Raw genomic sequence first — 144,179 nt, forward strand, 5'->3', positions numbered from 1 at the left:
AGGGATGGTGTCCTGGGATCAAGACAGTGATGCTCAGAAAAGACCCCACCATCCTCTGAGCCTGTGTAATCATTGAGAAAACAGTGGAATTATTGCTCGCATCTCTCTGTGTAATATAGATCAAGTGCCCTGTTTCTAAAAGATATCTTAGCAGAAAGAGACTTGACTTGGGTACCAGACACACCGAGTTCTATTCTGATTCTGCTACCAATTTTAGTAATCATAGCTTCCCTTTCATGGGTAAAGGCACCAGGCTGAGTGTTTCATATGGTACTGATCTTATTTAATCATTTCAAAAATCTCGACAGAAAGAAACTATTATTATCAATATTAGATAATAAAATCAGATTTTGTGAATGCAAATTTTGCAGGTCTAGAACTTAAGGTTCAGGACCACACAAGTAGAGAGTGGTGAGCTAGAGGTTGAATCTAGGTCTGTGTAATCCAAAAGTTGTCTTCTCAGAAAATCAGAAGGGGTAATAGTGGTGTGATCCTGGAGAAGTCACTTCTCCTTTGGGAGCCCCAGTTTCTACCCTGCTAACACAGGGGGCTTGTGAAATACTCAGCAGTGTCTGAGGCCTCTCTAGTTTGAACAAGCTAGAACTCTGTGGACCCCAGGTTTAGCCCTGGGTTTAGCTATCATGAGCAGACTTAGACTGGCAGGAACCTTTTTTTCTCCCTAGGAAGCCCTTCTAGGGTCACCATCTCGGGCAACCTTCCTGCCCATGCCAATGTCGAATTCATGGTGTCCTTGGATAAGTCCAGAAATGCAGCCCTGTGAGAAAGACTCTTTGCTCAAGCAGGGTGAGTTGAAGCACTTGGCAACTCAACCATGATTGTGACAAGAAAGTTGGGGTGTCAGTTTGTGGAGAAGACACTTGGATAGCCAAAGCCATCCCCTGGAACTTTGTAGTATGCAATCATACAAAACTGGATCTTTCCTAGATGTTAGGACACTTTGGGGCTCTTTATCATTGTTAATAAGCAGCTGGGGAGGAAGACACTTTGGATTTTTCTAAAATTACCAAGTGGAATGACATACAATAGGGTTGTTTTGTATTAATTATTGGACTTGATTTGTATATTTGGTGAAATCCAAATGGGATTATTCTTTTATGTATTAAAAAAAGAAGTAGTTGTAGTGATAATTGAGAATCCATAATGAGAAAGGCATAGCTCCAATATTTTGGAAAATTCCAATTCCCAATGATAAGAAATTAGCAATTTAAAAGGCACCCCTAAGGTTTTTGCTCTGAGATCATGTCTGAGCATTCACAACAAGTTATATCAAGAATTGAATATTCGTAGTTTTTGTTGTTTTGTGATATTTATTTAATATAAGTAAAGTGCCCAAATTCTTGGGAGTATGTTAGGAAATGACTGGTAGAGTGTCCTACGTGTGCTCATGAATACCATGCTCCCCTCTTCCTCAATTCATCACTGACACATCCCAGCCTCCCTCACTGTTAGATGTGGCCACCAGACAGCAATAGTGAATGAAATGTGATTGGTTCTAAAGAATGCCATTTGGGCCACCTTGTTCCAAAAAGCCTGTTAGCTGTGTATTTTCTTTCTCTCCCAATCCAATGTGGACATAGATGTCTCTGAGACCCTGGAGGACAGAACCACAAGATGGAAGACATCTGAATCTTTGAAGGACCATGTGGAAGGTCACCTGCTAACCAGGAACTTCTAACATCATATGCTGCAGGCATTTGGGGTATAGTTGGTACAGTAGTTAGTATTACTCACCATAAAGAATATGCATGACCAAGTCACCTTTTTTAAGAAGAAAAAGAGAGGTGGAACTGTACCTCAGTGGCAGAGCTCTTGCCTAGCATGTGTCAGGCACTAGGCTTGATCCTTAGCACTGCATGAAAAAATAAATAAAATAAAGGCATACTGTCCATCTACAACTACAAAAAAATTTTTAAAAGGTTGAGGAACCTCTTCTAAGGAGTTTGGAATGTCACAGAGACTGAAAAGATGAGAAAACTGAGGTAATATGTGTTTTCTGGGCATATATTGAGGACCACACCACTTCCCTACACAGGTCAAGGCAGGTTGAAGCAAAAAAATCTTTCAGGGAGAAGCATGTGTAAAGGTCAGGAGACAAAAAAGTCATTTCCTTAGCTTTTCTCTTATGTTTCTAAGAACCTAGTCTTTCATAATTGACTCTGGTTCGTTCTCTCTCTCTCTCTCTCTCTCTCTCTCTCTCTCTCTCTCTCTCTCGTTCCCTATTTGGCAGCTTCAAGTTCTAGGATGCAGCATATTTTTGCTCATTATTTTGATAGACCTGAAATTATTGTGGCCACTGGCTGCCACTACTGAAAATCACATGACAGCGGAATTTCCAGGTTCCTTAAGTTAAATCCTACTAAATTCATCAATAGCTCCTGGAGGAGGTGAGAGAACCGCGGTTGAGGAAATGGGTGGCTCGACCTGGAGGAGAAAACCTTTCCCTGAAAGTGCTAGGTGATCAGTAAGCCCAGGAAGGATGCAGAGGGTTGTGTGAGGGTCAGTTCATCTTGTCTTCACAAGAACACCTAGTTTTGGGACTGACTTGGTAAATCATATGACAGCACACTCCTGGATCCCTAGAATTTTACCTTCTGAACAATCCTCTTTTGCCTCTGCCTATAAACCTGCCGATATTTTAAAGATCTGGATGAGATCTTATTTCATAAGTTTCCAAGTTAGTGTGGACCTGAAATATACCCACCCCCCAGCATTCAATTTAAAGCTCTAAACCCCATAACTCAGAATACGGCTGTATTTAGAGTTAGGAACTTTAAAGGAATGATTAAATTAAATTTAGGATGGACCCTAGTCCAGTCTGATTGGATGAAAAGGGAAGTTCAGGATTTTAAAAAAAATGTTTGGGATGGACACACAGAGGAAAGACCTTCTGGGGACACGATGAGATGTGGCCATCTTCAAGTGGAGATTGCCCTGAGAAGAAACAAGTACACCTTGATTGCTGGGAGCCACCTATGAACCATGTGTGTGAACTGAGCAGTGTTTCAGCCTTTAAGCAAGGAAGCCTGGTCTTAGGATGTCCTCGTTGGAATCCACTGGTTCGAGAACACCTGATCCATGTGGCACCCTGTCTGAGCTCACCGCTCAAGATCAATCAAGCACAGCCTTCCTGAAACCAGTATGACCTGCCGAATGTCAATCAACCTGTTTACTGCAAGACCCCTGCCACACCAGAAACAAGCACCTAAACAAAACTCCTGCCACTGAAACCCTATCCCTCCCTTGGATGTACTCCCCCTTAAATAAAGAACTGGGGCCTTTTTCAGTTGTTCAGTTCTAGTTCCTGTCAGGATTGGAAGACCCGTCAGGCGCTCTGCTTTTTATATCTAATTTTTGGCTTTGTCTTTAATTATTTACTGATTATTTCAGACTTTTTATTTTCTCAGGTGGCTCACACCTCCTGAGCAGGATCCTGCTCTGTGGGGATGCTGGCCGCTCTGTCACTTGATCCTGGACTTTGAGCCTCCAGAGCTCTGAGAAATAGTTATATAGTTTAAACCACCTTATTTGTGGTTCTTTGTCACAGCAATTCTAGCAAATGGACATAGCCCTCCTGCACTGTCCCAGCCTCTTGGGGGCACCCACAGTGTGAGCATAAGCAATAAAGTGTGAGTTGCTCCAGCAAGTGGCTTTCGCAGGGCAGGCAACAAGTCTCAGCTCACTCACTACCTAGGCACAAGGAAATAAAAGCCTCTTGGGCCCTTGTTACTAAAGACTCTTCAAGCAGGGTACGATTGGATTTGCCAAATTGAACCAAAGAAAATGATACTCCTCCAAAAAGTGACCTAGTGCCAAAGATCTCTCTGGAAGAACAACAGACACAGAGAAAAGCATGGGTGTTAATCATTTGATCACTCGAAATACATCCAGTACAATTGATGTGACCACAAATAATCAAACAGGCAATGGTGACCAGTGCCATTTCTTTGTCTAACATTTGATCCTGCTTGTTAGGCACGACCTGGGTTGAGTTTAACAGACAAATTGAGGCTCTGGTGGTTTTAGCATTTACTTCCTGAGAACATTGTTGGCAATTTCATGGCTCACTGCCTTCTCCCGTTAAAACCATTCAGGCTTTTCATCATCTTTATATTTAGAAACCACTTGATGTTAAAATATGGTCATTCACCTACTAGATTTCTAAGAACTTGGAGTGGGAGGATGGAGTTAGCTTCTTGGCAAACATGATTTTTTTCTCACCGCTTTCCAGCTATCAGGGTCATTATTTCCATGTTAACAGGTAAGAAAAATGAAAAGAAAGTGTAATAAATTCAATTAAGTCATTTTATGGTCAAAGAGAATTCTGGAATTTGGACTCAGAGACTGTTATGCCCCCAAGTACTTTACAATCTGTAAGTGGCCACCTCAGTTATAAGTGGCAAAAATTGGTCCATGAAATTCTTTTAAATAATATTTGCAACTTCTACAACATTCCTAGGTAGATAAGCAGGAAAGTTATCTTCATTTTATATCTGAGAAAAACTGAGGCAGAGGGAAGCCAAACGAATCTGCTCCAATCACCCAACGAATTTGTAACAGAGATGGAATACAGACTAACACAGACTCCTTCCAAGTACATCTTGATGGTGGTTCCCAGGCTGGGGTCCCTGGTCCTTGAAGGGTAGATAATTTCTCAGGATAGTATGAGAGTGTTTGTGCTTTTTTCACTGTTCTAAAGCAAAACAAAACTTAAAGCCAGATTAAATAAGGAAGCCTAGACTTCCAGAATAACATACTTCCATGGCTTCCTTTGAACTCACTTTTTGTTCTTTTTCAGGCTTCTTTGCTCAGTTTTCTTCTCTTAATGTTGGAATATCCATGGTTCAGTCTTGGATCACTTCTTGGTCTACACTAACTCACTAGATTACTTCATTATATACCACCCAAAGTGCAAAGAAAGTATAGTTCCAGCCTAGGGGAAAAAAAATGTTTAGTTCCAGCCCAAGAAAAGAAGATAATCATACCTTCTTCAGACTCTTATAACCAACTTTCTACTTGACACTGACTCTTGAATTTCTAATAGACATCTCAAAATTACCAAGTCCAAAACTGCGTTTATGATCCCTCACTCCATGCCAACCAGGCTCAGTAGGAAACAACAAACAAAACCCCCAGGTGCCACAACTATGCATCTTAATACAGCAAAGTTCAAAGTTTCGAATGTGTTGGAAGGGCCGGAAATGCAAAGGGAGGATGAAGGAGGTCTGGATATGCAGGAGGATGGTCTGTGATAAAGAATGAAGAGGTGAAACCAGAGGTCAGGAGCTGTGTGCATCCTGTGCTGGAGTTAAGAAGCCTGTCCTGTTGGAGATGCTGGTGGGTCAGCTCTGGCTCTGCTGCATCAGGACTGAAGCTCCCAGAAATCTGCTGCTCCTGTCAAGGACTTAGAGTGAGTGAGGAAGAAGGAGGAGAAAAGGAGGAGGGAGACCAAAGCAGGAACAGTGAGAGAGGAGAACCAAACCTCTTGAAGGTGTTACTTAAGGCATGTCATACTCCAACAGCACCTGTATCTCTAGCCTCATAATTAACCTGTCCCAGCCTCCTGTCCCCAAACACTTTGGACTTTCATATCTCTGTATAGTTGGTTTGAATCTTCAATTAAGGGACACAACTGGACTCTGAGGCTTCCCCACATGTGCTGGTCTTGGGTAGAAGCCGTAGTTTCTGATAATGTAAAAAGTGCATAATGAAAATTGATGACAGTAGTTTTCTATGCTCTGTCATCCCCTGAATTTCCTACTTGAGCTGACCCTTTATGAACAGTTATTAATTTCTGTCAGGTCTTGCAGATGTTTGGGTGTATGCCCTATCTCCCTGGGGAGGAAGGAGCTGGGGCAGCTGGGCTGTGACCACTTTCTCTCCCCATTATCTATGCTGGGACTGAAAGCACATGCCTAAGTGTGGGAAGAAGGACCTGGGAAGCCACAGAGAATGTCACACACCTCCCTCTACTTTCTCTGTGCCTCCTGAATGCTTGTATCCTTGCATTATTAATAAATCTTGATGCTGGGTAAGATCTCTGGTTCATGTGAATTTGATTGAAAGCTCCTTTACGTTAGCTCACTGTCCTATCTAACTGTGAGCTTCTGGAGGGCCAAGACTCTATAATTCCCCTCTGCCTTCTCTCTGGATCTGACATTGTATCTTCTTTAATATGGCAGGTACTTAATAAACAAATGGAATGCAATAGCTTAATAATTTATAAAGATCCAGCAGGTAAAAAAATGTTAGAAAATACATGAAAAGAAATTTGTGCAAAGACAAATGATATACTTGCCAATCCTCTGATGGTTTCTGTACCATTCTATTCTGGGTACAATGTATGTTAAGTATAAATGTGATTTATCTGCACATTACATTTGACATTTCTTTGTGAAAACACTTAAGAATTATCAAATGGTTTTGGATTTTAAAAGTTTTTCCGTTTAAATTTAATTATAGGTCTCATAGACACATTTTGAATATTTCTTAACTATTTTGGTCCATAGCAGGTCATCAATCAATGATTGTACTTAGTGGTGCTTAGTGGTACTTAGTGGTGCCAATTTTGACTTTCCTCAGCCTTTATCACACTTACAATTTGCAATTCAAATGGATCCCCACGGAGAAAAAGAAATTAATATTTTTGCATAAAGAACGAAGCAGCTTGTTAGGCAAGGAACTTCAATTCAAATTCGTTCCACTGTGGTTGTAAATTTGAGTATGGTTGGCCATTTCTCACCTTCACACTAAGCAAAAAATCAGAGGTATGGATTTAGGTGGTGTGTTTCAGTTGTTTATAGGTGCTCTGTGTCTCAAAGTATCTCCTGTATTGGTCTATAATTGTGTCCCAAATCATCAGTACTACTTTTACTCCTTTATATTAAAGGGACTCCTCCAAAGAGCACTCAAGTATAATTTAAATGTGCAACCTAATAACTCAACAACCTGCTGACTGATAGAACAGGTATAGGAAGTCAAACAGTGAAGGGAGAAAAGCCAACAGAAGTTGCTTTAAAGAGAATTACTGCTGTTGGCAACTGTGCCCCTTCTACAGAAGACCCTCCAAAGAAATATGAGAAACACACTGCAGGACTAGTGCTTTGAAAACTGGATACTTATCCTCTGGCATCTATCACTCATTGGTAGACAGAGCGTTTCTCCTGGGGATTTTAATCCCAAGACCACACAGAGTGCTGTGTGCATGGACTGAGCAAGTTCCTGTGGCACAGGGGAAAGCCAGGCAGAGGAGAGAGGAGGGGTAAGTGATGTGGACACAGTGCACAGGACTGTCCACTGCAGCTGCAGGTGGACTTGAGGTGGATTGAGCAGTGTCTGCATCCATGGGTTCATCCTGTGATCTAGACCAGGATGAAAGAACAGGGCAGGGATCAGGCAGGATTGTCCTGGGGAGAGGAGACGGCATGAGGAAGAGACGAGCGAACAGAGCTGGCTGGGAGGCTGCTTCTTGAACGGAAGGTTGAGGTGAGGTTTCAGTGTGGGAAGCTCTGGGTCTGGGATCCCTGGGAGATGGAAGGAGACTGGTGGACAATCCCCTGACCCTTTTTGGTCTTTCTAAACTTCAGGAATCCCATCAAAATAATGGGAGAGTGGGACTGTGCATAGTGCAGAGTTTAAGAAGCTTCCTCCGACCCCATGGTAATCAATTACTCTCTTAGGTCGGGCAGTTGGTTCAGTTCTTTGACTCCTGGCTCATCATTGAGCTGCTCGGTCCCTTGCTGTTTTGGTGATCTGTGTGGGTGGCGCCCACCTTGCCACACACAGGGCTGGGCAGGGGCTCCATACCAAAGCACTTAGCTCATCACACCCGACTTGCTTTTTCTCACCCAGCTCTTAGACTTTCAGGATGACTTTGGACCACTGAATGTTTTTTCCAGCAAGAGTGTACTGGGGTTTTGGTACCAACACATCTGCATTTCATTACACCTCACCCCTCCTTTTCCCTGAATGCCTGTTTTAAGCTTCTACTCAAATCCTACCAAGGCCTTCATGATCTTTTATTTAAAATACAGCAGTAGCCTCTTAAGTTATCACCCCTGCCTTCCATCTCTCCCCACACACCCCTCTCCTATCTATTTCCACTCTATCATCAGATTAATCTTTTTTTTTTTTCCTAGTAGAGCTTTTATCATTCTCATTTTCTGCTCAAAATTACTCAACGGTCTTCCAATGAAAACCAATTTAGGCACAAATTTCCGAGCCTAGAAATCAAATTTGTGTATAATATGCCCAGTTCAACCTCATTGGATCTTTCCTATGTTGTTCCACTTCTACTGCTGCTATTTATTCCCAGTCTGTAGACTTGCTTCAGTATCAAACTCCTTGAGTTATTAATTAGTTGTACACAATGAAACATTGAGGCATTTCTCTCTCTCTCTCTCTCTCTCTCTCTCTCTCTCTCACTGTCTCTCTCTCTCACTCTCTCTCACTCTCTCTTTCTCTCTCATACACACACACACACACACACACACACACACACACACACCCCACTATGGATTTCCAGTTTCTGAGGCACTTGGAGTTCTGGCAACCTTGGGTTACATCCTTATGATCAGCTGGATTTGAGTAAGGGCCCCCACTTTTAGACTGCCATGAGAACCCCAGTGTGTCCAGTCCCTCTCCTACTCATGGCAGTTACTTACTAAGCCCTTAAAGGCACATGTGGCCCAATTCTATATATGTTCTAATTCCTACCCAACTGTGTAAATTTACTGTGCTGTAAATATGCCCCATTTTTTTGCATAGTTGCTTTCAGTGCATAACCTTTGGCATTCAATGTCCCCATCAACATCAGTGGCTTTCTGCCGAACTCATGACTCTGCTGAGGAATTTTCCAACCAAGAGAGCATGATTGGCCCATACAAAAAGCAGATCAGAATACCAGCATTAATGCCACCAAGAATAGCCCACAATCGATGACAATGAGGTAAACAGAGACTCCACCTTCTCCGCCCTCATGTCAATGGGCACTCTGAGGCCTACTCTAAGTAGCCTCCCAGAGGCCCCCAGTGGGACTAAGCACTGACTACTCAAGCAGTAACCTGTTCCTGTGACACACTAAGTCGACTTTCTTCCTTTCCTCTCTCACTTTCTTACTATTTTGCCGAGTTTCTGGGGATCATCTTCCAAATTAACTCTTGTTTTCAAATCCCCGTCTCAGGGGGGCCTGCTAAGACTATTCTGCTATTAAACCACCAATCACCTTATGCCCCGATGAAGGACCTTCTGCCTTCCCTCAACCTCTACTTCATTTCTACAGTTCTCTTCTTTCCAAGTTGGGCTCAAATGTTTCCTCCATCATGAATATCAATTAATGTAATATGCTACAATAATAAAAAATGAAAAAAAATGTTAATCTCATAGATAAAAATATGAGCTGACAAAATCCAACATCATTTTATGATTAAAATGAAAATATATACACTTAACAAACTGGAAGTAGAAGAGAATTTCCTCAACTTGATAAAAGGCACCTATGAAACACCCACAGCTAAGACACCTAATGGAGAAGGACTGAATGTTTCCCTCGGTGATCAGGGAAGACAAAGATGTTTGTTCTTACCACCTCTGTTTGACCCCACACTAGAGGTTCCAGACAGCATCATTAGGTAAGAAGTAGAAATAAAAGGCATCCAGATTGGAACAGAAGAAGTAAAACAATCTCAATCTGAAGGTAACATGGTCTCATGGATTTTTAAAACCCTAAAGAGTCCCCCTTCCAAACCCATTAGAGCCAATAACTGAGCTCAGCAAGGATGGAGATTTCAAAAGCAGTGTACAAACATCAGCTGCATTTTTGTAGCAACGAACAACTCAAAAAGCAAATTAAGAAACTAATTACAATTATTAAAAAGAATAAAATACTTAGGAATAAATTTAACCAAAGAGGGGCAAGATGTATATACATGGAAAACTACACATCGCTGAAAGAAATTAAAGACTGAAATAAATGAAAAGACATCTCCTATTCACTGATTAAAAAGCTTAATATTGTGAAGATGAGGGCTGGGGAGATTGCTCAGCTGGTAGAGTGCTCGCCTTGCAGGCACAAAGCCCTGGGTTCGATCCCCAGCACCGAAAAAAAAAAAAAAAAAAAAAAAAATTGTGAAGATGAAGATATTACTGATCTACAGATTCTGTGTGATCCCTATGAAAATCCCTTCATAAACACAAAAAGGGTTTTCTGCACCACAGGAGAGGCCCTTAAAGTTATGAATCTGTCAGTTTAGGAGAAGGACAGTTGTCCTTCCCTCCCTCTTTCACAAGAAAGGGGAGAAAGCCTATGCTCCCCAGTCATCTACCATCTTTTAATGTAAATAAATTCTTTTAGGAAGAGAAAGAGTAAAGTCCCTATTCCAGAATGTAAATATTTGGCTCCTGGAGAAAGAGGTTTTATTATTGTAGGAATGGGAGCAGCTGGCTTTAGGGCCAGCACTGCAACTTCCTAGGCTTTTCCTATAACACATGTTTTAGTTTCTTTTGCTTAGAAAGTCACAACTGTGCACAAATATGAAAATATTTTCTGGAGAGTCTGACAGTCTGACTGACCTGGCTTAACAGTCCTGACTGGGCCTTTGCTATTCAGGCCAGGATGACAGCTACCATGGATTGCCTCAGGATATATAATATTTGAAGGACTTTACACCTTGCTTTGACAGGGAAGTCCTGCTTTATACCTGTTGTAGTGTTTGTTAATTATTTGGAGTGCTCTCTTTCAGTCTCAAAAGTGTCTTCAAGGGGGCCCACGATAGCCAAAGCAATTCTCAGCAAGAAAAGTGAAGCAGGAGGCATCACAGTACCAGACCTTAAATTATACTGCACAACTATAGTAACAGAAGCAGCATGGTATTGGCACCAAAAACAGACATGAAGACTAATGGTACAGAATAGAAGACACAGAGACAAACCCACATAAATACAATTATCTCATACTAGAAAAAGTCCCATAAACATATACTGGAGAAAAGATAGCCTCTTCAACAACTGGTGCTGGGAAAACTGGACATCCATATGAAATTAGACCCCTATCTCTCACCCTGCACAAAACTCAACTCTAAGTGAATCAAGGACCTAAGCATTAGACCAGAGACCCTCAGCCTACTAGAAGAAAAAGTAGGCCCAACTCTCCATCGTCTCAACTTAGGAACTGAGTTCCTCAACAAGGCTTCTAAAGCACAAGAAGTAAAATCAAGAATCAATAAATGGGATTGTATCAAACTAAAAAGCTTCTTCACAGCAGAGGAAACAATCAAGAACATGGAGAGGGAGCCTACAGAATGGAAAAAACCTTTGCATTAATCTCCAGGATATATGAAGAACTCAAAAAACTTTGTGTGCGCGCGCGCACACACGTAACCCAATCAACAAATGGGCAAAGGAACTAAATAGACACTTTGTAGAAGAAGAAATATGAATGGTCAACAAATATATGAAAAAATGTTCAACATCACTAGCAATTAGAGAGATGCAAAATAAAACTACTCTGAGATTTTATTCTTGCCCCATCAGAATGGCAATTATCAAGAATACAAGTAACAATAGGCGTTGGTGAGGATATGGGGAAAAAAGGTACACTAATATATTGCTGGTGGGACTTCAAATTGGTGCAACCACTCTGGAAAGCAGTGTGGAGATTCCTCAGAAAATTTAGAATGGAACCACCATTGGACCCAGTTATCCCACTCCTTGGCATATACCCAAAGGACTTAAAATCAGTATACTATAGTGACACAGTCACATCAATGTTTGTAGCAGCTCAAATCACAATAGCTAAACTGTGGAACCAACCTAGGAGCCCTTCAATAGATGAATGGATAAAGAAAATGTGGTACATGTACACAAGGGAATATTACTCAGCCATAAAGAAGAATGAAATTATGGCATTTGCTGGTAAATGGATGGAACTGGAGGCTATTATGCTAAGTGAAGTAAACCAATCCTGAAAAAATAAAGACCAAATGTTCTCTCTGATATGTGTATGCTGACTCACAATAGGGTGGTGTGTGTGGGGGTGTGGAGATTCAACAGGTTGTTGGGGGAGGAAGGAAGGAGGAATGGGAAGGGTAAAGGCAGCAGAATAAATTGGACATGTATGCATGATATGTCAAAATACATTCTACTGTCATGTATAGCTAAAAAGAACAAATAAAAAATAGAGGAAAAAAAGTGTCTCAAGGGGATGATTAGTGATGCCGTCATCCAATGCAAAATCCTAAAGGAACAAAGGAAGGAAGGGAATGGAGCCTGGGACCTGACTGAACAATTTGTCAGCTGGACTGAGTCACTTTTTTCATTGAGTCCAGTTTAATTTATACAGCCAACGTTTCAAACTTGGTCCCATAAAACAAGCCATTTATGCAATAACTGCCATTTTTAATGAATGAGGAAAGTCTAAATCTCAAAAACTGATAGGAGACAGTAGATAAGCTTCAGCAAGGAATACTGCATGAAATAGCAAAGAAATGAATCAACACTGAATCACAGGTGAAAAAAAAATGCCCTTGGTTCATTTCAGGGATATGGAATAGGAGAAAAAGAAAGAAATCGTCCCAGAGGTGTTTGGTACTTGAGAAAACCCAAGTCAGCGTTGACTCTGAGTTGTAGTTTTTCTCTGGAAACATGTTGATATTAATCATGTATTTGAGATGATACTAGAATCTTTGTATTATCTGAGCTAAGCTCTGGTTCTATTGAGTGTGGTGGAGGACAGAGCTTTGCTATTTGTGTTGGAACAGGAAGGCATTGAGGAGCCCGAAGTTTCCTCGTCCACATATTTCCTCCCAGACCCAGGGAAGGGCTTATTGGTGGTGGCAACATCTCTGAGAGGTTCTCATTAACCTCATGAACTTCTGAGCTTCTCAGCCATTTTGCCCAGGCTCTTGCTGAAGATTTATCACATTTATTTGCTTATGTACACCATCAACTTTCTCAGAAACTGGGTCAGTGCAGTTGCTTAAAATAAAATGAAAATAGTGAAGTCATTTTGCATCTTTGTGTCTATAGAGTCAGAATCACCAATTGAGGAGTTTGATTTAGACTTAGCTACCCCATCACTCTCCTCCATTGGTCATTCACAGTTAAAGGATGGTGACCTGGATTTGGGAGCAAGAGCAACGAGCTGGAGAAGAGTCGTCAAGGAAGGAGATCAGCTGTGAACTTCCTTCTCCCTTGGAGTCAGACGTCCTTAGTGCAAAAAGAGGAGAACGAAGAACCCGATTTTGGTTCTCTGCCCACAGCTCCTTTGTCTTTTATTCAACTGTACACCTGAACCAAGTCTAGAGGTGCCAGGTGGCGTGACTCAACAGAAAGTCATCCAACCTTTTCAATATTAAAAAGATGGAAGTGGCTCTTGGAGTTGCTGCTTTGAAGTGAGCTGCTTAATCAGGATTATTGGTGTTGGACTGTTGTGAGAGTCAAGAAAACAAAAACAAAAACAAAAAACCTTTTTGGAATGCTTGTTACGGTAAGTAACCTCCCTGACCTGATGTGGTGTCTTCATTCTGCAGAGGATTTTTCTGTGTGCTCAATGGAAATGGTTTCTACTGGTTATGACTGACTTGATTCCAACATAAAAAGATCTCCCTTCTTCTCTCTGTTCATGTGTTGATTCAAATCACTCTAATTATCAGAGTGCCATTTTGCTAGACCAAGCACAGTGTCTACAATAACTAAATGGAGTGAATTCGTGGTTATGTCCATAGACTTCAAGTGCTATCATTTATACATGGACCAGTCACTCGATTTTATTATGCCTGTTTTCCCATCTATAAAATATGAACAATTTCAATACATTCCATTATTATTGTGAAGAATAAATGTGTTAATGCTTAGAGTTTAGCGTGGTGACTGGTGCACATAGGGACAGCCAACATGGGGTCATCTGACTAGTCCTAAGAGCAGGTGCATGCTGAGAGATATTTAAATTGGAAGAAATATCAGGAGTAGAAGTACTTTACAGTTTACCAAGTACATTTGACACTTGTTTCTCATTTGATGCTTGCCTCAGTTCTACAAGGAGGCCATATTATTTCCCCCATTTTACAGATGGAGAAGCAGAAGTACGATAATCAGTAACCAGCAGTGGTGAATCTTAAAGCCCAGATTTGGGAGTTTTCCAAGGTACCCTGAGTTGTCTGTATATTGCCAGAGAGGTGCTGATTATGGGCCCAGGACGGCCTTAGCTGCTGGGAGACGTTGCCGGATAACGCAGGCCTTTCCAACCCGAGATTTGAAGTGATTCTCAGGAAATAGTTCTGAGAAGCATGACTCTCAGCACTTCAGGGAACCGGCACCTAGAAGCCTGCTGTAGTTTGGATCTTAGGTGTCCCTCAAGGACCATATGTTACAGGCTTGGTCCCCAGTGTGACTCTATTGGGAGGTGATGGCCCCTTTAAGAGGTGAGACCTAGAGGGAGGTCTTCCAGTCATTGAAGGGAACAGTGGGATCGCATCCCTCTCTCTTTCACTTTTCGCTCTTAGATATAAGGTGAACACTTCTGTTTTAGTCAGCATTGCATCTCTGTGACCAAAATACGTGACAAGAACAACGCTGTTGTGGAGGAAAGTTTATTTCAGCTCATGGTTTCGGAGGTTCAGTCCATGGTCAACTGACTCCCTAGCTCTGAGTCCAAGGTGAGATAGAATCATGGCAGAAGGGTGTGGCATAGGAAAGCAGCTCAGGACATGACAGCCAGGAAGCAGAGAGAGAGAGCTCTGCTCACCAGGGACAAAATGTAAGTCCCAGAAGCACACCCCAGTGACCTCCTCCTCTAGCCACACCCCTGGCCTATAGGTAACTACTGCCCAGTTAATCCATATCAGTGGATTAATCCACCGGTTAGGATACAACACTCATAATCTAATCGTTTCACCTCTGAAAACTTTTGCATTGTCTCACACTTGAGCTTCTAAGGAACAGCTCATATCTGAACTATAACAGCTTTGCTCAACATCCACTTGCTCTACCGTACACACCACAAGCCCAAAAACAAGGGAGCCGAAAGATCATGGCGTAGTTAATATTTACATTTGGACTTCAAAACTGTAAGCCAAAGTAAAACTTTTCTCTTTGCAGGTTGATCGTCTCAGGTGTTGGGTCTTGTGGTGGAGAGCTGCCTGGCAGGCACACAGGACCATGATGAGCTTTCATCTGCTCAGGTACTCATTGGTTCAATGTTTACAGTAGTCATGTTACATGATCTCTGGGGGTATCACCAGGTGCTCATCAGCCTATATAGAGTCTTATTAACTAATGCAAACAGGTTAGAAATACAAAAAAATCTAGGCAGAGAATGCAAACCCTGACTCTAATATGACGTAGGCCTTGTTTTGTTTATTTTTTAAGAACCCAGACGCAACTTATTAATACCAATAATTTAGAAAGAGTAGAGGGGCTCCTCACACCAGGAAAATATAGCTGTAAGTTAGAGGCAAGAACTTTGAATTCAGTATCTGATACAGATCTGTTTATTTTTGTTTTAACTTCTGCCTTTGAGCATCAGCTTGATTTTCCTTCAGGACTGTGTTAGTTAGCGTTCCATTACTGTAACAAATACCTGAGATAATCAACTTATAAAGAGAAAAGGTTTGTTGACTCACAGTTTTGGGGCTCGTAGTCCATGACTAGTTGGCCACCTTGCTTTTGGGCTACAGCAAGCACATTACAGCAGGGAGAGTGTGGTGTAGCAAAGCTGCTCACCTCATGGCCAGGATGTGAAAGCAAGACACTAGGGTCCCACAGTCCCCTTTGAGGGCATGTACCCCTAATGACTCGCTGAACTCTCTCTAGGGCCCACCTTTTAAAAGTTCCACCACCTCCCTATAACACCACTGGTGGGGACCAGTCCTTCAACGTGGGCCTTTGGGGGACATTCCAGACTCAAACTGCACCAGGGACAGTTAAAGGCAAATAGAGAAACAAAACAACCCCTCCCCCAAACCAAAATAGTAATCAGATTTGGACTTAAATTTAGGGATGAGGAAAGGGGAACGTTTACTTGTAGAGAATGGAGAGTGGGGTGAGGTGGGACGGAGACTTCAAATATGGCAGCCACCACTTCCTTCTCCCCTGTGTTCTCATGCTGCTCCCTCCATCAGGACAGGAGTCCATTTCCTTCCCCTTGAGTCTGGGATGCTCTTGTAACTTACTTTGAATAATAGAATTGATAGAAATGACACAGCTATTTCTTGGTCTGCTGTTAAGGAAGTCAGGCAGCTTTAATTCTCCCTCTTTCTCTGGAAAGAGAAAGGCTCCATGATGTAGAGAAGCTCAGGCTAGACCGTCACAGGAGGAGTGGTGTGTGGAGAGAGGGAGACCACATGCAGGAACACGAAGGCACCGGCGTGTGAGCAAAGCCTCTGGAACCTGCTTACCTGCAGTCAGCTGAGTCAGTGACCAGCCAGTGCCTGTGCGAGAGAATTGCTCAACAATGTCCCAACTCAGTACCTAACTTGATACCTGCCAAACAGTGACAAAGAATGCACCATTATTGTTTTAGCCAGTGAGTTTTGGGGTGGTTTGTTACAGAGCAAGAAATCTCTGTGCAACATAAGATATCGCTCAGTAGCTTTTGAAGGAAGCCAACTTGATCCTAACCCCCTGAAGGAGGACAACATTCGAACATTAACCAAAGCAAATAAAAGTTGCAAAGCTTAGCAGCATTTCCAAAAGCAGAGCACAGATTTCTTTTTTTCTATTTTATTTTTCTATTCTGAAATTGCATTGTCTGACGATGGAATTTGCTAAGTATACTCAAATGAATCCCAAGTCTTCATTCAATTCAATTAAAACATTTACTTATTAAACCTCTTCTTTGTAACAGGAACTTTCCTAGGAGCTTGGCACATCCTGGACTAATGAATCTTAGACTCTAGCAGGGAAGCCAGAGAAGTAGCAAACATGCTGAATGTCATAAAAGGGGAGGTACAGGGAACAAATTTGAGATGGTTTCTCTGAGGAAGTAAACTTTAGGTTGAGACTGGATAAGGAATGGAATTTAGCCAGGTGGTTGGGGAAAGGCAGGTGGAGTGGGGAGGGGAGAGCCAGGAAGAGGTGATGGACAGATCAACGAAGGTCTTCACTGTGCCTAAGGGAGTGGGATCTGGCTCTCCAGGAATGAGGTAACCTGTTGTCACATAACCTTCCACTGGTTTTCATTTCAAGGCATTCCATGTTTTCACTCTTCTTCCAGAATCAAGGACAATTCAGGAGGTTGAATGGCTGTGAATTTGTTTCCTTTCTATTCTGATCCTCTTTCCCTTCCAGTCCCAGCTCTGCTCTGACTCTCGGCTCCTCAGGCTGCTTGACTGTCTCACATATGAAGCCCGGTGCATGCAAGTGCTGTTGAAGATTGCAAGGATTCAGACTTTCTTCTAATGATGCTCTTGGGAGGTCTCCTCATGTGTAGATTCACTGGTGAGTGGGCAATTATTTTCCACCTATCTGGCTTCACTCTTTGGTTTTCCAATTTACTGCCTGACTGCAAAGCTCATCAGCAGATGTTTGCAGTGGAATCTTGCTGGTTGGCTGAACACTGAGTCTGACAGCTGTTTGGAGTGCCATGAGCAATTCAGTACACATCTCTCCTTCAATGAGCAAGTTTTCCAGGGACTCAATGGTGGGCAGATGCCTTGTGAAATAATGTTGTGGGTTTGGACAGAGGACAACTGGCCACATTTAATAATTCAAGACACATGCCACCTTCACTGTACAGTCAGATTTCCAGGCAAATAACCAGAAGAGTCTCAGGGAAAAGCCAGGTGAAACGGGATAGTCACTACATCATCAAGGAAAATTAACTTGTGGTCTGTATTCAGCTCTGGTGGTGGCTAAAGCTCCTGGAGAAAGAATATGGAGTTTCCAATGCTACCAGGGTGCAGTATAGTAAGCTATTAAAATGTTCCCATAAATTAACTAATGTTCTGTTACAAGTTACATCTGGAGAGATCAGCCTTCGATTCTCCAGGGAGTACAAAAGTGCTACGGTGATTATAAAATAATAATCTATAATTTAGCTCCATAAGCAGAATCACCAGAACCTTAGCAGCATCCATTGCCACAGATTGAAAAATAATCCTCTACTTTTTCCAAGCCCACCTAGAATCTGACATGAGCTCCCCAAGGCTAATGTCGTCCTCCGCTTCCGCCTCTGTCTCTCTCAGTATATCCCGGTTGCTGGGAGATGAAGCTGCTTGGGGTTTTGACCAAAGACTGGCAAAAGATTCCAAAGATGTTTACCCTCCAGCTCAGCTGTGCGGCCCTGGGTAAATCACCCACCTGGCCTCTCCAGGCCCAAGACTGTTCATGGTGCCCTTTCCCTCTATGTCCTTGCCCTTGGTAATCTCACAGCTGGAATTAGTAGTCGGCACAGGCTCAATCATTTAGCATTCATTCAGCAAATATTGACTAACTACCCACTGTGCCCGGCACTGTTCTTAGTGCTTGCTTGAACATGTGCATGTGTACACAACATGCCTGTGAATTTGTGCATGCACACATGCACACACGTGCACATGCACACACGTTACTGTCCTCTTGGAGCTTTGAGGGGCAGGAGGCAGTCTATGCTCAGCTAAACAAACAAAAATAACCTACAGAATGTTAGATGGAGATGAGGACTGAGGAGAAAAACCAAGCAGGGGAGGGAGAACCAGTGAAGGGTGAGACCACAGTCATTTTAAAGAGAGGGGTTGGGGAAGTTCCTAAGGAGAAAAGGACCCAGAGCAAAGCCCTACAGGAGGAAGGGCATGAACCATGAGGATCGGGAGAAGGGGAGTGTTCCAGGCAGAGGATACAGTGAGGCAAAGGCACCGGGGAAGGTGACCCAGGCAGGCTTGTGGCACAGCCAGGAGCTGAGTGGGCAAGGAAGATGGGTCTGGGAATGAAAGGCTGGTACAGAGTTGGGGTCAGACCCGCCCAGTGGGGCTGTGCAGGCCTTTGTGAGGATTTCAACTGCCAAACCAGTTAAGAGGCATCTGTGGCAATCGGGACAGAAGGTGATGGTGTCTTGGACCAGGGTAGCAGCATCAGGGAATGAAAAATCATCAGATTCTGGATTGTAAGGCAGAGTCGACAGGACAAATTACCAGACCTTCATCTCCCAGTGGCCTCTCCCTCAAGCACCTGTCTGGGCAACTCCACCTGGACATCTCTGCAGTGCTCAACTGTATCATGCCCCAAGCCTTCATTCCCCCAGTCCACCCCCACCTGCCTTTCCTGTTATAACAACTTAGAATTATATGAAAGTCTCCCTTACTCTCCATTCCACAATAATTGATAATTCTAAAGATTCCACAATGCTATTCAATCATATTTTCTTCTAATCCTACTACCATAAATGTAATTGCATTTCTCTTATCTCCCTCTTGAAGATTCAATTCCACAAATATTGAGTACCTTTTATGGGCAAGGCACCACTGAAAATCCAAAGAGGAAGCAAATATGGCAGCCCCAGCTCTCATGTTAGTTAGCTAGTAATGAGATGAGATGCTAGTGAGATAGGAAAGTACCCAACTGGTCACAAAGAGCCACTGCAAGGCTGGACCTGAGATAAGACTTACTAAGGCAGAAGGATCTCCATCTTTGGAATCATGTAATCAGGGCTCGATTCTCAGCTCTGTCATGCATTCCCTCCAAGCCTTTGAGTGAGCTGCTCCATTCTCTCCAAGCAAGTTTCCTGGCACCGAAGGTCAATACATATGATGTGACTTGCATGGAGTCGACATTTAATAAATAGTCATGCCACTTTCTCCCCCTTCTGAATAGCCTTTCACTATGCCACTAGATTCAGGTCATGAATTGTTAGATTGTCTGCAGGGTTATTTCCCATTAAAATGTCTCAGTACCAGGAACATGATGGGCATGTGTGTTAGCAAACACGAGTCCATAGCTCTTAGTCTTTGGCATCCTTAGGCCTTTTCACCAATAGAAATCATCTTGTCTTCTTTTAAAGACAAATGAATGGAAGGTGATTTTTCTTTGATTTTCCTACTTATCTTTAGATAAGTAAGTATATTTGAAGTGTTTATTATGTGCCTAATATGTCTCTAGGCTGGGCAATAGGAAATAACAAAGATAGAATATTTGTCTCCTGTTTTCTTAGAGTCAAATGGAAGAGACTGAATTTATTCATTGAAAACAAGTAGATCAATATAACTGCAAGAAAAATCAAAGAAATGAAATTATCACTTGGAAAAATAAAAGGAGGATCTAAGGGAACCACAGAACTCACCCAGAGTACCAAAAGTTGGGCACAGTGAAGTAGGTGGAAGTCAGGGAGAGGGAATTCCAAATTTGGCTCAGTGGTGTTCTCTTCAACTCTCAGGCGCAGTCTATCATCCCATTGACTATCTCCCTTGGCAAATCCTGCATTAACATTGATGTAGATTTAGCTTCTTCAAATACTAGATTGAATTTAAAAATTCACTGGAGAGTCCCCTGTGTCTCCTTCTTGCAGAAGCCCTCTGAAGTACTATCTACTATCCTTTGCTGAAAGTAGAATCTGTTTTGGACCAACAAAGCCTGATCAAGAAGCTGAGGTCACATATCAGTTTTTCTTTTCTCTGGGAGTTTCCAACACCCAAGTTAAGCAAAGAAAATTCCCCATGGAACTCACCCAGCTTAGGTTTCCTGTTTTAAGTCAGAAGATTCCTATTATGCAATTTGTTCCCACTATTTTTTCTCATTTCACATTGGAATGTTGATCTTAAGCAACTTTCTCTTCTACAAAAATATACAGGGCATCTTTTCACACAATATCCCTTTTTATTTCATTTGGCTGGGTAAAGGCAGCTTTGTACAAGGGAACTGAGAGCTTGTCAACTAAATCTTGGTTAATCCCACTTGAGTTTAAAGAGACTAGATTACTGTTTCCCTTCCTTTTCCTAGAAGTGAGATCTAAATTATTTCATAGAGCTTGTTGGACATAGGACCAGGTCCAAGGAACACACTTTTAAATAGCAGAAAGCGATTTTCTTAAAACCTAATGGTGCCCCCAAGTGGTACCTTCCATTTCAAGATCCTAAGTTGCATAACAGCCTTTTCAGAAGCTTTGTTTATTAGAAGTTGAGAAAATATTTTTTCAACAATCAAAACTATCAGTTAGGTATTATAGTTGTTGTTGTTATTGCTAGAGATTGAACCCAGGGCTTTATGCATAGTAAATATTGTACAAGTAAGTACCACCAAGCTACACCTCAGTCACTGTTTGGTTATTTATTTATTTATTTATGTTTGCTACCAGGAATTTTTATTTAGAGACAAGGTCGCACTAAGCTGCGTAGGGCCTTGCTAAGTTGCTGAGGCTGGTTTTGAACTTGTGATGCTCCCTCCTCAGCCTCCTGAGCTGCTGGAATTCAGGTGCCTGCCACTGCGCCCAGCTAGGTTTATTATTTTTAAAGAAGACTATGTAAATTCTCCTCATCAGCCTTTACTCCTGGAGTACTTGAGGTGTTTCCTGCATTTTGCTGCCATGAGAACGAAACTTAGATGCGTGCACTGATGCTATGGAGCATGGCCAATGGATGATTTCTCAGAATATTCTCGTGGGAAGGGTAGGTTCACTCTTAGCTTCAGTGATTCCCGCTGAGGTGATTGAGCAATGGAGGGGACTTAAGAAAATAGGCAAATGCTTTGAAACTCAAAGTACTTTGTCCTCCCTCCTACACATAGAGTTTAAGAAGGTACAATGATTTATTTTTCACAAGGTGGTAAATAGTGCTGAGTTACTTGGTTTCCTCTGAAGTGTCAGTGGTCAAGTTACTGGAGGGATGAATGAACCACTTTGATCATTATTTTTCAAGGTTGACTTTGAACATAAAATCTTTGAAGCATTCCAAATAGGTGGATTCAGCTTCCTACAGGTGGGTTAAGTCATTCACCAGTCCTCTCATGTTCCCTGGTACAGTATGATCGAGGTGGCTGAGTGAGAGATTGGACAGACGAGGGTTATGGCTGGATAGTCCAATATCTTTTGCATGGTTGTTTTATTAGTCACCATGACAAAGAATCCACTTCCTAAAGAGGCTGGGAAGTAATGAACTTCCCCTCATTCAACCAGACTGAGTGGTCTGATCAAAATTGACACATGCCAACACTGGAGTCTGGAGTCTCAAAAGGCAAACTGCTTCACACGGCTTCAGTCATGGGAGCCACTTGGAATGAGTCTCACATTTGCACTTTCCCACTAGTCTTTGGCCTTGTATTCAGAGCTCACAAAGAAGTTAAATCAAGTATCTAAGAGCTTTAAAAGTATAGGAACGAGAAAGAAAAGCTTAAATGAAATGTCCTTTCATTGCTGCGATAATAGAGAATCCATTTCAATGAGATGTCATGAAGATTTATGCACAAGAAAGGAGGTACGTTGATTTAGGAGACACCAGAAGGGTTTTGTTGTTGCTAAACTCATTAATATTCCCAAGAGAGCAAGGAAGATATCACTCTGCTGGCTACGGGTGTACTGGTGGTCACACTGACTTGGTTGCTGGAAAGAAGCTGAAAAGAGCCAACAGAGAAAATTCAAATTCAGGTGTGTGTGTTAACTAGTGTGTTAGTTATTCCCTGGTTCTCAGATTCAGGGGAGGGAGCTGTGTACCTTCTCCCCTGTTTTGTTCTCTTGCCACACAAAGTTGATTCCATAAAGTTAAACTAGACTGGAAGATGGAAGAGGTCTCATCACGAAGAGCTCACACTCAGTCTCAGGCTCCATGTTTTCATAAACATTGTGTCAGAGTAAATGAAAAGCATCCTTAAGGAATAGGATGTGCCTACTAGCTCTTTCAGGGAAAGATAGTGGGAACTGAGACACCTGGAGACTCATTGAGATTTAGGCTCATGATTTATGCTGGCCACTAGAGGGCACTCCTGTACAGTCATCAGTGTCCAGAAGCACAGATCAAATTCCAGTAGTACAGATACATCCTTGAACATAAGGTGTTAGGGTATTACGTGATTTCTCAACGTCAGCAGTATTGGTGTCCTGGGCTACTGCGTTTTGTGGTGGGTGCTGTCCTGTGCACTGCAGAGTGTTTAACAGTATATCTAGCTTCTAGTCACTAGACAACTGTAGTCTCTGACTTCTCAGTCATAACAACTATAAATATCTTGACACTGTTAAATGTTCCTTGGGGAAGCAAAATCAGCCTTGATTGACAACCGGTTGTGTACTGCATGTTGGATCTGGGTATCAGTCCATTTAGAAAGGTAAAATGCTCTTTCCCAGAAGACTCTTTTTTAGCGTTAAAAAGACATAACCAATTAGAATGGCGATTATCAAGAATACGAGCAACAACAGGTGTTGGAGAGGATGTGGGGAGAAAGGTACACTCATACATTGCTGGTGGGGCTGCAAATTAGTGCAGCCACTCTGGAAAGCAGTGTGGAGATTCCTTAGAAAACTTGGAATGGACCCTCCATTTGACCCAGTTATCCCACTCCTTGGCCTATACCCAAAGGACTTAAAATCAGCATACTACAGAGATACAGCCACATCAATGTTCATAGCTGCTCAATTCACAATAGCCAGACTGTGGAACCAACCTAGATGCCCTTCAATTGATGAGTGGATAAAGAAACTGTGGTATATATATACAATGGAATATTACTCAGCCATAAAGAATGATAAAATGATGGCATTTGCAGGCAAATGGATGAAATTGGAGAATATCATGCTAAGTGAGATAAGCCAATCTCAAAAAGCCAAAGGACAAATGATATCGCTAATAAGTGGAGGATGACACATAATGGGGGGGGGAAGGGTTAGTGTTAGGGTTAGAGTTAGGGTTAGGGAGGGGGGCAAGTATGGAGGAAGGAAGTACTGTATAGAGGGTAAAGAGAGGTGGGAGGGGTGGGGGGAAGGGAAAAAATAACAGAATGAATCAAACAACATTACTCTATGTAAATTTATGATTACACAAATGGTATGCCTTTACGCCATGTACAAACAGAGAAACAACATGTATCCCATTTGTTTACAATAAAAAAAAAAAAGACATAAGAATCTTAAGTAGTTTTTGAATTATACCCCAGATTCAGGGATCCCTGCCTAGGTGGCTTTGATTAAGACTGTCGAATATGATATAGATGTACATCCCACTTTCTCTCTATATCCCCTGACTGCCCCTCTTCACAGTCTCCTCCGAGAGTGCAGGCTGCAGGGGGTGAGGCATTTTATAAACTTACATTAAGAATTTGCCATGTGGCCTTCTGTAGTGAACCACTGTGTTAAAGGATCTGCACTTTTAAAATGAGGAAATGGCCCAACGGAGGGTGCAGTGTAAGCCTAGTGAGTAAATCTCTAAAAGAATTCTAAGCACTGTGACAGCTGAAAAATGGAGATTTTAATAGTATCTCCATTGGGGGATATTAATTTAAAATCTTCTTAGGGTTATTGTGTGGTTTGAGTAAAATACTTATAACAGTGCCTAGAAAAAAGTCAACCTTCTTTAAGTGCTAACTAGCACTTATTGCTATTATTATTACTACAGTCATTTTCTCTTATCTACTCAAGAGACATACCTGGGAAGAAGTAGGATAGCTTGTAGCCTGAACCAACTTCCCATAAAATTATTCTTGACTTCAACCTCTAATTTCCATGCTGTGTCCAGATACCTGAAACAAATGTACCCTTTGAGCAGAGTTTAGAGATAGTCTCCCTCAAAATCTCCCTCCTTCAAATCTACCTTTGAATATTCCACTGAGTCAAAAAATCATTGAATAAATGAATGAACTCTAGGTAAAATGGCAACGATATTTGTGAAGCATCTACACTCTGCAAGGTGCCATGGGGGCTATTTAGATCACCAGACATAATTTAAATTTAATAAAGTCACAGGCCTTGGAATCTCCGGGACTCTCAGTAGGACATAAGGAGAGCAGAGGAGAGCACAGGTGTAGGGAGTGACAGGTAGAGAGAGGGGACTTCCCCACACAGTGATTTGATGATTACGGTTCTAGGGGTGAGAAGTGGGAGAGTATGCCCAGCCTTTCTGTGGGCCTTTGTGGTCACTGCATTACCAGGAAGCAGCTGCTGCTCAATGTCAGGGTCCGGGTCTTGGTGGAGGGGAGGTGTCAGACCACATTCACACTTTATGATGCAGCCAAGCTGCCTGCATTCATGTTCTCGATTGCTTCTACAAAATCCTGTGCAGAGAGCTAAATTAACTAAATCAAGCTTTGCTGAACCAGAGAAAGGGTCATTCTTGGGAGTGCACAGTTGTTGCCTAGTTTTCTTAGCTCCTCTGGATTCAGACAGAGAAGCATGTTGAAAGGGTGTTTGTGTGCCTGGTGTTGAGAGAGGGGTTGACTACCCAGTGCTTTCTATTGGAAGGAAGATGAGGATTTCCCATAAGTGAGCAACATTAGAGTTACTCTTATTTTAACAGCAGAGAGTCAACGCTATATTGTCTGTGGATTGATTTATTTAAAATGATTTGTATAAGAGACAGATATTAGGTACTCTTACCACATCAACAAAAACAGAAAATTAACTACATGGGGATTATGGGTATGTTAACTTGCCTGACTGTAGTGATCTCTTCACTGTGTATAAAAAAAATCAAGTTGTACACCTTAACTACATATAATCAGAGTCAAACAAACCAAAAGCCAACCATAATTTGTAAACTGTGTAATTTTTGTTTATAAGTTGACTCCAATTTTCTTTAAATATTATCACTTCTTTTATACCCTTATTTCAGGGAACTAAATGTAACATACCTGCTAATATATTCTCCTGAGAGAAAAGGAGGCAATTCACCTACTCATATTGTGATGTTGTTATTTTAGAATATCTCCCCCATTTGATCATGAAGACTTACCAAAGTTCCATGGAAACAAACATTGTATTAATACTCTCAGCATCCATCCATCCATCCATCCATCCATCCATCCATCCATCCATCCATCCACCCATCCACCCTCCATCCATTCAACAAATAGTCACAACTACGGCTCAAACACTGTTATAGGTACTGGGGTTACTGCAGTGACCACACCAAGTCCAGCTACATGGAGATTACATTGAAGTTTCAGACATGTGTAAATAAGAACACGTGTGATCAGTAGTGGTAAATACAGTGGAGAAAAATAAAGCAGGCTGAGCAAGACAGGGAGGTTATTTTCTCTAGGGGACCATGGAAAGCACCAATGGACACCAGTGAAAGTTCTTCTGAGCAGAGACTGAAGGCAGCAAGGGGAGAAGCATGGGTCCCTCCGAGCACCTGAGGCAAAGGACTCTGCAAGGGTAAAGACCCTGAGGAGAAATGCACAGTGGGTTACCTTCTAGGATGGGGTTGGCTTTTTCTATTGTGACATATTCAGCTTCTTGTTCTTCAGAGCTTCAAGAAGTTTCACAAACTGCTATTTAGAGAAAAGAACTAAAATCCAGTAAAATGATAGGTTGCTGATGTCTGGCTAGGAAAAGCACGTAATCAACCCTCTGTGTGGCTCTTTGAAGTTTGCTAATTTAGAACTATAATATCACCCATCCTCTGGTAATCCCTAGATTCCTTCCTCCCTGAAGATCACAATGCTCCTCCATCACTCTATGTTTATAACAAAATTCCTTCACCCCACTTGGTGCATGAAACTGTTCTCAAAGGGTGGCGGAGGAGGTGTCTCAGGATGAAGCAGTATGTATGAGAAAGTGAAGTGTGCGACTTTCATGTGTTAATACATCTCCATATCCAGGTCTGTGTCCACAGATTCAACCAAACACAGATCGAAAATAGTCAGGGAAAAAAAAAAAAAAAAAGATTGCAACTCTCAGAACATGTACAGATTTTTTTTTTCTTGTCAGTATTCCCTAAACATTACAATATGCTTTTTACATACCAATTACATTATGTTAGATATTACAAGTAATCTAGAGATGATTTAAAGTATAAGAGAAGATGTTTATTGCAATTACTTGGAATAACCAAGAGATGGAATCAACTTAAATGTCTATCAACAGAGAAATGGATAAAGAAAATAGGGTGTGTGTGTGTATAAGTGAAAGAGTATTCAGCCATAAAAAGTTATGAAACCATGTCACTTGCGACAACATGAGAAGGCTTAGAGGATGTTAAATGAATTGAGTCAAGTACAGAAAGACAAACGCCACACCATTTCACTTGTAAGTAGAATCCTAAATAAGTTGATGTCATGGAAGTCGAGAGCAGAATAGTGGTTACCAGTGACTGGGTAGAATGGAGGGAAGCGGGAGATGTTGATCAAGAAGTACAATGCTATTATTTTACTTGGCAGACATCCCTTCATAGAGAAAATTGAGGCTACCAAGCTTAATTTCCTGTGCTATGAACTATAAACTTGACATCTGCTTGAATTCGTCTTCCCCTCCTCTCTTATTCAGGTAAACCTCCACTTGCATCTGGACCCCATGCCCTCCTGCCTCTCTGAGGACCCACCTCTCTCTCAATTCCTTTCCTGACCTTAGGATCCCTCACTCTACAATATAGCTTCGCTCCTACTCATCCAACCCATACTCTTCAAAGCAATACCTGCACTTGACATCTCATCCTCTTTCCACCACATCCTTTCTGGGCAGTATGATTTCTGTCTTCCACCAAGCTAATTAAGCAGCTCTCATCAAGCTTAGCTCTGTGCTCCCAAAGGCACAAACCATTAGAGGTCTTCATCTTCAATTTGCTTGATTTCTCTTGAGGACATCAGTATTGTGGAGTGTTTGTAGAGGACACTCCTGACTTCCTTACTCCCCACATAGCTGGACCTCCCTGTTTCCCTGGTCCCTCTCTTAGGCCGCTCATCTGTCATCTCCTCTGTGGTCAGTCACCACTAGTACTATCACACAAAGGTCTGTAACACTGGGTTGTTTCTACCTCCTGCAGATGGCACTAGAGTCACAGGGTCATGAGCAGGTGGGCCCAGCAGGGGCTGTGGAAGAGTCAGCCAGGCTCTTTGTTTCTGAAATGAAAATGCCAACAGCTGGAACCTAAGGGGCACGTGGCCGAAGCGTTTCATACACATTTCTGTTCAAGTCTCACCCAGTTGTGGGGGGAAGGTAGACTGAGTCATATGTATAAATCACATAAAGGGGAAGCAAAACCACAGTGATTTTTTCTTTGGAAAGCAGAGTTCAACAATTTGAAATCAATTTTGTAGTTCTAAAATAGTCCAAAATAGTCTCCTGTGGCTTCTTACCAGAAGGGAGCTCTGTGTCAGACATGCGAGTTCAGCAGAAGTGTCTCTTTCCCTAATGAAGCCTGGTGCCTGTTGGTATTATGTCTGACTGGGGCTGTTCAGTGGGGAAAGGGGTGGAGTCAGTCTCTGGGTTTCCAGTTGCTGAGAAGTTCCCCATGTTAAAGAGCCATAAACTGCCCTGGAGATTTGGGACTGGGCACAGGGTTTCTGAGAGGGGTCTGACTCCATATAAATCTTGTGGGCGGGTTTGTGGGGAGCCGTTTACTACACAGAGCTGGCTATCTGGGCCGGCTCCTGGTTTGGTGGGTGGCTTCACATCAAAGTCTGTGGCCTGAGGAAGACTCAATTCTAGGGAAGCTGAACAGGAGATGGGGCCCTGGGAAGCAGAGAATTCTCCGGCTGTGGGGAAGTTACAAGAATTTCAGTCGTGGCTAAGACAAGTCATCTTTGTGTGTCTGTGTTATTGAAAGGACTCCGTGAAAGTCCGTCTGTGATGGCCCAAATGTACAAGGCATCATGGAACCGCAGAGCTGGCAGGGACCACACAGACCAGCCCTCTCAGGGTCTCATGTTGTTGAACAAAGTCTTTGAAATGCAAATGGTAGTTTGACCTCCATAATGGCCTCAAATCATATGATATCAAAACTCCTTACTCTTTCCATCAGTGGTAAGCTATTCATTGCTGACCGCAAAATAAGACATGACACCCAAGTGAGATGTGAAGACTTTTGAAGTTAAATTCCTCAAATGTATAACATGCCATCAGCTTCCAGAACTTCCTCGCTTCTTCATTAACACACACCAACTGACTTCTGCCCTCATTCTCTGCACAAACAGTTCTCAAGCCACTATGTTACCAAGGGCCACCCAGTGGGCTTTCCCCAGGCTCATCTCCAAGGTCACAGCCACTTCCCTGTTTATGCTCTCCACTGCTGCCTCCCTCCGTGAGACAGCGAACTAAAGCATGCAGAAAGCAGATGGGAGAGAGTAGACTTCTTTCCAGATCAAAAGCTTATGGTGGACTAAGGTGAAGAGTGACCAGGATGTGGGAAGAGGGCAGAATAAAAACAAAGTGGGGGTTACAAAATCCCTTAAATGCTGACCCTGAGGAAGATGGCAAGGCCTTCGTGACAGGTTGATGGGCTTGGCCAAGGATGGAGGAGCTGGCTGGGGGATGACGCTTGGTCCAAGGAGCCTCCCCCTCCATCCGGGAGAACCCACCCTGTTTGTGCTTTGGATGAAGTTCATGGGCCCTTCTGTTGGTGTCCAGTAAGGGCATAGCTCTTACCAAGGAATCACCAATGAGGTGATGAAGCGGGCCCCCAGTGTGCCAGGCTCCATAGTGAAAATCTTTCCCTAGGATACGCACAGGATCACTGGGTGGAGAACCAGACACGCAATGAAGACCTTGCTGGTGAGGAAGAACCCACAAGTGTACTTGACGGGACACACTGAACAAACCTGAGAAGCTACATGGTCCTGACATTCTCAGATGCTGCCCTTCTCTTCTCAAAACTCCATCCTCCTCTAGATATCCTTGGAGCTGAGAAGTTGCCTTCTAAGGAGGAAAGAAGAGTTGGAAGCACCAGGTCTTCATGTCCTCCTCCAGTCCAGGCCTCTTATCCCATCTCCACTTATTGGCATCAGATCTGCTATTTTGCTGCCACCATTATTCTTCCTCCCCCACACCACTTTACAACCCGATTGTTAGCCTGCAAACTTCCTAGCCAGCCATTGGTCCGTTGTTATTAGCCCGCGAAATCCTGCTACTTAAGAATGGCTCCCCTGCCATTTTCTCTCTCTCTTCCTTTCTCTCCTCTCTCGCTCACTCGCTCTCTGTCTTTCTCCTCCTGGCTTTCACTCCCTCTCTCCCATGCTCTTGCTCTCTCTCATTTTCTCTCTCTCTCTTTCACCCTGCAGGGAGACACTCTGCCTGTCCACTTAATAAAAATCTCCTGTGTGAGTTCCCGAGTCCGGAGTGGTTTCCGGGTGCTTTCATTGGTGCCGTGACTCAGATGGGCTCTTCTACTGGCGCTTAGGTGGGCGGAATTCCATCTGTCACCCCAGACCCTCAGATCCTGGGCTCACCTTCCATTTGCCTGGACTCTCATTCCACATCTACCACCGGCTTCAGATTGGCGAGTTTTCCCCTAGGTTGTCTTCAACACTCCTCTGCTGACCTGAGATGCAATTGTTGATCGTCTGGCACCCTCAGGGCAGTTGAGGAGTGAGGGTTCCCCCAGCTATGACTTTTTCAGTTATGCCTGGCCCTCTTGGTTGACCTTATCTGACGGGTGGGTCCTCGATCTTTATGGTGGAGATTCTCTCTCAGGGTTGAGGCTCCTCTTCACACTCGCTCTCACAAATCCTGAAGTCAGGTCAACTCTCTTGGCTTCTGCCTGTCACACACTGATGTTTGTGGCACACACTGATGTTTGGGTGACAACTCCATCACTGTGCTGCCTTCTTGTCTCCAGCCAACTAGTCTGTGACCTCAGGATGCCTTGGACACTGACTCGGCTGTATCAGTTTCCACCTTGGGATCGATGTCTTCCATTCTGGCAGATTCACCCATGGGACATTTATCACCTAAAACCACCAAAACTTATCCTTTAGAAAATCTATCCAAAATGGCCACGTAATGGCACAGAACTTCTGTGAGTGAGTGGGCAGATGGAAAGGGAGTCCTTATCTTTAAGCCTTTTCTGTCTTGCGCATCTTTGCTCTTCCTGCAAACCCAAACACCTCCTTTTGGCTTCTTCTCCCCTCTTACTCCCTCATCCTCCTCCAACTTCGACTCAGCTAACAAACCACCCCCATACCAGTCCACTGTGGCAGAGGCCCCTCCGGCCCCTGCTTCTCCATCTCCTTTGCCCCATTCTGTTTCTGCTTCTGTTCCCCTGCCCAGTCCACCCAGTCCTCCTGCCATGAGGTCCCACACACATATTCTAGCCCCCCATGGGAGGTGGCTGGTGTGGAGGGAGTAACCCTAACCAGCCCAACAGCCAGTGGCATGTCTCAGTAAGGAGGATGATATAGCAGCCCCATTCCTCAAAAGTAGTGGGAGATAATGTTTCATAATTTTTTGCATCCAAACCTGACCTGATTCCCAACCAGGAAAAAGGGTTAAAAAGCCCTAGGTATCTTCCCCTGCCTAGCCTTGCTGAAGCCTGCATTGGAATGTAGACTGCAGCAGGCTCAGTGAGGGACCAACCTGAGATGGAAGGGAAAAAAGGATCCATTTTAAATTTCTCCTAGGCTACAACACAGAACACTCTCTCTCTCCTTTTCCCTCTCACCCCTTCTCTCTGCCTTTCTCTTTCTTACTCTCTCATGCTATAATTAATGACCATTATCATTTTTTCTTCTAGGACTCTTGCTTTGTTTTGTTTTTTTTTTTTAATTTTGATCCTACATATCAGTTCTATTTTTATTCAACTCTAGAGTTATTTTTGAGCATCTGTTACTTTGCAATGGAGATTCACCTATAAAAGGCAACAAGGCCTTTGCCTTGTGTTACGTGTATATCGTGTTGTCTAATGTCGTATTGTCTATGTATGTACGTGATAACAAAATTGACATAAATAACAAGCTCTCTTAAAAAATGGATCCAGATACCTTAATTTACATGATTTAAAAGGTTCAATTTAAATTGGGTAAACAAATGAAAGTAAAATGTCTTTGAAATTACTTCCCTCATAAGTCTCTAGGAGGTCAAATTAATAAAAGATTGCTATCTATAAAATGTTGATATCTATAAAATGTCTAATATCAATTGTTTCTAGGACTTTTCTTCCACAGGAAAGAGATGGCAGATACTATTCAATACACTTGTCTGATATCTTGGTTTTTACAGTAAAATCAGTAGATTTGACATGTGTGGGATTACTCAACTGTGTTTGTTAGAGACATCTGATTAATTTACAAAGTTAATTCCTTAAATTCCGTGGGGTAACATAATTAAACATAATTGGTGTTTTCATAGATTGGTAAAATAGCTTTGTGTCATCACTAAAAACAAGGTTACTAAGACTTAAGTTCTAACAGATATAATTCTATATACAAAGGGATCCAAAAATTTCAACTGTTTCAATTAGAGTACTATACATAACAAAATAATTTTTAAAATGGAGTAATCTATGTAAATTTAGAAATTTCATAAGGGTTGTTTCAGAATGTGAACAAAAAGGGGTCAATATATAGAAAATAAAAATAAAAGCCTCTAGATACAAAAATATATTTAGTAGAAGGAAGAAGAAAATGTTTCTGGGTAGGAAAGTCTTTCTGTGATGAAACCTGGGATGGGATCCACGGTCATTACCTGCTAGCTCTCCCCTCATGGGGATCTGAGCCGCCTCGACTGTGCCCCTCCTCCCTGGCCAATATCCACCATGGTGGGTTTCTGCCTCTTGCTATTGCTGACCTTCTCACCCGCCACAGAATTTGACTCTGGACAGCCTTCCCTCTACTGGGAGAGAACTCACCAGTTCTCAGAGCTCTTCTAGGGTAGCCCTGAACTCATTCTCTCTCTCTCTCTCTCTCTTTCAAAACCCCAGCCCTGGGTCAGGGTCTCCCTTGGCTTTGGCCGCAGACCTGTCAGGCATGGTGACGACCCTCACTGATGGTCTGCTCCTACGTGGGAAATCAAAAGGGTTGTGGGAATGCCCCTTCTTCTCCTGTTTCCCTTCTCCAGGCTACTGAGAATTCTTAGCCACAGGCTCTGCCCAATCTAAAATTCTCTGCGACCCCCACCCCCTTGGCTGTTGCCTCAGAAACATCTGACCTCTCCATTTGACTCCAGATCTCAAAACTTGCAGGCTCATTTTCTGTTGCAACACAGTCTGACCCCAATATAAGTTAGATAACAATATAAGTTAGATAACTCTTGGCCAGAGACTGGGACTTATACAATTTCTGTCACCGCAGCAGCAAGCTGGTAAAGAGTCCCAATGTTCAAACCTTCTCTTCTCTTCACTCTTGCCCCTCTTTGTGTCAGTAAGAATAGTAATGGGGATTTATTTATCATTTAATGTTCTATAACAGGACCTGTTAGAGCCTGATTTGTTTAAAGGTTAATGTCAATAAGAATAGTATTGGGGATTTATTTATCATTTAATGTTCTATAACGGGACCTGTTAGAGCCTGATTTGTTTACAGGTTAATATCCTGAAACATGGAAGCATTTTGCCACTTTGCCACACAAAAGGATGTGTGCCCCTTTGCCCCTTTGCCACATTCCTTGATTTGTGTTTTGAATGTAATGTCATTGTGTTAACTAACATTCACATAGACTCAGGAAACAATTCATGTAAACTTCTTAAAATGACATTGAAGAAAGAGGCAAAGATCAACTTCAGAACTAGAACACTTTACCTAAGATTTGTAAAGAGCCCTGCCTTACCTGAGATAAGGCTCTGCCTCCCGCCCTGCTGCATGTCAAAATGGCTCCAAAATAAGCCATACTTCAGCTTATTTAAAGTTATATTCAAAAGATTGTTTGTTGTTGTTGTTGTTGTTGTTGTTGTAAAATTACTGTGATCTCAAACAAGGGATATAATGTATAACTCAGTCAAAATTCAAGATAGCTATTACACAAGCTAAATGTTCCACTGTTGTTAATTCCATGTTGTATTTTCCTTGTAAAGTCTAATAAATCCCAGTACTCTTACCCTATGAGTGGTGAGACTGACTTGTTGGATGTTTAAGATCAAACTTAGATTAAAATATAGGGACCTAGAAAACCAATATTTGGCTCTTGCCCTCTGAGTCAGTGAACCCAGGGAATGGGAGAGCGTCTCTAAGGAGCTTTGCAACTCTGGGCCACATGACCTCCCAATCAGGGATATTAATGAGACCACTAGAGCATGAAAATCCAATCAGTGCACCTGCTGCGAAGAGGAGGGTCATTGAAAAAGGGAGATATCCCTGATGCTTCCAAAGGAAGCCACCCCATCAAGGAGACCCTACCTAGCAAATGGCACTAAAGGAGCTAAGAAGCTGCTCTCAAGTTCTCCATGAGTAACCCCTGTGGGAACTCAGCTGACCCTTAACAGCAGATAGGAATAAGGTCAATTTGACCTTATTATTCAAGCTTGCTCTTGAATGCCGAGCAAAAGAGTTAAAACCAAAACATAGCTATTCCTGGGCATTTAAAAGAAGAAACAATAGTTAAATGTAACTTAAGATGTGCCAAGAATAAGTAAGATTGGAGGCTACAAAAGGGATTATTAGGCAGGAGTATCAAGAGAAACTGCCAAACTGCCAGAGTCAGACATTTTTGGTCATTTTTAGGTCTACAGATCTTCCTAAAGAAATCCATGCCTGCTAAATTACCTACAGAACCTCTTTTTTTTTTACAGGTATGAGAGTCTTTGCCCCTAACTAGCAGGAAGAAGCTACAGAAGAAAGACCATTGTCTCACCCCTGGTATCTATAAAAACAAAAAGGGAGGAATATTGGCATAAGATCTGTTATTTTGCTGCCGCCATTATTCTCCCTCCCCCACACCACTGTACAACCCAGATTGTTAGCCCTCGAACCTCCTCGCCAGTCATTGGTCCATTGTTATTAGCCTGCGAAATTCCACTACTTAAGAATGGCTCCACCACCATTCTCTCTCTCTCTCTCTCCCTTGCTGTCCCTCTCTCACTCGCTCTCTTTGTCTCTCTCCTCCTCGATTTTGCTCTCTCTCTCTCCCTCTCCTTCTCTCTCTCTCACCCTGCAGGGAGACACTCTGCCTGTCTGCTTAATAAAATCTCTTGCGTGAATTCCTGCGTGGTTTCTGGACGCTTTCACCACTGACAACATCTTCCAAATCCAGCTTAAATACCAAAAATAAAAGGGGGAGGGCTCTTGCTCTCCTCCTGTTCATCATATATGAACTTCAGTTCCAGGCGAGGCCCTTTCAGTGGGGTTCTGTTCCTTACAAGCAAACTACTGTGGTGGATCAATATTTTTAAGTGAAATATGCCCCTGCATCTCCCCACACCCAGTGATTCCCTTTTCTTCTTGGTGTTGGCATGTCTTTGAATGATATTCATTCTTCAAGGAAGGAATATCTCTCTTTTGCTTAAAGGCAACAGGAAGTTAATAATCAAAATGCTGGCTACTATCATGGATTGAGCATATTATATAAGTGATCTCATTTAACCTTACAACACCCCTGTGGTTGTTTTTCATATGATGAAACTAAGGCACAAGAGTTAAGCAACTTGCCTTGCCCAGTGTTGGAGCTGGAATTTGACTCTCATGCCCCTCACACAGTCAGAGCTCAGAGCCTGCCTGAAAAGCTGCGTCCCTACATAGTGGGGCTGTTCCCAAACTGCTCTTCAGCTGCATTATTCCCTCCTCCTTGCAGTTATTATTTAAACTCGACCTTGGGACCTGTCTGGGCTCAGAGGAGAAAGGAGGGCTTTTTACTTTTATTGACTTCCTAAAAGAATGAAAGCATCCCAAGGAATTCTTTGTATTTCTTTTTTTTAAAAAATGTTTTAGTGGTGCATTATGATTATACATATTAGTGGGATTCATTGTTATATATTCATACGTGCATATAACATAATTTGGTCAATTTCATTCCCCAGTACTTACTTCCCCTTTCCCTTTCCTCCTCCCTGCCCCTGGTTCCCTTGTGTTATACTTGGTATATGAGGTGTTCCTCCAAAGCTCCTGTTGATGCGGGAACGTTCAGAGGGGAAGTGATTGGATTGTGAGATCTGTGACATAATCAGTCCATCCTACTCTGAAGGGACTAACTGGGTGGTAACAGCAGACAGGTGGGTCATGGCTGGAGGAAGTGGGTCACTGAGGACCTGCCCTGGGAGGACCGTTCTTCCCTGCAGCCCTTCTCTGGTTCTGGGCAGGTCATGAGTGAAGCGGTGCTTCACCTCCCTGCCTTTCTGTCCATGATGTCCCACTTACCTTGCACCCACAGCAATGGGGTTGGTCAACCCAGGACTGAACCTTTGCTACCGTGAATCAAAATAAACTTTTCTGCCTTTGTCTTGTCAGTTGTTTTGGTCACAGTGACAAAAGCTCACTAAAACATCTCTACTTTATTGGTCTCCCTTCTATTTTCATGAGAACTCTATCCCCTTTTTTTCTTTCTAGCTTTCACATATGAGAGAAAAAAACAAGACCTTTGACTTTTGGAGTTTGGCTTATTTTGCTTAATGCAGCAGTCTCAAGTTCCATTCATTTCCTTGCAAATGACATAATTTCGTTCTTCTTTATGACTGAATAAAACTCCACTGTATACATACACCACATTTTCTTTATCCATTCATCTGTTGATGGACAGCTAGAGTAGTTCCCTAATTTGGCTATTGTGAATTGTGCTGTTATAAACACTGCTATGTTTGTGCTGCTATAGTGTGCTGACTTTAACTCTTCTGGATAAATACTAAGGAGCAGTATTTTTTGGGTCATATGGTGATCCCATTCCTAGTTTTTTTGAGGAAGCTCTGTTCTGATATTCATAGTAGTTGTGCTAATTTACAATCCCACCAATAGTGTATGATTTTTTTCCTCACCAGCATTCATTATTATTTGTATTCTTGATAGCTGCCATTCTAACTGGAGTAGATGAAATCTTGGTGTACTTTTTATTTGCATTTTCCTGTTTGCTAAAGATATTGAACATTTTTTCATGTATTTGTTGGCCATTTGTATTTCTTCTTTGGAGAAATGTCTGTTTAGTTCAATTGCCCATTTAATGATTGGATTATGGTTTTTTTCACCTTTTAAAATATATATATATATATATATATATTAGATATTAATCTTCTGTTAGAAGAGTACTGGGAAAGACTTTCTCCTATTCTGTAGGTTCTCCATTCTTTTTTTGAAAAATTTTTATGTGTTCCTTTTAGTTATACATGACAGTAGAATGTATTTTGACACATTATACATACATGGAGTATACCTTCTCATTTTTGTGGTTGTACATTGATGTGGTGTTACACGGGTCATGTTTTCATATATGAACATAGGAAAGTTATGTCTGATTCATTCTACTGTCTTTCCCATTCCCATCCTCCCGCCCTTCCTTTGTCCAATCCAGTGAACCTCCCCACTTCTACCACCCCACCCATTGTGAGTCAGCATTCACATATCAGAGAGAACATTCAACCTTTGGTTTTTTGGGATTGGTTTATTCCACTTAGCATGATAGTCTGCAGTTCCATCCATTTATCAGCAAATGCCATAATTTCATTCTTCTTCGTGGCTGAGTAATATTCCATTGTGTATATGTACCACATCTTCTTTATCCATTCACATGTTGAAGGGACCCGAGTTTGGTACCACCTTAGCTTTTGTGAATTTAGCTGCTATAAACATTGATGTGGCTGCGTCACTATAGTATGCTGATTTTAAGTCCTTGGTGTATACATTGAGGAGTGGGATAACTGGGTCAAATGGTGGTTCCATTCAAAGTTTTCTGAAGAATCTCTCCATACTACTTTCCATAGTGATTTCACCAATTTGCAGTCCCACCAACAATGTATGAGTGTACCTTTTCCCCACATCCTTGCAACATTTATTTTATTTGTATTCTTGATAATTGCCATTTTGACCAAGTTCTCCATTCTTTTAATTTTTTCCTTTGCTCCTTTTTTAATTCGATGCCTTCCATTTATTAATTATTGGTATTATTTCCTGAGGAGTAAGACAGATATTTCTGACTTCTGAGAGTCCACCTTGTTTTCACTGAGGTTACAGCCATTGACTCAAAGAAATTGGCTCCAACTCAGACATTTGTTAAGGAGCCTGGGAATATGGTGGGGAGAATTCTTAGCATTCCTGGACAGGCCCTTTACCATGGCAAGTACAAGTCCCAGTTCATAACTTAGATCTATGTGAAGGACAACAACATTAGTTTTCAACAAACTGATGACTTTATGCCTTATTCTGCTGAGTGTCTACAACTTCATCTTGGTCTACTCAGTGTTTCCCCTTTTCACCATCCAACAGGTTGAAAAATAAAAGATTTTTTGGGTTGAGGGACAGGATAACTGGGGTCCAGCAATGATATTGACAGGCCCTAAAGAAAGATAACTGTATTTATGTGGTACTAAGTGAAATAAGCCAATCCCCAAAAACCAAAGGCCAAATGTTTTCTCTGATAAGTAGACATTGATACATAATGGACGGGGGTAAGAGAAGAATGGAGGAACTTCAGATTATGTAGAGGGAAATGAGAGGGAGGAGGGGTGGGGTATGAAAAATGGTGGAATGAGACAGACACCATTACCCTATGCACATGTATGACTACACGAATGGTGTGACTCTACATTGTATGTAACCATAGACACGAAGTTGTACCCCATTTGCATACAATGAATCAAAATGCAGTCTGTAAAAATGAAAATAAATACAATAAAAATAAATAAGAAAGTCAGAGCTCAGGGAAGTAACCCAATCCCCACATCTAGATTAATGAGTGCTAGGAAGACAGTAAGATCCAGAAGAGAAAGTGCCTGTGTGGTGAGTGTTGGTGGCCAGACTCACAGAGTTCCTATATTCGGGGGGCATTCAAAGGGTTAGGGTTAGAGTTAGCATTCAAAGTGGTTTGGAAGAAGTGGAAAAGGTTGCTGGCACCTGAGGGGGCTACTTAGAGAGGGATGGGGCTGTGTCTATGGAGCCTGCATGGACAGACACTCAAAGACCAAATGGGGGAGGAATGTCTCTTTAGGTACAAAAGGGTGAATGTGTCTTGCAGCAGAGATTTGCCACACCCCTTCTCCAGTCCCCCCTAATGTCCTGATACCACCTGAGTTCCATGAAATTTCAATATAACTGCAGAGGGGATGCAGTATAGAAGCCCTCAGTTGACTGGCATATAGTTTTTGTATTTCTAGTGGATTTGGAGAAATCAAGTTGAATTTTGGAAAAATAGAGAAAGTCATAATTTGTGCACACCTGATTCTGTGAAACTAGAGTTGCATATTAGGTCTAGTAAAGTGTGGTCTAGAAGAATCTCAGGGAAACGAAATTTGGGAAGCGCATCTGGGAATGACAGCCAACAAGAAGCTACTGTCCGCTGCTCTGCCTCATATGCAGAAGACATGTTTGGGTAGCCCTAAGATGGCGGCTGGCGTTGAGCCAAGAGGTGGCGCATAACTAGTGTTAACACGGCGTGATCTACTTTTGCCTGATTAGTTAATGTCTCCTCTGCGCTAGTGGTCAACAGATATTCCTCATTCTTTCTTGATTGGTACCGAGGGGTGTGCTTCAATTGTGCTAATCCTAAACTGATTGGCTACCTTAGGTATATAAGACACGCCCCTATAGGAAGCACCTCTGATAAGCAGCACCTCTGATAGGTCACTGGGCGGAAGACTAAGCAGACACCTCTAGGTTGCGAGTTGATGATGGCAGATTGCAGAATGCAGGTTGCAGCTTGCAGAATGAAGATCGCAGGATGCAGGATGCACCTCTAAGAAGAAGCAGCAGACCTTTAAGAAATAGCTCCTCTGATAATAGTAGCCTCTCTGAAAGTTTAGCAACTCTGTCTTCCTCTAAGCAAAGTCTCTTTTCCTCTAAGCAAAGTCTTTCTTCCTCTCAAAGCTCTTCCTCTAAAACTAAAAGTAAGCAAAGCTTGTCTTCCTCTAAAACTTCCTCTAAAAGCAAGTAAGCCTCTCTTCCTCTATAAACTAGCAAACAAGCAAGAAAGCAGCACACTAAAGAGAAAGATAATAGAAGTAGCTCAGTTTCCAATCCACCTCCGATAAATACCCGCGCAATTGTTGCTGCAGGCGGTAACAAATATCCACAGGATTGTTGTCGCGGGCGGCGACACTCATACAATCAGTTTTTCTCTCAGGTGTGGTACCTTCTCTTGCTAAAGGCTGAGACAGTAGCCAGTGACTTTCTTTGCTGACTCATGGTCCTTGGGCAGACATGGGTCTCAGCTGGTGCTCAGAAAGGGGATCATCTCTACTTATTGGTCCTGTGACTACCACCAAATCATGTCATTCCTTGTTTTTTGGTTGAAAGTTTTGAGAAGGAATCAACTTAAACATTCTTCATCTACAAGGTCACACTCCTTTAGATCAAGAATCCACATAGGCCTGATAATATGGGATCAGAGATTGGGAAGTCATGTAAATCTGATGTGATTGCTCAAGCTGGTATGTATGTTTTGGGCAGTTCTAAGACAGAGTTTTGTACCCAATGGGATGACCTGATTTCTAAATCACTTTTGTTTAAATTACTCTTGTACTTGACCTTTACTCCTCTATTTTATTTCTTTTGAAGCAGAGGCTATAATTGATCTCTGTATGCACCATGACATCTTTTGCATTTAGAAGTGTTCAATGAGAATTTGTGGAATGAATGAACACTCTTATTTTGTTCTGAGTTCTCATAATTTCTGGGGGTGAACAGTATTCAGGCTAATAGCTAAATAGAATAATTACTGTTGTTACTGTCAGTCAAAATGACTAGAGTGTGACCTTTATGTGGGTGGATTTCCTGAGCAGACATTATAAAGATATAGCCATGAAGTCACCATACACAAAGGATTTTCTTAATAACTGAGCGTCTTAACTTCTCATTATTCTAGAGTCATCTAATGCCATGGAAAATGGCCATTCAATCTTTGAAGAATTTACATGATAGAGGTAATTTTAAAAAGAGGAGCAAATTGTGCTCCAAGGGAGATAATTCTGAGTCTTCTCTTTTTGACACTTGAACAATTTTTCTAAATTAAAAACTTCCAAGTTTATTAGCAATCAATGCCTTGGTTTGTGTAAAGAAATCCAAACAAATTTCTCTGCGTGCTAATTAAAAGGGCCCTGTTTAAATGGTGGAGCTATCCAGATACCCATGATAATAAAAATCATAAAACGTTGAGTCTGAAAGGAGTTTACACATCATTTAATCCACCCCTTTCATTTTACAGGGCAGGAAACAGGCTAGTACATGGTCTGTAACTTATACATTTAGGACAGAGCAATAGCTCTCACCCAGCTGGCCCAGGGTTCTTTAGCGCCAAGAAAACCAACACTACTATGGGCAGCTGGAGGATGCTGCAGATTCCTAACACGGATAACTTGGTAAGTTTTTTAATAGTTATATGGCTAAGTTCATGGAAGGAAAATAAAAACAGTTCTCTATCCTGAAGGAAAGATGAGAGATGACTCATCTTTGAAGTGTGTGTCTAAGGATGTCTAAGGTGTCTGGGAATGCTCAGAGGCTGGTAGAGGAGCCCCACAGGCCTGGTAGGGCTCTTAGGTACAATAGTGCCCAGAGCATTCTTACCATGAGTCAGACACCACATTCGATACTTAATCCTCATGATCCCTAAACCCCATAACCCGCGTTATGAGATCAACACAATTTTCATCATTCTACACATAGGAGATAATTGGGACATTTAAGTGATATGTGCAAGGTCACATACCAGTGTCACTTGCTAGGATCTGCACTAGGATCTGAGTTAGGATTTGCACTAGGTCTTTAAGACACTAAGCCTGAGATATTTGAATAGAGGCTTCTTTGGGGGACATTGGTGACAGCTTGGGCCTCTCCAGGAATCTTGTTCTATGCTGCCTGAGCTCTTAGATTTATGTGGACATCTGATCTTGCCAGCAGGAATTCCTCATGCCTAGATCAGTGAGCTGAACTGGACTCTTAGCCCTAGGCTGACCTTCTTACAAATTGTACGTCCAGTGATTGGTAGGACAGAGTCAGCTTGGGGTGGGGCCAACTTCTGTGCTTATTAACTCACATTCTAAATATAAACTTTAGAATGCTAAAACTGGAAGGACTATAGAGATCTGATGTGATCTCTGTGTTTTAAGAAGGAAGAAATAGAAGCTCAGTTTGTGTTTGATCTATGCTGAGCTATAAATGGTGGGAAACCATAGTAGCTAAGAGTAATAGGTTTGCATGGAGCCTGGAAAATCTAATTTGTCTTGGTGGTTCTCCTTTTAACTGCTTATTGTCAGTTTTTTTTTTTTTTTTGTTTGTTTGTTTGTTTGTTTGGTGCTGGGGATCGAACCCAGGGCCTTATGCTTACAAGGCAAGCACTCTACAAACTGAGCTATCTCCCCAGTCCTTATTGGTCCGTTTATTACTCATTTCTCACCTTTTGGTCCGATAACACTGATAAAGTACACAGAGAATGAATACAGGAAGGCTGGGGTAGAATTCCTTCTGTCCAGGTGTTAAGGATTATTGCCAGGAATCTAGGGACCCCTAACGAGACTCTTTAAGTTATGAAATCCTGTTATAATTTAGTTTGAAACTAAAAAACTGCTGTGACTGTCCTTGCAACCCAAAGAAGAAGGAGTTATATAAAATGAGGGAACTGGATTCATTTACATTAGACACAAAACCATCAAAGATCTCAATAGGATTTCTCTACGCTTTGGCTCCACTCTGGGACTTCATAAAATCTTAACTAACCTTCACAACTTTTGAGGAAGAAGCTATCGTTATGTCCATTTTGAAAAAATAAAAGAAAATAAAAAAATGATGTGGCAGGCACGGTATTGAGGCCCAGCAAAGCTAAGGGACTTGACTTCACCTCAGGCACTGAGGTATGCCTGGGATGCAAAGTCAGTGGCCAGGTTCTTAACCACCACACTGCTGCTTCCAGATCAGTCCAGAAGCTCCTTCGAAACCCAATGTTTTCTGGTTTGTTGACTGAGTATGTTACTGCTGTGGGCAATTTGAACTCCAGCCTCTAAGAGACTGTTTAGAACCACTTTGGAGTAGTCCTATGCCAGGGTGAGGAAGTTTAGATATTTATCCATCAACTCTCTTCATTGGTGGTCAAGACTGCTCCTGTATTTACTCCTGGTCTGCCTTGGGTATACTTGGGTTAAGCAGGCCTTGAACCCATGCAGAGAGTTGCGGGTGCTTGCAGGAGAAAGTCAACAGCATATAAGTGCCACAGGGCTCCAAACTGAGCATAGAGTGTTCTCAACATGCATGCTGGAGTCTGTCTTCAGCCAGCGGGACATCTGTTCCTTTTCTCAGGGCTTGCAAATGTGTGGCCTGCAGAACACAACCAGAGTGAGTGAGGTTTAAATCATGCTTGGATTAAAGTGGAGAGGGTTCTTTGGAGACACATAGGGAACCCAACCTGAAGTAGCTTAGGTTAAGAGGTAACTTGACTAACTCATGTAAACAATCCCAGAAAAAAAATCAGGGTACATCCAGTCTTTGGGATGAATGGAGATGATAGATCCCAGGCCCATGCTGCAAACTTCTATTTCTGCTCTCTTGTTATTGTGTGCTAGCATCTTTGAAAAGGCAGAGAACTTGCCTACTATAGCTTTCCTGCATCTTCTCCAGATAAGAGTGGATCCTATTTCCTTAGAAGCCTTCTCTGAAATGCTTCAGGTTGGAGCTGACTGGCCTTGCTTGGGTCAATTGTGCACTCCCTGACTGGAAAGGTCATGAAAGAAGTTGCCAACCTCCATTTCCCACATATGGTGGGGCTACGAGTAGAGAGCAGCTTCCCCAAAGAGGGAGGGTGAGGCCCCCACAAGAATGGGGGGCTGCTGGGTAGATAAAACACATCTGCTCAGAACTAAAACAGTGGTTTGCAGATTATCTGCAGAGGAAAAGTTCAAAATGTGATTCCATGCTTAAAGAGCACTTTATTACAGAACTGAAAAAAGAAAAGAAGTCATCACTTATTTTATCAGAAACAAAGTAACACTAACATTGATTGTCCTGGTAGTATATGAATTGGCATTTTGACTAAGACCAATGTTGCCGAGAACATAGCTGAAGAATTGCAGCTGGGGAAGATGGTTCTAGAGAATTTTGGGTATCTCTTCCTAAAACTAGCTTTAGGGCCTGCGTAAGTCAGTTTTTATCAGAAGTCCAGGACCTGGGTAAAGACTTCTCTTCTCCATGATCTGTGATCATGTGCACAAAAGCAGGAGGTAACAGCCACCACACGTTGGCTCTTGGGCCTTGATTAATTCTTCCCATACATAGTCCAAAACTTCAATGATCTAATTCTTAGGGACTGTGTTTAAAAAAGAATAGCTTCACATTGAGAAGGACTGCTTTCTCATTCATCCAACACACTTACAAACGTTTGTGTACAAGGCATATCCTGGGGAATACGGCGAAGAGCAGAGCCACCTCTGCCCTCCTGAAGCACACGCCCACTCCTTCAAGGCTGGGCTAGGGTCCCACCTCCCGCAGGACTCCTTCCTCCTCCCACTAACTCCTCCAGCTGGCGGCGCCTCCTCACTCTCAGTCACCTGCTCGCACAAGCACACTCAATTCCACTGCAAAACCAGGGGCCACCTATCTCTGCCCGTTTTGAGACGGAGTCCACCCCAGCCGCAGATTTAACCAACTGCAGGGGAAGGACGGGGAAGACCCCGCCCGCCCGCCCGCGGATCCGGGAGCGGGGCCTGCGGGCCGATGGGGCTCAACAGCTGCAGGGTGCTGGCGGCTCTCTCCGCCCCCGTCCAGCCCCCGCGTGGTTGGAGGCGGCGTCCCCCGGCCGGGCTCCGGAGCGCCGCGGCTGGCGGGGCGGGGAGGGGGCGTGCAGGTAGCTCGGCCTCTGCTTGGGAGCGACCGCGGGCCGCCGCGGCGGGATGGGGCGGCTGGGGGCCCGCCGCCTTGTCCTGTTCGCCGCCTGCCTGGGGCTCTGCGGGGCGCTCGGAGGTACGCGCCCCACTTCCCTTCCCCGGCCCTTCCCGGCCCTGCGCGCGTGGAGCCCGCGTGGAGGGGGTGGCGGAGCAGTGCGGGAGGGGCGGGGAGCCCGCTGCGGCGCTGGGCCGCGTTTGTCCCTTGGCGACCCAGACTTGGACTCTCGGCCCCGCATTCCTGAGCCGGGCGGCCGGGGGAGGAGACTGGGCCCTGCGCGGTGGCTTCGGCGCCAGCTCGGAAAACTTCCAGCTCCCCGCCCCTCACTGGCGGGCCAGTTCCGGGCGAGCCCAGTCGGGGTCTGTGCCTCACCTCCGCGCGGTTGCCCCCAGGATTTGGAGTTTCGAAGTGGCCTCCTGGCTGCACTCCAACGAGCGGGATGAAGGACCCTGCAGTCTTCCCTTCTGATCCGTTTGAGTTCTGCCCCTTACCCAGCGCTGGCAAGAGTGACTGGGCGGCACGTGACCCTCAGGGCTTTGTGGGCCTTGAAACTTCCTGGAATTCTTTGTTTTCTAGCTCATTGTCCCAGAAGCCCCTCCACCTAGAGCTTAAACTTTGGGGGTTCAATGAAGTAGAAGAGTCTTACATTTCAATGGCGCTTCTAATAACATATTTAGACTTTTTATGTGACAGTCTCTGTACCTGGGCCTTCCTGCCCTCCACGAATCTTTGAAATTGAATTCAGTTCAAGAAAAGTCCCGGAATTTTAAAAGAGAACACTTTTTTTTTTTTTTTTTAAAAAGGACTTGTATCTCTGTAGTGTTTGGATTAAAACCTTAAGACTTACACTGTATTTTAGCATCATTAAATAGTATCATTGCGGCCCACAACTGCTTGATGATCTAAAGCAGCTTTAAAGTAGAGTTCCAGCCATGACCCAGGTAGAGGACTCCTCATCCTTTTTGGGAGGGTGGAGAGGGATGGGGTAGTTCTTTCCCCAGTTCTGCTCCTTCGCCTTTCTCCTTCCTGTCTAGGTCTTCCTCTCCCCTTCTGCCCTTTCCTGCCTGGTTCCCAGGGTAGATAGGCCTAGGGACTTGAGCCCTGGGGCTGCTGTGACTGTGGCTTTGAGGGGAAAGGTTTAATTGCAGGCCTGGGAGATCCTGGAGGGCAGTGAGTGGCCTCTGGGGACAGATTGGTGGTGGGTGGGCAGCCAGTAATTCAGATGGTCGATGTAGGGTAATGGGAGGGCCAGGGCTTGGGAGTCAGATGGTCTAGGGTTTCAATCCTGGTGTTGTCTTATATTTTTGGTTACTTTGGGCAAGTTCCTTTACTTCTTTGGGTCTTGATTTTGCCTCTATAAAATTGAGATGATAATAACTTCTTCAGAGTGGCTTGAATAAAATACTATGCAAGACAGCCTGAGAACATTCGATAAACATTCATTTCCATTCTTTCTTACTCATTAGCTTCCATTCCTGCACTTACTTGCAATTAAACTGGGTAAGAGCAAATAGCTTATACATCCAGTTAGGGGTAAAGAATGTAGGCTAGGAGCGTTAGTGAATAAAGAATTTCACAGTATAAACTTGTACATATATGTTTTCCATCTATGGCTCTAATTGCATGACAAATATATATACCAAAATCTTACCAAAGTCTACTTTGGGGTATTTGGAAGAATATTTTCTTGAGTAGCCAGTTGTGTGGTCTGAATTTAGTTTTCTTGCTTATTCTAAGGCTTTGATGATGTCTGCTGTCGGTCCTTGAAGGACAGACTGCTCTATCTTCAGCTTAGGAGGTCTCACTACATCAGAAGTTCATCTTTCTCTAGTAAAAAGATATCTCAGTAAAAATATCTATCATAAACCCAGTGTATGTCTGTTTGTAAATCAATACATTGTCACTAGCCACTTTCTTAAGGTACAGTATATACAGAGTGCTGAACCCATATTATTAGTAGTTTAGTAATTTCTAATTTCTACTTTTCCTATCAGATCTCATTAGTATATTACTACTTTTGCTTTGTAACAAGGAAGAGAACTACCAGCATTGCCCATTCCTTTGCATTGCTGCTTCTTATGTTATTTGTATATATCTTTACTTCTGATTTGTTTGCAGGAATTTTAAAAGCACGTTGCATTAATCTGTTTGCTATAACAGAATATTTGCGGCTGGATACGTTATAAAGAAAAGAGGTTTGTTTAGCTCATAGTTTTGGAGGCTGAAATTTCGAACAGCCTAGTGCTGACTCTGAGGAGGGCGTCATGGCAGTTGGCATCATGGGAAGCATGTCTGAGAGTGAGATATTATGTGATGAGAGAGGAAACCAGCGAGAGATCAGTGAGGGGCCAGTCTTGTTCTTTCACAACAATTCTCTCTCCAGAACTAACCGGGTCCCATGAGGACTACCTTAATCTCTTCAGTGATGACAGTGATGCCCTGAATGACCCAATGACCTCTTTTTAGGCCCCACTTCTTTTTTATTTTTATTTTTGAAATTTTTTTTTTTTATAGTTTTAGGTGGACAGCATACCTTTATTTTATTTATTTTTATGTGGTGCTGAGAATCGAACCCAATGCCTCACACATGCTAGGCAAGCGCTCTGCCACTGAGCCCCAGCCCCAGCCCCAGGCCCCACTTCTTAAAGGTCCCACCACTTCTTAACAGTGCCACACTAAGGACACAGCTGCTAACACATGAAGCCTTGGGGACACCCTGCCCATAGCAAGCATGAACCTTTGTGTGAAGATGTGTTTAGTGTGACACAGTCCACCTTGCTTTGTGGAACTCCCTCTTCCCTTGGGAGACTTGCATTATTGCAGATGAGACAGATGGTTGCTTCACATGCCAGACAAGTTGGGACACTAATCTGTAAACTATAGATGAAAAATAAAACTTAAGCTCTTGGTTCTTTCTTTCTTTCTTTCTTGGTCCTGGAGATTGAACCCTGGGTGCTTTGCCATTGAGCTACATCCCAGCCCTTTTTACATTTTATTTTGAGTCAGGGTCTCACCTAGTTGCTGAAGGTCTCGCTAAGTTGCAGAGGCTGGCCTTGAACTTGTGATCCTTCTACCTCAGTCTCCTGAGCCACTGGGATTACAGATGTGCACCACTGTGTCTGGCCAAAGTTCGTGGGTTTTAAAATTTGTTAGTTTTTTGTTTAGTTGGCAATCACCCCAAAAGTCCTGATGATTTCTTTGGCTCTGCAGTAAATATATTGTCACATCCTTTATCATTTGTGCTCTAAAACTGTGGGTGCCCAAATCTAAATGCTTTCAGGAGCTAGTGAATCATAGTGAGCCAAGCAGCAGCTGATGTGGCAGAGTTGACACAGAGAGGTGGGGACCTGTGGTTGGAGCATCCACAGCCTATGGGTGGCTGCTGTGCCTTGGGGCTGAATGAGTCCTAGAGAGGCCTGTTTGATTTTCTAGAGAAGCCAAAACATCCAGGTTTTTATTTTAAATCTAGTTTAATTATTATCTTTTTAAACAGGGCTGTACAGTGCATACAAAACAGAAAACCCCACAACCTTTGTTATTGTGTCCCTTTATCAACAATCTTGCCTTACTGATCTCTGTATTCCCAGCACTTAGTTCAGTAACCTATAAATAATAGGTGCTCAATAAATACAGGTGACTGACAGAATGCCTCTAGGGAGTGTGGTAGGCCAAAACCCCTCTCCCTCGCCAAAGACATTCATTTCCTAATTCCCAAAGCAGGTGAATATGTTGCTTTATATGGCAAAAGGGACTTTGCAGATGTAAATGAAATTAGGATTCTGAGATAGAGAGATTATTCTAGATTATCTGGGAGGGCTCTCAATGTAATCAGAGGAGTTGAGATAAGAAAAGCAGAGGTTGGATTGGTGGGATTGCTAATGGAGGCTGCAAACCAAGACAGGCAGGTGCCCTCTAGGAGCTGGAAAAGGAGAAGCAACAGGTTCTCCCCAAGAGCCTTCAGAAGGAAGGCAGACACACTGCTTTAGCTCAGTGAGACCTATTCCACACTTTATAACCTTGTACTATTGTCAATGTGTGTTCTTTTGAGCCACTACATTGGTGGTTCTTTGTTATGGCAGCAATAGGAAACTTACTCAGGGAGTTTTTGCCCTAGTCAAAAATAATATAGGGGCCCTATAACTCTGACAGGGGCATGTGATGGCAATTGCCATCAGAAATGAATCAGGGGCAGGAAAGCTGTCCACTTCGGGCTGAATACTTTAGGGAAGTTTCTCTCCCTAAAGAGTCTGGCTCCAGCACTGACTTCCTTGCCTGAGCCTGGAACCTGAAAGCTTCCATCCTAGCAGGGGAACCAGTGTAGAGACACAGAAACGCTGCACATGGGGCATGCAGGATCGGATACGGGCTCTGCAGCTCTAAGGGAGAAGTTAGCTCAACCAGGGCGGGCTGGGCACCAGGACTGCTATGCTGATAACCCCAGAGGTTGCCAGTAGCATCAGACTATAGGACTAGCATCCCCTGGAGTTGTGCTGGGCACAGTCTGCATGGCCATTCACAGTGCACCAGGGAATCCTCTATTGAGAGAAGCTAAGAGCCAGGTGGCTACTATTTTTATCTTTATAACCTGAGGTCCTAACCCTGGGCAGTTGGTATGGAGGCCTTTATTTGGAAAGTGAAGGGATAATTGGGAGCCTGGTGGGCTGTGTTCTTCAGTAGCAGGAAGTCCAGGGCTATAGATTGCTTCTGCCTCTACCTGGAAACCCAAGATTTAAGATCCTCAAAGAGGCCTGGGCCTGCTGTCCTCTCCCTTCTGCCCTCCAACAGTGTTCCCTTCAGTAAAGGGATGTGGTGCCAAGCTGCCCCTCTTCCCAGCCCTCTGAACCTCTGGCTGACCACTTGCCCTGCAGCCATGAAGCAAATAGATCTTGGTTCCTGGGCTTTCTACTCTGACCTAACTTTAAAGGGCCTGAGTTTTGTGGCAAGGACTTTTAGAATTTTTTTCTTTTTTAGTTAACTTGTGATGCATAAAGGAGAGTGGGTCTCCCAGAACATATTAGATGTCTGTACCAAGTTATTTCTTCCCTGTAGGTTTCCGCTGTTTTGGAGGTTCAGGATAATGTTAACGATCTCTTGAGTAAATACCCAACTTCAGTCCATAGGCATATAGTATCCACACCGTAGGAAAACACTTGGCCAAGTCTTAAGAATACAATTGTAGGACAAACGTGATTTTCTTTTCCAAGCGACATTATGAACCTCAACTGACACTGCTTGTGTGAGAGCCGTTTTGAAAGGCCTCCTCTTGGCCATCTTAAGACTTTGTGTAATGCAAAGAGTTTAGCAGGGGAGTTTTGTTATTGTTCTTTTTAATTTTTAAAATAAACTTCTATACTTGTGATATCCCTATAACGTATTTGGAAGAATGAGAATACGTAAAAAGGCACAATATAAATTTTATAATATAAAGTATTATATTACGGAAAGATAATTCTCATTTTCTATGAAAGCAAATTGTTCTGAAATATTTTTCAGAAAACCTTCCCACTCTTTTTGCCCCCTGAACAATGACCAGACAGACTTTCTAAAACCTGCAACTGTCTCTCTGCAGCTGAAAGCTACTTAATGCTTCCTAGTTATGTGCATAGCAGGATTCAGCCTCCTTAATATTGTTCATAAGGCCCTCTGTGAGTAACCCTCTGCCCATAGGAATCTGGTTGGTGAGTGGTTAATTTCCCAACCTTTCATTGAGAATTTCTTGTTATATATGCATTAAAAATGCAAAGCAAAACAGAACCAAAGATTCTCTTCCCAGGTTCCCCATCCAGTAAGTGGATATCAAGCCTGAAGTCTGGAAGTCAGTCTGGATTGCCCCATTTTCCTTCTCTGACAGTCCTTTCTACGTATCTCTTGAACTCACCCTGTCCTGCCTCTGTTTCCTTGCACCCCATCAAGTCTGGTTTCAGCCAGTCACCTCCTAACTTGCAATCTGGTTGTGGCATTTGCCCGTTGGTTCCTTCCTAGCCCTCTTTGCAGATCCAAACTCTTTAACCCAGTGTCCAAGGCCATATTTATTGGGAACCCAACATGTGCAGAACACAGTTCTAGATTCTAAGACTTAAGCAGTGATTAAGATTGACAGACTCCTGACCTTAGGATCTTACATTCTCTTTGGGGTGGGGTGGTGTTGGAGCTGGATATTAACCAAGAAAGCAAATGAAGAGAATAGGGATTATAAAGGCTGTGAATTGAGTAGCCAGTTGCTGCGTGTGTGTGTGCGCGCGCGCGCGTGCGAGCGTACGCGCTTTTCTGTGCATGTGTGAGGGCACTTTAAATGGTCTGGGAAGGCCTTTCTGATGGATGAGGTGGCCTTTGCCCTCTGATTGTTTGCTCCATTCACCCCCTTACGTTGCTGCAGCCTCAACTGTAACTGTCCCCTCCTTACACTGCACCCTGCTCCATGGGCCAGATGTTCAGTCTCTCCTGTTCACCTATCTCTCTTCTCTCTTTTGTCTCTCCTTTCTGCCCTACCCTCCAGGTCTTCCCAGAAGCCACTGTCCTGCTGACATCTCCTCATTATACCTCTGTTGACCAGGCCTAGTGCTTCTGCTGCGATCTACATTTCCCAATTAATAGCCAAGCAGCTGTAATTGCTGGATTAATGGTCTCTTGTGTTCACTTTAAACCCTCAGTACCAACTGCTCAGTCTCATTTGTGGACAGAATAACCTGTGCCTGGGAGGGAGCACTTCAGTTGGCCTGAGAGGTGCTAGACATTTGCATTGTTCCCTGCCTGATAACCTAACTGGCCCCGGGTGAACTCCTCTTACCAACTCCCTGACTTTACTTAGGTGCACTTTTCTTTCTGAGCAGTGTTCTCTGACAGACAGCAAGTCTCTCTCTCTCTCTCTCTCTCTTTTTTTTTTTTTTTTTTTTTTGGTACTGGGGATCGAACTTGTGCTTGTGAGGCAAGCACTCTACCAGCTGAGCTATCTCCCCAGCCCCAGCAAGTCTCTTTGTTTGATTAATTCTGTACCTTCAGTTCCTGAGAATACCTGTACATAGTAAGTGCTCAATAAATAGTAAATTAAACAAAAACCCAAACAAATGCAAAACTTGAATCAAATAAAAACCCAGAAAGATATAGTTTGGGAGAAGGAATGAGAACCAATTCCAAGATGAATATAATGAACCAAAAGAATCACCCTCCTGGGAGAAACTGCAGGCCAATATAAACAGTTACCTTCCTATAAAAGTATTTTACCTACCTTGCTACACACTCTGGTGTCCATCCAGTCGTTCCACCTTTTATTTCCACACTGACCCTGGATACCATCTCTGATTTCAGCCTGATTTGTTCTACCCATCCTGAAGTCACACTGTTTCTTTCACTGGAGTTTGGAATCACCTTTCTTTTCCCAGGAGCCAATTCCCTTGTGTTTGTATTTCCCCTTTATTGTTATTTTGGGGTTGCCAATTGGGGTCAACTTGGAAGTATGTGAGGATGTGAAGTGGCTTCAGGCTGTCAGACCAGAAGTTTTTAACCAACTTCCTTGTTTTTCTCCTAGGCCATGGAAATTTCTGGCCACCAGCTGGGACTGGAATTGATTTAGTGCCAGAGAGGTGAAACGTGGGAAAATATAGGGATGTTGTTTATTAATGTTACTTATTCATTCTCAGCAGTAGATTTTATGATTTAGAAAACATTTCCTGGTTTTGAACACTTAACAATACAACCTCTCAGCATGTCAAACACTGAGGTAGGGAGATTTGGTATGGAAGGCCAGGAGAATAAACTCAGTGAGTTTGTAATTGCTTGTTTTTTTTTTTTTTTTTTTTTTCTTTAATGATCTTAGGTTTTCATTCTATCTTTAATGAGCTTAATTATTAATGATTTTATTATTTATTTAAGATTGACTTAAATTTTTTGACTGTTCTAGGTTAATTGCACATTAATAGGATTCGGTATATTTCAATATATGCATACAGCATGCACTGATGAAATTCAGCCTCCCTTTATTCACCCTCCTCCCCTCTTCTAAATGTCTCATTATCTTTATTCTGCATTCAGGTTGACTTTTTTGTTTTTTAAACTTCTACATTAGAGAGAACATGTGATACTAGTCTTTCTGTGTCTTCGTTAACATGATGCCCTTCAGTTACACCTATTTTGCTGCAGATGACAGGGTTTCATCATTCTTTATGGCTAAATACTACTCCACATTTTCTTTATCCATCTGTTGATGAACACCTAGGTTGATTCCATATCGTAGCTATTGTGAAGTGCTTCAATAAATATGGGTGTGCAGGTATCCCTTTGGTGTGTCAATTTCATTTCCTTCCTATAAAAGCCCAGAAGTGAGATAGTTGGATAACATGGTAGACCTATTTTTAGTGTTTTGAGGAATTTCCGTACTATTCTCCATAACAGTTGTACTACTTTACATCCCCACTAACAGTCCTCACCAGCATGTGTTAGTTTTTGATAATAATCTTTCCAACAGTGATGAGATGAGATATCTTATTATTATTTTGATTTGCATTTCCCTGATGGCTAATGATATCGAACATTTTTTCATGTATTTATTGGCCATTTGTATTTTTTCTGAATAATAGAAGAAAGTGTCTATTCAGATCATTTGCCCATTTTTTGATTGGTTACTAGTTGTTGTGTTAAGATTTTTGAGTTTCTTATATATTCTGGATAGTAATCCTTGGTCAGATTGTCAGATAGTTGGCAAATATCTTCTCCCATTCCATGGATTGTCTCTTCACTCCATTAATTGTTTCCTGGGCTGTACAGAGCTTTTGGTTTGGTATAATCCCACTTGTCTATTTTTGTTTTGGTTTCCTGTGATTTAGGGGTCAACATTTTATTGCCTATATCAGATCTTGAAGAAACATTTTTCCCAGTGTTTTCTTTTAGTGGTTTCAGAGTTGCAGACTTACATTTAGGTCTCTGATCCATATGAGCTGATTTTCTACAGGGTGAGGGATAGGGGACCAATTTCAATCTTCTGCATATGGGTATCCAGTTTCTCCAACACCTTTCATCAGAGACTATCCTTTGTCCAAAGTATGTTTTGGGTGCCTTTGTTAAGAATCTGTTTGTTGTAGATGCCTAGATTTATTCCTGGGTTCTCCATTTTGTTCCATTGGATCTGTGTCTATTTTTATGCTAATACCATGCTGTTTTGGGGTACTATGGCTCAGTAGTATGTCTTGAAATTAGGTATGGTGATGCTTCCTGCTTTGTTCTTTTTGTTCAAAATTGCTTTGGCTATTTGGGGTCTTTTGTGCTACCTTATGACTTTTAAGATTTTTTTTTTTTTTTTTTTAGTTCTGTGAAGAATATCACTGGTATTTTGAAGGAGATTGCATTGAATTGGTAAATAGCTTTGGGTAGTATGGACATGTTAACAATGTGACTTATTCCAATCCATGAACATGGGAGGTCTTTCCTTGTGTGTGTGTGTGTGTGTGTGCATGTGTGTGTCTTCAACTTGTCCTATTGTTGTTTTGTAATTGTCATTAAAGGGGTCTTTCACTCCCTTAGTTAGCGCCATTCATAGGTGTTTTATTTTATTTTTGTAGCTATTTTGTGTCGCTGGCTCTTTGCGGTACAGAATCCATGGATATTTGTCACCGCTTGCAGCAACAACTTGCAGGGGTCTTATGGGTGGTGGACTGGAAACTGAGCTACTTCTATCTTTCTCTTTAGTGCACTGCTTTCTTGCTTGTTTGTTTATAGAGGATAGAGGAAATGAGGTTTACTTGCTTTGAGAGGAGAGAGAGAGAGAGACTTTGCTTAGAGACTTTGAGAGAAGGACAGGCTTTGCTTAGAGGAAGAGAGACTTGCTACGCCTCACTTAAGGTCTGCTGCTTACTGGTGCGTCCTGCATCCTGTGAACTAAGGGTACGTCTACCTAAGGTGTTTTAGTGATGCGTCTCAGTTCTCTGTTCTGCGATCTGCCTTCCACCGCTGCCCCTACTCGCTGCTGCCGCATGTCTTCTACTAGCTGCTGCCCCGCGTGTCTTTCCTTTCTTCTGGCTGCTGTTCGTATCTAGCTGCTTCCGTGCGTGTGTCTTCTTCTACTGCTTTTCTGCTAATGGCTGCTGTGTCTCTGTCTTGCTCCGCCTATGCTTATATCACCTCTAGGAGGCGGAGAGCAGGGCCACGCCTCTTACGCAAAGATTAGCAAGACTCTAGATGTCGGAGCAGGCACAATTAGGAGCGCTTGAGAACACATGCGCATACATTGTGTGTGTGGAAGATAAATCACCCGAGTGTGCTTATGTCAATTAACCTCCTCGCTGCCAATGTGATCAACATGGCACAGCCCCCAACAATTTTGAATGGGAATGCTTTCAGGATTTCTTAGAAAATTTGTTGTTGGTTTACAAAAATGCTACTGTGCTTTTTTTGTATGTTGATTTTGTATGCTGCAACATTACTGAATTCATTTGTCAGTCCTTATAGTCTTTTGGTGGAGTCTTGTAAGTTTTTCTACGTATCATATCATGTCCTATCATATCATATCATTTGCAAACAAAATAATTTGAATTCCTCCTTTCCCCTTCATATGCCCTTTACTTCTCTCTCTTATCCAATTGCTCTGGGTCCAGCACTATATTGAACAAGAGAATAAGAGTGGATACCCTAGTTTATTCTAGATCTTAGAGGAAACACATTCAGCTTTTTCCTATTCAATATGACATTGGCTGTGAATTTGTTATATATAACGTTTAGTATATTGGGGCATGTGGTCTCTGTATCTAATCTATTCAGGGTTTTTATCATGAAGGAATGTGAACTTCAGCAAATGCTTTTTCTGCATCTATGGAAGTGATTGTATGATTTTTATCTTTTATTCTGTGATGTAATATGTTTCGTTTGTTGATTTGCATATGTTGAATAATCTTTGCAACCTGGGATAAATTCAGCTTGGTCACGGTGAATGATCATTTTGATGTGCTGTTGGATCTGATATGCTAGTATTTTGTTGAGATTTTTTGCATCCATGTTCTTAGGATATTGGCTTATAGTTTTCTTTTGTTGCTGTTGTTATGTCCTTTTCTGGTGTAGTATTAGGGGAATGCTTGCCTTTTAGAATAAGTTTGGAAGGCTTCCCTCCTTTTGATGCTTTGAAATAGAAGGCAAACATATACCTAGAATATGTGTCTGTTTTTACCAAAATAGACCATCGGCTATGCCAAGGAGGAAGGCTTTCATTGCAGTGAACTTGCCACCTAGTGGACAATTGGTCTCCTCCAGAACTTGGGAACTCAGTGTTCGTCTTTGTGGAAGCACGTTGGATATTCAGCAACAGCAGTTGATGGGAAAGCTTTAAAAGGGAGCCCATGAAGTAGGGTGCAGCTATAGATGCCAATCTTGCCACGGCTACTTCATTATGCACCCTTTGCCCCTACATTTGGGGCGGCATAACTGGCTGAGTGACGTTGACAGGCCAAGTCTTTTTTTTTTTTTTTTCCTGCCTGGTTTAATACAAATTGTGTAGTAGGTGTTTTCTGGTAGGTATTGCCATGCAATGTAAAACTCTTCTTGCCTCATGCTCATATCTATTCCAGATCTTCTTGCATCTTATCTTTCAATCTTTCTCATTCTAGGCTCCTGACCATGTGGCCACGTTGCCACTGCTGATGAGTCTGTATGTTCTAACTTCTGAGCATTTCTCCTTCCATAGTAAGTGGACGATTAGATGTGCCACTCAGTTCTCTTCATTTGGAGGACTTTCCCTTACTAATGTTTTTCATGGCCGCTCTGAAAGGAGTTGTAGTATCGATAGAGCCCGTTTTTTTGCTTTTATCTATAAGATGAAACTAACTTATTCAAAGCCAAGCTCAAGTGTTTTGCTCCTTCATTAGCTGGTAGTGTGCAGCTATGTGAGCTGAGAGAAAGGTGTTAGCACAAAAATGGTGAATGAAACAAGATCCGGGGAACCACCTGGTGTGATTTGCTTATGACTTCTGGTCCTCTTCAGCTTGATTCAGGATGGACCCCTTTCATCCCTTTAATCTCTTTTTCCACATCTTCCCTAACAATTCTGCTATATCTGTCTCACTTCGAGTGGGCCACTGCATTTTCCATGCTTCTAGGAGTCATCTTAGCATGAGTTCACATCATTTCAAGGAGACTTTGCCAGGGTTTTATGTCTCATGACTGTTAAGAGTGTATCCAAATCTAGAAACTTTTCCTTATTCAACCTCATGCTCCTATTCTTTGTCAGATACCTTCAGTCCCATGTGTATTCGCCCCCTACCCCACCCCCATATGAGCACTAGCAGTATATTTTGAGTAGGTCTTGTGAGTTGCAGCTCCTTTAGGGTCTAACCTATCCATATCAAGTCTAACATGTACCCACACAGGTTACATTGCAAATTAACCTTTGTGTTTGTGGCCAGGAGGAAAAATGTGTTCTTATCTTCACAGGTCACATGTCTTGTGAAGATAGCCTTCTACATCCTCTTTAAGTGTAGAGTGCTGGCCCTAAAAGAGAAATCGGCTACTTCCACAGACTCAAAGGGTACAAGAGGGCCTAGGGACTCAAGATGTTTGACTAGAGCAACCCACATGTTCCCATTCCTTATGGCAGGGTCCCATTTCTTCCTAGCCAGTGACTTGGCCTTGTCAGAGCAAGCCTGTCTCATTTGGGACTTTAACTGTATTTGGAGGTTGACTATTCTGATGTTAATTCTTGGGTCTAAGTCTCCCCTTCTGCCCTCCTGCTGTAGATGAGAAGAACATTGTGTTTTATCTTCTGGATTTGACACTTAACTTGAAATTGTTAACTAATTTCTTTTAGCTTTTCCTTATCTTTTCCCAAAGTTTTATTCAAACTTGTTGGGAAGCACTCAATTCCATTGTCCTCACAGTTATCATTTGCTCTATATTTTTCATAGCTTAACATTTCATAGTTGGGCTGATGTGTTCCCTTATACTCTTCCATTGTACCAGTTCACCATCAGTGAAATTATATCATTGCCAGGGCTCTCTGTGATTCACCTATCACTGGTGATGGGATTCTAATCACCATTTGTGTGATTGGTGGTTCAGCTCTAAATCCCATCCCAGAATCTGCTTTCTCAGACTACTTCCAGTCCCAATGGTCACAAATCAGGTTCCTGGAGAAGAAAAATCTGAGATGAAACTTAGCATGTGGGAAGTTTATTGGAGAGAGCTCTTAGAATCAACCTCTACGGAAGGGGAGCTATCTTGGATAGAGGAGAAGCCATATTGTAATTTACTCTCAGTGGAAGATTGGCTGCCTCTCTTGAGGGTTCTGAAGAAGAAATGCTCTTCAGCATTGTCCTGAGATGGGGTGAGAACACTAAGTAATGAACACTTTATACACCCGTGTTGGATCTGTAGGCCACCCCAGAAGGCAAGGGTGGCCTTGGGCGAGGCAGCTCTCTTTAGCAGGGTCAGTCCCTGAAAGGGGTTAATTGTGTAATGTAAAATAGTCATTGTGTAATAAACTTACTAACTTTATGTTTTTTTCCCCCCATAGCTTCTTTTTATGGTGAAAGCTATGTGGAGCTCAACATCATTGAAGTTTCCTCTGAGCTATCTCTTGAATTAAAATTTCAAACCAACAAACCACAGGGGTTACTTTTTCTTGCAGCTGGGAAAAATGACTATTGTGTAATAGAACTTCTAGCAGGAACCTTACGGGTACGGTTTTTTAAAAAATCCTTAAAATATAGAAGCATTTGATTACTAGAGAGAAAAAAGTGAGAGAGAAAGAGGAAAAAAATTGCTTTATGTGTTGATTACTATTATCTCGCTGGAACAAAGTGAGATATTGGTATAGAGTGAAATTTTCTTCAGTTTTGCCAGCATGTCCTAAATATTCTGACTCTAAAATTTTCTAACTTCAGTATGAAATCTATAAGTGTAGGAAGTTTTCATCTCTCTCTTTCTCTCTTTCTCTTTCTCTCTCTCTCTCTTTCTGTGTGTGTGTGTGCATTGCTGTATCAAAGTACCTGCATTTTTGGCTCATGGTTCTAGAGGTACAAGGACGTGGTGTTGGCATGTGCTCTGCTTCTGGCGAGGGCCTCATGTTGAGAGGGACACATGGTGAGAGCGGAAGCAAGAGACCCAGACGAGGAGTTGAGCTTGCTTTTTAACAACCTGTCCCTACAATTTGCAACCTGTTCTAACAGTCTGTTCCTACAGAACCTAATCCAATTGCATGAGAGTGAGGACTTATTCCCTTGAGAATAGCATTAATCCCTCTTCAAGGCTTAATCACTTCTTAAAGTTCCCAACACCTTTCTATACTGCTGCATTGGGGACTAAGACGCCACATGACTTTTGGTGGGGACAAACCATATTCGAACATAGCAGTCCTGTTTTCTTAATAAAATACTTTGATATGAGAAATGAGATAAGATTGACTCATCACGATTCTTTCTCTTTCAGGTGAGAGCGCATTTGGGTACAGGTGAAAAAGTGCTCCTTTCTGAGCAAAGAGTTCATATGGATGATTTGGTCTGGCATTCGGTGGCACTGTACTATGTTAAAGATAGTATTTCCTTGGTTGTTGACAAACATTATGAGACAACTAGCCAAATATCTGATGGGATGCATAATTCAAATTTTCACCATGGAATCTACATAGGAGGCCACCGGGGACTCAATGTGCCTTACCTGGATGGAAAGATCCCCAACTTCCGGGGATGCATGGAGGATGTCAAATTTAACCAAAGGGAGATCCTTATGTCCCTCAGATCTTACCCTGGTTTTAAGAAGGTTTATGAGGTTTCACTAGGGTGCAATGATGAGTTTTTTGCAGGGGAGGATGAAGCCATCAATTTCTTTAGCTCTAGATCCTATGTCACCTTCCCAGAATGGAAGGTGCAAGGGGGAGGGCTATTGGAATTTGCTTTGCAAACTGGAACCCAACAAGCCTTGCTTTTATTTCAGTCAGGTAGGGAAGGGGATTTTGTTGCTTTGGAAATACATGAAGGTGTACTGAAGGCTTATGTAGGAAGAGGTGAAAACAAAACTCAGTTTTCTTCTTTTAGCTTAGTTAGTGACAATGAATGGCATGCTATTCAACTCAAATTCAGGGAAAGATATATGGACTTAGTGGTAGATGAACACAGGGTGAGGACTTTGCTGCCTTTGCAAAGCAAACCATTTGTGTCCAAAGGCCCCCTCTTTGTGGGAGGTCTTGATACTCAAATGTGGGAAAACGTGAAGAGGTTGGAACTGGCCTCTGTGCTTAGAAAATCTGCTCGAGGAATCTCTTTGAAGGGGTGCATGAGAGACTTGGAAACCAACTCAGAAAAGAGAGCACTAAGGGACGCTCTCATTTCCAAAGATATTTCTGTTGGGTGCAAAACCAAGAGTGTTGATAATGCTGATCCTCCTATGACAGTGACAGAAACCCTGCTTCAGTCAGAAGCCTCCCCTTCCACGGCAGACCCTGGGACCATCAAGCCGTTCATCCAAGACGGAAGTAGCCATTTTCTGGTTTTGAATAACATGGAGGTCCAAGAAGGTGGACGAGCCCTACTGGAACAAAGGCATATAGACATAAATGAGGAACTCAAGGATTTGGAAGTTAATTATTCTCAAACACTGTTTAAAATAGAAGAAATGCCTGTTCATGGAGTCCTTCAATTAGATGTTTCACCTGAGCCACAAATGGAGAAGGCTTTTACTATGTTGGATTTGTGGCAAGGAAAAGTATGGTATGTGCATGATGGTTCAGAGGAACCTACGGATCATTTCACATTTTTGGTCTCTTTCCATGGCAAGAAGGAAATGCCATCGTACCTGCAGAACCATGTTCCATATGTGTTTAACATTATTGTCATTCCAGTGAGCGATCCCCCATCCCTTAAACTCCAGGAAGGAAATTTGCTGGTCCTATTTGAGAACGCGAAGAAACCACTGACCCCAAATATAATACAGGTGTCAGACCCTGACACAGTTCTTTCGAGTCTTAGTTTTTCAGTTCTTGGCAGCTTCAATTCAGAAGCTGGATTTTTAGAAAATGCTGATTATCCTGGGAGACCCATTAATGGCTTTACATATGTGGATTTAAGAGATGGCAACATTTTCTACGTGCACAGGGGTCATCGAAACTCTCGGATTGTTCTGAGAGCAAGTGATGGTGAGCTGGTTAGCAATACAGCTGTGTTACGAGTCATGGCTGTTCCTTGGGACTTTGAAGTGGTCAATAGGACTGGTGTGGTTGTATCACAGGGGGGCTCCATTCTGATTACGCGGAATAACTTGTCAGTGGAGGTTAATGGTGAACGACCCGAGATGGAGACTCGGTATGTCATCACACACCCACCACAGTTTGGCCAGATTCAGCATCGGGGGTTGAATGGAGAATGGAAACAAGTTAGGACCTTTTCTCAGTGTTCCATTGATCGGGGTAGGGTCTGGTACTACAGTACATTCCGAGAACTGCAGCAAGAAAATGTTTCCGATCACTTTAAATTTAAAGTTAGCATAGAAGGAAAAGTCAGCAAAGAGCTCATATTTCCTGTGACCATAAAATGGCTAAAATTTACACTTCTGAAAAATGTTCCTCTAGAGGTCAGTAACACAAACAAGCAAATACTGAATTCTGATCATTTGCAGGCTGCAACACAGGGTGTGGAAGTAGCCAAGAGGGAGCTACATTTTAAGTTACTGACCCCACCTAAGAAAGGAAAATTGCTACGTGGCAAGAAAGTTCTCAAAACAAACTCAATCTTCAGCCAAAAAGATATTACAGACTCCAAGATAAGTTATGAACCTCAGGAAAGACCAAGGGAAGACTCACAGGATGGTTTTAGGTTTTTGATGATTGCAAAACACATAGAATCAAATGACTATACTTTCAGAATAAACTTTAAAACAGATAGAACACACATCATTTTAACAAACAAAGGATTGCTTGTAAAAGAAGGAGAAGGGAAGTTAATTACAAAATCTGAATTATTTGTTCAAACTTTGGACAATCAGATCTTCCAATACAAAGTTACCAAGGGTCCTCAACATGGAAAACTGAAATTGATGAACTCTTCCGATTCTCTGAAAAGTAATGACAGTATCACTATATTCACTGATCAAGACATAGTGGGTGAACAGCTGATGTATATTCATGATGACTCTGAGACCCAGCGGGATGAATTCTTTCTTGTGGCCTCTGCCAAAGGTTCAGGCCAAGAGGGAGTGGCCAGGGATCCTGACTTGGAGCAATTGTCTACAGAAATCAAAGTCACTGTCTCTGTTGAGTTAAAGAATGATGAGAGGCCAGTGCGCGTGGTAGATAAGGTCTTCCACGTCGTACGGAATGGCCAGCGCTTGCTGACGCTGGAAGATCTCTGTTACCATGACCCTGACTTAGATTTTGATGACGGGCAGTTGCTCTACACCCGGCGGGGCATCCCAAATGGGGATTTGGTACGAACCAGCGACCCCACTCAGAAACTCTACCAGTTCAGGCAGGAAGACCTGCGGGACGGACATGTGCTCTTCAGGCACTGGGGGGCAGACTCTGCCCACTTCCTGCTGTTTGTGACTGATGGTGTCCATTACACATCATCCCTTCTCGAGGTCAGTGTGTCAGACCCCTTTGTCCAGATAGCCAATAACACAGGGCTGCTTGTCCAGAGAGGAAAGGACAGCTGCCTCACCACAGCCAACCTGAGTGTCACCACAAACCAAGATGTCAGAACAGATCTTGAGGTCGAATTCCACATCGTGTGGCTCCCAAAACGTGGCAGAGTCCTGGTCAACAATTCTGTGTCCCAGTCATTTTCCCAGCATGACCTGAAGCAAGGACAAGTGGTCTATAGGCATGATGGCAATGGCAACTTTGATGTGTTCAACCTGACAGTGAAAGTTAAAGATACACATTTGGAAGTGAGTGTCTGTGTTCAGGTGTGTTTAGACGGTCAGCACCCTCCCACCCAAGTTCTGCACAGCAAGACCCTTGTAGTTGAAGAAGGAAAACGAGTAAAACTGAATAGAAGGTGGCTCCAGGTAGGTGTCATCTAAACATCAAGTATTCTTACTCTCCTAGGACCACAGGGGTGGATATTTTGTTTGCTTTTGGAAGCTATTTTTATGTAGATTTATCTCCTGGTTAAAGAAGGGAAATTAATTATAAAATCTCAATTATGTTTTCAAACTTTGAGCAATAAGATCTTTCAAAGTAAAAGTCACCAAAAGGTGTCAACATGGGAAGCTGAAATTGATAAACTTTTCAGATTCCATGGAAAGTAATGACAGTATCAACATATTCCCTGATCGAGACATAGTGGGTGGGTTAACTTTAAAAAATTACCAAGAAATCATTAAGAAAAGCTGAGTGGTTTCATAACTTTGATGCTACCAATTTCCTTTAGTTGGAAATGGGACATAAGCAATGCTCTGCCTTATTTTGAAGCTATGTTCATGTGCATTCACGTGCTTGTGTAAATTTAGTATAGTATGAACTGGGAATAAGGGAGGGACGTATATATTAAGGCCAACTACCTTTATTTCATTTGACCTGAATAACATTCATGAAGTAGTAATTTAATAAACATAAAAAGAAGTTCTAAAACAGCAGAGGATACTATTTATGCTATTTGTTTCCTTAGTTTGGAACGTGGCCCTGTTTAGATTCTGGAGATTGATAGATAAAACTGGTCAAGACCAGTGGAATACCAGGGTTCATGCCACAGCCTCCGAGTTTCCTCAGGCTCCTACTTGGAAACTTCCAGCCCGGGCACACCCTGTTGATCCGAGTTAGCAGTGGGTGTTCTTCTGAGGGTGTTCTGTATAGAGTGTGTGGCAGGACGATTGTGATCAATGTCAATCGGCCACAAGTGCAGGCTACTCTGAATCTGCTTTCAGGACTGTAAACAATAAATGCAGCCAATAATGCCAAATAGAAGTAAGTTAAAGTCAAAATCAGTTTTCTACATTATGCCTTCTAAGGGAATGTAGGACCACCCTCCAGCTTTTCTCAATCCTTTATCAAGAGCTCAGTGTGTTAATATTATGTTTCACCACAAGGGGGCATGTGCACTTCAGCGACTAAATCAGTTGCAGTCACAGTAGTGAGATGGATTTTGCTGAATCAATAAATTAAAAAGGTATGGAAAATGCTGAGCTGGTTAAAGTGGGGTAGAAGAAAAAGCTTTTCTCTAAGGTCTTGCAATTTTAGTGACTCAGTTACTTTTCTTCTATTATCTTTTGTTCTTTCTCCTCACAGAATTTTATTTCACTTAAACTTTCTGAGTCCTGTTTTTGTTTTTGTTATTCTGCTATATGTAATGAATGACCTGTTAATACATTTGTAACTACTCTAGGTTGTTCACCATTACTTTTCTTTGTGATTAGGGCTGATATTCAAAATACTGGCACAGGTAACAGACCAGATCTAGGTTTAACTGTGTATCAACCCTGATGGTAACTTAAAGCATTTGTGGACGTGAATAGAAAACAATTAGTTTCATCAACAGTCTTGACTCTTACTTATTACCATGTTTTTCTTTTTGTGTTTGTGTGTGGTATGTGAACTCCAGGCTAGAAATGAAGCCAAGAGTCCTTCAGAGACAGTGTTCATAGTCAGTTCTCCACCAAGGCACGGATACCTCCAAATACCTAAACCAGATGGTGGTAGCTTGGGTGCAGACAAAAAGTCCGCTTTGAGGTTTACACAACGGGATGTTGATGATGGCAGGGTTCTTTATGTGCAGACAGCGCCCGACCAACAGCAGGATCGTTTTTCCCTAGATGTGATAAATGGTTCCCAAGTGGTGACCTCAGTGGAAATTCTGTTGGATATTGTCCCTAAGTGGATTCCTCTGGAGGTACAAAATTTCACAGTCCAAGAAGGAGGATCCAAAGCACTTCTGGAAGATGACCTCAAAATTTTAAGCAAGTATTTTGAGGGATTTGACTGTGAATTTGTTCTACTTGATTCACCAAAACATGGTTATGTTCAAAGTTCTGATTTTCCAAGAGTAAAGCTAATGAAATTTACCAGGAAACAGGTAATAATTCTAATATATTTGGTCATGTTGAGTTAGAGAATAAAATTGACTGTTTATTACTTAGACCTATGGGCTTTGGAGGATGATGGGTTCTTGGAGGGTCACTGGTCTGACTTCCCATCAGAAGCTAGGGGCTTTCCTACAGTATCCCCCATAGAGAGGGGTTCAACTAGTGCTTGAACATCTTCAGTGATGGGAAAATTAATACTTCCTGAGATGGGTCCTTCTACTCTAAAAGCATGCCAACTTTCATTCTTCAGTTGGAGCTGAAATCTGCCACTTAGAAACTCCTTAGATCCTGACTCTTGTGTCCTACAGAATAAATCTTAACTCACTTCATGGAAGTTCTTTAAAGATTTGAAAGAAACATTTATCAAATTCCCTTGAATTTTATTTTCTTTAGGTTAAACATTTCTATTCATCCAACTTGTGCTTATATGCCATGAGTTTCTTGCACCACCCTGGCTACCCAGTTCTAGATGAGCATGGCAATTCTGTCCCTCTCAGGGTATCAGCATGGCAATTCTGTCCCTCTCAGGGTATCAGGGCAACACAGAAGTTCTAATCAGGGGCAGATTTTTTTGGAGTCATTTATTCCTTTGTTCAACCAGTAGATTCTTTCAGAGTATATACTCTGTGCCGTGCTTTGTGCCAAGCACAGGACTATCGTGTTCAAAGTTCCCAGTCGTTGCAATCAGGCAACTGGACCTAGCTGCCAATCTGGCATCCAGTCAGTATAAAATAACCAAGGTCAACTCCAGGCTGCTATCAGGTTTCTTTGCTTTGAGCTCGAATGGTGTTATTGTCAGATTTGCTTTCTCTTCCTGCCTCTCCCATTGCATCTTCACACTGGTGCCTTGGGAGGACAGAATTGGTACATTTGATTCTAAGTGAAGGGCATAGGAAGAGTACAAGGAAGCCCTCTGGAAGGAATGATGTTTCACCTAGACTCTGAGGAGCGGAAGAGTGGGGAGATAACAGAGGAGGAACCAGAGACTGACATTGCAACAAAGGGAGCTTTGTGGCCCAGGCTGTGGAGGCCTTGAAGAGAAGAGTGATGTGGGAGCATGGGAGTCCTTCACAGTCTGAGGAGGGGCAGAGGTTTCCTGGGGATGGAGTGTGGAGGAGCCCTCACCCCTGTCCATAGGAGACATAACCTAAATTACATGTCGGGGGGCTAGACTTAGCAGGTGGCATTAGGAAGCCGTGGGGGAATCAGAGAATGCTGAGGACTACAAAGGTCCTTATAGATGAGACCCAGGGAGGGCGATTCTTCAACCACCTCCTCAGGGGTCTCTCAGTCATGGCTTCCTTCTCGAAGGCCGGACCAGCCACCTACATACTAACCACCTACTCAGGGGTGAGTCTTATTCATACTTTGTACTTCCTGTACTCTAGGTGAGAGTCCAAGCACTATATTTTGGTACCATTTTGGTCAATTCAGTTATTGACTGCGCTTCACAGAGGCGTGCATTTAAGGATTGTTGGTTAGAATCTACGTGTGGAGATATAAGCATTCCCTGAGGCACCTATGTCATCACGCAGCTTGTCCACAGAGATGAGTCAAGGTCACTGGTCCCTGTTTCCAGATGACCTCTTCACACCATCTCTACGTAACTCTGAGGTTTCCAGGTTTTGAGAGCATGTGAGCAGAGGAGCAACACATTATACCCATGAGCAGGATTGGTGACAGGGGACAAAATACCTTTTAGCCTAGTCCAGATTTCCTAGAAGTTGGTTGCATCCTTTAATTTTAGGTCAACAGATATTGTTCTAGTTTTCAAAGTCTAGGAATTTACAAACCCAAGCACACCCTGTCCTGGACTTCAGATTATTATGAAATGACATGTAATTTGGGAAAGTGGTACTCCACTGAAGAAGTGATGGATTTCTCTGGGAAGAATACCCTAGAGATGATTGTTATTTAAATGCTACGATCCTGAAATGCCTTAAGTTGAAACTTCTCCCATCTTGTGATCAGTGCCACCTTCCATGTTTGTTTTAAAGTAACTTAAATACAGTGTGTTCCAGGAACCCATGGTCAGGTCTATGATCTAGAATTCCTCTGCCCACCTGCGTACGAGTGGCTACAACTTTCCCTTGAGACCCTTCCTGAACTTTTCAACTCATGTCAGAAACACCTCTGAGAGATCAAAAGACTTTGCTCAAAGGAAGTGCGCCACAGGAATGGGCGAAGTTGAACTGCTCAAATTTTTGGCTGTATTTTATCAAAACAAACACAACCTCAGAGACCTCTGCAGAAGTTCAACAACTCCTTTTGGGGTTTAGAAGTTCTCTGCCATTGTATATTTGAGTCATAGACTCACCGAAGCTAAGTTCCCTTCTAGTTTTAAAATTCTCTTTATCTCTAATTTTGATTCTGGATTTTTTAATTGTTTTCCACCTGAATCTTAGATACATGAGAGGCATTCTGATTAAAATTTTGGTTGTTACAGATTGAAAAGGAAAAACTAAGTCATTGGACAACTGCTTCAGAATTAAAATTAAAAAGATGAAATCTTATAGGGATAAAAGTAATATTTGCATTCGGATTATTATGGTAAGGGAGATCCACCTTGATAGAATAATTTGACTCCAGTGTATTTCATGATAGGAGATGAATGTTAGTTAGTCACAAGTAGTGTCCCTTTAGAGATGAACACACAAAAAAATTTATTCTGAAGGAGAAGGAGCAGGATTAGGAGGTAGCAGGTATAACCCCACATACAAAGAACAATGAAGGAACTAATGCATACTTAGCTTAGAAATAAGAAATTTGAGAGAACTTAATAGTTGCCCTGGTTCATATGTCTCCAAAATGGAAGCATTCGACCAGTGGGGAGAAGTTTCATTGTTTTATAAAACAATAAGCAACTTCAGAAATTAGTTAGTCTAAATATGCAAGTATTGTCTGAATTTTATTGTGTTGTTCCATTGTTGGGAAGACTGAATTATGTCTCTCCAAACACACTTGGGTGTTTGAAGTAGCATTTGGACTCAGGGTTTCTGGTTACTAGTCCAGCATTCTCTTTGTATATCACATTACTCAATTACTGTTTTTCTCCTTAAACTTATTTCTAGTATAAAGTGTTATTTTAGAAAAACTTCCATCCATCACAATTTGCTGATTGTTGGACTCAAACTTCATGGGATGAGGACACACTTCTGTGCTTTAGCAGGATATTTAACACTAGAATTTCTTTTATAGCAATTTATTCATATTTTTAAAGTCACATTTGAGCAAGTTAGTGATTTTGTTGTTTTTTGGTTATAGGTGGAAAAGGAACTGATTTACTATGTTCATGATGATAGTGAGGAGCTTCTTGATAATTTCACCATCTTTGCAAGTAGTTCAGAGCTTGGAAAACATAGTCTGCCCCAAACCCTTTTTGTGACTGTTGAATCTGTAAATGACGAAGCTCCAGTAATAACAGCCAATAAGATCCTCCAGGTAAGTGCTACATGCTTTTGACCTAACATGAGAACCTTAGGGCTTCCAATGATTTTCTTTTTTATTATTATTTATAATGTTAAACAAGAAGGTATATGAAAAAAATACATACATACACACATACATACACACATACATACATACACACATACATACATACACACATACATATATTTGATATAATACCATGGTTTTAAATAAATATTAGTTATTACCAAGACATTCTGTTGGGTGGCATTGGGAAACTATAAGGAATCCCAATGAACTGGGCATGGTGCCTCTTGCCTGTAATCCTAGCTACTTGGAAGGCTGAAGCAGGAGGATCGCAAGTTCAAGGTTAGCCTCAGCAACTTAGTGATATTCTGTCTCAAAATAAAAAATAGAAAGGACTGGGGACTGGGGATGTAGCTCAGTGATAAAGTGCACTGGGTTCAATCCCCAGGACAAAAGAAAGAAAGAAAGAAAGAAAGAAAGAAAGAAAGAAAGAAGGAAGGAAGGAAGGAAGGAAGGAAGGAAGGAAGGAAGGAAGGAAGGAAGGAAGGAAGGAAGGAAGGAAGGAAGAAAAGAAAAAATCTTTAAAAAATCATAATGAGTTTCTTTCCTATTGCTTTTCTCCATCAGCCACTCCACAAGGTATGGCCTTTTGAAGGCAGGTTAGGAAGGTGTCTGCCCATGGACAGCAGCTGCTAGGTAGATAGTGTGGTTTGTAGCCAAAATACCTGGGAAGAAGCCTACTACTAGCTATGTGACCTTGAGCAAGATATTTGATCCCCTAGTTTGTTCTTATTGGATGGAGGAAATGAAGACCAGGTGATAAGATGATGTTAGGCTCTCACACAGTGCTTGCGTGCAGTTAGCACTCAATAAATGGTAGCGATTATTTCTAAAAATTAGGTCACACCAATTTTGGGGTAAAATAAGTCATGTGATAGTATTTGCTGATCTGGGAACTTTGCTCCCCTTCATTATCCTGGAGAATCCCCCAGGGGTAGCTCTCAAGCACTCACGGATACTCATCTCTTCGCTGGAAGAGTGTTTGCCACTTTGCTTCTGTTGTGGAGGTTGCCCTGAGATATCATCTCCACTGGTTTCTGCAGCCCACACAAGGGGGCTGATGTGCAGGAGGCCTCCTAACGTGGATGGCACATTTCCTGCCACACTGGCACTTCCAGCATCCGTGCTGGTGAACTCAGTGATGCCAGTTTATACTCAAGCATCCCCAAACTTTCATTTGATAGATTTTCCTAGTTTTCACTTATGCTTACTTCATATTTCTTCTTCTGAGGACTTGTGTATATGGATGTGTGCATATAAACAGGTAAATATTGTGTACCTGTCTACGCATGTACACATATAAATATTGTATCCCTTACTTACCTGGTTCTACAGGGAGGAAAACTAAAGCCCAGGGAGTAATCAGGGGCCTCAGAACTGTAGCTTGTATGTTCTTTTGATTTCTACGCCAAGCATTCTTCTGTCCTACTTTCTTCATTATGCTTTTTTTTTTAAAGAGGGATATTTTTAAAAAAAACCATTTTAAGTAACAAAATTGTGGTTATTGTTGATGGTAGTCTAACCCAATTTATCATAAAGGATGGTGCTGGTGATTGATCTCACATATGCCAGCAACCGTTCTACTACTGAGCTACACCGTCAGCTCTAAAGCTTATTTTCTAAATGGTCTAGAGACCACCAAGCTACAGCAGTGGTTCAGCAGACGCAACATCTATGGAAGTTGACACAGACAGGAAAAGGGTCTTTGGTGAGAGTGGAGGCCAGCTAGGTCACACAGAGGAATAGGAAGAAAGTAAGGAGACTAGCAGTGAAATATGAAGTATTAAACTTTGGCCTTAATTTATGAAATAACCTTGGGCCAATTAAATGATTATGTAGCATACCCAGGAGCCCACCAAGGGCTAATCTAATGAAATTTCACATTGTAAAAGATCACTGGGGTTTTAATGTTTATCTGTTCAAAATAATGAGATCTACTAATAGTCTTTTTAGTGCTTTTAGTGATCTTAAATCTTCATTCATTTTTTTCTCTCCACATTTTATGTGGAACTTGTGACTTTATCTTTTGAATTCACTTCACAGTCATTGCCCAGGTAACCTGGGAATGGTGTGTGCTAATTGATGAAGCTCATAGACCTCCTCTGTCTCAGCCACCTTTCTTCCTCTTTCCACATAGGCTTTTGCTATAATTCCTATTTTTTTTTTTTATTGTAAACAAATGGGATACATGTTGTTTCTCTGTTTGTACATGGCGTAAAGGCATACCATTTGTGTAATCATAAATTTACATAGAGTAATGTTGTTTGATTCATTGTTATTTTTTCCCTTCCCCCCACCCCTCCCACCCCTCTTTTCCCTCTATACAGTACTTCCTTCCTCCATACTTGCCCCCCTCCCTAACCCTAACTCTAACCCTAACATTAACCCTTCCCTCCCCCCCATTATGTGTCATCCTCCACTTATTAGCGATATCATTCGTCCTTTGGCTTTTTGAGATTGGCTTATCTCACTTAGCATGATATTCTCCAATTTCATCCATTTGCCTGCAAATGCCATCATTTTATCATTCTTTATGGCTGAGTAATATTCCATTGTATATATATACCACAGTTTCTTTATCCACTCATCAATTGAAGGGCATCTAGGTTGGTTCCACAGTCTGGCTATTGTGAATTGAGCAGCTATGAACATTGATGTGGCTGTATCTCTGTAGTATGCTGATTTTAAGTCCTTTGGGTATAGGCCAAGGAGTGGGATAGCTGGGTCAAATGGAGGGTCCATTCCAAGTTTTCTAAGGAATCTCCACACTGCTTTCCAGAGTGGCTGCACTAATTTGCAGCCCCACCAGCAATGTATGAGTGTACCTTTCTCCCCACATCCTCGCCAACACCTGTTGTTGCTCGTATTCTTGATAATCGCCATTCTAATTGGGGTGAGATGGAATCTTAGGGTGGTTTTGATTTGCATTTCTCTTATTACTAGAGATGTTGAACATTTTTCCATATGTTTGTTGATTGCTTGTAGATCTTCTTCTGTGAATTGTCTATTCATTTCCTTAGCCTATTTGTCGACTGGATTATTTGAATTCTTGGAGTAGAGTTTTTTGAGTTCTTTATAGATTCTGGAGATTAGTGCTCTATCTGAAGTATGATTGGCAAAGATATTCTCCCACTCTGTAGGCTCTTTCTTCACATTGCTGATAGTTTCCTTTGCTGAGAGAAAGCTTTTTAGTTTGAATCTATCCCAGTGGTTGATTCTAGCTTTTATTTCTTGTGCTATGGGAGTCCTGTTAAGGAAGTCTGGTCCTAGACCAACAAGGTGAAGATTTGGACCTATTTTTCTTCTATAATCTGCAGGGTCTCTGGTCTGATTCCGAAGTCCTTAATCCATTTTGAGTTTAGTTTCGTGCATGGTGAGAGATATGGGTTTAGTTTCATTCTGTTGCATATGGATTTCCAATTCTCCCAGCACCATTTGTTGAAGAGGCTATCTTTTCTCCATTGCATATTTTTGGCCCCTTTGTCTAGTATGAGAAAATTGTATTTATTTGGGTTTGTGTCCGTGTCCTCTATTCTGTACCATTGATCTGCCTTTCTATTTTGGTACCAATACCATGCCATTTTTGTTACTATTGCTTTGTAGTAGAGTTGAAGATCTGGTATTGCAATACCCCCTGTTTCACTCTTCCTGCTAAGGATTGCTTTAGCTATTCTGGGATTCTTATTCTTCCAGATGAATTTCATAATTGCTTGCTCTATTTCTGTAAGGTACGTCATTGGGATTTTAATTGGAATTGCATTGAATTTGTAGAGCACTTTAGGTAGTATGGCCATTTTGACAATATTAATTCTTCCTATCCAAGAACATGGAAGATCTTTCCATCTTCTAAGGTGTTCTTTAATTTCTTTCTTTAGTGTTGTATAGTTCCCATTGTAGAGGTCTTTCACCTCTTTTGTGAGATTGATTCCCAAGTATTTTATTTTTTTCGAGGCTATTGTGAATGGGGTAGTTTTCCTAATTTCTCTTTCTGAAGATTCATCACTTATGTATAAAAATGCATTGGATTTATGGGCATTGATCTTGTAACCTGCTACTTTACTGAATTCACTTATGAGTTCTAAGAGTTTTCTGGTGGAATTTCCAGGTTCCTCTAAATATATAATCGTGTCATCAGCGAACAGGGATAGTTTGAGTTCTTCTTTTCCAATTCGTATCCCTTTAATTTCTTTGGTTTGTCTAATTGCTCTGGCCAGAGTCTCAAGAACGATGTTGAATAGAAGTGGTGAAAGAGGGCATCCCTGCCTTGTTCCAGTTTTTAGGGGGAATGCTTTCAGTTTTTCACCATTTAGAATGATATTAGCCATGGGCTTAGCATGAATGGCCTTTACAATGTTAAGGAAATTTCCCACTATCCCTATTTTTTCTAGTGTTTTGAGCATGAAGGGGTGCTGTATTTTATCAAATGCTTTTTCTGCATCTATTGAAATAATCATGTGATTCTTTACTTTAAGTCTATTGATATGGTGAATGACGTTTATTGATTTCCTGATGTTGAAACAACCTTGCATCCCTGGGATGAAACCCACTTGATCATGGTGCACTATCTTTTTAATATGTTTTTGTATGCGATTTGCTAAAATTTTGTTGAGAATTTTTGCGTCCATGTTCATTAAGGATATTGGTCTGAAATTTTCTTTCCTTGATGAGTCTCTGTCTGGTTTAGGTATCAGTGTGATATTGGCTTCATAGAATGAGTTTGGGAGGGTTCCCTCCTCTTCTATTTTATGGAATACTTTGAGAAGTATTGGAATGAGCTCTTCTTTAAAGGTTTTGTAGAACTCGGCTGAGAACCCATCTGGTCCCGGACTTTTCTTTGTTGGTAGGCTTTTGATGACTTCTTCTATCTCAGTACTTGAAATTGGTCTATTTAAATTGTTTATGTCCTCCTCGTTCAGTTTAGGCAATTCATATGTCTCTAGAAACCTGTTGATGTCTTCGAAATTTTCTATTTTGTTGGAGTATAGATTTTCAAAATAGCTTCTAATTATGTTTTGTATTTTAATCCTGTCTGTTGTGGTATTTCCTTGTTCATTCCGAATTTTAGTGATTTGGGTTTTCTCTCGTCTTCTCTTTGTTAGTGTGGCTAAAGGTTTATCAATTTTGTTTATTTTTTCGAAGAACCAACTATTTATTTTGTCAATTTTTTGTATTGTTTCTTTTGTTTCAATTTCATTGATTTCAGGTCTGAGTTTAACTATTTCCTGTCTTCTACTACTTTTGGTGCTGGTCTGTTCTTCTTTTTCTAGGGCTTTGAGCTGTAGTGTTAGGTCATTTATTTGTTGAGTTTTACTTCTTTTATTAAATGCGCTCCATGAAATAAATTTCCCTCTAAGTACTGCTTTCATAGTGTCCCAGAGATTTTGATATGATGTTTCTTTGTTCTCATTTACCTCTAAGAATTTTTTAATTTCCTTCCTAATATCTTCTGTTATCCTTTCATCATATAATAGCATATTGTTTAATCTCCAGATGTTGGAATAGTTTCTGTGTTTTACTCTTTCATTTATTTCTAACTTCAATCCATTATGATCTGATAGAATACATGGTAGTGTCTCTATCTTCTTGTATTTGCTAACATTAGCTTTGTGGCATAATATATAGTCTATTTTAGAGAAGGATCCATGTGCTGCTGAGAAGAAAGTGTATTCGCTCTTGGTTGGATAGTATATTCTATAAATGTCCGTTAAGTCTAAATTATTGATTGTGTTATTGAGATCTATGGTTTCTTTGTTCAATTTTTGTCTGGAAGATCTGTCCAGTGGTGAGAGAGGCGTGTTAAAATCACCTAGTATTATTGTGTTATGGTCTATTTGGTTTCTGAAATTGAGAAGGATTTGTTTGACATACATGGATGAGCCACTGTTTGGGGCATAAATGTTTATGATTGTTATATCTTGCTGATTTATGCTTCCCTTAAGCAGTATGAAATGACCTTCTTTATCCCTTCTGACTAACTTTGGCTTGAAGTCCACATTATCGGAAATGAGGATGGATACTCCAGCTTTTTTGCTGAGTCCATGTGCATGGTATGTTTTTCCCCATCCTTTCACCTTTAGTCTATGGGTATCTGTTTCTATGAGGTGAGTCTATTGCAGGCAACATATTGTTGGATCTTTCTTTTTAATCCAATCTGCCAGTCTATGTATTTTGATTGATGAATTCAGACCATTAACATTCAGGGTTATTATAGAGATATGATTTGGTTTCCCGGTCATTTGGTTCATTTTTAAAATTTTATTTATTTATTTGTTTGACACAACTTGTTTCCTCCTTTATTTGACAATTCCTTTAGGATAATTCCTCCCTTTGCTGATTTGCTTCTTTGTTTTTCATCTCTTCCTCATGGAATATTTCGCTGAGAATGTTCTGTAATGCTGGCTTTCTTTTTGTAAATTCTTTTAGCTTTTGTTTGTCATGGAAGGATTTTATTTCATTGTCAAATTTGAAGGTAAGTTTTGCTGGGTATAAGATTCTTGGTTGGCATCCATTTTCTTTCAGGGCTTAAAAAATGTTGTTCCAGGCCCTTCTAGCTTTTAGGGTCTGGATTGAAAAATCTGCTGATATCCGTATTGGTTTCCCCCTGAATGTAATTTGGTTCTTTTCTCTCACAGCCTTTAAAATTCTGTCTTTATTTTGTATGTTAGGTATTTTCATTATAATGTGCGTTGGTGTGCGTCTGTTGTAATTTTGTGTATTTGGAGTCCTATAAGCCTCTTGAACTTGATTTTCCATTTCATTCTTCAGATTTGGGAAATTTTCTGATATTATTTCATTGAATAGGTTGTTCATTCCTTTGGCTTGTTTCTCTAGGCCTTCCTCAATCCCAATAATTCTTAAATTTGGCCTTTTCATGATATCCCATAGTTCTTGTAGATTCTGTTCATGATTTCTTACCATCTTCTCTGTTTGTTCAACTTTGTTTTCAAGGTTAAATATTTTGTCTTCAATGTCTGAGGTTCTGTCTTCCAGGTGTTCTATCCTACTGGATATGCTTTCTATGGAGTTCTTAATTTGGTTTATTGTTTCCTTCATGTCAAGGATTTCTGTTTGTTTTTTTTTTTTCAATATCTCTAACTCTTCATTGAAATGATCTTTTGCTTCCTGTATTTGCTCTTTTAATTGTCGATTGGTGCGATCATTCAATGCTTGCATTTGCTCTTTCATCTCATCGTTTGCTTCCCTGATCATTTTAATTATGTACATTCTGAACTCCTTTTCTGTCATTTCTTCTGCCATGCTGTCATTGGGTTTTATTGATGTAACATCTAGATTTGTTTGCAGCATTTTCTTTCCTTGTTTTCTCATATTGTTCAGGTATCAGTGGACCGCTGAGATATTGCAGATTTCCTCTATTGACTTACAATGTCCCTGAAGATTTCTATATATATCCCCTCTTAGCCTTCAGTAGGCTGAAGTCTTGGAGGAAGTTGATAATGCGGTGCTGCACAAGGAAGCTGCCTCTCTAGGAGTCGTGGCCTTCAGGTGGGGTATAATCCCTGCTAGTGGGCAGAGGTGCCTCCACTTGTTGACCAATGGTCATCCAAAGGGGACCTAGGCTGCGGGCTGAGGCAAGGCCTGTTTGGGCCTGAGTCTCTGGTTTTACCGTCCTTGTGGGGAAACCTCACCCGGCAGGGAAGACTCACCCGGTGGGTTGGTCTCGCTGGTCAGTTCCCTCCTAGAGGTTCCCCTCAATTTACAGCTACCGCCTGGGCTGGGCTGCCTTCCTCTGCAAAGTTCCCAGGGGCCCGGCCCTACCTCCTGGGCCTGGGAGCCTCGCCCTTCGCAGATGAATCTCCTTAGGCTTCCCCTCCTCAGAGAATCTGCCCGCAGGCCTGGAGCCTTCGCTCCGCCCTAAGCCTGTCTCTGTGCGGCTCTTCCACCAAGAAGCCTCCTAGATCCTGGGACCCTGCTCTGCACCTAATCGCCTGGCTATGCGGCCCCTCCTCTGAGCAGCCACCTGGGGCCCCGTACAATCGCTCTGAGTCCCAGAAACCCGCCACACGCCTCTTCCTCCAGACAGCCGCCCAGTATTCCGGTGCAGTCACTAGGAGTCCAAGAAACTCACTGCGTGCCTCCACCTCCCACCAACCACCCGTAGCCCTGGGCAATCAATCACTCCGAGTCGAAGTGACCCTCCCCGTTCCGCCTCCTTCTCCAGATAACCCCCCGGGTGTTCAGGAGCGGTCGCTCGGAGTGGCTCTGAATCCACGTGACCCGCTGCACGGGTCCTCTGGGCAACCGCCCGGAGCTCTGGTGCGGCCACTCGAGACCAAGCGCCCCACCACGCTTCCCCTCCAGGCAGCCCCCCTGTGTTCAGGCGCTGTCACTTTAAGTCCAAACAACTCACCACTCGCCTTCTCCTCTGAGCTGCCGCCTGGAGCGCTAATGCAGTCACTGCGAGTCCAAATGACCCGCTGCGCTCCTCCTCCTCCTCCTCCTACTCCTCCGGGCAGGTCCCGGTGTTCAGAAGTGGTCTGAGTCCAAACAGCTCGCCACGCAGCCCCACCTCTGGCAACCGCCTGTAGCTCTGGTGTAGTCACTCTGAATCCAAGCGGCCGCGCTCCTCTTCCTCCTCCTCGTCCTCAGGGCAGGCCCCGGTGTTCAGACGCAGTCATTCTGAGTCCAAACAGCTCGCCGCGGAGCTTCTCCTCTGGCAACTGCCTGTAGCTCTGGTGCAATCACTCCGAATCCAAGCGGCCACGCTCCTCCTCCTCGTCCTCAGGGCAGGCCCCGGTGTTCTGAGTCCACACAGCTCTCCTTGCTGCTCCTCCCCTGGGCAGCCGCTGGAGCCCCAGTGGTTGCTCCGAGTCCCAGCGCTGTGCCGAGCGGCCTCCTTTACGGCGCTCCCAGTTGTCCGAGTTCACTGCTCCAGCGGGGGGAGGGGTGTCTCGCTGGCAGCTCTACTTCACAAAGTTCCCTGCGTTCCGGGACTACTGCCCCATCCGGGACGCCTTCCCAACGGTTGAGAGTCACCCGGCTGCTTTGAGTTGGTCCCAAGTGTCTCAATATCTCCTCTTTTGAATCCTGAGTCCTGGAGCAACATGAAATGCAGCCACCCTCTAGGCCGCCATCTTGAAACCTCCCTATAATTCCTATTGAGCTCACTGTCTGCAAAGTCATCTGAGAAGCCGGCTGTTGGCTAGAGTGAGGAGTCTTAGCTGACAATTATCATTGAACAATTATAAAAGTTTACATCTCCTGTGTTTTTATAGAGGACTGGGTGTCTTCAGTAGCTAGTATCATTTCCATGTCCCTCCAAAAGAACTGCTGAGACTAGTAACCTTATTTGTAAAATGGGAACATTAAGACCCAGAGTGGTCATGAGGGTGGGAGTGGACGTGAAGCCAGTCTGTCCACATCTGACACTCTGACCACCATGCTTTCCGCTCTCCCTCCTGCTTTTGTCTCACTCTGGATCTTTTAGTACATCATGTTATCAAGGGATGTTTTTCTTTGTAAGTAAAAAAAGGCTGCAAAGCTGCTGTGCTCCTGCTCTGACTGAAGTGGCTTTTACGACCCTGGGTCTACAGCAGTTGTATCAGCACGAGTGGGTTTGCCCAGTTTGCCCAGTAAGCCCAGTAACTGCAATAGGGTTTGAGCATGTTGCTGTAGGGTGCAGAACTGTAGAAAGAAAAAGATCCATGGGAGGGAATAGGGAGGTCAAGATCCAGAAAGCTATGGGAGAAGGGCTGAAATTGGCTGAAGACCCGGAGAACTGAGGAAGGAGATGGTCCATGCTTGGGCCTCTTTATGAAAAGGAATTGAAACCCCATGTCCAGCTCAGCCTTCAGTTCCAAGGTGCCCTCAGTTATAAGATGCCACATCAACTTAACCACATATTTACTATACCAAATACACCTGTCAGTTTAAGATGTTCAGAAACATTAAAATGTGAAGGAGAAAAAGTATACCCTAGACTTTGTCTCTGTTCTCTAAAATTACGGAAATAGAGTCTGTGGGGTCGTTGCAGTACTCTGCCCACATCGCCTCCCCCAACCTTGATTCAAAAGTGTTTTTTCTCAAGGAAAAAAAGAAAAAAGGAGAGTGAGGAGTAGCAGGGGCAAGAACCAATTCCTTCATTCTTACCTCATTCCTCAGTAGTCCAGATCCAGGCCAGTTTTGGTTGATATGTCATTCGACTCTGGCTCTTTCTGATTTTATTCATACATTTATCTGGAAAAAAAACTTTGTTCTGTGTTTTGAAGGTTTCATATTAAAATTAGGAGACTGTAGTTTAAGGTTTTTAAACTGGCCACCTGAACTTCAGTAAAACTTACTAGCAAAGCTGTAAGGAGGGGTTGTTTTGCTTGGTGATCTCAGTTCCTCCCCATTTGGATTCCCTATGATTGTACGACCATGAAGCTTGCTTTATGTGCTCTGGTCTTGTTTGGCTGGAATTGGGCAGACGGAGAAACCATAGCTTTGTCATTTTATATTGGATTGATTCACTCTAGCCTGGACTAGGTGGAGATTTTACAATTTAAAACCATTAAATCGTTTCTTTTTGACTAAGAAACATAAACAGTTTTGACTTTAAAGTCAATGTTATACCATCTGAAAGTGACCAGGTACTACTGTGGAATGTGATAACTAGTTATTTGAAGATGCAGGAATAAGATGTGCTTGGCTTAAAGTGGAAGAAATCGCCAAGAATTTGTTTCTTTAATTGTAGTCAGTGATCTCAGTGCACTCTTCAGTGAAAGTCATTCTATATCAAAGAGTTTTGGCTCATTTGTCAAATATGATTTTCCTTTGTTTGAATTATAACTATTGTGAATAGAATCTTTTGGAATTTTTGTTATTTTTCCATTATATGATGCAGAATTTAGTTAGATGATTTCTGTGTAATGGTTTTGTCTATAAGAAGGGTATATTACTGCTCTCAGAAATCTGGCTGGTCTATGGCTACCCAGTCTTCTAGTTGGAATGTTCTCAAAAGAGATCTTTCCTGATCATCACAGACAAAATAGCACTGGGCTGTTGTCTGTTCGGGGACCCTACTTTTTCTTCTTTTTAGTGCCCATTACTCTCTAATATTAAACAAATAAACAATCCGTTGTCTGTCTCCTCACATAAATCTGAGTTCCCTTTGGGAGAGACTTCACCTGTATCTGTCCTGTGGTGTCCTCAGTGTCCAACACAGCATGTGGCACATTATAGGGGTATAAGTATTAAGTGGGCAAATGCCTTTGCCTTTGTGGAGCTTAGAGTCAGTGGGGAAGTCAATAAAATTACTACAAATGGAGTGATGATCTGATGCTTTTGTTTTGGCAAAGTATTTAAGGGGATAGAGAATGATTGGAGTTGGAGAATACAGATATTGCAGAGAAATGGTCAGGGAAAATCTCTTTGGGGAGGGGACATTAGTAATGAGGCCTGTATGTCAGAGGCCCCAAGATCTCCCCCAAGCTTTGTTGACTTGCAAGGGCTCACAGGACTTGGTATACTAATGCCTAAGATTTATTACAGTGAAAAATATAAAGCAAAATGAGCAAAGAAAAAGGCACATGGGGCCAAGTCCAGAGGAAACTAGGTTGAACTTTGAGTGGTTTTCCAGTGAAGTCACACAGGATGCCCTTAATTGCTCCAGTAAGACGTAACAACACATAAGTGTTTTCTACCAGGGAAACTCAATGGATACTGAATGCCCAAGATTTTTACAGAAGGCTGGTCAGGTAGGTTCCCTCTGCCTACTAAGTATCCAAATCCCAGACTTCCAGGAGGAAAGCCGGTGTCCAGCATAAACCACATTGTTTGTACAAACAGTTTAGACACATTGACCTACCTTGTCATTCAGGGAAAATTTAGTATCAGTGTAGAACATAGCTTAACTGTCGAGTTCCCAGATGCCAGCTGAGTGTCAAACTTACAAGCAGAACTTTCTAGAGAAAGGCAGTCTTTTAAAAATTTTTTTAAATTAATTAATTTTTTCTTTTTTTTTTAGTTATATGTAACACCAAGATACACCTGACATCATCATGAAAGCATGGAGCACAACAGTCTCCCAGTTCAGCCCCAACACTCCCCTGCCTGCCCAGCTTCCCTCCCTCCACTCTACCAAACCCTCTTCAATCCATTTACAGTTTACTTTTTTTTTTTTTTTAATTAGTCTCCTGTGGATACACCTGATGCCAGGACCCACCAAGCCACATCCACGCACACACAGGACAGTTCGGGTCAGATGCATTCTACTGTCCTTCCCTTACCAACCCTTAGAGAAAGGCAGTCTTAAGCCTGCTATTAACTCTTTTCTAAATAAAGGTGGGGGTAGGTGATAGGGGTGTTTAGATGATTCGTTTATATGAATATTAGAGGGAAGAGCATTCCTGGAAAAGGAATATCCCAGAACAAAGGCAGCAGGTCTGTTGTGAGCCTGCCATTGCTGAAGGCATGAAAAACTTGGAGCAGCTAGAGCAGATGGAGAGAAAAGAAGAGTGATAGACACTGGGCTCCATGGTGAGAGTTGATTTCTGACCATGAGGACCTTCCAGTGCCTCCCAGTGCCACAGTTTTTCCATCAGGTTTCCAGAGATAATAACGGGGAAGCAGCCAGCATCTGTTGAGTCCCTGCTTGCGTCAGGCTGAGTTCTGAAAGTATCACATAAACGACGAAATGAATTCTCATTTAATTCTCTCATTGACTCTTGAATCAAATGAGGATAACAATTGATTTGGGGTACAGAATGACTAAGTCACTTGGCCAAGATTGTACAGTTAATAAAAGTGTGGGATTTAAGCCCAGGGGGTCTGAACGGAGTGCCCATATTCTGCTATCCATATGGGATTGAATATTCTTGAACAGTGTTTTAAAACTGCAGGTTACAACCTTTAGGTCAGGACCAATATTTTAAAAACAAAGTACATAAAATAAAATAGGTAGTTTCAAAGTGCACTGTAATTAATGAGAATAAGTATTGTTTCATGAAACTCTTGCTATAGGATTTAAAATACACACTCATGCAAACATACATGTATGTACTAGGTTGCTGCATGAAATGCATTCCTTACTTTGGTTATTAATCGAAAAACATTGGGAGTCATTGATCTAGCACAGCTAGATGCTTTTATATTGATGAATCTATTTTTTTCCCCAGTCTCTTTTCCTGTTTCTGGGATAACCTGTCCTTTTGTGGGTTGAATCAAGTCCCAGGGGTTCATCCACTGAAATTTGTATTTAACAGGACACCTACAAACTGGTGCTATAAGGCTACAACAGAGTTGATAGAACCTGTAACAACCAAACCCTGCTCCTCAAATACTCCAACAGGAGCATTTACTGCATGTAAGGAGTCTCTGTGTTCCAGGCAGGGGTCAGATTATTTCCCTTAGCTTTGAAGTCTTCCTGCAACTCCCCATCACCAAAGCCTGCAGGTTAACCCTGCCTGCTTATCATCCTGCACAGCTGCTGTGTTCTTTTGAGCAGAAAAGGAGGTTGGGTTGGAAGGGCCAGGGACATTGTCTAGACATCTGGCTGATTCACTCTGTGGACTGCTGTTGTGGTCCAAAATCATGGTAATGAAGGAGGAAAAATAATAAATTATAAGGTTTTAAATATTCCAAGACAAAGGAATCTAGATGAGAGCATATAATCATATCACCTTTCTATTATATATCATGTATTATGAATGAATTTGCTTTAAGGATTTTAGAATAATGTCATCTGTGCACTGAAATTTCATAAAATAATCACAAAGCCTATCATCAGTGTCAGCTTAATTTTGACTTGATGAAAAAGAGCCCAGAAGCAGCTAGGAATTGGTCTTGCTAATTTTGAAAGCCTGTGGTGTAGGAAGTGGATGACATGTAAGGTAATATCCTTTTACTTTCTGCTCTTATTATTTTTTACACTGAAGTTTCATATCTCTGTGTTAACCACTGGACTATAGAATAATAATGGCAAATGAGCATAGAAAACTTTCTGGAAAGACTGTGTGTTTTTGTCATATTGAGGGAATTTTCATGAATTGAAAACCTTGAATACTATTAAAGTGGTCAGATTTGTTAACATCTTACTGAAAACTAATGCATAAAGCATATGTATTTTTTTTCAGGATAGTAGAGCTAGCTGTGAGAGTGCATTTTTCCAATAACCAATAGTCTCTCCAGTTACAGTTACTAGTTACTGGTAACTTCTATCCCAGCAAAGTTTCTATCCAGTGACATTTCTTTTTCTAGATTTTAGAGCAATTTGTTAGTGATAATAAAACCACCTGCATAGTTACATTGGTAGCTAACGCTAATGTAGTACATACTCTGTGCTTGCCGTGGTTCTCAGCACTTCACGGGAATTCTCAAAGGAGGAATCTGTAGCACTGGGAGGTCAGACACTCGGCCAAGGTCAAAAGTGGGAGAGCTTCTGGGAGTAAGCAGCAGGGCTAGGATGGGAGTTTGAACTCGGTCACAACACTCTGCTCCTTCTTCCTTCACAGTTACCGTGAAGGAGCCCAAGGACCAGAGGAAGCAGATAAAGCCAGTTTTGCTCTTATTCTCATTTTAAGAAGTCAGAATTCAATCTCAAGAGATTAAGTGACAGGCTGGGGATGTTGCTCAGTGGAGAGCACTTGCCTAGCCCTGGGTTAGACAGAGAAAGGAGGGAGAGAGATCTTAAGTGATTTGCCTAAAATAACAGAATTAAACAGAGGCAGAATCTGAGGCAAAGGCAGTTTTGCAAATGCAGATCCCATGAGACCCTCAGATACTGTGCTATCTCTAACTGACCTGAACCCAGCATTTTCTCAAGTTCATCAGATGATCATTCATGGCCATTCACTGTCCTTGCTTGTCATGAGGACCTGGGGGAGATTGAGAGGAGGTTGACCTGCAGTCTTCTTGTGGGTAGGAGATGGAGTGTGGGGAATAGACCCCTGACAGCATCTCAGACTCTGTTGGGCATTGAAAGTCAGAGACCTGATTGTGAACTTCTCTGTTCCAACATTTCATGTGTAGTTCTTTCTCCTGAAGTAGAAAAACAACATTTCCTTAAGCCATAGGACTGTCTGCTGATCTCTGAGGCCCTTCAGTGACATAGGGAATCATCTGTGTCCTGACAAACTGGAATTAGGAAATGGAGTTAGGCCATCTGGGGTGGATCCTTTGCCTTTTATTCTGAAATGTACTTTACTAAATACTCTTGTATTCAAACATGATCAGTGATGTTTAAACATACCTGATAGAGAAAATGTGTGTCCACAAGGGGGCTTCATTTTCCTATTTTTCAAGTTTCTCTTCCTATAATACTATATATTTTGTCTTCTTGTTTATACACGGAAACTAGAAACATTAATCCTTTTCTTTTGGTTTTGGGGATTGAATCCCAGGCCCTGGCACATGCTTGGCATGAGCTCGACCCCTGAGCTGCATCCCCAGTCCTACTTGCTTTTGAAAAGTCCTTAAAAGAGCTTCAAGAACTAGGCACAGATGGAAAATTGGAGCTGCAGAATTTGAAATGAGAACTGAATTCCTGAGGGGAGTCAGACAGTGGGACAATGAATTCATGAACATTTCACATCCTTCATATGAAACTCAAAAGAAAGGTCTGAGTCTTTAAATATTAGGATCATAATTTGGATTAAATTAGATCATAATTAGATGTATAAGTCCCACTAACCTCCTCTTAGAGGTTATGTTAAAATCAAACAAACAAACATTTTTCCAGGTTCAGGGGTTAATTTTTTCAGATGTATATTATTTGACTATTTCATGGACTTCGGATCGCTTTTAAATCTAAGTTCAAATTTGGGTTCATTGTTGTTCTTCTCCCCACCTAACTGAAGTTTCTGTTACCAAGCATGGGGTACTAATCAGACCTCCCCTGAAACACTGGTGCTGTTAAAGTGAACTTGATTTTGTAAGTGGAGACCTGAGGGTACTAGCTCTCAGTTCCTTTTGTTTTGCAAGATGGTATATTCCAGAGTGGGGAGGGGAAGCAGCCGGGTAGAGGAGCTGCATGGAAAACATGCTTCCTCCTGCCCTTCTGCACCTGGTGTTGGAAAAAACGAGTGTTTACAAGTTACAGAAGAGAAGTGGTAGCACATTTTCAAGTCAGTTTGAGTTTCTAAAGAAATGAAAACAAGACATATGGGCAGATTTTTGAATGTAAAAAGTAAAACATGGAATGAGTAGGTTTGGCGTTTTGTTAAACAGGCCAACTTACATATTTTATAGAAACTGTAGCCTTTCAAAGGGTTGAACGAAAGCTAAAGCCTTATGTTTTAAACTTTAAGTTGATGAGGATTTCTGTTAGCTATTAAAGTTGACATCCTTAGAGCTTAGTGCTGAAAATCTTTAGTGGGCATATTCCAAAAGGCAAGAGATAGGAGCATCTACTGACAGCACTGTCATTAAAAAGATAAATTAGTCATCCTATTGTGGATGCTATGGAACTAAACAAATTCTTCATAGAACAGCCTCAGTAGTGGTAATCTTCACATCAGAAGGACTTTTAAATAACATTAAATAATATTAAAAACATTGATATTAAATGTATTTTTAAAAAATCACATCTGGGCTGGGGTTGTAGCTAAGTAGTATAGCATTTGCCTAGCATTCGAAAGATCTTGGATTCAAACCCCAGCACCACCAAAACCAAAACAAAACAAACCCATCACTTCCATCTCAGAGCCAAATCTGATGATGAAGATGGGTAACATAAAGCTGACATTTGTTGAAGGCTTACTATGTGCCTGGAAAAGTTGTTCTAATACAGCATTTAGATTAAATACTCAGTATACATAATAGCTCCATCGTTCCTACTTTGCTAATCAGCAAAATAAGACCCAGAGAAGTGAAGAAATGTGGCAAAGTTCACATAGCTAGTAAGTGGCTGGAACCCCATCAGTCACTGAACAAAAACAAAATGAAATGTTCTTGAACCACCTGAAAATAATTTCAGAAGTTTCTTAGCAGTGCCATTGTCATTGACATGTGTTGTTCTTCCATGCAGTCACCTTGAAGAAGGAAACATTCATTTGGATGTGTAAATTTCAGTGTGTATGCAAATGGATGTGCGTGTGTATGTGTGCTTGCATATGTGGAGTGTGCAGACATTGATTTATACAAAATTACTTTGTGATCAAAATGTTAGGGGATGATTCACAAAGTAGTTTTTCTGTGTTGTCAGTAGATGGAGGAGCATTAGAAAGAATCAGTACGGGTTTTTATCATCTAGCCCCATCATGCCTGATTTAAAAAAAAAAAAAAAAAACATGGGGATCCGATATACTTGCTGATTTCTATGTCTCAAATTTTGTTTAAATGGTTACAAGATGATTAATGGGCATGGATTGAGTTATTTCATAAACTGCCTGTTTTACTGAGGAAAACTCTTCCCTTTAACCAGGGAGCTTATCTATTAAATGGCTTAGGATTGAAGTTTTAAACATGTCAGTAAAAAGTATAGAAGACCATAAAGTTCTAGTCAGAGAGCAAAGAGTGATACATAAGTTCAGGAATGTACTCATAGTGTTTCTGTGGGTAAGGAAAAAAAAAAAAAAAAAAACAGTTTAGTGATAAAACTACTTGCTTTTAGTCTTAATGAAATATCACGTAAATGCAGGCTTGCGGAAACTCAGAACGGTCTGATTCCATCAGATGTGATCCAGGGTCCACGTAAGCATTTTAAACTCCACACGTTAAAAACAGAACTCCTGATCTTACTCCCCAAGTCCACTCCACCTGCAGTCTTTTCACTTCAGTGGCTGGGAACTCCTCTTCCTAGTTGTCACCACCCTAAGCATGCGTCATTCCGCCCTCCACACCTCCCCACAAGTACCTCCTCTGACACAGTTGGCCTTACCTTCAACAGACACGCAAAACTGGACTGCTTCTCACCATGCCTGACACTCTTGTCTTTCATTTCTCTGTGGGATTATTGTTATCACCCCCTGCCAGGTCTTCCTGCTTCTCCCCTGCCCAGTCTGTTCTCGACCCAGTAGCCAAAGCTTTGCATATTTTCTATACTAGGTCACTCCTTGCCAACGGCCCTAGATGGATTTTCCATTGCACTCAGGGACAAGTCGAAGTTTTACCAGCTGTTCAAGGTCCTGCATGATTTGACCTTCCATTACGTTTCTGATCCATCCCCTTTACCACTCATCTTGCTCATTCTGCACCTGCCTCGCTGACATCTTGCTGCTTCTCTTAGGAAGGAGGAACTCCCACCTCAGGGCTATTTCCTCTGTCTGGAGGGTCCTTCCCTGGGTATTCATATGTTGGCAGACCTGCTCCTTCACCTCCTTCCAGCCTTTCCTCCACTCCTGAATCTCCATTATCTTATTTATTTTTTCCATAGTGTTATGAAAGTCTAACAGACTATATAAATTATTTTCTTCTGCTCATTATTTCTTTTTTGTGTCCCTTTTCCTCCTCTATTGAAATGTAGGCTCCAAGAGGTCAGGACTTTTTGGTTTATCAATATTTTATATGCATTCCCATGTATGTATGATATGTCAAAATACATTCTACTGTCATGTATAACTAAAAAGAACAAATAAAAAGAAAGAAAAACATTGTTATATGCACCCAGAACATTGCCTGAGACATAACAGATGCTCAATAAATGTTTGATGAATTGTTGAATTAAAATGTGGACAATGTAAATAGTTTTAAGTAGAAGTGCAAAACAGCAGGTTATTCAGATATAGTTGTAGATGTGAGCTGTCAGTACAGCAAACATTGCAAGAACAAAGAACCAGATTTTTTTTTCCTATAAAATATATAGAATAAAATGGAATTTAAATTGTGTGGTAGGTTTGTTTTCTCCACAACAATTTAAAAGCAGACTTGGTAATTTGCTTCTTAAAATGATGAAGAGAAACCTTTAAGTCTGCCTGATGAGGTAGGGTTCTGTATTATCTGAGATGACACAAACTGTATTTAGCATATGCTTGGCACTCAAAAGGTGCTTAGTATCTATCAGCGTTTATGATTATTATACTTTATGTAAGTTCATATGCACTTAAAATCAATTTTGAATACATATGAATACTATTTTTATTAAAACCTCATAAACCTCATAGATTATATGCCTTGAATGTCATCTGGCTTTATATATCTGTTTTGAATTAAGAAAACTCGTGGGCAAATAACTCAGCTTGCAGAGCGCTTGCCTTGCATGAGCATGGGCCTGGGTTCGAATCCCCAGCACCTCGGAAAACAAGGTGAATTAAGAAAACTCATTCTTTAAAAACTTTGGTAGTAGGTATAGTTCTCAAATCCTTGTACAGGACCTGGTTGTCTGGCCTATCCTGTTTACTAATATGATATGATCAGAATTAATCCTCAAAAGCTTTGTGGGCCTCTTCTTTTTTAGGTGTGGGTGGATTCTATCACAGAAGTGACAAGAGGTGAACTCTGTGCAGAAGATGGGGATTCCTCCCCACAGGACCTGGTCTACTGGGTCACTCCACCCAGCAATGGTCACCTGGCTGTCAAGTCCTTTCCTGGAAGCAGCATCCGGAACTTCACCCAGGCTCAAATCAACAAGGGCCAACTAGTGTTTGTACACTCTGGTAAGTCACAGAGTAGAGCAGTGTAAAACTGAAGTGTGTCTCAATCAGTGGAGAATATGATAGTCAGAGTTACTGGATGAAGACCATGGATCATCTGGGAGCTTTCTAAACTCTGCAACTTTTTTTAAGTGACAAATTTAATAAGGCTAATAATAGCAAACATTAGAGAGTACCCCTGGCTCCTCCTACATGGCTTACTTAAATGTCATATTATGTATATTACCTTCTCCCAAGGGCTTTTTCCTACCACTCACTAATCTAGCATGTCTGTCAATCTCCACCCTCTTCCCCCACTGCTTGGCCTAGTGCAGATTAATTTGGACATTTATTTGTTGCCTGTCTTCCCCATTCCAGTATAATCACATTAAGGGCAGGACCTCTTGAATCTTTAGTTCCTTGACCAGTGACACATAGTAGGTGCTCAATAAATAAAAATTTGTTGAAAGAATGAAATAACATTGAATATCTATTATGTTCCAGAACATAACATTCTGGATGCTAAGGATACATTAGTGAGCAAATCAGATATTTGTTCAAGGAACAAATGAAAGAGTGAATGTAACTGAATTTCTAAAAAGTCTTGATATTGAAAGACCTTTTCTGTTTCCTGTTATTCATCAATAAATCAGTATGCCAAACAGATACTGGAAGTCTGCACAAAGAGTGGCCCAAGCACATTGGTAGGGTATCCTGGCTTTGTTTCCAGGCTGCTTGTGTCATTGGACTGAGAGAGGCAGCAGCTGGCAGGAGGTGTGTGGGGAAGCATGAGCCAGGAAGACACAGTCAGAAAGCCAAATTGTCATATTTATTCACTTATTTTGAATTATCTTCTTTGAAAAGCCAGTAAAGAAAATAAAGATAAGACATCTTCAAAATACAAATGTAGTAATATCTTGGTTACTTTTGCAGTCAATGCAAAAGATCCCCAAAGAATTTGTGAATGCTCTTACCTAGTGCTTCTAAACTCGTAGCCTGGAATGTGTGGGGGTTAGATTGATTGCAGCATTATTCAGATCCACCCACATTCATGGCAAAGCATTGCTTCTAGACTGGATGATGTTTTTCCAAATACATATTTCCATTTTTAAAATGTGTACAGATGTGCTTTGTAATAAAATACAATTCATTTAAAGAGGCACTGAATTGCTAGGAAGTTTCTTCTAATGACATGTCTTTTTGGGAGTAGATAACAAAAGTCCAAGTACTATTCTGTGAAGGTCTAGAAATATTTTTCTTTGAATGAAAGGATTACCATATTTTTGGAATGGAGAGAATTTCTCTACAGACTTGTGCAAGGGGTTGGGGGGGGCATTGAATTTCTGAGATTTTCCAGTCTGCACTGGGAAGCAGTCATTGATTCTCTTCCACGTGTCAGGCACCACAGGAGGGACAGTCACATCACTCCTTGCATCTTTAGGAGCCCTCTTAGCAGTGGAGAATAATGACCTCATTTTCAAGATGAAGAAATTGAGGTTTAGAAAGATTAAATTGGTCTGACCTAAAGTCCGTGCTATCTCTGCCAGCTCCAACCCACTGAAGAGCAGAGAAGGTTGAAGAACTGAAGTTACTGTTTGCAAGGAAGGATTAAAACAAAAATGAGCTCTCTGGGCTAATTGATTTGTCATTTACTGGGTCAATATTTGCTTTTGGAGAGTAGAGAAAATAATTTCTCCTAGATAAGTAGGAAGGCGAGTTAAAGGCAAGATTAACATGAGAGCCAATCCATTACATTTCCTAAATGGACTTTGAGGCAAGCTAATAACTCTCAAAACGTCCAGAGCCCAGCTACAGATGAATCTGCTGCTGAAACCAGCTGGCTCTCCCCGGCACATCTGTCTATCATCAGTCCCAAACAAAGACTTAGGTTTAATTAGTCTCTCTTAGCATTTTATATTTGCAAAGTGCTCCGCCATTAATCTAATTTCCTATTGCACACAACAACCTAAGCAGGTTGAGAAAACCAAGATGCTAGAGGCTGAGTGATTCACTTAAGGTGGCCCTTCTTAAAGTACTGTCTAGAAAAGTCTGAGCTGGCACAATAGTAGATCCACAGTTCAACCCCGTTCCCATGTCTCCTTCCTTATCTTTCCTTAGTCTTAATAAGTCTGTTAAGGCACACTTCCTGCATGATTTCACATTTATTTTTATGTAATTCCTTTGATTCCACCTTCATTTTGTTTCGGGATTCATAAAATATTCTAAGTGCCCCCATCCTCTTCTTAATTTTGTGTTTCATTTCAAAGTGCTGTTTCTAGAAAAATAAGCAAATGCAAAACCATATTTGGTTGTGGACTCTGGTTCTGACTAGGCAGATTCAGAATCTGCCCTGCTGCCCATGGTGACTTTTGAGTGTTTGGGGAAATTTTGAACAATCTGTAGCCATTTTTTTGGTGAGGAATCAGAACTCTCAGTGTTTGCTTAGATACAGAGACCTGAGGGACTGTCAAGCTAGCCACCTACCTTTTATTACATTGTGTTATTAAGGCAGTGCTCATACATAATGGCAGTCTGACCGTGCCTCCTTTGTTCCTTACCACGTCCCTAAGGGCAACAAAGATATGTTTCTCCCCAATACATGACGTAAAGACCTGTGGGCCTCAAATTTACTGCAGGATAAATATTTTCAAAGAGTGATGGGGATATGAACATCGGTTTCTGCAAGGTGATCTTGCCTTGTGCTTTGTGAGTCAGATTGGTAAATCACTCCTGGGATCTGGATCGATCGAGTCCATCTCAATTTCAGTTATGCACATAAGTTAATTTTTAACTTTTCTCATATCACTTATCCCTTGACAGACATGTTGGAGTGTAATCTTTCCTTGCAGAAATTTAACAAAAGCAAGACCGGGTCTTTCCCTTCCCTTCCCACTCTTGGCAGATTACAGCTTACTTGGCATAGGTTCATAATTAAAAGTGTAAGAGGGCACTACATGTTATTTAATTAGCCCCAGTTTTGATTTTCAGTATTATCAATTAAGGGTGATACATATTTCAGAAATTACTAGGGTGTGTGTGTGTAGCTGTGTGTGTGTGTGATATTGCAGGCTTGTATCACTTTACTGATATAAATTGATTCCAAAATAATAAAATTCAGATTATGAATATACTTTTAAATTAAAAAAAATTCTCAGAGATACTATCTTTGTTTTATTATGTAATGGGGTGGAGAGTCTGCATTTTAGACCTTCAATGATATGTTTTAACTCTATGTCTTTGGCAACACAGTTATGTGTCACTTAACAAAGAGGACAAGGGCTGAGAAATGCATGCTCAGGCAGTTTTGTCATTGTGCAAACATCATAGAGTGTCCTTACACAACTATGATGGCTGCACAGCCTCTGGTGATATCGTCTCATGGCACCATGGTCTTCTGTTGTCTGAAGCATTGTTAGGTGTCACGTCATGTATCTGATTTGGTGAAGTCAGTGGCTGAATTAGCTCACTTATAAATTGATAGGGGATTTTTTTTGCAGGGAGCCTTGGGGGCAGTGGGGTGACTTTTACAGCACAACAAAGCTGACCAGAGTGTCATTTCTTCTTTTGAAGGAGCAATGTCAGGAGGCTTTAGTTTTCAGGTTACTGATGGTCTGAACTTTGCACCTCGGCAAATCTTTAGCATCACTGCTCGCACTTTGGTCATTAGCTTAGAAGTCAACAGAGGACTGGGCATCTTTCCAGGTAAGATTTTATCTTGAGCAAGTGTTGTTTTGGTTGAAGTGTTTGCTATTTATTTAGAGAGTTCCACCAGCATGGCATAATGTATCATCTTTACATATAGATTGCTGTAACAACCTTTATAAAGTTCCAGAAAGAATTTTCTCTCTGCATCTTGCTAAAGCAGGCTGTGGCTCTCCACAGTCCTTCTGTCTTTCCCTTTTCCTCTTCCTCAGAAGAGGGCATGCTGGTGCAGGGCTGTGGGGAGTCATGGAAACAGCCATCTCTATGGTACCCGTGTGCTTCTTTTTCTACTCTCTCATTAGAGTCCTTACAGAAGCATGGCGAGCCAGGCTGTGTGGTGCTCATCTGGTTTTACTTTCTTGGGATTTTTGTATTTTTTGTTGTTGTTGTTTCCCAGTGCCAGGGTTTGAACCCAGGATCCTGCACATGCTAGGCAAGAACTCCACCATTAAGCTACACCTCCATCGGAATTTTCGTATTTTGAATATAAAAACCCTGTGCAGCAGGAGACTGTCAGGCGTTTCAGAGAGTGCTTGTTTTGGGGTCCTGCAGCCTCGGGATGGCTGTTTGCCAAGAGTTGCAGCCTGGCTGGCCTAGAAGGAGCTAAGAAAGCCTCTCTGGCTCAACACCCTCATCACAGGGTAGGGGAAAGTTGGCAGCAGCAATTAAAAAAAAAGGAGAAAAAAGTTGAATTTGTTATTTCCAGCAAAAAGCACTGAGGGGGAAATACAGGAGATCATAAAATTTTAACATCCCAGAATGTTGGGGGGAAAAAGCCAAAAGCAGTTGTACACATTATGGCTTATTTAAATGACATGCATTACCAGTGAAACATAGACATTCAGGAAAGACACTAGTAATTTTATTAATTATGGTCATACTAGCTAGTTGTTTTAAATACCATTAAGATTTTAAAAATAGTGATGCCTGGGCTTCACCTCACACCAGTTGAAGGGGTCTCTGGAATGGGATTTGGCATCACTTTTTAAGACCCACTTGATCCTATAGTGGAGCCAGGAATCTGGTCCTATAATCCCTACAATGACACAAGGTAGGTGACATTCTCATGGGAAGCTGGCAGGCATTGTGGCCTAAGTAGGGAATGTAACTTGGCCAGGAAGTGGGAAACGGGTGGAGGGAGCTCACAAACTTCTATAGTATATTTAGAGGAAAATGTCTTTTTATTTGTAACTATTTAAAAATACAACAAAAAATTTTTAGGGAAAATTTTGCAATTTTTAGTTAGTCTTTAGCATTTGAATCCAAACAAAGAAACCCTTTCAAAAATGCAACAAAAGATATGTTAACCAAGATTCTTGTATTCTAAAACCTTTTCTCTATAACTTTTCTCTAAGAGTAAGTACAATGCTTTGATCAGTGTTTTTCAAGGCATGATCATTTTTTTTTTCAAGGTTATCATTTAGTGTTTTAAAAAGCAAGCAATCTGAAATATACTAGATTTCCTAGTAATCTGAAAAACACGGCAATCTATTTTTTAAAAGTTCAAAAATCAGGGTAGATCTGGATGCTGTAAAAGATTAAATACCTTTCATCTATTCAGGGTAAACAGATTCTGTTTAATAACTGAAGACAATTGCATTAGAAGAGAGAAAGAACCATTATAATTTAGAAAGAAAAAGTTCCTGGTGCCTTTTTTACTGAATATTAGTTTGACAGGAAAAATATATTTTAAATGGACAGAATTCCCTTCTTGCCTTTATAGAATTATGTGAAACATTCAGTTTCATAACTCTCTATTGAATATTTGGACAGAGTCCTTTCCTTTTCCAGCAAGCCTTACTTCCCTGACCTTGCTTCCATGTGTTGGAGAACTCACTCCTTGAGCTTGTATGGTATCCTCAAATCCCAAAGTGAGCTGCTCCTTTCTCCTAGCACATTAGCTCTATGGATATTCTTGGTTTCTGTGTTAGCTTCTGTCCCCACACTAGGACTTATTTCCTGCTCCAGCTCCTGGTCAGTGGGAAGAAAGAAGAATTTTCACATACATTTCCACTGGCTGCACTTTTATTTGATAAAATCTCAACTTGCATGAACTTGGAAATGAGAGCTGTGGAATCACAGGTCTTAGAGTTCGGTAGACCTTGTGGATCATTTGGTCCACTTGTTCTTGGTGTTTTCCTACCCTAAGATCCCTGAGTCACAGTGACTCGCCCTCTTCTGTATCAGAATTCCCTAGTGCATCCAAGCGAGTCTTGCTGCTGCAGAAGTCACCCAAGGACTCTTGGTCCCTCCTGCTGTGACACCGTGATGGCGTGGGGATGACAGAAGACCCACTGCCTCTTCCCTTGGGCCTCCCCAGCACCCACCTCGTCAAGGTGTCCTGCCGAGGGAAGGGAGGCACGCTGTGTCTTCCTCAGTGAGGGATTTAAGATGTCATTTGTCAGCTATTGCCAGTCTTTGTGTTCAGCACCTATATGTTCTAAAACATCAGGAAAATCTATTCCTTTTTATAGGACTATAATTTTTTAGAACTGTTCTAGGAGTAGAAAATCTATTCCAATTAAATGTTGGACATTCAGATTTGTTGATGCTTTGTGTTTTCATAGTGTTTGTGCTTTAAATCTGCTACATTGGGTTAGTTCAAGGATTTAAATGAAATAATGTTTGTAAATACAAGTTTTGATCCATCTCCATTTGGCAAATAAAAAACACTTTAAAAGGTCTATGTTCACACCACGCAGCCCCTTCCTTTTCCATGTGTGGGCCTGTGTTCCATGGGCTGTCTCTATTTAGAATGTCAGATCCCTAAGGATGGGGGCATTATGGTAAATGTTTATTTTGTCTCTTTCTCAGTGTTATTGATGTGTTGACATGTATGACCAGGAAAATATGCATAGAAATTTAATAAAAAGCAGCAATTATGTAGAAATGTAGATTTTACTCTCTTTGGTTAGGGAAATATTGCAACATGGAATTAGTTAACAAAAAAACTTTTTTTTTTTTTTTTTTTTTAAATTCACATCCATCCCCATACCATTTGGACTTTTTCTGCCAGCTCCTCAGACTTTGGCTATTTCTGTATTGGCTCCTTTGTGCACTCAGTCTTAAAAAGTGGCCTTGGCTTGAGACTTGTAGGAATTTGCCTGGTAAGCCAAAGTAATTATTAGAATACATAACATGGTGAATGCTTTAAGGTTAACTGTGACTTCTATCCCCTGCCAAACTGGAAAATCAGTTTTTGACTCAATTATTTAAAGTAGGAAGGACTCTAGTTCTAAATGAAATTATTTTTCTGTGAACTAAGGAAATAAATCTAACCAAAGTGAATTTTCATTTTGTTATTTTTTAGTTTATTTCACTATTTATAATATATGTATATAATGTTTCACTATATATATGTATACAATGTATTTTTATTGTGTATGTGTGTGTGTATATACATATATATATATATATATTTTTTTTTTTTTTTTTAACCAGGGATTGAACCCAGAGGCACATAACCACTGAGTCACATCCCCAGTCCTTTTTATATTTTATTTTGAGACAGGGTCTTGCTAAGTTTGCTTAGGGCCTTGCTAAATTGCTGATGCAATTGGAACTTAAGATTTTCCTGCCTCAGCCTCCCAAATGCTGGGATTACAGGCATGTGTCACCATACCCAGCTTATTACATGTATTTTGAATGTGAATGTGCAGGTATGTCTGAAATATATATATATACACACACATATATATACACACATACACACACAAGTATGTATATATAATGTTTGTACAATATGTAATATATATGCGTGCATGCATGCATTTGTGTGTATTTTGTACATATATATATGTTTAATTAAAATAAGTTCTGTTTCTTTGTGCAAAATTTATTTCCCAGAAAAAAATTTGTAACTAGTTTTTTCACATTGAATGCTGCCACTGAGTTTGTTTATCTTTAGTGGTGGCACATTGGAATATACGCTGACCTTAGAATCTAGTTTTTCTATGTATTCAAGTTGTACATGGCTCTTTTGCAGTAGCATTGGCCTTGAGTGTTAGAGGGATTGACTTTGAGAGTTTCACTACAACGATCTAGAATATAAACTTATGTTGTCCCAGAGTTAAGCAGCACATCAGCAAGAGGTCTTCTTGGCAGACTCTGAGATTTCAGTCCCTTTGGTCTTGATAGAGGGAATGACATCACATTGATAGGCCATCTGTCCTCTGTGGTAGGAAAGAAGAAAAGAGAAAGGACTACATAGTGCATTGCTGAAGGGTTTAGAGCAGAGATTCGTAAAACCTTTCAGTCAGTGGGTCTTGGAACACTGAATATTGTATAACTTAGTGGGAGATAACCAAGAACTGTAAGAAAAGGTTGTCTACTAATTAGAGGCTTGTTAATTGGTGAAATAAAAACTCCCACTTACGAGCACAGTACACATGCAAAGCATGTCACGGTCAGTGTCCAGCAAATGGCACATGGGGGTGCTGCACGGGTTCAGAGAGGGGAATTTCCCATTGACTGGGTAAGCTTCTTCCCCAAGGCAGACCTCAAGCTGCCCCTGCAGAATGAGCAACATCGTGGCAGGTGCCATTGAGGAGGAGTGAGCTTACCAGGTAGGGTAGCAGGGTTGCCAAGTAAAGACCAAAGGAGAGAAGGATGTGTTTGGAAGGTAGAGAGAATTACATGGTTCCCTAACTTGGATATGATTTCATCCATTGAGTTCAAAGTAGAATGATTTAGGCAATACATTGTTGAGTGTATAAACTATAGTCACTTCTGAATCGGTTGTAAGTGGACTTATAAGTTGCTTAAACTCTCCAAGCCTTATCATCCTTCCTTCATGATGAAAAAAACAACTGCACACTTCTTAGTATTATCATGACGTCTGAAAGAAAGGGCAGGGACTGTGTCCATGCTGTTTCTTGATACAAGTTGACTCTAACTTATCTGAAATGTTTGGGACCAGAAGTGTTTTAGATTTAAGGATTTTTAGAACTTAGGAATATTTGCATATACATAATGAGCTATCTTGAGAATGGGACATGAAATTTGGACATGAAATTCATTTATATTTCATATACACCTTATATTCATGGCCTGAAGATAATTTTATACAATATTTTTAATGTGACTGTATTTTGACTGCAACTCATCACATGAGATCAGGTGTGGAATTTTATACGTGTGGGGTTATGTTGATGCACAAAAAGTCTCAGATTTTTGGAGCATTTCAGGTTGTGGATTTCCAGATTATGGATATACAGATTAGACTGGTGTATCTCTGCTCCCTTTGTAGGGCTTTTTACATTTAGGTATTTGATGCTTGTTGAAGAAATATGTAAAACCTCCAGGCCTAGTGATCATGAAGCTCTTGCTGTTTTGGTGGTGGTTGTTTTTTTTTAATGAAACAATGAACTGGGTACAAGTGTTGTTCAAGAAATGCTGTGTTTAAAAGGAGGAGAAAACAGATTTCTTTACTTTGAAGCTTCGCAGAGGTGTTAATGTGCAGACTTGCTTTTCCAATCTCCAAGAAGTGGGAGTGGAGTGAGGACTTGCCAAACTGCTGTGCTTCAGAGCACTCTTAGGACCCCACCCCTGGTAGGAAAGTTATTCTGTTGATAAAGGTTTATGTGGAAATCCTTCCCAAAGTAAGTTCATGGAACTCAGTGATGGAAATAGCAACTGTGTGGATGAAAGAAGGCAGGTGGGGGAAATGACGCTCGGCTTTGGATGAGTTGGGCTGGGCAATAAGAGATGCCTACCTGGCAGTTGTGGCATGGGGCAAACTGTTGCTGACCTAAGACTCGATTTCCTTCTGGGTTAGGTAGCTGCAGAAGACAAAGAGGGGTTGATGTGCCCTGACTGAGAGAAAGCCATCTTGGCTTGAAACAGCACCGGTGAGTCTTCTACTCCAAAAGGCTACAACGAGTGAAATAATGCTTTATAAATTTATTTTTTAGTGAACAGATAATAGTTTTGCATTTTATGGGGTACGGTGTGCTGCCTTGGCACATGTACACATTGTATAATGATCAATTCAGGATACCTTGGTTAACCATCATCTGAAATGTGTATCATTTCTTTGGGATGAAAATTGTCTCTTCTAGAGGTTTTTAATTATATGACATCAAATTGTTGATTTTTAAATCACCTTTCTGTGTAATAACATAACAGAACTTATTCTTATCTGGCTCTAACCGATTTCTCCCCATCTTCCCATCCTTCCCTTCTCCTCTTAGGGCTAAGTGGTGTTCCGTTGTGTATATGTACCACAGGTTCTTTATCGATTCATCCAGTGATGGGCACTTATGTTCATTCTGTATCTTAACATTTTGTTAAGAGCAATAAACATAGGAGTGTAGATATCTTTTGCAATACTGATTTCAGGTCCTTTTGTATGCAAAAATAACTTTTTCGGAAAAAGATTACTTTTAACCTTGCCCTTGCCTCAAAGGTAACCAAGAGGTGAAGGAACAAGTGAATTATGTTAAGATCCTTTATAAGAAGAAAGTAATGAAGAAGGCATAGTGGGAAATTTTTCCAAAGAAAAACCAAGGATGGAGAAGTTGGATGTTGGAGTGCCCAGAGCCCACACACATAGGGACATAATCCATCTGATAGGAAGGAGCCCACCTTGACAGGAAAGGGAGGAAGGGCCCCAGTAGGACTTCATGACACCTATCAGGGTTGCAGAGACTCCTCTCAGCCTGCCCGATGTGACCTCTGATCTTGGCTCCAGAAAGCAGGAAGTAGCAGTGACTACAAAAACATCAGCAGCAAGAAGTACAAGAGATGTGGGAGACAGTTACAAATGTCACATGATGCTTTCTGTATCAACCAAACTTGTGCCGAGGCGGACCTGAACTTGGGCTGGAACTGTATTCCTGAGGCTGGCTTTCACAGACTCACTACCTCTTACTCAGGAGCCCACAACCTAGTGCTTATATTAGAGACAGAGGTGTTTTAAGTGGAGCCTCCAAAGTGAGGAGTGAGAACAATGCTTACAAGTTTGGAAGCTGTCCTGACCCAAACTGGCTTCCTGTAATGCTGAATATGGTTTAAACACTATTTGGTGGTCCTTGCTGTCTAATATTATAAAGGCTAAATAAAGAAAGAAAAAAAAGAAAAGAAAAAGGAAAAGAAGAAAGAAAAGAAAAGATGTCATTCAGGAGGCTTAGTTACTATTGGATGATCAATTCAAATTTGTAAATTATAAAGGGCCTTCTCAGAGGTCTAATGATATAACCCTTTAGCAAGGGCTGAAACAGAAGAGATGAGGTAAGATTCTGGGCCAGAAGAATGATGTGAATCTGTTTTAGACCTTCTGTCCTATAAGGTTGGGATGTTCTCTAAATCATTGCAAAGTAATGGAAAATGCACTCAGACTCTGCTCTTCCAAGTGTGGTCCATGGATGTTCTAGTCTGTGAGCAGATAAGAATGAAAAGCAAAAGGACGTGTTTAGAAATTTTTAGAGAACTTTGACAGTGATTTGACATTTGTATTTTATAAAACTGTTGGGATAGGAAGGAAATGCTGACATTTTACCACAGAGCATTGAAATCTACTGTTCTAGCCTGAGTGTCCCCAGCCTCTCTGTTCATCGATTACCAATTAGCACCAAAACCCATACATCACTGGTTCTTCCCCGTTGGCATTCACACAGTCCTTTGCTCATGCATGGGCACATCTGGTGTTGTTTCCATAGCCAACTCCTCCTCCAGGTATCAGCATATGGACATTCCACTGAGCACCTGCAGCTCCATCAGACCAGGACCCCTCCACCCTTCAAGGGGAGGTGCTGTCTCTTGTGTTCTCCACACCAATCTGCTTTTCCTTCACATATGCTGAGCCAAGACAGGGGCCATCTGTGCCTTGGCACTGATTTCTTCCTCTAGGGATCAGTAGGACACCCAGGCTGGGCTGAGGAAGGGGTGGGAGAAGCTGGTTTCTCCTGGGTCCCCAGTAGCCACTCATGCCACGAATAGATGTCGCGGGGATCACCAGCCACTCGCAGCTCAATTTCAAGTGGAGTTACTCAGTCCATTTTTCATAACCCTATGCTTTCCTGTAGAGATGATTTCATTAACTGACAGCTTTCCTATATTGTAGACTTGAACTCATGTTTTAATCTTTATTTAGGTTCCGTGAAGCCTCTTTCATCTCGTGACCTGAAAGCTGTGACTAATGATGTAGACAATGCAGGAAACAGATCTATAATTTTCACAGTTGTAAGTTCCCCTAGACTTGGGAGGTTGCTGCGAATGAACTCTGACAACAGCACTGAGGAGATTTCCGTTTTCACCCAGTATCTGGTGAGTTCTGAGGTCTGTGCCTGGAGCAGGGCTGAGCGTGGGTGCAGGGTGGGCCTCTCATTTGTCTTCATCCCACTAATCCAAGCAGACGTGTCCCTCTGCCCCGGCCATTACTCATTGTAGCTGTGAAACCAGACACTTTGTAGGGAGTGCAAGATGAGACATAATTGTCAGAAACACTACACTCAAACGCTGAGTCTAGTAAATAAAAAGGGACCCTTTTATGACTAAAGACTAACTTAAAAGGAAATTCAAAGTGTAGTTACTGGAGTAAATCCTGCAGGATGTTTGTGTTGATTTATAATTAATATATAATAACAGTTTAATGTGTAAGTGTTCATATAAATGTGTGTTTTTGTTCTTTTTAGTTATATATGACAGTAGAGTATATTTTGACATCTTATACATACATGGAGTACAACCTCCCATTCATTCTCGTGGTTGTACACAATGTGGTGATTCACTGTGGCGTATTCATACGTGAACACAGGAAAGTTATGTCCGATCCATGGTACTGTCTTTCCCATTCCCATCCCTCCTCCATTCCCTTCATTCCCCTCTGTCTAATTCAACGAGAGTGTTGTGTTTGTAATCTGTATCCATGTCATCCATGTACCTTCTTACCTTCTTATTAAAATGAATAAGCCTTCAAACTCTTTTTTTTTTTTTTTTTTTGTATTCCAGCCAGGAACTGGACTGACCAGACATATTTTCTTGGATGTTAATTCATTTTCTGAAAGTCTATGTTTCCAAAGTAGAATTCTTGACTATAACTATTCCTTTAATTTGTCTTCAACTTTCTTTTTCCATTCTGAAACAGTGTAGACATGGATCTGACTGTCAATTTGCCTATATATTTACATGATTAAAGAATAAAAAACCTCCACAATCCAGTTTAGAGGAAACAGCAAGAGTAAACTGCAGGTCTTTTGTTAACCTTTGAGCCATTTCTCTCCAACACAATGCGGCAGGATTGAATTTGGCTTCTGCTTTGCAGTTGCCTTTGTTTGGGATGCATGTAAAGGAACAGGTCATGAGGCTGGCAAAAGCTCTGAATGTGCTGCTGAAAAGAGGAAGTATCATTTCTCTGGTTCACAGATGCACTTTGGGAGAGGCGGAAAAAAAGTAGTAGGAGAAAAATTACAAATGTGCCCAGAGGCATCAAAACATGCCTGGGGTCTGTTTGCATTTTGACTATTAGTAAGAATTATATTAGTTATATAGAGAGGCCTTGGCCCTGGTCCTGATTCCTTTTATTTTATTTTATTTTATTTTTATTTGATTATGATTATTGCAAGCTTTATTTTTAATGACTTCTGACTGCAAAAAAATACTATTTTAGATTTAGTATGTAGTATTTTAGTCAAAATAGGCTTTAGTGGATATAGTAGCCAGAATCCACTAGATTTTGCTACAATAACAAACAACTTCCAAATCTTAGTGGCTTGGAATAATAAAAATGTATCTTACTTGTGTCATGGTTGGTCGTGTGTCTGCTGTACCTTCTTTTTTGTTCCAAGACCTGAGTTAAGGAACAGCCTGTCTTTTGAACATTATTGTGCTTGTTGCAGAGAGAAAAAAGTAATGGTGGAATCATGTGATGATTTACAGCTTGTGACTGAAAGTGTCAGCTATACTCACATTTCATTGACTAAAGAAAGCCACATGAACTAGCCTGATGCCAATGGGATGGAGAAATTTAATCTTATAGGGAGGAGGCACTGAATGATTGGAATAGTAGGACAGTCTACCTCAGTGGGCTAGCCTGGTAATCTGAAACTGTTTATAATAATGGGGGGCTGGGGTTGGGGCTCAGTGGTAGAGCCCTTGCCTAGCATGTGTGAGGCACTGGGTTCGATTCTCAGCGCCACATATAAATAAATAAAGGTCTATCAACAACTAAAATAATATTTATTTTTTAAAAATACAACACATTTGTACGCAGGAAATTGATGTCCCAAGCTAAATATAAGACCCCAGGATAAGGAAAATGTTGATTGATTTAAAATGTCATTACATGATGGTCTTATGTTTTTCCGCTTATAATTCCTTCTCCTTTATGAATAAAGAAGCAAGTTCCCAGAAAACATACAGCAATGGCAGTTGTTGGCCAGAGCCCATGGAGTTCCTGTGGGGGCTCCTGAAATGAAGGGCCCCATGTCTCTGTGGAGACAGGAGCAGACTCCTGCTCAAAGCACAGATTGACCACCCTGCAAGTCAGAGGTGGCGAGAGAGGAGTTGTACCCTCCTTCCCTGGTAGACCAGGGCATGAAGCTCTTCTCACTGCACAGCCCTTCACTCTCCTGAGCAGACACGGCCACACAGTGCCTGTTCCAGTGCTTTGACTCAAAGGACAAAGCAGAGATTGTTGTGTCGTATATAGGGTTGGGTACAAAGACCATGCTATCAGACTTTTTATGCAAGGCACACACTGGATATGACAATTCCTTTTTCCCTAAAACAGCATCTCAGATATGTTTATGATCTATAGAAATATAGCAGAGCAGCCCACGCTTTCTGCACTTTTGACATGTGGAATGTGGAGAGAGCTTCTAATTTCAAAATCAGGCACCTATTAGATGCTTCTAGAGTTACTCCTGATGACTAGTGACTGAGCACTATAGGTGACTTTGACCTCTAAAGTCAGAAAATCTTGACTTAGGGCAAATTACATTTCTTTTAAAACTCAGTTTTCTCATCTGTGAAATGGAAAAATAATAGTAATGATCATTGAACCATTTTGACCATTCGCTATGTACTAAGCACTGTTTTAAGCCTCTAGCGTACTGCTTATTCCCATTTACAGACTCAGATTCTAAGCCACCAGGTGTTTACACATCTTGCACGCAGCTACACAGTTTATAAACAACAGAGACAGGATTTGAACTCATGGCCCTGACTCTAGGTCAACCTCCTGTTAACTAAGCCCTGCCTTCCTCCTGGTGTTTAAGTGTAGAATAAGAAGATAATAGATGTGAATGCTTTGCAAATTTCTCCACTGTTTTAGGGTCTTTAAAATGGAGAGCATTTGATTAGGAGAGAAACTAGATGGAAATAGAGATTTTATTTCTTAAGGGTCCTGAGGAGTATATGGCACCCAGAAGCTATATATGCAAAAAAGCTCATGAAAAGAGAAAAGGTCCCCAGGGCCAATGCCTGTACTATGTCCAGGGCTTTCTCCAAACAGGTTCCCTAAGAGGGTTTTTAACTGGTACATTTAAAGCAGGCAGATATAAATTCCAGGTCACACAGTGATTGAAAAGTGGATACTGTGGCATATTTGCACAGTCTATGTGGAGCATAAGGTCTAGTGGGGTAGTCCTGCAGGCTGCAGTGAAGGAACAGCCTGTCTCTTGGTCACCAGCAAGAAGTTGGTGGATAGCTGGACTGACAACACTGATCAGCTGGGGCAGGGGGTAAAACTGGAGACAGTCAATGGCATCTCAGCCCTGCTCCTGGTATGAGAAAGTCCAACAGATAATAAAAATGGATGCTTTGGTAATACAAAATTACGAGAATTGCAAACATTAATTAAATGGTAGTTAAGGCTGATGTTATTATCTTTTTGTTCTTGGAAATACGAAAAGTCCCTTTCTTCTCCTAGCAGCTAAAAGACTAGTTTCCCAAGGGAAGCCAATTTTCTGGGACATTGCAATTGGCCAGTGTGTTTACTTTAATGTGCTACAGTAATTTAGTGAATGAAATGAGGTTGTCGGAGGAGAGTGACATTTGCTTCACCTTATAACCCATTTATTGTTTCCTTTTGGGGAGAGTGCCTGGTTGTTCTTGAATTCATTTCCCCAAGGGACGATGAGAGGAGAGAGCTAAGAAATATGTAAGAGGCCTCATGCAGGGATTGCACACTCCATCCTTTCATGGAGCACAAACTGGAGGAGGAATAATGCCTGGGATTGGGAGAGGTCCAAGGATCCTTCCCAGTGGTCGGAGAAAGAAGGACGAGGTGGAGGGACTCTTCATAGGAGCAACCAGGAGCTGCTGCTGCCAAGTCGAGGCATTTAACAGTATTTGGTTAAATTTCTCTGCATGTCACTGGAAAACCCTGTTTCTCTTTCCATTTCAGTCATCCTAAAAAACTAAGTAATGTGGGTAAGGGAGAGAATATGCAGAGAAAATTCTGGAGGGATATAAAACAAAAATGTAAACCTGACTTTTTCGGGGTAGTGGCTTATTTTGATATTTTAGTATGTGCATTGTTTTCTGAATATAAAAATATAATATATGCTTATTCTTAAAAATAAAATCAGAAAATATTAAAACATTAAATTCCTGAGCAAAAACGGAGTATCACCTGAAGGTATAGCACAATGAGTGCTGATCTGAAGGCATTCCAGTTTTGGTTAGCTTGTGTGGTCAAAAATGAACATTTTTATTTGTGACTTGGGAAGAAGAAGAAATTTCTTACTTATCTTCCTGGTTTTGCCCTTTCCAGATGCTGTCTCCTTTTTCACATGCATATGGAATGCGTTATCTTTTCCTAAAGTCTGCAGTTTTATGTCTTCTGTGAAATAAGACTCCAGTTAGCTCCCAACCATTTTATAATGACTCAGATTTACTACCCAGAACATCTCAGAAAGCAAAAGAAGTGATGGAGACAGGGTATGGAGGTGGCAAAGAGGATCAAGTGTTTTTCTCTTGAGCTGGGGGCCATAGCTCAGAGGTAGACCAGTGGTCCAGCATGTATGAGGGTTCAGTCCTCAGCCCCAGAGGTGGTAGGGGAAGCTTTTCTCCAAAATATTCAGTGAAGGTACTTACTAACACACATTAATGTGCCATGCACTTTTGTAACTTCTTCAGTCTAGTTGGTTAAAAAAAAAAAAGGTAGTGCTCAGGAACCAATCAATTATATGACAAGTTCAGAACTATTCAGCTGGATATGTTATCAAATGGCTTTGATTAAGGTTTGGCTTCCCAAGCCAGTTTTTCTCATCTCAAGAACTACTTGGGGGAGTGTTTTAGGCAACTGATGGTTGAGTGCTTTTTCATACCTGTGCCTGAGAACACTAAATTGTTCCTAGATTCTCTGTGCCCCCTCAGGTAAGGAAGGCAAAACTACTCTATCATCTGCAGATAAAACCCACCTTCTTTCTTGTTTTATGATGGATGTCTGAAAATGACTCTGGATAGAAATAACTTATAAAAGAAATTTTGGCTCTAGTGTGCTTAATATCATACTTTGGCAAAACAATTGGGAGGAAAAATTTTGTTATGTCATTGCTCAAAAATATTTTCTTATCCCAGAAAAAAATTTACTATTTTTTTAAACCATACCATGTCAACCAACCAAGATAAATAAGTAACCGTCCTGCTTTTTGCCATATTATATCTGTCTAAATGGAAAAAAGATAAACCACAGAAATTTTTGCTGAAAATCTATGTCCTGAAGAATTAAACATGAGCATACTGAAAGGATAAGTCATCAGATTTTAAAATTAAATGACAGATTTTTTAAAACAGAATTAGATAAATGGTTGTTCCTTTTAATGGGTGTATGGACAAAATAAGAATCTAATTTTATAAAGCATTGAGCTTTTCCAAGTAAAGCTGTAAACTAATTGAGTGATTGTCATTCCAGTGCTTGTTGAGATAATTTAGAGTCATTAAAAAGCAAAGTGTTCCAGTGTTGACGTTTACGATGCCTGGCCTCTTTTCCACAAAGCCAGTAATTGCATTTTGGTTATTGTACTGTTGTGGATGGGAGCTCATCCATCTTGGTCTCTGCCTGCTGCTGCCACACAGATACAGGTTCCCAGAGCCACATTATAAAATTATACAATCATTTCTGGGTGATGAATTTGTCTAAATTATTCCTCTAAGAACCTAGGTTTATTGCTCCAGACAACACTTATATTTTTAAGGAATGGCGAACACATTCCCCATGGGATAGAAATTAATTTATTACTACTTAATGGTGAATGCAATCAGCTTATTGGCTCATTAAGATTTAGTCCCTGAATTTGCTTATCAGGGAGGAATCAGTGTCTTCCTGTTATTGATTAATCTGCCTCACCCTTACCTCTGCTTAATCTGGACCCTTAGTCAATGGCGCTAGACTGAATAGTCATTGTGGACATTTTCTGCCTTTTTTTTTTGTTGTTGTTTCAGCAACCTTGTTTTTGCCATTACAAGTCACTGAATTATGGTGGAGAGTGTTTTTCCAAGGTACTAATTATTGTATTGTGCTGTCACCTAGTCACCTGTTCATTGTTCAAACTGGAAATATTTGACGCGTCCTGGTGCAAAGATTGAATAACCAGAGATGATTCTCTCTGTTAGAATTGTTGGCTCTTTCTTTGAAAAGGCAGATAGACCCATTTAGGAATTTAGTTTTCCTGAATTATCTTCTACCCATTCCCACTAGGAGAATCACTCCTGGGTCTTAACCCAGTCTGACTTATTTAACCTGATACCTGGGAACTCTCTAACCCTTGGCATCCTGGGCTGTCCTGGACTTCTGATCTCTTCTGGAAACCTTATGCCCAGACTGCTTTCTGCAGTCACGAGGGACCAGTCCTGGTGGGAAAGAGAAAGGGCTTACAGAGAGGAGTCATTCCTCTGAGCTCACCTTTCAAGAGCACAGGATCTTGGTGCCTTCAGAAGGGCAGCTTTTAGGGCTTTTTGTTAATCCTCATGCAACCTTACAGACTTTATCTTCTTGAATTGTTTGACTTTCTGTAGTTTCCTTTCCCTATGAGCCTGCCCAAAATAGAGATTTGGGGGTCAGTTCTCTTTCTATTGCTCCTTCTGACCAGTCACTATCCTACCCAGAAACATGGACTTTGGGCAAGGCTGTCATGTCATGGAAAACCAAGTGAGTGGATTCTGTCTCTCCCCATCCCCAGGCTGACCCTGAGATAATTTGGTTACTCTGTTCTCCAGTGGGAATTTCAAAGCTATGTTTGACTTTTGAGCCTCACTGTGGGAAGGATCAGCATGAAGGACTCATGCTCTGTTTTTCTTATCAGGATTCTGAGGAGCTATATTTAGAAAGACCCTCATAGTGAAGATATTCTCCTGAGTATTATAGCCCTGTCTTTTGGCCATGTTTGACAATTCCATTCTTCTACACTCAGTTCTGTCCATGTGTACTTTGTGGAACTATGGAATGTCTTTAGAAAAAAAAAAAAATTTGTCAAGCTGGGTGTGATGGCACATGCCTGTAATCCCAGTACCTCAGGAGGCTGACATAGGAAGATCACAAGTTTGAAGCTGTGGTAGAGCAGCTCTGGGTTCTATCCCAATACCACTAAAAAGAAAAGAAATCATCAGATTCCATGCCGCAGTCGACACCATCACACACGGTGTGTTTGAACTCGTGTTCCTTACTGGGTTCATCCAAGGACACACACATGACCCTTAGCTCTCTGGGTTCAGGTTTTAAAAACTTAGCCTTATTCAGGCAGATATCTGCTAGTTGCCTAGAAGGCCTTGAATCAGGAATTAACTGTAGGAAAAAAAATCCTTTCCCCTGGTGTTTTATGATTTAAAATATGACCCTCATGTAGAACTGGAACACAGCCCTTCTTTAATTTTGCCACTTAAAACAAACACAGTCTATAGAATGAACTATTTCTTTGAATCTTTACAAGTCTGGACAACCTCTGGCCCATACTGACTATCCCGGCCAGGCCAGACCACAAAGTAGTATTTATCTGTCCTAGTCATTCTTACCCACTGACTTTCCCAATTACTAGTCTCCTTGAAGTTGGGGAGCTTATCTTGTGACGTTTGTTGCCTAGAATCTCAGTGAATTTTCCCCATGTTGGATGCAACTCTTAGTGGAAAAGCATGAACTCTGGAGTCATATAGGACTAAGTTAAAACTAGGCTCTCCCAATTATTGTCTATTTACATTTTCTGAGGCTTGTTTTTTCCTAGTCTGTCAAGTGGACCTAACGAGAATTCCCAAAACAAAATAAAATAAAATGAGTTGTGTTAAGTGCCTTGTAGCATGCCTGCTTCTATTTAAGGTTCAATAAAAGTTAGGTATTTTCATGTGTTTTTGTTAAATATGTGTATGAGAAACATCCTGGATTGCCTTATTTCCACTGCTTAATGATTATTAAAAAAAAAATATATATATATATATGTGTGTGTGTGTGTGTGTGTATGCTTTATAATTCAATTTTGTAAAATGTTATAAAAGTAGTTTATTTTTCATTAAACAAATATTTACCAAAATGCATAGTAGTAGAATGGTAAACAAATAACTTATTTACAAAGCAACTAGAACTAAGCTTCCAGAATTTGTGCCAACAATTCCAGCCTACAAATTCCTTCATTTTTATGAGAAAATATTTATTTTATTAGGCATGTTTTAGGACTTTCTGATTGTTTAATATTTTCATGCACAGATTCACTACAAGAAAAATGAGGATAGCCTTCCATCTGAACCAGAATCTCCCCATATCCCAGTGAGCAGCTAACTGGTCAGTGAGGACTCAGACACTCTTTGGAAATACCCAGAAGGCCCAAGGCCTACCATTTTGAGCTCTGATATTGTTATAAGTCTTCTGATGAAATGCATATTTGTAAGATATTATTCTATATTTTAATGCACAGATGGAGCCTCAGGGGGGTTAAATGAGTGGCACACAAGCACAGAGCTGAAAAATGCTTGCATTTATATTTGAATTTACGTCTCACTGACCCAAGGTTCAAAATCTACTATACTCTTCTGCTTTCATTTTCATATTAGTAAGTATCCTTTTCTTCCTTTGAGGAATAAGAGCAGTAATCAAGCAGTTGGAGCCAAAGAGGTCCTCTGAGTAAAGTGGTCTATAGAAAGCTCTCATGAATGTCTGGTGCTGTGGCTTCTGTTTTCCAAGCTTTGTTACCAACTGGCTTTCTGATGGGGCAGGGCCAGTGGTCCCTCCATTCCCAACTTCTCCAAACTTTTAGCAGCCTCTCAACTGTAAAATTTAACACACACAGAAAGGTCAGTAGGCCCTGCCCTTAGAGCTGCAAATCCCTTTTTAATATCTGACAAACATTCTTTGTGGTTCCATAGAAATCAACAATATGAGATACAGAAGGTTTAAATCTCAGGGATCCCAGGATATCATAATATTGTCCCTTCAAAAAAAACCATTACTCTGAGAAGTTCTAAGATTTAGAACCACATATCTATTAATTCATGGGTGACATAGGATGACAGCTTTGTTAAAGGCCAAAGTCGGAAACTGTGGGAGTGGGGGGTAGGCGTTGGGAGAGTGGGGACAGACTAACTCAGGATAGGAAACAACCACTTCCTGATTTTAGAGTCCCCAAGGCATTTGTGGGTTGGTCCCTCTCCTTCTGCATATTTGGGTCATCAGAAATAGGGATTATTGGTCCCTTCTTGAAGCTGATGTAGTAAAACACCACAGGAGTTCCTTTATAAATTATTTACTTAACTTTGTAATTTGTAGTAAGTTACAGAACAATTGCAAAAATGTACAAAGAAGTCTCATACAGTTTGTCCATATTTCTCATAAATTAGCTTTAAACCACATTTATTTTTTCATTCTCTCTCTCTCTCTCTCTCTCTCTGCTGGAATTTTGAGAGCCTGTAGCTGACATGCCTCTTTACTTCTACTTACCTCAATGTACAATTTCTAAAAACAAGGTCATTCTCTTATGTGACCACAGTATAATTTTCAAAATCATGAAATTAACATGGTTATGATACTATTGTATAATTTATAGATCTTATTCAAATTTCCCAAATTGTTCTAGTAAATGTCCTTTATAGCAAAAGAGAAATTATGTACAGCATAAAACAGCGTCAAGTTTCTTTAGTCTCCTTTAATAAATAGAACCATTCCTCAGTTCTATTATATTGTCTTTTATGATTCTACCTTACCTTTAAGTTTTTTTGTTTTAGGAGTACAGGCAGTTTTCTGTAGAATACCACTCAGTTTGGTCCTATCTGATATTTTGTCTGGTGTTTCCTTGTGATCACATTCAGCTTGTGCATTCTGGGCGGGGTGTTCAGGTTGTGCATTCTGGGCAGGAATGCCAAGGTAGCTGGTCGGGTCTTCTCAGAGCTTCCTCTCAGGAGGTTTTGATTCTGTCTTTGTCGGGCACTGAGGATGTCCATTCATTGCTCGGTGGAGTGCTGCCTTTTGGGTTTCTCCATTGAGCAAGTGCTATTCTCCCTGTTGTGACAAATCAGTATCTTGTGAGGAGTCACTTTGTAACCATTTAAAAATTCTCTTTCTCATCACACTTTAGCCTAATAGCAACCATTTCAAGGTTTTCACCTAAAACATTATGGCTGTTATAGTTGCCAAATGGTGATTTTTCTCACATTGTTTTTCCTGCTATGTTTATTAGTTGGAATTCTACATTGGTTTTGATGTCATTCCAGAAAGACTTTCTCTAAAAGAGAAAATATCTAGGCTAATGTAAATCTATAGGATACAAACCTCCCCTCCCCTTCTTAATCCCAGAGTCCAGGTATTCAGCTAAGTGGCTCATCTATCCATATTCAGTACAGTAGAAATATGTAGAGCTGTTGCAAGCTGTTCCTGAGGCCATTTTCCATTTGAGGTGACAAAATTCCCAACCTTCTCTGAGATCCTTCTCCCCTCGGGTTCACTCCATACTTTTTGTCTCATAAAGTCCTGGTCTCCTTCACCCTTTCTGGGCCCTTTCCTGACATGCACACACATGCACACCTGTATCCTCACACAGCCAGTTCTTAGAATCTGGCTCCTGAAGCCAGAGAGGCTAAAACTCTTCTCCACTTTCAAAACCTTATTCACTGCAATCCTCTTCAGGGTGTGACTGGCAAGTGGGAATTCCATGGGCACTCTTATTCCGCTTCACTTTTAGCTCAGCACTTTCACTAACTTTCACTAAAAATCCATATGCTCAAAATATCTCTCATTCAGTTCTCTCACTACAGTACAAAATGAGTCAACTGGTTATTCACATTTCCTTTCTCACTCTTGAAATGATTCTTCAAAAATAGAACTTCAATAAGACCTCTCCTTCATAAGACTCCTGAAGTACAGCCATGTGTAGGACTCTTCTCTAGTTCTTTTCCTTGGAACATTTTATTATTTCAATAACTTTATAAATATGTGTGTTTGTGTTTGTGTGTGTGTGTGTGTGTGTGTGTGTGTGTGTATTTTTAGGAAAGCTAATTGTCATTTACACATAAGTACCAGTAGACAAGAGTGTCCAGCTTCCAAGAAAATCTTTCCTCCTGGTTAATATACTAGTTAACTTATAGTTTTAAAAAATTGGATTTCTTGGACTGGGATTGTAGCTTAGTGGTAGAGCACTTGCCTCGTATGTATGAGGCACTGTGTTTGATCCCCAGCACCACATAAAAATAAATAAATAAAATAAAGGTGTTGTGTCCATCTACAACTAAAAACATGTGACAATAACAACAACAAAAAAAGGGAATTGGATTTCTTTTGCTTTATGAAGCAGAACAGGGACCTGTTAGGAACATCCTCTGGTCCAAAATCCATGTCACGATCACCCATTTCTAGGAGGAAGAATACATTTATGACCAATCTTTTGTCATAAATCCGAAGCTGGGAATAGAAACAGTAGGACTGCTAAATAAAGGAGACTCATTTTCCAGGAACTACTGGGGAGTTTAGTTGCTATTAGTACCAGAAATTACCATCTTTGAAGAAGATAATACTGTTTCCAATTTCCAATCCAAATTGGATTACTTTAATCAAAGTAATTCAATTTCTCATAAGCAATCTGTTCCTTTCTGAGAAGATATGGAGAAATTATGATTTCCCCTTCCCATTTAAAATCCCCAAATGATAGCATTTCCTTGCCTTATTATCCTTGAATAGTGTAAGGAATAAGAATCTCCTCACCAACAAGGACTTACTTTCCATAGAAATTCACTTCCTAGAACTCTGGTTCTGTATACATTCACTAAATTAGCACTGAGCCAGAGCGATACATATTCAGAGATCCAGACTTCTGTACTTCCAATACTGACTGATGCAGTAGACTCAACAGCTCTGCAATTTATATGATAGCTCATCTGGGGCACTTTTGAGCTGGGCACTAGAATACCTTAACGAGACCACATAAGTTAGAACTTTATAGTAGCTTTCTGGTGAAAAAAGCTGTGACCCATAAGAATTAAGGGTTGAGTATTTCTTTGGTAGCTCCATTTTTGTGATATAGTTTTGCACATTCAATCACTGTTGTCTGAGGAAGAACTACCCACATATAGTCTGGACAACAAAATGCTGTGTAGAAATCATTCCCGCTAATTGAGTTAGAAAGTGCATTGAAAAGCAAAAGTTATCAAAGACTTACATTCAATCTTGAAAAAATACCTTAGGCAAAATGGGACAATTTGGCCACCAATGAGAATAATGATTACAATGGAATGAGATGCATCATATGTTAAAGTTCATAAGTTTGTATTTGTTCCAAAACAAACAAACAAAACCAATCCAATGGTGATGTTTGGAGGTTGGGGCCAGGGAACCAATTTATTATTCTAGAAATTGGTACTTTGAGGAAAAGAATCAAGCATTTCTTCTATCTCTCCTGTTCCTCTTTATATAACCATACAGCTGATTAGAGGATTTTTTTTTATAGAAAACTGCCGGAAATAAATGAAAGGGATTGATAAAGGACTACTAATGTTTTACCCCTATAACAATAGTGGATCTAGGCGATGGGTTAAACTATTAGGTGACAGGCTGATGGGACCTTTGAAATAGATGGATTCACTACCAACACTTGAATCCATATATTAATCTTGTATCCAAAAGGGAGGCAGGCAAATATTATTGTGCTTGGCAATGAAGTACAAAAAAAAAAAAAATTTAATACAACCTGTAAAATATTCATATCCAAAACTTGAAACTGATTCTTACTTAAGCTTTTAGATTTACCTGCAGCTTATAGGAAATAAAGAAGATAGAGGAGCATGTTAAATAAAATCATAAAAATTCAGGAAAATCCAGAATGTAGAAACCCTATAAGACAAATGACCCAATTTATTCAGCAATTAAAAAAAATTACAGAGGGAAACCTAGATGTAAAGATGTATGAGAAATATTAAATGTGATGTCTAATGACCAATCACCTATTACTAGAAACTTGACTCAGACATAACAAGTATTAAAAAAAGACATTAAAAAATTCATGCATGTATGATTATGTCAAAATGTATTATATACAACTATAATATATCAATAAAAGAAAAAAAGAGAGATGTGTACGAGATCATTAGAGAAATGTGAACTCTGAATATTTGGTAATATTAAGAAGTAATTCACAATATTTAGGTATAATAGTGAGATTGTGGTTAAGAGTCATCTTTTGTACTTACTAAAGCATTTACAGATGAAATGATTTGATTCAGAATAATCTATTGGGCAGAAGAGTAGGCAGCAGCCTGGTGCTGATTATTGTTGAAACTGACTGACTTATACCCTTTCTTTAATACCAGTACCTTAGGGCATCAGTCATCTCAAAATCAATGTGCTTTTCTTTCTCTGTTGGATAGCTTCTGTTTGAAATAGCATCCCTTTGATTTGAAAAACAAGTTATCACCTTTTCAATGTCCCTGCATTTACATGGATATGTGCAAATCATTTGAGCATGAATAGAGTAAGCCATGAGAAGATAGTATGTCCTCCAGGTAGGATAATGTTCATCCTTGCATCATTTTGGAAACCAGGGGCTCATTTTTCTTACTGTCTGGCCAGGTCACTGAAGGGCTGATATTATACCAGCATGTGGATCGTGTGAACACAGGCTGGACTGCAGAAGACTCCTTTACATTCACGGTGTCCTCTCCACCTGCAGCAGCCCTAGGCCCCAAGGAGTTCCTCATTAGCATTTCATATGAAATTGATGAGCCTGGTCGACAGAGCTGCCTGCTCAAAAACACAGGTAATGCCTCAAGATATGGTTAGTATCTTATCTCTATTAAAATAGGAACAATTTGGAAAGAAATCTTTCCCTTTTTGTTGGTGCCTTTGAAATAAAACTACTAATGCAATTATAATGATCTGTTATTTTGTTTCACATCTTCTTTCGCTGAGCCTCTTCTATCTCCTCTCATAAGCTTCATGGTTGTATTGGGGAAAGGATGGCAATTTGGCTTTAAAGAATTTTATTTATACCTCCAAAAGGGGACTTCACCATGCCCATGACTGAAAACTGTTGATAGGAAATGAAAATGGTAATTCAGGTAAGTTTTTGAAAGGAAAGAGGTATTGAAAGCTGCATCTGTTTCCACAGCAAAAGAAATAGATAAGTTAGGAAATTACCGTTTAATTAAGTGATCCTGAAGTTTTAGGGCTCACTTGCCTGAAATGTTGACCTAATTGGGTGCATATGAGTTTGTATTTAAAGTTCATTTTTTTTCACCATGCCTTGGGTAGGAATGTTAATTCAGGTACATAAACAACCAAAGTGTTTAGAATAATCTAGTAGGAGAGGAAAACATGAGGGAAATTGCTTCATAGCCGTCATCTGAAGATTCTAATGAGATGTCACTTTATTCTTTATGTTTTAATAGGAGCTGCTGTCAAGGAGGGAGACAAAGTTCTAATTGACCAATCTAAGTTAGATGCTTCCAACCTCTTATTTAAACTCCCTGAATCTCAGCGCTCTTCCTATGAAATTTGGTTCCAGGTTACATCTCTTCCTTATCATGGAACCATTATGGTTGGAGAAAGAAACATTACCAAAGGAAAACCTAATTTTTCCCAGTCTCTAATTAATAAATTTGGAATCATGTACCTTCACGATGACTCTGAATCACTGGCTGATAGTTTTACCTTTGCTGTTTGGCCAAATGAAAAGAGTAAGTCTGTCAACAAGCCAGAGATTGACTTCATTGAAGAGATGTTTAACATCACCGTCACTCCTGTGAATGATCAGGCACCAGAATTAAAGACAAAAGGACTTCGGAGGAAAGTTCTGCAGGGCAGTAGGTTGGTTGTGGGATCTGAAATCCTAAAAGTGGAAGATCTAGACAATCCCCCAGATGAGATCAGATATACAATCATCCGTAACCCTAATAATGGCTTTTTGGCAATGGCTTACCATCCAGACACACCTGTTCATCAATTTACACAAGCTGACATTGATAACTCTCAAGTGTTGTTCATACAAGATGGAAGCCCGTCCTCTGGAGTGTTTTACTTTAGTGTGACTGATGGTGAACACCGCCCTCTCTACAAGCTCTTCCACCTGGACGTCATACCCATTTCTATCACCCTTGTGAACCTCACAGACCTTCTTGTCCCACAAGGCCAGACAACCGTCCCTATCACCAATGCTCACCTGTCAGCAGTGACAAATGGAAGGAACCCCCAGATCATTTACTGGATAACACAGCCTCTCCAACATGGGCACCTGCTGATTGAAAACCAGGTGGTCACCAGCTTTGGACAGGAGGATCTGGATTCAGGAAGACTATCCTACCACATGACAAACCTCACAGCCTCAGAGGACCAGCTACAGTTCTCACTGTTTACACCAGAAAGCAACCTGACAGGACAAACCCTGGGCATCAGAGTGCAGCCATCACTGTGGGTTACGTCAAATCTGAAAATTGTCAACCGGGTGGCTCATCAGCTGAGAAGAAAGGACCTTGATGCTACTGAGCTTGCTAACATGACCAACAGTGATCCCAGATTTGAAGTGACAGAGCCCCCTGTCCACGGGAGACTTGTACGAAGACTGGCTCACAGCACTATGATGGAAGATGCAGCTCTCTTCACTCAGAGGGACATTGACCAAGGGCTGTTGGTGCTTGATCCACACGCCAATCTATCAGGCACAGACATGCTGAACGATTCCTTCACTTTCTTGCTCAGGGCAGATCATGTACAGCCAGCAATCGGGTACCTCCCCTTCACCATCGTGCCACCTGCCCCGTGGCTTCTGCAGACTCTTGCACCAGATGTTCCTTTACTAGTCACTGGTGATAACCTCGTGACCTCAGTTCTCTTGCAGAAAAAGCCTGTGGTTTCTTCAGGACCTGTGCCACTGACACAGATGGAAACTCTGGGGAAGCTGACCCAGACTAGATGGCACGGAGCAGATCCCTGGGTACGACACAGTGGCAAAGAGCCAAGTTTGGATGACAAGGTCTTTCCTACCAGAGTCATTTGGCCACCTGCTGCTACCAAAATTGGCCCTGCGGCACCCACTCGGCTCAGAGAAAGCAGTTACCCTCTGTTGGTCATTATACCCTTGGCTGCAGTGTTCCTGCTGCTAATAGTGACTGTGGTGGCCTTGTGTGTCTGGCTGCTGGGCCAGAGAGAAGAAAAGGCAAAACCTCTTATCAAGCCCCAGGCCAGCCTAGAACCCCCAATCCCAAGTTGTAGGCCAGAAAGGAGCAGAACAGTTCCCACTGTCACGGTGACACCCCTCATAAAAAGCTCCAGCAGTCCCCCAGCCGGTCTTTTCAGGGCTCCGCCATGTGAACACATGGCCTCTCCAGTGGCTGAGCCAATAGGAAGATGTGCTCCTTGGGAGACATGGATGAACCTGGATCCCGACATGATCAAGCTCTGCCGACAAACCAACCCAACGCTGAAGCACAACCAGTACTGGGTGTAGACTGAAGCTGTGTTTTTATTGACCACCTACTTATGTAACAGGTACTAGGATAGGGACTTAAAAAAAAAGAAAGAAAGAAACCTGGCCTTACTAGCCCCTGGTTATCAGGACCCTATGGTTGGATGTTGGTGGGTGTTTATTGTAACTTCTGGGCACCTCAGCAGTGGAAGAGGTAATTGATCACATCAGTGAGTCTGTTTAGGTAGTGTTTTTTCTGTAATGCCTTCTCCCTGGAGTCCCGAGGTTTGTTTTCCTAATGCAGGACAGGCAGTGATGGTCCAGATAGTGGGTCCTCCCTTGAAGATATTCACTAAATGTGTTGTGTTTCATCAAAGAAAGGAGGACGAAAAAGAGTCTTAAATCAAGGTTAGTTTATCTGTGTGCAACTCAGAATTGTTTTGGGGCCTGTTCTAATCCGGGCCCACAGAGGGCACAGAATGACTGTGTGCTGCATCTGTGCACACCAGGGGAAGGCCTAGAAGCATCTTAGCATCCAGTAGATGGTTTTGCTCCCCCTTGATTGGACAAGTAGAATGCATGATCTTTGTGGAAGAGCCAGACATCCTTGGCTCCGTAAGCTTGTTGGCTTCTTTCTTGCTTCAGCCATAAGATATTTGGAACTAGGAGTATAAAGCTGGCCAAACAAAAATGTCTGATTTCTTCTCTTTTTCCTATTAATTTTTTGCAACTCCAAACAAATCACATTGTTGTTCATGTTGGAAGGAGATATACACAAACACTTTAAGATAGCCATTCACATTCTTGTTTGTGAGTGTTCTTGCTTGAGCAAGAACAGCGTGAGATCCAGATGTTGAACCTCAGTGATTAATCAAATAATTAATAGAGAGTTTGGAAAGTTTTCTTCCAGAGGCTCTGGAATATTCTAGGGACTTACAGATGGGTTCAATTAAAAGGAAACAATGTCTACCATTTGGTGCTGGCTCAAGGAAAGCATAAAATAAAAAGTTTTGGCAAAGCCTTGTGCAGTGTTAAAAATTCAAGTTTGGAAATTGAAAATCAGTCTCAGATGGTTTCTTCCATAGGCAGAGCTATGACCAAATAATTTCAATTCTTTGTCATAATGATTTCACTGATGCTTAACAAATGACAAATTAATAAGTGCAAACCAGAAGTTAGTGTCAGAAGAATGGCTAATTTTTCCTAAGGAGACTTTGAGGTGAGCTTGGAGTGGAGGTTCTCTTATTTTTTTCCAACCTCCAAAATATTAATATATATAATATTTATATATATAATATATATAATATAATATATAATATTTTTATATATTATATAATATAATATATATAATATAGTATCCAAATATATATATGTTTGGATCAGGAGCTTGGCAGATTCTTTTAGGTTCCTCCTTGAACACCTGGATGCATTTCCTCATAGTCTTGCATTAATTAGGTGGGATGAGGGTGATGCATCCTACCCTCTGGTTCTTCAGATTTCTGGGCTGAAATGGACACATTTGGAGGGAGTGGAAGTGATGCTACATAGTGGGTAACATTCCCTGAATTTGGGGATGGAAGTGGGCTACCCAACTCCTCCATCTTTCAGAGACTTGTATTAGCAATGAGGTCCAGCCCTGTATAGGAGAGGCATGAGGGTGAAAGTGGGCACAGAGCCCACCACTGGGCATGCTGACCAATGGGTCCTTTGGTTTGGATGCTTTCTTCAGAGCACCACTGGCTCTGAAGTGGTGGGAAAATGCCACCTTTTCAAAGAGACCCACAAACATTTATTAAGCACAAAATGCATTTGACACACTGCTAGATTCTCCCCCTGGGCTAAACTGCAAGATGCTATGTTGCCAGAAGCTTTTTGGTGATTGTTCAAGAATCACACGGGGCATGCCAGGAAGATGAGTGTACAGGAGAAACAGACTAAAAAGAAACAGAACTGAAAAAAGGGCTTGCGATTACACCCAAAGTGCTCAGAGGTATGTGCTGCCCGTCCAATGGTGCAGTAAAAATTAGGGTGCATACTGGCCCACAGTGGCATGTCTGCCAACCTGCCCATTTTTCCACCCAACCTTGGACTACCTGCTCCTTGGTGTCTGCCATTGGCGACATGCCAGAGTGGTTAAATAATGGACTCTGAGTCTGTTTGAGATCCTGGCTCTCCACTTCCTAGCAACGTGACTTCAAATCATGACTTAATTTCCCTGGCGTTACTTTTCCTCAGCCAAAAAGAGGATAATTATGTTGACATCTACATCTTGGGGTTTTGCTAGAATTTGTGATATAATCACCTGATGTTCATGGCATAATGATAACATTTTTAAAGCATTCTCAGTGCATCAGGCACTATACCAACTATTACAAAGTGGAGTTTCCAATGGGTGATTTAGGAATAGATGAGGTGTTTTAAAGAAGGAAAATTCCCAAATGCTCAAAGTACCTGGCATGGACGGCCTTCTCTTTGGTCCTTAGATGGAGACTCTGTAAGAAACTGAATGAAGGGAAGAACTCCAGGAACACTTGCAAGGGGTAGACTGAAGCTCAGAGGGATTGACAGTTCTTTCTCTTATGGAGGTTGCTGAGCCACATTCATAAAGACCCTGCACCATTCCCTTCTTCTCTGGGCAAGGATTTATATGCAGATTGCAGGGCTCTGGACTTGGAAACAACCCGCTCTTCTTTCTCTCCTCCTGATCCAGCAAATTCTCAGGCACTCATGGATTAGCTCTTTTGGGGTTTGTTTTTTGTTGTTGTTGTTGTTGTTGTTGTTTTGTTTTGTTTTGTTTTGTTTGAGTCAGGAGTTCATTGAGTTGCTCAGGTTGTCCTCAAATTTGCAATTCTTACCACCATGCCTGACTTCTTTTTAATTCTAGGATTGACAAAAGGCTACCACTTCAAAAATTTTAAAATATCCTTAACCAAATAAAAAAGACTACCAAACATCACCATAATATCATTTTCAAAGTAAAGGTAAGTCTTAGAATAAAGAACTTTATGGATAAAAGAAAACCCTACATGCAAATTTTCCTCTTTTGCTCCAATTCAACCTTGGCGGAGAAATCTTAGCCCCCACAAGCAGGGGCAGGGAGTGGCTCTGGAGGCTGTGCTTGGGGTGTTTTGTTAGAGCAGAGGCAGAGGTTGAGGAAGAGGGGAACTCAAGCTCCTCAGTGCTGGCACTCCTTGAGAAGATGTGGTCCGGAGCCCTAGTATGTGCTCACGTGTGTGTGTGTGTGTGTGTGTGTGTGTGTGTGTGTGTGTGCGCGCGCACATTGTGTTAGGGAAAATATGGGGATGGGGATTAATTTGCTACTTATTTGTCCAAATGAGGCCAACTTTGTGAGCAGGCCACCTGTGCATTCACACAGGGCCTGCTCTCAGAAATTCTTTGGGCTTGGTTTGATGCTCTGCTGTCACCGTCTTGAAAGTCAATTTTTGAACAACAGGCCCCATATTTTCCTTTTTCACTGGACCCTGTGAATAATGTAGCTAGTTCTGAGTCTTTGCAGAATTCAGTTGATGCTTGCATCAGACACATCTTAAGCATTGTTTCAACTTCAACTTTGCTTCTTCCTCTAGCTATAGCTTGACTACCATTACCAAGCATGTTTGCAGCTATAGCTTAGAGTGTAGCATGCCTCTCATGTCCCATCCTGGAGCTCCTCTGTCTCCACAGCATGCCTGTGGGAACTTGTGTTTGCACAAAGCTTGAGGAGGGGGAGTTCAATCCCCATGGAACAGCAGGTAGATCCTATGAATAGGATAATGCTTCCTCATTCATCTCTCATATAGACAAGTCCTAAAATGCAGTCTATGAGGGTCTCAGAAAGACCCGAAGGTTGAGCATGGAACACCAACATGTGGACTCTTCCTTCCCTGTTTATTGTCCCTCACAGATGAGTCTGTGCTTTTGAGGATATCCAGTCTAAGGCAATAACTCACATTTTCCCTGTGTTGTGTGCCCTGGGACTATGGACCCAGTGGTCAGGAGTCCATTGCCTCACGGCCCCTTTATGACCCAAGGATCACTTGTCTCCAGAGTCCCCACCTCACAGGCCTCTTTATTTCCTGCAGCTCCAGTCTGCTGAGGCACTGCTCTCTGTCTCCAGTTGGAACCAGGAAGTCTTGTGCTCCTGGGAGACTCTGACCCAAGGCTGTCTTCTGGAATCATTCTGAGGAACCAGGCTTCCAAGATCCCCCTTCTGGTTGAACATTTCTTTATTCTTCGCTGTAGTTTCTCTGCTGATCATATTGAGTCCCAGAAAGAGCAACAACCCCTTTTAGCACAACTTTTAGTAAGACCAAGATTTGCTGCATTTTTTGGTGTTCTGGGAAGTCTTCTCTGCATTGTATTTAGTGTGGCACATGTCGCCACAGTGGCACTTTTTTTCTTTTTAAATATCAGCTCTACTGAGATACTTACATTCCATGAAATTTACCCAGTTAAAATACAGTTTTTAGTATATTAACAGAGATGTGAAACCATTACTACAATAAATTTTAGACCATTTCCATCACTCCCAAAATAGCACTATACATTAACGGTCACTTTCTGTTTACCCCAGACCCCACAGCCTTAAGCAACTGCTAATCTAACTTTCTGTCTTGATGGACTTGCATATTCTGGATATTTCATATGCATAGAATCATACAATTTATGATCACTTACTACTGGATTCTTTCACTCGGCATAATATTTTCAAGGTTCACCTATGTTGTAGCAGATTTTTTTTGGCCAAATAGTGTCTTCTTACATGGATATGCCATATTTTATCTATTCATCAGTTAATGGAAATTTGTTGTATTTCCCTTTCTATTTTTTTGGCTATTGTGAATAATTCTACTATGAACATTCATGTACATATTCATTTCTTTTAGATCTATGCCTAGCAATAGAATTGCCCATTTATATGGTAACCCTGTTGGATCATCTCAGCAACTGCCAGGGTGATTTCCAAAGTAGTTACCACATTTTGCATTCACACCAGCAGTTTATGAGGATTCCAATTTCTCCACACCCCTGCCAATACTTGCTGTCTTTTGTCTTTTCTATTTTCTCCATTCTAGTGGATGTGAAGTGGCATCTGAATGTGGTTTTGATTTGCATTTCCCTGGTGGCTAATGGTGGTGATCATCTCCTCAGGTATTTACTGGCTATTTGCACATCTTTAGAAAACTGTTCAGATCCTTTGATCATTTAAAAAAGTTGGATCATTTCTCTTTTTATTTTGGGACTGTAGGAGACATCTATATGTTCTAGATACTAACCCTTATCAAATATGTAATATACAATTTTTTTTCTTCCACTATTTGTGTCTTTTCACTTTCTTGATGGTTTTCTTTAAAGCACAAAACTTTCAAATTCTGATGGTGTCCAATTTATCTTTTATTTTATTTTCTTGTATGCACTTTTGGTATTGTATCTAATGTAAAATTATGAAGATTTATGTTCATGTTCCTTTAAAGTATTTTCTTATTTTAACTCTTTCAATTAAATCTATGATACATTTTGAATTAATTTTTCTTATGTGGTATTAGGTGGAAGTACAACTTAATTCTGCTGCATGTGGATATGTAGTTATTCTGGTGCCATTTGTTGAAGAAACTATTTTCTACCATCTAATTGTTTTATAACTGTCAAAAAATGAACTCAGAAATGTAAGGGTTTTTTTCTGCACTCCCAATTCTATTCCATTGGCCTATATATCTGCTCTTATGCCAGGACCACCCTGTCTTCATTACTGTAAGTTTGAAATGAGGAAGAGTTGATTGTGCAGCTTTATTCAAGATGTTTTGGCTATTCTGGGTTCCTTTAATTTCCATATGAACTTTGGACAGCTTATCAATTTCTGAAAAGAAGGTAGCTAAAACTTTAGTAGGGATTTCATTGAATCTGTAGATAAATTTTAACAACATTGAATCTTTTGGAATACCTTTCTGTTTACTTAGGTCTTTCATTTCTTTCAACACAGTTTTTGTCATTTTCAATGTACGAGTCTTGCACTTCTCTGTTTAGATTTATTCCTAAGTATTTTAAATTTTTTTGATGCTATTGTAAATGTATTGTTTTCTTAAATTAATTTTTGGTTAGTTTATTTCTGATGTACAGAAATAGAACTGATTTTTGTTTATAGATCTTATAACCCAAAACCATATTGAAATCTTCTTTACTTTTGTTTCATAGTGGATTTGTTAGGATTTTCTATATATGAGATCATATCCTCTGCAAATAAAGATACTTTTACTTTTTCTTTTCCAGCTTTTATTTCATTTTCTTTTTTCATTATATTGAATGCATATATTTGTGTGTATATATACAGATATATATACACACACAGTATATTATATATATGGCGCATTATAGATCTACATAATAGTGGGACTTGCTACTTTCTCATATGTGGGCAAACATGAGAGAAACATAACAACGTAATTTCTTGCCTAATTATTCACTCAGTACAATGTTGAATAGAACTAATGAGAGTACACTACCTTATCTTCTTTTTTATCTTAGAGACAAAACCTTTGCTCTTTGTAGCTGTAGGTTTTTCTAAGATACCCTTTATCAGGTTGAGGAAATTCCCTTTCATTCCAAGTTTGGTGAGTGTTTTGTTTGGAATGATGCAATGAAGAGTTTTGGGATCTATTAAAATGATCAGGTATTTTTTGTCCTTTATTCTGTTGGCATGGCATTTATATTGATAGATTTTTGAATATTAAACCAATCAATCCCTCTTGGTCATGGCGTACAATACTTTCTATGCATTTCTGGATTTGGTTTGCAAGTAGTTTCAGGACTTTTTCACTGTTAATAATCTTGATATAAACCTCTCATTTCAGGGGCATGAGCTCAAGCAGAGAATGTGTGCTGAACAGATAGGTATCAAATACTTTTATTTAGGAAGGGTTGTTTTACTGTGGAACAGAAATGGAATGGATTTGGACTCTAAAATCTTAGAGTTTATGAAAGGGAGCTGAGATATTTTGTCTTGGTTTTGTGCGTAAACCTATCATACTTGGTAGGGTAGCAGGCATTTCAAGAGGCCTCTGGGGCAGGCGTATCTACCAGTATTGTGCTGAGGGAGTTTGCTGTGTAATGTTCTACACTAGGTTGCTGTGTCTGCTGCTCCCTGACCCCAGTCCACACTACATGAGAGTTGAAGGTTGGGTTGTTTTAGCAAGTTGGGAGAGCCTGGAGAGATCACACAAGTTTGTTTGTTTTCTTTGTGTATGGAATATACAAGCATCACAGGATGTTAAATGAGCTGAAACAAAGAAAATTGACATCACAGCTCAAAGGCAAGGACTTTTCCATGATAAACTATTTCCAAAGGAAGTGATAGAAAGCAAGCTGAATGACTCTTAAACCACTCATTCACATGTTGGATAGAAAAAAAATTAGGAATTGGAAATTGATGAAGAAAAACTTTAGAGAAGACTCTTCTTCTGCCATTAGTACTATTTTACCTCTACCTTCATGGTAAGGGATGAGAATACATGAACTTTAACTTAAGTGTAAGCATCAAAGCTTCAAGGGGTCTGCATAGAGAACTTACTGCATGTCCCCTGCATCTCATGAAAATAGAATCATCTAAGGGGTATGAGACAAAGACTCACTGTTAGTTTCAATGTTGTATAATGGACAGGAGGCCAGTTCTTCTGGGGTCTGTCAGGCTAATGAGTGAATACCTGTGTTCATCCTGTGGATTCAGAAAGTAATATGATAGGGGTCATTTAGGTTTCATCCAAGAGGTGGTCTATGGGATCATAGAGACCTAGGACCTAATAGGAAGAAGCTAGGGGACTGCTGGATTTCTAGAGGATAAGCGCAAAATAAGTGACCAGCCAGAGCTGAGTTGTATTTGCCTTGCCAAAGGACTTGTGGATGAGAGATCTCCAAAATCCCCAAAGAACATGTTAGAACTTATAAGAAAGTTAGCCTTAAATATCTGCAAAAACAGAGATCACACATTCTAAACCCATGGCAGTAGTGCTCAAGTTGAAACATTTTTGCTCCTCAACCTGTTCTACTGTGCGTCAATCCTGAGGGACCTGAAGCCATCATTAGCCAGAGGAGAAAGGACAAACATGAGGGAAGAGAGACCTTTTCCTTCTGTGACTCTATGAGGGGTAAATGCATCAAATCAAAAACAAGTTCGAAATTTTGAGAATTACATGAGGATGGACATTTTAAGGCTAATTGTTATTACCTAAAGTAATTCTAGAACTATATTACCCAAGAGTGACCAGAAAATTCATAAGGACTTTCCCTACCCTTGTTGGAAAACAGAAACATGGGCTTACAGAACTGACTGAAAAGGACTGCAGGAAACAACAATGAAGTTCTTTTCTGTTTACAGTCTATTACATTCTTGCTTGTTCAACATAATGTTTACATGAGAATGATACATTTCTGTTTCTCAGAATCTCACTTTTTCTAAAGAAGTGATCCCAGATGCTGTTGTGTTTTATTTCAAATTTGTTTTCACAAAACAAATCTATCTATATTCTCCTTCCTTCAAGGAGCCTTTGACTACCCCAGTTAGATGTGGCCTCATTCACCAGAATGGATATTTTTCCTTCTTTTTGGCCTTTGAATATCAGAACCACCTCCCCAATGTCTGGGAAATCTCTTCTGTGTGAGTCAGAGCCCATATTCAGGGATAGAAACTGAAATGTCAGACACTCACATCCCAACCTCCCTGCATCCAATGTGCAAACCTAGTTTGGTGACAAGTGGCAATAGCAGAATCAACATCCAGTTTCCAGGGTCAGCAATGACAGAGAATGCTGCCAGGTGGGGGTGGGGAAGCCTACCACGTCAGTGCCCAGTGGTGGCCATGGAATCTTTGTTGGACCATTTCTGCAGCATGAACTTAGCAACAGTTCCTGGCTTTGTTCAAAACTGATTTTTCAGTGGAGATTCAACTCCTAAGTTGTCTTTTTCCCAAAAATAATTTTAGGCTTACAAAAAAGTTGCAAAGGTAGTACAGAGTCATTATGTACCCTTCCTCTAAGTTGACATTTTATATAATCATGGTACATTTACAAAAACTAAGAGACTATCATTGGTATAATACTATTTAAACTGCACAGTCTATTTGGATTTCATCAATTTTCCCACAAATGTCCTTTTTCTCTTCCAGAATCTAATTCAGGCTACCACTTTATTTTTGGTTGCCATTTCTTAGTCTGCTCTAATTGTAATGATTTATTACAGTCTTTGCATACTTTAAATGGTACTGGTTGGCTATTTTGTAGAACATCCTTTGAATTGGATGTTCTGATGTTTTCTCTTTATTAGACTGGAATTATGAATTTTGGGGGGGAGATACTACCAGGGGTAAGTATCCTCATCACATTATATTGGGGAGTAAATGGTACCCACCTGACATCAGTGATGATGTTAATCTTGATCAATTGGTTAAAGTGGAATTTTCCAGGTTATTATTCTTTTCCATTTTCTTATTAGCTGCAAGTCACTAAGTCCAGCCCACATTCATGGGAAGGGGACCAAGGTGCCATCTCCTATAGTGGGCATATCTACATACATACTTGAAATTTTTCTGAAGAAAAGACTTGTACTTCATGCTCCATTGATTTATTTATTCAATTCTCAGTCTAGCACAAGGAAAGGACATTAGAATTCAATGGCAGAAAACACAGCCAGCATCGTAGGGCATGAGTGATCTCAGAAACTGAGACAAGAGAGACTGTGGGTAAAACAAGAAAGACATTCTCTGTGGTAGACTTTTCTGCCCAAAGTTCTTAGTTTCAGTTTCCTCCTAGCTTGAACTAGCTGAAGCCTCTAGGTGGCTTGGGCATCTCCTCTGTCCCAAGCTTCATGACTGTCTCTCCAGGGTATAACATCATCCAACTATAATTATGGGTCACTTGACTCGAATTCTTCAGAAAAAGCAAGTCATTTTCTCATCTTCAATTACAGATTCATTCCTCCTGGGTCAGTTGTCCACTTGAATTCAATTACTGTGATCAGGAGTAGAGTGGAATTGCTTAGCAAAGTGTGTGATGGCCTTCTCCTCACCTTATCGAACTCTTAGATGGTGTCACTCTAAAGAGGAAGAGCATGGTGGGTTGGCTTGGCAGAGTTTTCCTGTTATATGAGTGTTTCCTTCAGTTCTTCCTGGGATAATAAAGTAACACTGTAAGCATGTTTATTTCCAAGTTCACATCTGGATTCTACTGCTCAGCACACTCTTCAGAGATCCTCTTCGTTATCTAAAATTTTGGAGTTTCTACCTAAAATTTTGTTCAGTAGATAAAGTAGAGTTTCACTGGTTGAATAAGGCATTGGTAGAGGACTTACCATGTCAACCTCTCAGCCTCCCCATCCACTCTGCAGAGGCTGAAGAGATTGAAAGGGGTTGGACCAGGTAAATGCTTTACTTCTCAGGGACTTGGTTTCCAAGTTGAAGAATGAGAAGTTAGATTTCACACATCCTCCTCCTCTGCAAGAATCACTCAGAGCCCCTACCCTAAGAATATCATATGGATGAATATAGCACAGGAAACAGAAGGCACATCCAAACTGGGTAGTTGAGATCCATTTACTCTTTACAGAGCCTGTAGAGATGTGAGCAGAGCAGTTCAGGAAAAGTAAGTATTTCAGGGTACCCCTTCTGCTAGCAACAGCAAGGAGATTGTGAATCAAGAAAGGGCAAAAGAGAGGATTGATTCCTGGAACTTGGAGAGAGTGGCTGGATGGCCAGAGTCACCTGATGAGAGCCATGGCCGTCAGTAGATAGAGGCAGACAACCTAGAGAGCAGAGAGGGAGATGGGGAACCAATATTCCCATCTCACCCTCTTCCCTTCTTTTGATGTCCTGCCAGTGGCTTTCATGGACTGAACCAAGTCAGAAACCCGAGGTCCCGCTTGCTCTTGATTCAGCCCATGGAGAGCAGCTCCCCAGAGCAGAAAGCAGGGGGAAGGGTGGATGACGGGACACAGGGCAGGTGTCCAGCACAAGTGTGACTAAGGAGCCTCACCTTTCCTGACTTGGGCCACCATGCTCCTTCCACCTCATCACACCGCCGTCTTTGTGTGTTCTCCGACTCCAAGCTGCCTCTTTCATGTTCCAGATGAAGGGGAGCTTAGTTTACACCCTGTGAGGGTTCCATTCTGCTCTACCTTTAACACACACTACAGGAGAGAAATACCAGAACCTTTCTGCTTTTCTTGGGTTTCCTCCTAGTTCTGGAAGCCTGCAGTCTATTTCACTTCCCTTCCATCCTGATCCCTGGTGGCCCTGCTTCTAGATGGAGCTCTTTGCCAATCGACTCCTCCTTATGAGCACAGGAAAGTCCTCCAAAGATACATATTTGGTGCAATGGAAAAAGAAGCCTCAAATTGCTTTCAGAGCGAGGTTTGCGTTCTTCCTGGAAAGAGTTTTCTTCTCTGAGGCTGCTATTGCCATGGTCAATTGAAAACTAGGAAGCTGCTTTCAGAAATTCTCTCCTATGCTTTGGAATGTAATTGAAAACAACTGTTCTGCTTCTACTGAAATGTGTAGGGAGTTGGACCCAGCCTTGGCAACTAATCAAGGAGCGGGTAGAGAGGAATGGTTTTGGACAGGGGAAGGGAAGACAGTGGTTGGGCTGGGGCAGGGAAAAACAGGGTTTATAGGTTAGAAGAAAGGAAAATAAGTTGAGGTTTCCATTTAAAATAAATTTCCATCTGAGCTGCCTTGATGACAAAATAGGCTGTGGACTAGAAAAACTGGGTGACTTTTTAAAGTAACAACATGGTCTGAGGTCCAGGCAGTAATGAGGCTGGTCGAGAGCAGGACCAGAACCTCCTATCCTAGGAGAAGGCCAATTAGAGACAGGTGTTGCCTTCTGTAGACGAGGAGGTCACGGGGGAAGTACAGGAAGGCACAGGCGATTTGCTCTGAGCTTTCAGAAGGAAAGCTCCATTGACTTCCTAGTCGTCATCCTCACTTCAACAGGGAGGATTAGAATAATCATCTCAAGATACACTTTCCTTTGTTTCCTCAGCCCCATATTATCTAGACTTAGATTTTCTTCATGAATCATGATTTTGTTTCTGGGCCATCAGCCCATCCCAAGTGCAGATGCTGGCCGAGTCTCTGCCAGCTGGGCCCTTGCTGGGACTATGACCCTCCCTGAGCAGCATACTTTCTAGCCCTGTGAGCAGAGAGGCTGGAGATTCTTCCAGCAGAGCATACATTTTTTTGGTGCCTTAAAGAATATGGAGAATTTGGGGACTAATTTCAAAAGACAGGGCTCTTCAGTGCCTTTCACTGTAAGACATAGAATATAGAATTAATCACTCAATAGAAGCATTAAAAAGGACATTTTTAGATAAAATTGCATTTTTTCTAGGGTTTTTTTTTTTTTTTTTTTTTTTTTTTTTTTTTGCTTGCGATATTAGACATGAATGTGAGCTGATGCAAAGCCCTTTCTGCTGGGTATTTTGACTGAGAATCCAGGCCTCTGGGCAAACAATCCAAGCTGGGTCATGGGCAAGCAGGCATCTGAAGGGCATGTCTTTCTTTTTTGGTCTCCCAAAAGACTCCACAGTACCAATTAATTCCCAAATATAAGCGTTCCTGTTCTTGAGGAGGTTATAGTAGGCCCATAATAACTAACACATACAACAGTGCCGGGCATTTAGTAAGCACTCATTAAATATTTTATGGGTGTTAACTCATTTATTGATCACAAACACACTGTGAAGTAGATACTGCTCTATAGTACCACAGTTTTCTCATTTGTCAAATTTAGATAAAGAGGCTAAGTACTTTTTTCCCTTTCCGGAGGAAGGACTTAAGTCTCCTGCGGCAGGGAATGTAGCTGGCAGACAGACCTCGGCTGTCAGATCCGTTGGGAATGGCCTTGGTTGAAGAGAGCTGCCTAGCCCAGGCTATGCTCCTTTTCCAGGGCAGCTCACATCCAACCACTGAATCACACAGGGGTTCCAGCGTTCAGCCCCATCATTCCATCTCAGGATAATTCTGCCGGTCCATCTCAGGCTCAGAGTACCCAAGGGGCCTTTGCAGAGATCACATTGCAACTCAGCTTCTCCCTCTGTCCAATCCTATGTCTTTTTTTCCTTTCCATAGCAGTGGATCCTTTGAGGATTCCCTCGTAAATCTCCTGCACTCTAAACCTCAACGCAGAGCCTGCTTCCTAGGAACATGAGCCTCGACAGTGCTGGAGCTGCAATTTGAGCTTGGACCATCTGGCTCCACACACCAGCCTCTTATCCAGTGAATTCTGCTGACTCTCAAGAGAGGGATAATTGTTCAAGTTAGAAGGGACCTTAACAGTCAGGTAGTGCAACCCATGTTAGTGCCTGAAAGTCACAATACTCTTTGAAAAGACAGAATCTTGCCCCTAGCAGATACTCTGTGAATTGAAAGGGTGCATACATGAGTGTAAAGTCTAGGAAATTAGAAGTATCTCTGTACCACCATCTGTCTTCATCCTTCAGGAGAGATTTACTGCCGTTCTAATGAGAAGAATTGAGGTCCTCTACAATTTTCCGATGAGCTTAAGCTCAGTGAAGATCAGGCTTTTGTGAAGTGAGAACCTCCGAAGTGACTCAACGAGGCGCAGACACTAAAGCATGGAAGCCACCACTTCTTGGTCTAGTAAGGTTTTCTAGGTGTGGAATCCTTGGGGAAATGCTGAGAGATCATCTGTGTTGTCTTCATGGGCCACAGGCTCAGAGAATTATGTCTTTTTGAACTGGAAAGAGCACTGTGGGTCACACAATCCCACTTTGTCTTCTGCAGTTGAAGACACTGGAATATGGAGGAGCAGAGGGTTTCCACAACCAGTCAGTGACAGAGGTGGTTTAGGAGCCCTGTGCCTAGACTGCCATTCAAGGGCTATTTCTATGGCTCTGTTCTCCTGTTTTAAAATTTCATGAAGCATTTCCAGGACAACAAGTGTGCCACAGCAACTATTCCATGTGTTCCTGATACTTCCTATCTTCTTTTGAATTTTTAAAATTTACTTATTTATTTTTTAATTTTTTACAGACTTCTTTTTGATTCATTGTACACAAATGGGGTACATCATTTTGGGTTTCTATGGTTGTACACGATGTAGATTCATACCACTCGTGTAATCATACGTGTACATAGGGTAATGATGTCTTTCTCATTCCCCATTTTTCATATCCCCCTCCCTCTCATTTCCTTTTACATAATCCAAAGTTCCTCCATTCTTCTCTCACTCCTCACACCCCCACCCCCATTATATATCATCCTCCACTTATCAGGGAAAACATTCGGCCTTTGGTTTTTTGGGATTGGCTTATTTCACTTAACATGATATTCTCCAATTCCATTCATTTATTTGCAAATGCCATAATATTATTATTCTTTATGGCTGAATAATATTCCATTGTGTGTATATACCACAGTTTCTTTATCCATTCATCTGTTGAAGGGCATCTAGGTTGGTTCCACAATCTAACTATTGAGCTGCTATACACATTGATGTGACGGCATTACTGTAGTTTGCTGATTTTAAGTCTTTGGGGGTATAAACTGAGGAGTGGGATAACTGGGTCAGAAGGTGGGTCCATTCCAAGTTTTCTGAGGCCTTGCCACACTACTTTTCAGAGTGGCTGCACCAATTTGCAACTCCACCATGTAAAAGTGTGCCTTTTCCTCCATATCCATGCCAACATCCATTATTGTGTGTGTTCTTGATAATAGTCATTCTAAATGGAGTAAGATGAAATCTTAGAATTGTTTTAATTTGCATTTCTCTAATTACTAGAGATGTCGCACACTTTTTCATATATTTATTTAATCGCCTGTATGTCTTCTTCTGTAAAGTGTCAGGCCAGTTCCTTGGCCCATTTATTGATTGGGTTCTTTCTATTTTTGATTGGCATCCTGTCACTGTCCCACCATTGGAGCATGAATAGAAATGAAGTACCTGCATCTTCCATGCCAGTGAGTGAAGATTGGGGTTCTTCCTCCCTCTTTCACGTGCCCTGCAGTGGCATGCTTGGATCCAATGGAGCACGTGGCAAAGCTATGAGATGGAGGAAGTTTTCCCCACCCATGTGAGAATTTATATTAGCAGGAAATATGCTACTGTATTCTTAAGTTGCAGAGGATCCAGGAGTTTGACCTTCATGGCGACTAGTATTCGCTAATCCAAGTTGACAGACTTCTACTTCTGAACCAGTTTGTGTAAACTAGATTTAATGAGCAAGGCTTGGCAACAGCAGGCTGCCATTTGTAAAAAGTCAAAGGAATGTGGCACTCAGCTGTTGGACACTTGTTCTCAACTCAGAGGCAGAAGAGCATAGAGAAGGCAGGAGTTCCAAGACTGAGACAGGATGGTGGTTGCTGGTGAGTGTATCTTTCCATCCTTCAGAAAGTAAGGTCCCCTGTGGATGTAGAGAAGCCTGGCTCAGAAAGCTCTCATGTGTTCCATCTCAGTTCTCTTTCTACATCCAGGGAGGGGTTGTGGCCACATAGTCTTTTCAGTCTGTGCACAGCTGGTTCCCCTCTATCAAGTGTACTAGGAACTGATAGGAGGAACTGATCCACGACACTTCTCTATGAAACCTCTGCTCCAGGCCCCACTTCACATCCCCACCTACAGAGGGCTTGTCAGGACCTGGTTCTGAGCTGAGAACTGACACCTCTTCCCACTGCCGAGCACAGCTGTACCCCAGACAGCACCTGAAGTAAGACAGAGGAAAGGCAGGACATCCTCTCTGCTGGGTTGCTGGTTTTGTGGGCTATTGCTAGGTGACTTTTGGTTCCGGGGCCTCAAATTAATATGTAGATTGCTGGCCTAATGTTGAATTCTAGCCAGCTGATCTGGATGTCATTGCATTTCCTGGCAACGAGCCTGGGATGCCCACAGTGGTGTGCTCCACTGATGGAGACTGGTGTCCTGTCTTTCTCCTCTGCTGGTGTCTGATTTCAGAGAGACTCCCAGCAGACTGTCACCAGCACACATCCTGGGTGTCATGCCAATACTGACCTCGCTTCAGCTAAGGCCAAGTACTTAAAGTTGCAGTTAGTGGTTTCATTGCATGCAGACTCTTCAGAAGACAGGATATGATACAAACTCATGATGGTTCTGAGGTCAGTGTATACGTAGAAAACGTGAGAAATTCCGACCATTTTCACCAGTAATAACATAATCTCCACTGGGTTCTCAGAGATGGCATAACACAAGATGAGATTAGGAAATCTGCAAAGGCTTAATTTTTAATGTATAAAATGAGGGCAATATTGTGGCAAATACTTTATTTTCCTGATAGTTCTCTTTTTAAAAAAATCTAATATATTTAATTTAAAAAAAAATTAAAGCAATAGGCTAGAAAGCAAGCCTCTTTTAATCCCAGATCTCTCTAACAGATAAATGAGCAGCTTGACATGTTCACACACACACACGCACACACACACGCACACACACACACACACACACACATATTATATAAATATATATAGAGAGAGACACATATACATGTATCAGCAGGATCATCTTTTAAAATATCTATATAGTGTACAACTTTGGGGATGGTCCATGACTTTTGTCTTAGTTCTCCAGGGATATATATGAGGCTATTTCCATTCATTTTCTGCCATGGTCAATGAGTATCTTTATATAGTATATCTTTGCATATCTATCCTGTATTTAGAATAAATAGAATTAGAAATATTAACTCAAAACCTATGTACAATAAAATTTCCAAACTAAAAAATGTCTTCCAGAAATGACACAAGAATTTATATTCCTACCACCTAACATGTGCCTGTCTTACCACACCATTATCAGCACTTATTAATACCATTACTATTACTTTGATAACTTAAAATAAATGTCGCTTTTCAAAATTTGCATTTCTTTTGTTATTATTGAATTCAAGCAGCATCTTTTCAGATAACAGTAATTATCTGTACTTTATCTGCTAATTGATTTTTCTCCATTTTCATTTGTTTTTACTTGATATATATATACGTGTGTGTATATAATTATATATTACAAATATTAGCCCTTATAATGTATGCTGGAAATATTTCATAAAACTTTTTATTGGTCCCTCAAGTTGGAAGATTTGATTTAAAGTCTTTCATGATTTTCTAAAAGCAACAGTCACAAAGTTAATCTTTTCTTTTACTTTGGTTTTGGGGCATGCTTGGAAAAGTTTTCTCTACCTCAAGAGTATAAAACTAACTGACATTTTTTTCAAGTATTCCTGAACAAAAAGAAAATGAACCTAATAATATTGTCTTTTGTCCTACCCCAAAATAAATTCCCCCAAATGGATTAAACTTATTTCTTCATAATTTGACAATGCATAGTTTAAGTGTTACATGTTACAAAATGAAGGAGTTCATACTGCTGCATGTTGAGAAATAATCTAGTCTTTAAAATCTCCATTTTTATATTTTATGGTAAAACCAAATTACACTTGTGTATTTTAAATTCAGATCCTATATTCCATTTTGTTGATCTCTATTTTTAAACTTAATGCTAAATCCAAACTGTTCTAATTACTTTAAAGCATGTCTGGGTATCTAGGAGGAAAGGTCTCCACTCACCACTAATTTTTTCATGCATTCATTATTTCAAGGGAAAGTTAGAATCAATGTTGTTTCCCTCCACCAAAACAAAACAAGCAAACAATAGCAATGACAAAAACATCCACAAGGGAAAGAAAAAAGACAGAAAGGAAGAACTTACAAGTAAGGTTTTTTTAGAGAAAGAAAGATTATATATATTTATATATATAAAATAGGTTATGGGACTCCTTGGTGTCTACACACCACTACTCAGAAAAATACTATCCATGAGGCTCTTCTAGCTAAGACTTTACAGTTAAGTCTCAGTCTTCATTTTAGATGTTGTTGGAGGATTGTGTGTGTGTGTGTGTGTGTGTGTGTGTGTGTGTGTGTGTGTGTATACCAAGGAGTCCCACAGTCTGCCACCTGCAAGCTTGAGAACCAGAGTCAAAGGTGTAATTCCATCTAAGTTCAAAGGCCTGAGAAACAGGAACGCCAATGTCCAAGGGCAGGAGAAGGATGTCTAAGCTCGGAGAGTGAACTTGCCCTTCCTCTGTCTTTTCATTTTGTTCAGGGCCTCAAAGGACTAAAGAATAACCACTCATTGGTGAGGGTGGGTCTTCTTTGCTCAGTTTATTGATTCAATAGCTAATGTTTTCCAGAAACACCCTCATTGGCACACTCAGAAATTATGTTTAATCAACTATCTGGGCGTTCTTAGACCACTCAAGTTGACACATAAAATTGACCATTTCAGGACTTTTATTAGAATTGTGTTAGACTTATTAATTAATCTGGGAGGAATTGGAATTTAGAAAAGATTTAATCTTCTCAAAGAGAAAGGAAATCTGTAAATCCATTTAAGTCCTTTAAAGCCAATCACATTTTTTTTCATCAAAGACTTAGGAAAATATAATTAAAAAAATGAACTATTTATAATAGCATAAAAACTACTTTTGGAACTTTGTAAGATACTGTAAATCTCTAAATTACTGCCAGTATGTGTCTATATAAAAATGTTAGATTGCTTTGTCTTTTATATGAACATCTGCCTAAACTCTTGCTTATTAGTTCTTATTGTTTTTGAAATATAATCATATTTCAAATAATGATCACTTTCTTCTCTCACAGTAGTTATAACTATTTTATTGAATTTGTTAGGACCTCTAGAAAAATGTTAGATAATGTATATATTATGATATAGATAATGTATAAAAAATAGTATTATATTGTCATGTTTACCTTTTTCTGATGGAATGTACAAGCACTTGAGATACCCTCATTTAAGTATGTGTGTTATTTGTGTGTTTGACAATTCTTTTTCAGAATAGACAAGTTTACTTCTACATCTATTCTTAAATTTTTATGTAATGTACGTGTTTGTGTATTTTATCAGCAATGGACGTTGAAAACTTCACTGACATCTTTGTCATCCATCTGAATATCATATAGTTTATTTACCTAGTAATAAAAAGGCAATACATTTCATTAATTAATTTTTCAAAAATGTATTGAATAAATAAATGGATAAATTAAAATGCCTTTGCATTCTTGGAGCAAACCCTAGTTGATAATGATTGTTATACATTGTTAGATTCTATTTTTTCATATCATATTCACTATATTTTTCTGGATATTCTTTTTTTTTTGGTACCTGTCATTGAACCCAGGAGTGCTTAACCACTGAGTCACATCCCCAGCCCTTTTTAATTTGTTTTAAATTTTGAGATAGGGTCTGGCTAAGTTGCTTAGAGCCTTGCTAAGTTGTAGAGACTGGCTTTAAACTTGCAATACTCCTGTCTTAGCCTCTCAAGCCCCTGAGATTACAGGATTGCGCCACTACACCTGTCTTGAATATTCTTAAGTGAGACTTGTTTTACTTGGTTGTATTACTTTTGTTGGATTTTAGTATAAGGGATATGTTGGCTTTTAGATGACCTTCCAAATCATTTTTCTTTTCAAATTTAAATATCACTTATAGTCAAATCCCTAACATAGTTTCCTCATTATCTGACCAAGGAGCTCCTCTGTATTAGTATCTACTGTGTGCAACAAATTAGCCCAAATTTTAGTGGCTTAAAACTATAAACATCTATTACCTCAGGTTCTATGAGTCAAAAATTTAGGACCCACTTAGCTAGATGTTAAGGGTCATGATCTCTCCTGAAATAATAATCAAGATGTTGTCCTGGGATGTAGTCCTCTGAAGACTGGGACTAGAATAATCCTCTTCCAATCTTCTTCATGTGGCTGTTAGCTAGAGTCCTCAGTTTCTTACCACATATGTCTCTCCATAGTACTTTCCGGAGTGTCCTTGTGATGTGGCAGTTGTCTTCTCCCAGGTAAGTGATCCAAGGGAGAGTGAAACCGCATGTCTATTATGGCCTAGTCTCAGAAGTCACATACTATCCCTTGTGACATATTCTATTGATTGCAAAGACAAACTGATACAATGTAGGAGAGACTACATGAGGATGAGGACACCAGGACGGATGGACCAGCTTGGAGGCTGCATAACACACCTCCATCTCTCTTCTCTGTATTTTTGGATCAGATTTTCAGAGAAGGGTCTCTGAAACACTGCTCCTGCTACTCAGAAAAATACTATCCATGAGGCTCTCCTAGCTAAGACTTTACAGTTAAGATGATTCTCAGTCTTCATTTGAGATATTGCTGTGAGGATTATGTGTATACCTACATATATGCAGCCCCAGTGTCTAGAGGCAGCTTTCTCCTTGCTGGGTATGGACTGTTGTTGTGAGGCTTTCCATGCAAACACTTTGAAATGACCCCACTTTCTGTTCAAGAATTACTTGGAAATGTTGTGGGGAAAGGCTTGTGCCTCTGGTAAGGGAGGACTTCCTCCCAGATTCTGCTTTGCTACCATTTTCTCTCTTTAAGGGGAACATACAGTTAAATGTCAAACTGGGACCTCCTTAGGGAATGGCATTAATTCAGGTCAGGTATGTATAATGCTGGCCCAGTTTTGAAAACTTTCCCTGTGGACATCCTCATTTGGAACACAGAAGAAAAACATTTACTCTGGGGGAGGTGGAGAGAGGAGGAGAAACGTCATCTTATCTTACTTGAACTCTTTTCTGCTCTCCACTGAGAATATCACAGCATAAAAAAAATTTTTTTAACATGATAATAAAAGTTGAGTTATCCCTCCTTCTAGCCATTCTCTGTTTTCTTTATGCCTTTTTTTTAACCATGAAAACAATGTCTAGGAAAGTGTCTACATAGCTTCTTGCATCAGTTTATTTACCTGAAACAATTTAAAAGATTTTCATATAAAGTATATCAACCAATTTTTGTTATTTTTTAATGGTGCAGAGAAAGTTTACTTTCTTCAAATGCTTTGATCTGATAAATGTTTTCATTCTTCATCCTATCCTGAATTCTGATAACTCCTTCTGGATTTTTTTTTTTTTTTTTTTTTTTTTTTTCCTATATCCTGAAATGTGTCTCTGAAATTTGTTTCTGTTGTGGACAGGGCCCTCTTTTATCTTATCTGGAAGTTTCGTTCATTTTGTTGTCTCATTCTTTTGTCTTGCCAACTCTGTTTCCACACCCACCCTGGCAACTTTTTTAACCCCATATCTAGGCATTAATCAGAATGAGAATCACAGAAAAAAAAATGTGAAAGGAGAACTTCAGGTCAGAGTAAGTGAAAAAGAGTTGAGAAACAGGGAAAACATTCTGATTTGACCAAAATGTCTCCAGTCATTTACAATGGCCCCTTCTGTTTGTCTCTGGCTTAAAACTATTTCTTCAGAGGAAATCTTTTAAAGCAGATTTTAAAATGAGTCCTTTCCACTGATAACAAATACAGAAAGTAGAATCTCACATAGTGGGGATCTTCCTACCCCAACTCTCCACCTGACCCTGGGTTTGGGAGAGGATGCTCCCTGGGACTTCTAGTGATCTACAGAACTTAGTTTAATAATCACTGGATGGGATAATCTCCGAATTTTCTTCCTGCTCTAAAATTCTGTACACCTGTAATTGCTCTTTTCTTTTCACCTTTCTAAATCATAGTCGTCTATTATGCCTGAAAAGCTTATCTCCACCCTTCCTCCAAATTCATATGCTGAAGCCTTCACCTCCCATTGTGATGATAGTTGGAGATAGGGCCTTTGGAGGGTAGTCACAATCAGATGAGGTCATGGTCAGGGTAGTATTCGTGTCCTTGTAAAAAAGGCATTCAGAGGGCTGTCTTCTGCATTCTCCCCCGACACCCTCCCTCTCAGGGTGGGTGAGGACACAGCAAGAAGTTGACTATCTACATGCCAGGAAATGAGTCCTTCAACCATGCTGCATCCTGATCTCAGACTGATAGCTTCCAGAACTGTGAAGAAAAAAAAAAAATTCCATTTTTTAAGCAATCTGGTTTGTGGTATTTTGTTATGACCACCAGAGAAGTCCAGCTCCTACAGTCCACACCCCTAACCTCACTGAATATATTTGTATCATCCTCTTCTGACCATTCTTGACCCTGGGGAAGTATAGAGTTTTCAAGAAATAGACTTTATTTCAGTTTAACTATAGCATAGGACTGGTGAGAAGAAATGATGAGAAAACTGGGTTCAGATCATGGAAGGTAGGAATTTCTGGGGTGGCCGCTGGTGTATGAAGAGAGTGTTGGAACTGCACCCCCACATCCACCAGCTTACCTTTGAAGTGATTGCACAGGTGCCCTCTGGTTCTAGCATTCCTGACTTCTAGAATCAGAGTTGCTTCGGATTCTAGGGAATAGGGTGAACTGGACTGAAGGAGACCTGAGTCAGAGATAGAGTGTTACATTCCCCCATCTGTGGGCTGTAAAAGTCATTAAAAAAAAAAAAAAGTGATGTCCATCCTAACATCTTTCCTTTCCCCTCTACAGCTGGTCTAATTGGGCCTTCCACTTCTCTACGGGGCTTGGGGTGTCTGAAATCACCTGTAGAAAACATGTATTTAGCAAATGATGCTTTAGAACTCCTGACTTCTCTTGGAATTTTCCTCACGATATCCATTTGTCCATCACTGAATACTTTTTTAACATTTGTCTAGCATGTTTAACTTTTCTATATTATGTCCGTGTCCACAATAACATCTTATATTTTTAACAACCTGGTTATGGAACAGATTTTTATCATCTTCATTGTATAAATGAGAAAATTGAGTTTCCAAAGTTTAAATGATTTGCTAAGTTTAGATTCAGTCAATAATATTAGTAGCAGAACCATAACAGACAAACTGGGAGTTAACAAACAGGATGACAAATGTATGCTTCATACTGTGATTCTGGGGGTATGGTCTTCTCCCTACCACTGTGCCTGCTGCCAAGGTAGGATTACATTATCCCAGTAAACTCACAATCTATTTGCTGTGAAAATCTCCACCTGAAAGAAGATATGCTTTCAGATGTTTCTGGTCTAATCATCTTAGCATCTTTGGGCCTTTGGGGTGGCCTACAAATTGGCACAATTAGAACAAAGTTGATTTTCGAAGTTGATTGGAAGCAACAAGGCCAAGAGAATATGGTAACCAGATTTTACACATCTAAAATACATTCCTATTTAAGAAAGAGAAACTTTCTAAATCAGCTCAAAGAAAAGATGGAAACAAAAGTCTCATGCCAAAACTCCAGCCACCACAGTCTGCTCAGCTCCTTCGAAGTCTGCTCAGCAATGTGAAAGAGCGTGTCTGTCATCCAGACCTGGTTGCTGTGTCCCACCCTCCTGTGCAATGGTTTCTCTTTCATAGGCAGAACTCTGGCGCCTTCTAGAAGACTACAAGTCTGGAAACAAAAGGCCAGGGTGGGGTGGGAGGGGGCTCTGTGAGTCCTGGGAGAGGGTGGGGACCTGTCTCCATACTCAGAGGCACTGCTGACGTCCAGCCCCCACACACCCCACCCGCCTCCTCTCAGGCTGGAGCAAGCACCCAGAAAACTCCCACTTGCAGCTGTGCAAACTGCTCCTGCAGCACTGCAGCATGCCCTCTGACCCCTACGGTCACACTAAACCCACGGATCCCTTGGCCATATTCAGAGGGGAAGAAAAACCAAAAAAACCTGCCTATTTCTCAGTTGGCTCTTTTCAGTCCCACAAAATAAAAAGAAGTCTAAAGTTTAAATGAAATGCTCTTCCTGCTTATGCTCTGGAGTTTCCGTGATCCTTCCACTCAGCCTGGTTAGAGCAGAGCTGGCCAGCAAAGGGTTTTTCCCCTGGTGTCCTAAGAAACAACCCTGGAAAGATGGCCTCTCAGTTTCTGCCTAATACGTATCTACTTCAGGCTTCAGACGTGCCTCCTCACCTCCTCGGTGGAATGTGGAACATTAGGAATCTAGTCTACAGGTTCACCCTGGAGAGGGAAGAGGAAAGGAGGAAGTGAATCAGAATTGCACCAGGTCTTAGGAGAGCTCATTGTCCCCACTGGTCAGGAAATAATCAGATTTCCCAGGGCACCATCTCCAAGGAACTCCTAGCCCAGTCCTGTGGGAGATCATGGAGGCCCTCTTCCCTGGGATGAAGGATGGAAGCTGCACCTTTCACTGGAGCTCAGGTAGGGAAGTCCAAGGCCTTCTACACAGCACTTCTGAGGGTTTGACATCAACAACGGTGTAAAGGTTTGAGAATGGGGAGATTGTGGACCCCATAGTCCAGGTCATCTGTACTTCTAATCCCAAGCACCCTGTAATCCCAGTGGTTCTTGCATATGTACTGAAATAACCTATGGAACTTTCTATAAATACAAATGCAAATGCCATATGTCAAGTATTCTAACTCTGTAGGAAGGACTTCAAGGGCCTTCACTTTTGTGCAGTTCAAAAAGTTTAACAGTGATTCTCATGCAAAGGGTTCATATGTTTGCCAGTTTTCTCAGTGGGTATGTGTATGTATCAGAACCACCCTTAAGGATGGAACATAAGATCATAGTAAAACAAGTTCTTTTAGGTGGAAATCTGCTGCACAAAAGTAGAGACGGATATTTTAAAAAAAGACTGTTAGATACAAAACCAGAAAGGGTATATGGGTAATATTAAACCTAAGGAGCAGGGATATATGTGGACAAACAGAACAGGCCCAAGAGAAGGAACACAGGTTAATAAGCACTGGCAATATCTTTGAATTCTCATTTTAAATGGTATTACCCACAATTAAATGTATTCTAGTTATTAAGATTTTCATTTATGAATTTAATAAATTCTGTTGATCAATTGTTATTTGCATGCCACTGTGCCCAAGATGCTGAAGGGACAGTGATAATGCTCCAGATTTTTCTCTTCGATCATTTCTCATCTCAGCTTCTTTTTCTTTGGTCTGAGGTCTGTATTTGGACTCTATATATGGTAGAGAAGCTGGATCTACACACTTCACCTTAGAAATGCTAAAAAGAGAGAGAGAGAGAGAGAGAGAGAGAGAGAGAGAGAGAGAGAGAGAGAGAGAGGAGAGAGAGAACATGCTTTTCTCTCCTGGCATATATCCTTTATTGTAAGGCAAATGCTGCTTGGGTCACATGTTCAATTATGGCAGAGGTGTTTTCCAAAGACAGCCCATCAATATATTTATTCCAGTGCATATGTTCTTCCTGCAGTGTGACTGACACATTTCTCTTCAAGAGATGTGCTCTCCCTTTGAGTCTGGGACTGTGATGACCACAACCAGATATCAAAGAAATGGGGGATATTTGAGGCCAGAACATACAAAGGAGACAGTGGAATGCATACGCTTTCTCCTGAGATAGTTCTCTTTTTGTCCCAGTCTGCTGGTTATGAGGAACACCAGGCCACATAGAGAGGTAATGTGTGGGTGACCCGGCCAATGACCAGCAGGCATGTGAATGCTGGAGTCTTCACATGATGTCAGCCCCCAGTCTTTGCTATTCCCAGCTGGGGCCTCAGACATTTGTAATAGGGGCAAGCCATTCTGCTCTGCCCTGGCTGAATTCTTGATTCAGAGCACCCATGAGTGAAAATAAATTATTTATGATTTAAGTCACAAAGTTTTAAATAATTCGTTATGCAGCAGTAGATAAACAATATACCCATAGGACAGGGGAAGAAATGTGAAAGACTGTTAGGTAGATTAGATGAATAGACACTAAAATCCACTATAATGATCCTAGGATAAGTTGATTTCCCATGAACGTCACCAAGAGGAAATAGATTGTATATTTGAAGATGCATGTATATGCATATGCATACATAAAAAATATATATAAGTATATATACTTACATGTATGAAAAACTGAAGCCAGAGTCATTATGAACAGAAAGTGGGAAAAGATTTTAATCTTCCTATGTCATTCCATTTGCTACATCATGATCAAGTTCATTATTGCTCAGGTAATACACATTCCTTTCTCAGATTTATTGTTTAGGCATTGATTCTTAATTTGGCAAGGACTAGAAAATGAAATTTCAGAAGTATTACAAAGAAAGTTTTAGGGACAGGTTGAATTTCAGGTATATATAACTTAGGAGGTTCTGAGCATTAGTACTGCTTTGGGACAGAGGTTCCATGGTGGTCTTTAAGGAAAGGCCCTCCAGTGAGCATGGTCGAGAGGCTACTTTCAAGACTCATTTCCTGGCAACATTCTCCACTGCTTGCTCCGATTTGGAGCAATCCAGGAAACATGCAATTTGAGAAACAGGCAATGCGAGAGTGCAATTGTCTGTATTGTATCATGATGAATTTGCATAACTGCAAACTGGACCTTAATTCCTCATTAACAACAGAAAGTATGCTTTCTGGAAATTCCCAGAATGTTTTTGAGTTTTGATATTTTTAAGATAGTTTACCAAAATATTTCTCCAAGTTTATTGTGGTTAATTCTTTTCATAGATGTCTGATAAAATTCCCCTATGTATTAGATCTATTGTGAAAATTGTAAAACCCAGAAGGGGGAAACTGCAAGTTAAGCATTATTGAAAATGTGCTCTATCCCACATTTAAAAAAAAAAAAAAAAAAAAAACAAAAAAAAAAAAACGTTCTCTTTGCTGTCAATTTAAATGACTGCTGTCAGAGACCACAGAGTGTTATTCAGGATTAGGAGCTGAGATATGAAATAAAAATAAGCCTGCACCAGGACTCAACTGTGGAGAAGAAACAAGAAAGTGAACATTGGAATCTTGTGCCTCTGAGAAAGCAGGATTTGGGAAAAGAGAAAAGGTGAAGTTCACTGACCTCTAGCTCTCTGGTTGCATGGAGGACACAGAATCGAAAGTGCTCCTGCCTCTCTCTCCTGGCAAACACAGGCTGCCAACAAAGCGCAAACAGACTCCGCTCTGTCCCTCTTTTGTGAAATTTCTCATCTAAATCCATAGGAAAACAGAAGAGAGACGGCCAGTTCATAACTCAGCAAGAACGAACCTGCTTTCTGAACTGGTGTTGAGAGTATTCTGCCATGTGATTCTATGAATGCTGGGTTCATTTATGTATAGATTTTTAAAATAACAACATTTAAACATTTTGACCAATTTCACACGTGCCTTTCAGAGGCATTGAGGAGATCCACACTGCGGTGCACCTACCACCTGCATCCATCTCCAGCCTCTTCATCTTGTGACACTGAGGTTCTGCATCCGTTACCAGTATTCCCCATTCTTCCCTCAGCCCCGGGCAGCCACTGTTCTGCTTTCCATTCTATGAATTTGATTCTTCTCGTCACCCCACATAAGATGGAATCATATAGTATTTGACCTTTTGTGACTGGTTGATTGCACTTAGCATAATGTCACAGTGGCCTGCTTAAAAAATGGGGACCAGGAAAGGGACCATGTCCTACAGGCGTGCCATGTACTCACCTGCTGGGACCATGTTACACCAAGAGACTATTTCCCACAGGAGACCTGGGAGCTCCCCTTTCCTCAAAGGAAGTTACAGTGTTCAACCAAGTGACTCTGCTCCAGTTGGGGAAGGAGGTTTGCAGTCAGATGTAGTTGCTCCCTATCAAGTTGTCATTTGACCATATCTTTGAATTAACCTGATTGCTTTTGAATAACTGATTTGTGTGTGTGTGTGTGCCAAGGATCAAACCCAGGGATATTTAACCACTGAGCCACATCCCCAGCCCTATTTATTTATTTATTTATTTATTTATTTATTTATTTATTTATTTATTATTTTAAATAAGGGTCTTGCTAAGTTGCTTAGGGCCTCGCTAAGTTGCTGAGGCTGTCTTTGAACTTTTGATCCTCCTGCCTCAGCCTCCAGAGCCGCTGGAATTACAGGTGTACTCCTGGCTTGAATAACTGACTTTTAAGCAAATGTTTTCGGCTGAAAAAGCTTTATCTAAATTATTTGTCCTGTTTCCCCTTGACTTCCTTACTAACTAATATGTGGAAACAGGAAAAAAAAATGATCACTCAAGTCATCAATGAAAATATTGAGTAAGACAAG

General features: G+C 41.1%; 1 protein-coding gene and 1 long non-coding RNA gene across 2 annotated transcripts; one reads left to right on the forward strand and one right to left on the reverse strand.

The window, feature by feature from the left end:
* Nucleotides 1-37,221: 37,221 nt before the first annotated feature.
* LOC306663120 lies at nt 37,222-45,532 on the reverse strand. Its single transcript, XR_013764359.1, has 3 exons — nt 45,133-45,532; nt 39,993-43,200; nt 37,222-39,244 (listed from the first exon to the last, which is right to left on the reverse strand). It is a non-coding gene; the product is annotated as an uncharacterized lncRNA (long non-coding RNA).
* LOC306663119 (chondroitin sulfate proteoglycan 4-like) lies at nt 44,440-116,447 on the forward strand. The gene is given in 11 exon segments (XM_079143478.1): nt 44,440-44,746; nt 44,749-44,838; nt 58,247-58,410; nt 59,161-62,730; nt 64,263-64,733; nt 68,008-68,184; nt 87,569-87,767; nt 91,314-91,445; nt 99,538-99,710; nt 113,422-113,608; nt 114,240-116,447. Coding segments are annotated over 11 exon segments (7,371 nt in total). The 5' UTR covers nt 44,440-44,592; the 3' UTR covers nt 116,294-116,447.
* The last annotated feature ends 27,732 nt before the right edge of the window (nt 116,448-144,179 follow it).

This window comes from Sciurus vulgaris (genome assembly GCF_902686455.1).
Source record: "Sciurus vulgaris genome assembly, chromosome: 6".
Lineage (NCBI taxonomy): Eukaryota > Metazoa > Chordata > Mammalia > Rodentia > Sciuridae > Sciurus > Sciurus vulgaris.